General features: G+C 39.4%; 2 protein-coding genes across 7 annotated transcripts; both read right to left on the bottom strand.

The window, feature by feature from the left end:
• Positions 1–503: 503 nt before the first annotated feature.
• C9 (complement C9) lies at positions 504–53609 on the bottom strand. The gene is made up of 11 exons (XM_061187738.1): positions 53533–53609; positions 40601–40706; positions 40071–40215; positions 39664–39811; positions 32849–32987; positions 22141–22410; positions 17739–17979; positions 14845–14970; positions 12527–12705; positions 4234–4462; positions 504–653 (listed from the first exon to the last, which is right to left on the bottom strand). Exons 1-10 carry the CDS (start codon positions 53607–53609, stop codon positions 4247–4249), a joined length of 1647 nt encoding a protein of 548 aa, XP_061043721.1. The 3' UTR covers positions 504–653; positions 4234–4246.
• A 14126-nt stretch (positions 53610–67735) lies between these two features.
• DAB2 (DAB adaptor protein 2) lies at positions 67736–120636 on the bottom strand. 6 transcript variants are annotated; one of them, XM_061189206.1, is made up of 16 exons: positions 120250–120636; positions 89656–89848; positions 88536–88675; positions 87733–87831; positions 85909–86040; positions 85342–85422; positions 84884–84910; positions 84582–84635; positions 84110–84172; positions 78745–79398; positions 77613–77772; positions 72526–73158; positions 71676–71785; positions 70996–71066; positions 69401–69436; positions 68038–68092 (listed from the first exon to the last, which is right to left on the bottom strand). In XM_061189206.1, the coding sequence occupies exons 2-14, from the start codon at positions 89744–89746 to the stop codon at positions 71001–71003; spliced, it is 2310 nt and encodes a 769-aa protein (XP_061045189.1). In that variant the 5' UTR covers positions 89747–89848; positions 120250–120636; the 3' UTR covers positions 68038–68092; positions 69401–69436; positions 70996–71000. The 6 variants fall into 6 exon arrangements, with proteins under 6 accessions (XP_061045188.1, XP_061045194.1, XP_061045192.1 ...); XM_061189205.1 differs by lacking the exon at positions 70996–71066 and having other exon boundaries at positions 67736–68092; XM_061189210.1 differs by lacking the exon at positions 78745–79398 and having other exon boundaries at positions 120250–120628.
• Positions 120637–144179: the final 23543 nt, after the last annotated feature.

Below are 144179 nucleotides of genomic sequence, written 5' to 3' on the forward strand. Positions count from 1 at the left end.
TGTTTTGTTTTTGGTAAAATATGACTAAATAGAGACAATTTCACCTGATTTAACCTAATGGTTTTTGGTTGCAAATCCAATACACTTTTCTCCTTGGAGACATAGAGTTAAATTGGAGAGCTAAGACTTAAAAAAGCAGGGTTCTGTGCTTGCGGTAGGTGTTCGGCAAGTATTTGCAGAATGAATGCATGCATGTATCCAAGAATGACAGAACAAGATGCAAGAACGTAAACAAGAGCACAACGTCATGATACAGACTTGTGGTAATGGAACTGGCTGAACGTATTCATCATACAAAGAACTTTCGCAATTACTTTAAGTCTTTTTAACCAACACTCTCTTTTTAATTCAATTTTGTTTTGTTAGCAAGGGATTGGCATTGGCTGTGGGAGAAAGCAGTCCTGGCATATTTCACTGCTGACTCTCCTCATTAGGGAATAAAAAATGGAAACATCATAGGAGTTTAAGGAGGAAAAGAAGCATTGTGGATCTAAGAGAGAGGAGACTTCAGAGGTTGGCAGGATTTTCATGAAGCACGTTGCTTTTCATTTGGCAGGTCCTGATCTCTGGAAGGTCCTGATGTTTTTCTTTCCATACGATCCCAGGGAAACAAACAGCAGCTCTTTTTTTTTTTTTTTTTTTGGCTGGCGATCCTAGGGAAAAAACAAAAGATTATCAAATCTTAATGATTAATAGAACTTCAATTTTGGGTCAATCCACCCACCCATTTATTCATCCTTTTATCTTGTTGTACCATAATGTGTGAGATACTGTCTAGGTGCTGGGAGAAGAGTGAGATTTAAGATATAAGACACATTTCCAAACTAGAGGTGATGTTCATCTTGTGTCGGGAGAGTAAGTGTGATTAGTGCTGGAAGAGCAGGGGGGAAAGTGCTCAGGGAGCGTAGACAGAGAACTGATGCCTGAAGATGCTGGAGGAGATTTCATTGGAGGTGTTAATTGGCCTGGGTCCAGAACAGAGGTTTTTAACCCTGGCTATAGATTAGAATAACCAGAGGATTTAAAAGAAGAAAGGAAGAAAAAGAAAGAAAGAAAGAGAGAAAGAGAGAAAGAAAGAAAGAAAGAAAGAAAGAAAGAAAGGAAGGAAGAAAGGAAGAAAGGAAGGAAGAAAGAAAGAAAGAAAGAAAGAAAGAAAGAAAGAAAGAAAGAAAGAAAGAAAGAGAAAGAAAAAGAGAAAGAGAGAAAGAAAGAGAGAAAGAAAGAGAGAAAGAAAGAGAGAAAGGAAGAAAAAGAGAACCATGGCCAGGCAATATCCACCACAAAGGTTCTGGTTTAATTAACTTGGGATGGATATCTGTTTTGTTGTGTTTCTCTTTTTGCCCTTTTTGAAAAAGCTAACCAGGTAAATACAATGAGTAACTTGATTGAGAACCACTAGTCTGGAAGAAGTAGAAACACATAAGGAGAGGGAGGTTGGATTGGTTGATGGAGGAGAAAGTTGCAGAGCCTGTCACCCTAGGTAAATAGTATGCAAAAAGAAAAATGATGTCTTAAGGTTTTCAACTTCATGAAGGGGGTCGGCCCAGTTTGTGCAGAAAGCTGGAACTGAACATTCTGCAGAAAACTGGATACCTGGAAGAGCTCCCTCAATGGAAAGACTCAGCAAGAAAGGTTTCACTGTGGTCTAGTGTCTCAGCAAGGAACTCGTGGACCATGATTGATCAGGCATGAAAAGTCAACCAGAAGATACCAGTGTTTTCAAAAATGTGATACACATATAGGAGGAGGGACCTTGATTTTCATTATCCATAAATCCAAAATGTAGAACTCAAACCAAGATATTTACATGAAAAACTGGTGCAAAGGGATGAAAACAATGGGGCTTCCCCAGAAGCAAACAACCTTAGGAATACCTTCACTACCCAGAGTAGACAAAGTTCCCACAGGAAACAAATTCCACTGAAGACTAGGCCTGCGATGAAAAATTCTTAAGTACTCAAGGAAGAAAAAAATGCCATGAGAATGAGTACATGCAGAAACTATATATTGTGGATCAATCTGAGAGAGACTTCTATATAAACATATTTAACATGTTCAAAGAAATAAAAATAGGAAAAATCCAGTAGGCCAGGAAAGAAAAAAATAGACTTAAAACAAAACAAAACATACAGAAATTAAATTTATTTATAATTTAATTAAAATTATTTTATAATTAAAATAATTTTTTATAATCCTCTATAGATTGGTTAAACAGTATAGCCTATACATAGCTGAAAAAAAGAACTGAAAAATTAGCAGGCAGAGCTGAAGAAATCACAGAAAGCTGCAGAATAGTCCACGTAGAGAGAAATAGGTAGAAAACAGTGGTCTTGAGTATGGATTTTTGGAGACTACTAATGCTTTTTGGAATACAGAACATTGGGTTGACATTTTAGATAGATGAGAGACAGAGATAGTATACAGGAAAAATCAATTATCCTAAAATTTCAGAGAAATCTAAACATGTATATCGTCACCATGTTGTTGAGTTTCTGTGTTTGCTAAGAAGGGCAAAAGACATTCCTGTAATATTAAAAATTTTGTAAAAAAATTTTTGTAGCAGTAGTTGAAAGTATGTTTGAATGATAAACTTGAGACTGTGAATCTTTGTTTGAGGAAACTACATAATTGTTTCAGACATTTTGTTGTAAGAAACTGCTTATTCAATCAAAAATGTAAGCTATGATTTTCATAGGAAGTTAATCTAATTAACTAATCTTGTGATAATTAACAGTTGAGCTAAATCTTACTTATCTATTAGGATTCTAATTAATTCTACCAGAATGAAAGACCAAGGGATCCTCTTAGTATTAGAAACAGAGCTAAAGTCATTCTTCCTTGAAAAAAGTAAAATAATATGATTTCAGATGATTAGCTGTAAAAAGTGCAGAAACTCAGTTTTCTTAAACACTAGTAAAGTTAAAATTGCAAAATTAAAATTCAGTAAATACCATTTATGTAAATTTAAAAAATCCAAAACAACACTGAGTATTTTTTTATTGGTACAGATGTATTTAGTACAAGTAAAAAATATGGACCAGAAGGATACACTCTAACTTAATGAAAGTGACTATAAGAGAAGGAGGGTGAAGGAAAGAAAGAAAAAGGTGAGGGAGATTAAGAGGTACAAAATATGAGTCAGGAGTATGGAATGTACAGTGTAAGGAATGTAGTCAATAACTACATAATATCTTATATGGTGACAGATGGTAACTAGACTTACCATGGTGATCATTTTGAAATGTATAGAAATATTGAATCACTATGTTGTGTAACAGGAACTAACATAGTGTTTTAGGTCGATTATACTTCAAAACCAACCAAATAAACAAACAAACTCATAGAAGAAGAGATCAGATTTGTGGTGACCAGAGGCGGCGTTGGCAGGAGGGGGAAGCGGATGAAGGCAGTCAAAAAGGTAAAACTTCCAATTATAAGATAAATAAGTACTAGGGATGTAATGTACAACATGGTAAATATAATTAACACTGCTATATGTTATATATGAAAGTTGTTAAGAGAATAAATCCTGAGTTCTTATCACAAGGAAAACATATATATTTTTTTCTATTTCTTTAATTTTGTTATTTATAGACGAGATGAGGAGGGATGTTCACTAAACATTGTGATAATCATTTCATGACCCATGTAAGTCAAATCATTATGCTGTACACCTTAAATTTATGCAATGCTCTATGTCAATTATATCTCAATAAAACTGGAAAAAGAAAAAAAAAAAGAAAGTGACTGTATCTGAGTAGTGTGGGAGAGAAGAATGGACCTGGGCTTTTTTTGTGGGGGAGGTGATGTGGTACAAAGTACTCTATTGTATCTGTGACTGTTTTTCTTATAAAAGGGTTCTGAAGTATTTACCTATATGTATACACACACATATATACACATGATGAGTATATGTCCACCTGGATGTTTGTTATATTTCTGTAAGCTTTTCTCTTTATATGAACATTTTTTATAATTAAAAAGTAATACAATCATTACAATTTATTATTTGTTTATAGTTCTGTTTAGATGTAGAGGTAGATTTTTAAACTGTGTGCTAAATGACACATAAAGGCTGATTTGTCCATTTCCACTATTCATTCAATCTTTATCCTCTGTCTATATGGATAATCTAGAAGTCTAGCGCAAATTAATTCAAGAGCTAGTTTTCAAATTAAATAACCCCCAAATGTATGTTTTTGTCCTTAATAATATCAAAGGAGTTGTTCTCACCTTCATAGATTTTCTATTTTTTGATTTCACAGGCAACTCCCTCGAACTTGTTTGGGCAGGAACACAAACATTGTCCGTCCAGCAGAATCACATTCCCTCCATTTTGGCACGGTTGGCATTTTCTTACACTGAATTCATTGATGTAGTCTGCAATGGCTCTTTCCAAATTTTGTTTCTTTAGGTGTGCATCTTTTATTTTCACTGGAATCAGATCATATATCGGAGACAGCTGCAAGAGAGCAAAACATTTAATTTTAGGTCTTTTTCTATAGACAGAGCTTGTGCAATATTTTTCACTAAATTATTTATTCATTGCTTCATTAATTCAACAAAGGCTTATTGAATGATTATTATTGCCAGATATGATGTTAGCTTTTAAGACTACCAGTGATCAAAACTAGTCATGATCTCTGTAATCATGGAGATCCCATTATGGAGGTAAGGAGACTGATATTAAAATAATCATACAGACAAATTTAAAATGGAAACTGTGACTAGGTGCTATAAAGGACAGGTATATATATTTTAACAATGAACAGTCAGGGATTTAAAGTTTTAGCAGGCTAATTTACTGACATATTGTGAATCCTTTTTGCTGCCTTTTTTCTGCCTCCCCTTTTCCAGAAGGTAGGAAAGTGCTCGTGATCTCTTGTCTAAGAGGTGGTTTGTGTGTGATGCCAAGTCCAGAATGCCCCTAAAGGCAAACTCCTTATTGATATTTTTTTCTCTAAAAGCCTGAACTCATTGATAAATTTTTGTTGGGAGAAGGAGTGTGGGAAGAATGCCACCAAGGTGGGGGCATTCCTCCAGTCCAGGAAGGGGGTAGAGTTAGCATGTACCTCAAGTAGCAGGAAACCATAGCTAGATCTCTAGCAGCTATTTTGGGAAATAGCAAAATCTTTGGAGTGCCCCTAGGGAAGGTGGCTATCAAGGAACAGGCTACAGCTTTGTCAATGACTCCCATGCCCAATGTTGGCATGGAAAGTTTGCAACCACCTTACTTCAAGTGAACTTGTAAACTTGAACAATGAGGTTATCAGGATGACCACCATGGACTAAATACTTATATATATCGTATCTTCATTTCCCAGACAGAAGCATCAGGACAAGCAAGAGCTGCCCTGAACCCCATCCAACAAATGAATGAAGGATGAATTTTCCAGCAGCATGGAAGGATGGGATCTCAATGTCAAATTTAATTATACTAAAATAAATGAAGTAAAATGATTTATTTTGTACACTTAAATTCCTGGAATAAGATACATAGTTGCTATCATTGAATCAGGGAAGTTTGGAAAGGCTTTCCTGAGAAAATGACTATGAAGTTGAGATTTGAGGGTGTTAAGACGGAAAGAAGATTACTCTAGTAATATAGGGCAGAATTCAAAAAACTCTTAGTTATGTTACATATATAACACATATAGAATATACAGGGCTATGTTTTATGTACATATGTAAAACATGTATAGAAAACTTGTATCATATGCCTATTTAATGTAAGCAAATTCAATTGTGTGACTATAAAGGTGTTTGAGTAGATAAACTGTAAGAAATTGAGACACTTTGGTGGCACAGTACTTTGAAATAAGAGACCACAAAATTTAGAAGCAATTGGAATCAAAAGACAAGATTAAAAAATATACCACAGGACTTCCCTGGTGGCGCAGTGGTTAAGAATCCACCTGCCAATGCAGGGGACACGGGTTCGAGCCCTGGTCCAGGAAGATCCCACATGCTGCTGAGCAACTAAGCCCGTGCGCCACAACTACTGAGCCTGCACTCTGGAGCCTGCGAGGCACAACTACTGAGCCCGCATGTCACAACTACTGAAGCCCGCGCACCTAGAGCCTGTGCTCCACAGCAAGAGAAGCCACCTCAATAAGTCCACACACCACAACGAAGAGTAGCCCCCGCTTGCCACAACTAGAGAAAGCCGGCGCACAGCAACGAAGACCCAATGTAGCCATAAATAAATAAATAAATTTATTTTAAAAAATAGTTATATATATGTATACACACACACACACCACAAATTCCTGCCGAAGAGTAATGATGGATTAAATAAAGTCAACTAATCCTTTTTCTGAGGCCAATGAGAAAAGCTGAACAAGATAAAAGTAAAATTAAAAAATTTGCTTGAAAGCCCTGGAGAACTAACAAGGTAACAAAACATTACTAGGCTAAGATCTGGGAGGAGGTGGAAGTTCAGTGAGGTGAGCCCAGTACTTCTGGGTCACCAGTCCCCTTGACACATTTCCTAAATCAGGAAGAGGCAGTCGAGGAGCTAAGGGGTAGAGCAGCACGTTACTGGGCTGGGGAAAAAAGTTTGGAATTCAGGACAGCAAAGGTAAACAAGTTGTGCTTTGGCTTGGGCCCAAAGGACTGCAGCCCTAGAAGTAAAAGGGAATTGGAATTGAGGTAGCCCTGGCAAAGACTGCAGCTGGTTTTAAAATAATCCTGAGTCATTAGTACCCCAGAGGCTTTTCAGATACAAATATATATTTCTTTTGAAGACAATAAAAGCATCTCAGGCCTCAAGCTACTCTGATAGCAATTTTTAAAGTATAATATCCAGCCCACAATAAAAGTAACTAGGTACACAAGGAAATGAGCCAACGTGAATGAGAATCAGTAGAAATAATAGAAACGAGAAACAGAGCTTGGGAATGCCAAGATTTGAGTTACCAGACGTAGACTTTAAAACAGCTATGTTTACATAAGTGTAAGAGACAAGATTAAAGATTTTAGCAGAGAACTGAAAATTATTTTTAAAAATAGAAGATTTGAAAAAAATAAACAAAGAGAATTAGAACTTGCTATATAATATACAAATTAATGGACTGGTTAAATAGCAGATGTGACACAACTGAAGTAAAGTTAATGAATTGAAATATAGGTTAGAAGAAGATATTGACAATGATGCATGAAGAGATACAAAGTCAGGAAATACAGAAAGACAATAGGAAACATAAAAGATAGAGTGAGAAGGTAAAAGATCTACGTAATTTGAGTCCCCGAAGGAGATGTATAAGAAGCAGTATTTGAAGAACTAATGGTGGAGAATATTACAAACCTGGTGCAAGGCATCAAGATACTGCATTAATGAAAAGCAAGGTTAAAAACTGTTCTTTTCACACCTAGGCACATTAGAGTAAAATTGCTAAAAAACAAAGATAATGGAGAAGATCTTCAAAACAGTCTACTTTGAAAGTAGACCGATGCTTGATTCTAATAGATACAATAAGTAACACAATATAAATTGTTCTAGGACAATGAGATATTCCTAGTGAAATTTTTAAAAAAGTGACCTTCAAACTTATAGCACACATAAAAAACAACTCTAGGTTGATTGTAGATTGAAATGTAAAAGCAATACAATAAAGGTTCTGGAAGATAATATATAGGAGAGTATCTTCAAGACCTTGAGGTTGGGAGAGACTTCAAATAGGACACAAAAGCACTAACTATAGTGAAAAGAAATATACATTTGACTACATTAAAGAAATCAACATCATAATTCCTGATACGAGGCACTAAGAAGGACACAACATCACTTCTTTGGTATTCTTGCCAAAAATGCAGAACCTCAATCTACTCTAAGCCTAAACTGAGAGACAGTTGACACAATAACTGATCAATGTTCATCAAAAGTGCCAAGGTCATGAATGACAAGGAAAGTCTAAGGAACTGTCACAGACTGGGGACTAAGGAGACATGACAATTAAATGCAGCAAGGGATCCTGCTTGGATCCTGGAACAGAAAAAAGGACATCAGGGGAAAAACTAGTGAAATTTAAATAAGCTCTGTGATTTAGTCAATGTTAATTTTTCTGATTTTGATAACTGTACTATGGTTCTGTAAGCTGTTAACATGTTGGGGCTGCTGGGTGTAGGGTATGTATGAAGTCTGTGCTGTTTTCGAAATTTTACTGTCTGTACTATTTGCGCAATTAAAAGTCTAAAATTATTTCAAACTAAAAAGTAAAAAAGAGGATATCTGTTATCAAGAATACTATTGAAGGGTGAAAGTTCCCCAATGAAAGAAGACATTTGTAACAATTTTATGTGAGAATAGGCTCATATCCAGAATATATCAAGAATTTCTACGAAGTCACCACAACAATCCCCTAGCATAGTCTTTTATGAATTAGCACGTAGGATTCAGATTTCAACTATGACGTGTTTATTTGGAAGAAAGAAACCTCTTACCAATGTTGCCTCATTGGCACAAACAACATAAGCGTGTGGTGGAGTTATCTTGATTTTTAAGAAAAGAAGTCCATTTTGTCTGACCTTTCAAAGGCAAGTCAAGGCCAGATAACTGAAGATACAAGAATAGCGGGTCTTGGAGAAAATACAGTTTGGATGAAATGCATAAACAGTGTTTAAACAGACAAAGAGGAAGGATGTGCAATGGCAAATAGTTTCAGAGGAGCCTCAAACCCAGGAGTCGAGAATCCCACAAGAAGACAAAGAACGATTAAAATATACTTCTTGAAGTTTGCTTGAAGAATAGCATGTTTTTCTAATGAACTTTGGCCTGCGGTTAACTAAGAAAACAGTTTTCATTTTTCTCCTATACTAGCTAACTCCCTTCTATTTCTACCATTTTCCGTGGATGTAATCTATCACACAACGTGCTAAAATACAAATAAATTGACAATACTGTTTGATATTAAGTACATTTAGGTTTATTTCAGGCTTCCAAACTGATGAAACTATATGTACCAAAACAAATGTAGTTTGTTGAAAGAATGAGTGGTTTTTTTTTTTTTAATTGCTATACAAGAGAGTTAGGAATGATTTTTACTATATAATTATAACTGTAATGACTATAACGTAGAACACTGGTACCACAGCTCTTTAAAATTCTGATGTTCTTTAACATCTGGTGCATCACTCTAAGAGTTGTATAATATAACAAAAATGGTAGATAAATTAATTCATTATTATTCAAAGTTGCTCCAGAAAGAGCTTAATCTAACTTGACATGTGTGTGGATAAGAGTGGCTGAGGGAAATGAGGAAAGGAGAATTGAAAAAGAACGGAAAAGGCAAGATAAAGGCAAAAGAAACACAAATACACAAAATTCATGCAGGAGGACCCATCCATTTGCACAAGGTGAGTCATAAATTTGGTTATATTTCCAGCATGTTGAAAAAGACAACTGAATTTTAATGATTATTTGCATGTTAAGAAAAGCTCACCTGATTCCCAAGAGAAACAAAATGATCCTTGAAACTGAGAATGAAGAGTTGTATCTCCCATGAGTTCTCATAAAAGGGACATTGTATTTTGTAACATCCTTTCAGTAAATAAAGCAAGAAAAACTTTGTTCTTTAGCATGCAAAAACAAAACTTTTCAGGAAGCCAATATGCTGTATGCTAGCTCTGCGGATTTTTACCGCTACTGCTCTGGAGGAAATCCTAAACTTTTTATCTCTCAGGCAATCGTTACTAAATGTAATTTCTCTCACCTGACATTTTTATAACTAGTTTGTAGCAGTAAGCTTAAGAAACCAAAGTTCAGCTATTCTATTGAGGTAAAATGTAGAGCCATTTGTGTTAACATTCAGGTAAGCTGGAATGGAATTAATACACTTTCATGAAAGTTGAAGACTATAACAAAGTCAATATTGAAAGAGAGACCCAGCCAATCTCCTCGGCAGGGAGAAGGGCTGAAGGAAAATTCTTGGACTGGGCCAAGACATTCCTCAAGAAGTGACCTGGGGTCTGTTGATGCACAAACAAAAGGATAATCAAAGCCACAAGATTCTACTTAATATAGCATGGTCATAGTTACTTTAGTGTGGAAAATAAATATAAATAAAACCAAGTGCTTTACTTAGAAAATCTCAGTAATATATTTAAACAGCCTTTAATTAAGAGTGATATAACTTCTTCCTGTTTCCTCCAAGAGAATCTCTTTGCAACATAAATACCTAGGTAATTGACAAATTGCTACAGAGAATTAAATATAAACCAGTTTAGTGTGAGTGGGGAGAGGTTTTATCAATTCTTTACATAATTAAATAGGAGGGCCAATTATTTTAATATTAAGGTCATCCCCAGTGCTTGGACATGTCATATGCAGACAATGGAATGCTTCAAATTACCAAAGAATGAATTAGTGATTATAGATTGTTTAATTACCTCATGGAAATGCCAGTTGACCAAAGGAGCACTTGCATTTATGAGAGCAAAATAACTTGGAGTCTATTTCAAGGTCAAATTAAGCTACATCTCAGGTCTCTTTAGAGATTTAAAAGCCATACAAAGTCAATAAAAACCATAATATTTTACTATTTTTTGAACTTCTCCTCCAAGAAGATAAATTTAAAAAGTGTTTCGTGGTGGACTAACTATGGTTGCCTTCTTCTTCGGCAGAACATTGATACAAAAAGTCCAGGTTTCCAATTCATGAAGAAAGAAACATACAGCTATTTTAGATGGAATGCCCACCAATCTAAAAATCTGGGGGTCAATAGTTGCCCTTAAAAATAGGATAAAACTATATTTGCATCCAGCCAGTAGGATTGTGCCAACAGAGTTGTGAAGGTTTTTGAATAGTTCTAGTAAATCCAGTAGTAAATCTTCAGCAGATACTTTATTGACTTGAGATTTTAAAAATCAGCTCTGGAATATGATGGCCTATTATTAAGACCTCCTCAGAGAACAGTCTTGGATCCATACAAGGACAGTTGAACTTCCTTTGTAGAAATGAGAAGACAAGACACTTTAGGTGTCCATCTGAATGTAAACATCCACCTAAATCAATTTTTTGTTTGTTTGTTTGTTTGTTTGTTTTGGCCACGCAGCTTGTGGGATCTTAGTTCCCTGACCAGAGATTGAACCCAGGCCCTTGACAGTTAAAGTGTGGAGTCCTAACCAACTGGACCGCCAGGGAATTCCGAATCAATTCTTTTTTTATTTAAGATCTTCTGAAACAGATTTATTTCACTGAGTTCAAGATAATGAATTTAAATATTATTTAAATATGACAAAATAAAAGGGGTCTCTTCTGATTTTAATTTTATATATGGGCATGCTAATTTGGACAACTTTTTTCCTCTCTTTGTCCTAGTTTTGGGACAAAATATGTGAAGACTCTCACAGATGTGCTTGCACATTTACAACTGGGTAGATTTCCACAACCTAAAGGGAGAGTACATTACAATTTTCCAGTTTCTGAGTTTCTCTCTCACATAAATGAAGTAGTTTTGGTGGTTTCACTCACTCTTTAAAGAGAATAATGAAGAATGAAGGAACACAATTCTGTAATAACTAGTCCTATCAAAAATGTCAACATGTTGGACTTCCCTGGCAGTCCAGTGGTTAAGACTCCGCACTCACATTGCCAGGGGCATGGGTTTGATCCCTGGTCGGGGAACTAAGATCCCACATGCTGTATAGTGTGGCCAAAAAAAAAAAAAAAAAAAAAAATGTCAACATGTTTATAACTCAAGTTAATCAAAAGGAAGTAGGGGGCAATCAAAGATAAATTTGACCCGAGGGAAGAAAATTGTGAAACATACAGGGAAAATTGAAAGCTATAGAAGAAAGTAGGAAAAATACTTTCTAATAATATCGGGAACAAAATAGCAATAAAGGAAAACACATAGCCTTTACAGTTAGTTTGGGGAGAGAATGATGAGGCTAAATAACATTGGCATTTATATCTTTACAATTATAATGTAGCTTTTTCCCTTTAGGAATAAGCACCAAGACTGTAAAGTCCCAAAAGGTTTATAAACAGAAGACTATTATAATCAAGATACAAAAAGGAAAGGATTTCCTGACCATGAGAATTGTTAACTCTTGTTCTTATTTTCTGAGAACTTATGAACTTCCCTTTCACAAAGGCCCTTGATAAATACAATTCTCCTGTGTTGGAAGTGGTGGTATGATGTCACCTGAAGGCAAGGGACAACTGGGGCAGAAGGAAGGGAACTAACAATTTCTGTGCAACTATTTTGTACCAATCTGTGCTATAGTCTCTATACAAGCAATCACATTAAATCCTCAAAATAAACATGGAGCCCTGGAGAATTCAGTGTTGCAGAAGTCAGAAAAGATTACACATCTAGTGAGGAGCAGAGACTCAGACTCAGCCCGGTTGGTCTGATGCCCCCTCTGTGCCTTTCTTCTATGCCATGCTTCTTTCAGGGATGGGATGGGAGTGCATTTGAATGCTCACATCTCTTTCAGATGAAGTTAACTGTTCATCTGAACCAGCAATTACATTTAGTAAGAAAATGACAAAATCTTCTATGTGAAAATAAATATTTCTTACCTTTTGATTTATGAGCACTGGAGCATCATTTAAGGAAGAGGCCCAATTTACAAAGTCAGTCACGTTAATCATCCTGGCTCCTTTGAGAAGCTTCTCTTTCAGTTCAGTTGCATGTTTTCTTGTTCCTCCTCTTATGAATGAAATAACATCATCGATGAGGTCATCACTCATGATGTTTTCTGAGAAGAGAAAGAAGATATAAGTGAAGCATGTATAGTTCTGTGACATCTGATAGACATTTATTGAACCCCTTTCATAAGGTATAGTCTAGTACATTTATTGAATTTTACTTATGAATATTACTTATGTAATTTTTTTCACCCCAAATCTCCAAGGGTAATTTTTATTAGTAGTCAATTATAGATTTCAATCATCTTTTTAAAGAAAATATAAATGGTATGATGCTTGAGATACATTAATAATTTAAAGTTCATCACCTAAGCACATGCACACATGGGAACACGACTCTTGATTGGATACATTTTTTGTTGCAGACTTACCTTCATAATTATATTTTGTATAAGTTTGCTTTAAACTATTTTAATATTATAAAAAACTTCAGAGTATAAAAATGAATAAAGTAAAAAGCACAATTTCTTTCCACCCCAATTTTTACGTTATTTCTCCCTCAGTCTCTCCCAGACTAAACCGCTTTTAAAAAGCTTTTGGTGAATCATTTAGAGTTGTGAATTTTTTGAACTAAAAAGTAATTTCAAGGTGATTTTTGTTCATCCTTCTTTATTTTTATAGATGAGAAGACTGAGCCTCAGAGAGATGGAGTGACTAGCCCAAGATCACACAGTAAGCTTAATGGCCAAATTTTGAAATTATGACATTTGATGGCAAGGTCAGTTTTCTTCTTACTTCATCAGTAGTTTCCAAGCATGGCCACATGTTAGTGGCTGGTATGCTTTTAAAATTATGAGGTTTTCCTCTCTTCTACTTCTCCACTATCAGCTGACTTTTTTTTTTTACAGCTTTATTGGAGCATAATTGCTTTACAATGGTGTGTTAGTTTCTGCTGTATAACAAAGTGAATCAGCTATACATATACATATATCCCCATATCTCCTCCCTCTTGCGTCTCCCTCCCACACTCCCTATCCCACCCCTCTAGGTGGACACAAAGCACTGAGCTGATCTCCCTGTGCTCTGCGTCAGCTGACTCTTTAAATCACTCTTTAAGTGAGTCTCAAGCATTTGTATTTCTGAGAATGCTCTCAAGTATTTCTGATTAGAGTACAAATTGAGAACTCCACTACCTCATGCTTATAAATCTGCTAATGATTAGCAACAGAAGTAATATTTATACCAAAAAAATTATATTTTTAAAAATGTTATGCACTGATTTAATGTTAAGGATGGATTAGGTATTTTCTTTTTTTCACCCAGTTTTATTGAGATATAATCACGTACAATATGGTATGTTTAAGGTGTACAGCATAATGACTTGACATACATATATATTGCAAAATGATTATCACAATAAGTTTAGTTAACATACATTACCTCATATAGTTACAAAAATTATTTTTTCCTTGTGATGAGAACATTTAGGATCTATTCTCTTAGCAGCTTTCAAATACATCACACAGCACTGTTAACTAGAGTCATCAGGTTGTACATTACATCCCCAGTACTTATTTATCTTATAACTGGAAGCTTGTACCTTTTGACCAATTGGGTGAAGGTGAATTAGGGATTTTGAGTCAGGTGGAAGATTGAGTTAGGGAGATGGCTTTGGCCTTCTCCTTTCTTGATGGACACAGATAGCACTGTCACTAGGCCATTTGGAAGCTTTGTTAAAATTAGGGGAAAAAAAGAAAACTTTCCTCAAGATATTTTTCTACCATCAGGCTTCTACCATTGCCATGATAAAAATACAAATCTACAATGACCACAGTGTGAATGGCTGTATTCCCCAGAGCTGTGCAGTTCATGACCTGCACAATGATGATACCATTGAATACATGTCCCCGGGTTACTTGTGTTTATAATGGTTTGGGAACCACTGTAAAGATAAAATAGCTTTTGGGAATTCCCTGGCAGTCCAGTGGTTAGGACTCCGTGCTTTTACCACCGAGGGCCTGGGATCAGTCCCTCGCCAGTGAACTAAGATCCCGCAAGCTGGTGTGGCTTGGCAAAAAAAGAAAAAAGAAAAAAAATAAAATAAAATAGTTTTTTAGCACTTTCAGTTTGTTGTGGTTGTTGTTGATTTTTATAAAGAGGGGAGACAATAAAGAAGGCTCATAGTGACAGGGCAGTGCTCATTGACCTTTCCTCCTTCTTTTTACCCTAGTAAGTTAGGCCATACTTACCAATTTTACCATCACCCCTCTTTAAGCAATTGTCTGAATTAATATTTCCTGTGATTTCAAGTCCAGCATTCAGAGATAAATCCAGATTAAACCCGAGGCATCTCTGTATATCCCTTAGTTCAACACCTGTTTAATATATTTAGTTAGAAATTATTAGATTATGTCTATCAACATCATAAATAAATTCCAATTTTGCTATTTTGTGAGAAACATACTTACTTGGATTCCTAGACATTATTACTGAACTCAAATGCAAGGTTATATCTGCCCTGCTTTGCCCTCATATTAGAATCTAGTGGTCTCCTTTGACTTTGCTTGTCAATTTAATGGTAAAGGTCCTATAAATTTACCCCTTGTTAAAAGGGACATGAGTCAGACAAGGGTGGCTATAGTCCATCCTTTACCTCTAATACCATAAAAGGGAGACAATGTCTAACATGTATTGAATGATTATATGCCCAGCATCATTCTAAGCATTTTGTGTAAATCAACTAATTTAATCCTCTCATTGACTTTCTGAGGTAAGTTTTATTATTATCCTCATTTTACAGATGAGCATAAGGAATCACAAAGCAGTTAAGGAACCTGCTGATGGTATTCAATTAGTAATTAGCCAAGTAGGTATTAGAAACAAGAGCTGTCTGGTTATTAAGCACTTCTCTGTATCAACTTCATAATTTGGTCATGGGAGGCATCAACATCTCCTGATCCTCTTTGGAAGACTCAGTTCATCATTGAGGTAGCTAGTTTGTTGCTTTGGGTAGATGGCTTAAATATATGACACTTTATTCTGGTCCTACGAATGCTGTTTAGTAGACATTGGTCTTGGGAGCTGACTCATTGTGGTGTGTGGTTGCTCCAGTTATAACGAAGAAAAATCCCAATATTTACTCAAGTATATAATTTATTGTCTATTCTCCTGATTTAAAAGAGGAAATTACTTCTTCATTTTAAGAGTAACTTCCCAGGCCTGAGCTCATTGACCATATCAGTTTTTGCTCTTATTTATTATTTCAGATCACACACACACATACACACACGTATACAAACACGTGGTTGTTTGTCCTGGAAGCCAAAATGCTTTACGAAAAAGGAAAGGGAGAAGTTAAGTTAATCCCAGGATCCCATGGTGAGATTTAGAAGTAGAGATCTGAGGCATTTAGTCAATCATTCATTCAACAAGTATCTTTTGTGTACCCACAATTACTGAGAACTTAAGAAATATCCAGTGGAATTTCCCATGGTGAAGGAGGACAGAGGCTAAAAATGGAAGATAATGCTAGAAATTCAGAATACTAGATTTCCAACCTTAACCTAAGAAGCATGAGAATTCTGATTCGAAGATGAGGATGAAAATACCTAAATGACCCCCTAAAGCTTAGATTCTCTACCTCAGCTGTGGACCTCTCCATGACCAGACAGAGTCTGGATACCCCAAACTGAGGTGGAGGACGTGGTTTGGACCTTGGGTGTGGCAAAGTAGAGAAGTGAGAAGAATGACTTCCTCTTCAAAGACCCAGAGTCCATCTAATGATCTTTGTCTACTAAGACCAGAAGGTAAGTAGATATAAGTAGGGAGCTCTGAGTTGTCCAAGATGAAAGATTTCAGCCCATAGAGTTTTTTCACCAAAGCAACTCTTAGCCTGAAGAGTTCTTTGTGTTTTGATCACCCTTGCTGAGCCTTTCTCTTCTGATTTTCGAGTTACTCAAGACACATTCTTCTTGTGCCCCTCCCCCATGTGATATCTATCAATATAGCCTACTGGGCAGGGCTCCTAGATACCCCATTATGCCATCTCACTGGAATAGCCTTGTGAGGCAGTATAAACCAAGAAACCTCATACTCCACTCCCCCTGGAAATGCATCTACTGGCCCAAGACTAGACTGAAGCATCAAGAGCAACTGGTTCTGGCCATTCATATTTGTTTCATCCATAAAGGGTTTATCCACTGTGGGGACAGTGTCAGGCTTTAAGATCAGAGCTGAATCCCATTTTTTGCTCGACACAGCCAGAGGCTAAGGAGAAAGAGCCATGGAAGTGCTTTTGGCAACACTTCCTTCCCTAAGAGAGACACCCCAAAACTTTGAGGGCAGAGAGAGGAGATATGCTGGCATCTTTCACCTCTTTAAAGAGTGCTGTAACTAAGCCTTAATTACTCACAAGATAAGTAATTAAAACTTATTAACATAGAAACTTGGCATCTAGTTTATTCTTAAAAGGCTTTGAGGAAGTCTTTAGGTCAGGATGGTAATTATGTAGCACATAGGCCTATTCTGTGCATATGGCAGACACTGATGATCAATCATAGACTCTTTTCCATGATTCAAGTGTGGTCAGAAACCTATTTATGGACCCAATTCAACCACCACCCCATAGTTAGAATTGTCGTCATATGAGGTAAAACTAATTTTCCACTCTTGCTTTAGATTTACAAGCTGTTAACATTGCTTCTTCCTTCCTCTCTGAGAGAAAATTTAGAACATTTCCTTTCCAATTCTGAAGAATACTTTGGAAGATAATTGGCATACATATAATTGAACCAGTCTATGGATTAAGCAAGAGGTTATGTAAATGACGTCTTTTGTACTTTTCACCTTTTAAATAGTATTTCACTAAAAGCAGCACCACCAAATAATATTATATTGCAATACGATTTTGTGCATTTCTCAGTAGTGCTGCTGAGTAGTGCAGGGCCAAGTCATCTTGTTTGAGGTGGAAGTCAATTTGCTGTTTGATAGGATTTTAGAGGCCAAAGGGCAGGGATAGAGTTCTCTCAAAGAAGCAGGTTACAAAACTCTACTCTAAAGCCTTTAACCATTGGAAGAGGATAACACTAGAAATAGTGGATGGTTACAACAATGTTGGAAGTTAGACCTCTATTTCTAGGTATACCTTTCTGGTTCATGGAAGCTTTATCCAAAACATATATTAGTTCATAGAGTCCTCCTAGAGACCCAGAGCTACTGTAATGGGTTCCATAGGTTTCCAAAAATGCAAAATATTCCCCCTTTTCATAGGTAGCTGGTAGAGCTTTTATAGAATCCAAGAAAGTTGTCGCCAGCATGACATCCCGAGTTCTCATCACAAATCTTCCCAGGTGAATGACTCCTTTTACATGCATAAATATTTTTTCCTTTGTTGTAGAGCAGAAGAAAAGAAATATGAGTTTTATCACCATTATTTTGAGTTCAAAAATCACAAAATTTAGAATTTCCATAGTCAATACGTTTTTAGCAGTGACCGCAAGATACCGCTTTAACCCGCTTGGAATGGCAAACTTAAAATCCTATCAAAACTGTTGATGAAGATGTGCAGCAACTGGAACTCTCTCACATTACAGGTGGAAGGGTAAAATGGTACAACCACTCTGGAGAACTGTTTGGCAGTTTCTTGTAAAAGTCAACACACATCTACCCCAATGGCCAGCAACTTCACTTCTACATAAGATCAGTAAAAAAGTAATTTACAAAAAGACCTGTATGAGACTTTTATAGAGGCTTTGGTCAGAATAGCTTAAAATTGAAAATGACAAATGTCCACTGACAGGGGAATTAATAGACAAATTGTAGTCTATTCACACAAAGGAATACTAGTTAGCAATAAAAGGGAACAAACTACTGATACAGGCAACAATATAAATAAATCTCAAAAATATTATACTAAGCGAAAAAGTCAGGCACCAAAGAGTATATACTGTATGATTCTATTTATATGAAGTTCTAGAACAGGTGAAACTAAGCTGTGGTCAGAGAAATCTGGTCAGTAGTTGCCTCTCAGGCAGTAGGGGATTGATGCAAAGGGCATGAAGGAATTTTCTTGAGGTGATGGAAATATTCTACATCTTGTTTAAGGAGGTGGATACAATAGTCAAAACTCATTATGGAACTATATGCTCAAAATATTTTCATTTTATTGTATGCAAATTATACCTCCCTAAGTTGACTTAAAAATGTTAACAATGGAAGGAAATATAGACATTATATATGAAGCCCAATTTTATTTTACACATGAGGAAACTCTGATACAAAGGTATCAAATTATTTTCCCCAAATCACACAGAGTCTGTGGCAGACATTTGTCCCAAAAACCTAGGTTCAGGTCTCTCTGTGCCTTCTACTAAGTCCTCTCAATTTTTGATAACAGGAGGGACAGATAATATTTTAAGCTGTGGCTTTCAAGCCAATCTAAACACCTCAGCAGTTAATGTTCCCAGGGATGATGGCTTAAATTTCCAAAGGAAAACTGAGGCAGTCACAAAGAACTATGTGATTTAATGCTATAGACTGTCCTGGCCAAAACTAAACTACAACTGACATCCATGATTTTGTGGAAGGTTCTTTTGAAGTTCTCCTGCTGTAGTTGTGGTTAGCACGTGTTGATTGCATAGGAGTTTAATACGCTTTATTATTTCTTTAAAGGTACATCTTGGTGTATACGAACATCACACCAAACTTTTTATGTTTTAGAAGCACAATTGTTCACACTGCATGACTTAACTTCAGGTGATATTGGGTGATTCAGTATCTAACAAAAATCTTAAAGAAACTTACTCCATATATATATGTTCTCCACCTGATGACTTGCATAATAATTCTTAATGCAACCTCAAAGATGCACAAAACATATTTGGATTCCCTTTTGTTTTTGCTAAAATTAGGTGTATCTTGTCAGAAAGACATTATGTTCTTTGACTCAACTTATTTTAGAGGTAGATCTTAGATTATTCCCATCCAGATATACTCTTGTTTCTTCCATCTTAAAGGAATAAAAATAATCTCTTGGCCTTACTTGTTCAGCCATTTGCCACTCATTTCTTCACCCTCATTAGAAGCAAAATTCCTTTAAAGAGTTTTCTGTACTGGCTGTTTCCAATTCCTCTCTTCCCAGTTTCTCTTAAATCTAACCCAGTCATGCTACCGCCCTCACTACTCCAACAAAACTTCTCTTTTGTTCAAAACCTCTTCTGAAGGTCACCAGTGACCTTCACAATGCTAAAGCCAGTGCTTCTTAGTCCTCATCTTTCACATATTAGCACTTTTGACACAGTTCATCACTCTTTTCTCTTCGATAGAATTTATTTATTTTTTGTTATCTAGGGTAGTTCTTCTCAAAATGTACAGTGTGAACAAATCACCTAGAGAATCTTGTTAAAACACAATTCTAATTCAGTAGGTCTGGGGTAGGGTCTGAGATCTTAACTTCCCAGTGATGTTGTCGCTGCTGGTCCATGGACCACAGGTTGAGTAGCAAGGTTCTACAGCATTACACTGGCCACATCTTGCTTTCCTTCACTCCTCTTTCTTCAGACCTCTTTCTATTGAAGTTCCCTGAGTTTAGTCTTTGGTCTTCTCTTTTCTATCCACACTAACTTCATTAGTGGTCTCACCAAAGCCTATGACTTTAAGCACCATCTATATATTAACAACTCTGAAACTTAGAGCTTAATTCCAGACCTCTTTCCCAAATTCCAGACTCATAACATCAACTTCCTATTTGACATCTCCAGTGGAATGTCTAATAGACATCTCAAACTTAAACTAACTAAAACTTAACTACTGGTCTTCTTCTCCAAACCTGCACTACCTGAAATTTTCTCCATCTCATTTGATAGCAACTCCATCCTTCCGGTTGCTCAGGCCAAAAACTTTGGCGTCTGTAGAGTCATGTTTGACTCTACAACTGTCCTTTCTGAACTGTCATCATCTCTCACCTGGATTCTTGCAATAGTTTTAACAAACCTTCTTCCTTTTGCTCTTAACTTTCATAATCTCTTCTCAACAGTACCCAGAGTAATCACTGAAAATATATTAGAATATGTCAACCTTCTATTCAAAACATTCCAATGGTCCCTCATGTCACTCACTGAAAAAACCAAACTCTTAGAACAGGCTGTGAGGCCCTTTATGATCTGATTCAAGGTAACCTCTCTAACCTTTTCTCCTTCTGTTCACTTTGGCCCAATGGGCAGGTATGTTCCCATCTTAGGGACTTGTCTTTAATAGATTCTTCTGCCAGATATATCATCCCAAATATAACTATTTGACTATTTCCTCTCCTTCAAATCTTTATTCAGAGCTCATCTCCTCAGTGAAGCCTACCCTAAGCTTCTTTTTTAATACTGCCATCTGCCCAGGAGTCCTGATTGCCATTATGCTACTCCACATTTCATTTTATTCTATAGCACCTATCATTTTCTAAATACAATATAGCTTCCTTTTTTACTGTTATGTTTGTTTCTGTCTATCTCCCCCTGCTAAACTTTCAGCTCCATGAGAAGATTCTTTTTGAGTTTGGTTCACAAATGTATTCTAAGCACCTGGAACAGTGCCTGGCCACATAGTAAGTCCACAATTAAATATTTGTTGAATGACTTAAAAGATTTTCCAACTGCACCCTTTGGGCGAGTGTGCATGTGGATATAGAGGCAATGTATTGATCGACCCATTATACAATTAGGCATAATATAAGTACTAAGAGTGAATGAGTATTATTTTTCAAGTGGAAGAAGGATATCTAAATAGGTGACTGTGATATCAGAAAAGAAAGAGTGAGCATTTTACCAGCATCATACTGACTACAGAAAGTATATTCTATATTTATTCCAAAGGTGATGAAACAAACTTCTAAATCTGGCTTAAATATTAAAAAACAAACACACTTTCAAAGTCTCAAATTAAAGGTATGATTACAAAGTAAGCAGACCAATTTCATATGCAATGTGTACAATTTCATGGCATTGTTACTTTAGAAATACACTTTACAGTAAGTAAATAGCCATCATTCTAAGACATTACAGTGAATTACCAAAATTCCTTAGTATGATTTTTCATTGTACTTCTGAAGAGAATATAAATTTAACAGTCTATCACCACAATCTCAGTCAAAAAGCATGCTCTGAATTCCCTTTTTTCTTTGTTGGCGCCACGCGGCATGTGGGATCTTAGTTCCCTGGCCAGGGATGAAACCCGTGCCCTCTGCAGTGGAAGCACAAAGTCTTAACCACTGGACCACCAGGGAAGTCCTAAAAAGTATGCTCTGAACTCTTAATATGCTTGTTCTGTTGACAGCCACAAACATCTCACCCACTTATTACTGCTATACTGAAGAGATTTTTCTCCAGTTAGCATTCTTTTTCTGGGTCTTCAAACTACCTACACATTTGAGGATTTGTTGAGTGTTATTTTTCTTTCTCTTATGCGCTCTATCTGCTCTAAACGATTAAACTTAAAAGAGGAGGTTTGGTTAGTTTGAAAAATATTCCATTATATTCTCTATATTAAATGTTTGGTCTTACCTTCTTCGAAGAATATGACAACAACAGTTTGTAAGTTTCATTTTTGGAATATGTAAATCGAAAGGTACCCTGGGCATTTAAAGGATTTGTAAAGTCTTTTTTGTCAGAAGGTTTTGAATCTTTACTTTCAAACCGTCCAATTGCTTCAAAAGGTGTGTATTTTATACTTAAATCTGCATTAAAATTTGATTTCTTCTCTTGGATGATACTTCTGAATATTTGCATCTGTCCATCATAATATTCAGTTCTGAAATTTTTGTCGGCTTTGGTCTAAAAGAGAATAGCAAAGTGTTTTTGAAAACAACATACAAAAAAACCACCCAAAATAAACGGGAAAAGACAAACATCAGGCAACTTATTTGAAAGGGAGTAGAACAAAGAAGTTGAGCCAAGGCAAGAAAGTGAGACTGCTAGGGTTCAAATACAGATCTGATGACTTTGAGAACATTACACGATAACCTCTCTGTGCCCAGTCTGATTCCTAGTGTGTAAAATAGGGATACTCACCATACCTGGCCCAAAGGTTGTTATAAGGAGTCAATGAAATAAAGCATATGAAGGACTTAGAACATAGCCAGCTTTCAAGAGTTAATATATTAATAATTAAAAAGCAAGTTGCATAACAGATCAGATGCACAATATACTCCCATCTGTGTAGAAAAAGAAGGAAAGAAATGATAAAGCTAAGCCTTCCTGAAGCGTTATGGACCAGGCACTGTTTTGAGCATTTTACACATGGTTAATTAATATAAGTAGAAAGGCCAGGACTTGAGCCCTGAACTGCCTCTTAACATTTACACTCTACTGCCTATTTAAAAGAAAAAAAAAAAAAAAGCCTTTACATGCATAGAAAATTACTGGAAAAATAGACAAATCATGGAGTGATTGCCCTGGGTAAGGGGAACTGTGAGTAAATGGATATCTGGAGTGGCAACAGGCTTGCTTTTTCTTGCATCATCTTTTATGTGGTTTGGACTTTATTTATTTATTTACCACATTCATTTCTGTATTTAAAAAACTAAGTAACCTAGTTAAAAATTAAAACTTTCAATTAAAACAAATGAACTTATTTACAAAACAGAAACAGACTCACAGACATAGAAAACAAACTTATAGTTACCAAAGAGGAAAGGAGGGTGGAGGGATAAATTAGGAGCTTGGAATTAACAGATACACAGTACTATATATAAAATAGATAATCAATGAGGTATTACTGTATAGCACAGGGAACTATATTTAATATCTTGTAATAACCTATAATGGAAAAGAATTGAAAAAGAATAAAACTGAATCACCTTCCTGTATACCAGAAACTAACACAACATTGTAAATCAGCTATACTTCAATAAAACAAAGAAAGAAACAAACAAAAACTTTCTTTGCCAACTTGGTTATTGTCAGGCATCAACGGGAGGGCTGTTAATCTCAACAAACTCTCTTTCCAGAAGTCCTCTGTAACAGGCTGCAACTCTTGTCTGGAAAGAGACACTCATCTCTTCAGTCAGTGGCACAGACGGGACTCAGTAGCATGCACTGGGTGACTGTTCTGCATGAGGAATGCTGTGGTCTGAATGTTTATGTCTCCCCTTAAATCCATATGTTAAAATCCTAATGCCCAATGGGATGGTATTAGGAGATGGGGCCTTTGGGAGGAGCCTTCTTGAAGAGATTCGTGCTTTTATAAAAGTGACCCCCACAGAGCTCCCTAGTCCCTGCCAACCATGTGAGGATACAACGAGAAGTCTGTAACCCAGAAGAGGGCCCGACCCTGCTAGTGCTCTGATCTGAGACGCCCAGCCTCCAGAGCTGTGAGCAATAAATTTCGTTGTCTCTAAGCTACCTGGTCTCTGGTATTTTGTTATAGCAACCCAAACAGACTAAGACAAGAAACCTAAAGTCACCATCTAATGGGAAAGACTAAAATGTATATAATTTTCATTAAAGAAAGGCATGATGGGAAAAATGCTCAATGCAAAGGGAAGAGTAGCCTAACCATGTCACTTCCCTGTTTAAAATCTTTTCACCTTCCCACTGCCTTTAAGATAAAGTCTAAACTAGACTTATTCCAAGTTAATCTCTCCCTGACTGTACTCCAGACCTCTGGCCTCCTTTCTATTTCCACAGCCTATGCTTCTTCCCACCACAGGGCTCTCTTCTGCTGCGTTTACTTTCTGGAATGTTCCTTAATCCCCCAGCCTCCCTTAACACAGACGTTATACACACTCACACACACACACTATATACCCCTGGCCTGGTGAATCCCTACTTCTATTTCAAGTCTCAGCTTAACCATCACTTCTTTAGGGAGACCTTTCCTGATCCCACAGACTAACAAATCTGTTTCCTATAAGCTCTCATGGCTCTTCTTTTAAAATAAAACAAAATGAAAAACTCTTCCCTTTTATAATGGCTTATTTAATAGACCTTCAGATGGTAAACTCCAAGAAGTCAGGGACCACATCCATCTTACCCACATGCCTCCATAGCCTCACCACTTAGTAAAGTGCCTGGCAAAAAGTAGATTATAATAAAGATGTATTAAATTTAATATGCAGATCCAATATGGCTAACAATAGTAACTCATATGTATTGAGTGCTTACTCTGTGCCAGCAGCTGTTCAAAGTGTTTTATGTAGAATAAATATTTAACTTCCTACCTTTAAGGTAATTTCTATAATTATCTCCATTTTACAGATAAGAAAATATAGGTTAAAAAATTTGTCCAAGATCATACAATCATACAGCTAGGAAGTGGCCCAGCCAGCAATGAAACCCAGGAAGTCTGATTCCAGGGTGGAGCTGTTCATTCTTATTCTACACTGCCAAAGAGGGCTTGACAAGTTCTGAGTGGTAAAATGAAGAAAGGATTCATGGAAAATGTTGCCCTGAACATGGCCTTGAAAAAGAAAAAAAAAAATATATATATATATATATAGAGAGAGAGAGAGGTGATTCAGTTTGCTGTACACCAGAAACTAACACAACATTGTAAATCAACTATACTTCAATTTTAAAAAAAAGAAAGAAAAATGAATAAGATTTCTATTGCCTTGAAATCTAAGGCTAGTAGAAGCAAATGAAGACAATTCCACTCAGTCTTCCATGATGAGAAGTGCCAAAGCTGAGCAAAATGGCACCAGGAAACCACCTCTCCCTCACTCTTCTAGAAGGCTAAGGTCTTCTTAGCTCACTGGCTTCTAATTGGTTGCAGGATAGGAGTGGCGTAATTTGTAGGCTCTTGCACTTATACCTGAACTGGTTAGAAAGGAACTGGCTCTAGGCAGGGATCAACTTAGCAGTGTGAAGGATTGCTTGCAGGTATAAGGGAATGTTGGTCAGGGTGTCAATTAGAATGTTGTTGAATGGTCCTCTTTCACTAATGCTAGGATGGTAGTAGTGAGTAGAGTCTGAAACAGTGAGGGTGGGGTCACCCCAGAAAACCTAAAGACAAGAGCTGGATTGAAAAGCCAAAAATCCATCCATCAAAAAGAAGTCTGAGCTCCACGATAGGCATTCAGAGGTGGACCAATATATAGAATCGTTTTGAAGAGAAGAGCAAAGTCTTTGAAGAGAGGTCAAGAAGCAAGATTATAGAAAGTAGGAAGACACACAGATGGAAACAAGTTTCTTTATGAGAACCAAATAAACAGATGTTGGAGAAGCAGAAATCAGAGAGAAGGGCAAGGGTGCTTACATCTTCCAGGAGGCCAGGCATATTATAGGGGTTAGTGAAATCTATCTTGAAAAGAAATAAACATTACTCTGACACTGGGAGCGGAGGAGATAGAACACCTCCACACACATTCCAAAGTTCAAATTGAGGAGGCTTGGAGAGCAAGTGGGAATAAAAGGTAAAGAGAAAACTGTTAAAGATGCCACTAAGATTTTGTATGTACAAATAAAGGATAAAACCATATACTATCTACTATTATTATTAAAGCCATCTCTCACTAATTGAGAGAAGGAACCAGGAAAGAGCAGATTGCCTGCAACCTTGTGAGTCCTCAGCTAAAGTACCTAGCCAAGCCACACCTACATTCCTAAACTTTTAGCTGTTAAATTTTGGGGTAATTTGAAATTTAGCAATAGATAATGAATACAACTATCTTCAAGAGATCATCTTCTCTGCCTAGATCTTCAATATTGGTGTGTTCTAGGACTCCATTCTCTATGTTCTTTTCTCTCTCATTGTGCACCTCCTGGATGATCTCAAGCACTATCAAGACTTCAATGATCCTCTCTATGCTGATGGTATTTAAATCTCTGCCTCCAATTCAGGCTCCATCCTCACATTCATATAATCTACTCTTGACAAGATAACTCCGTCCAGATGTCAATCATTATCTTCTTCTTGGATTTAACTCTTCTTTTGGTAGATCCCCCACTCCCCCTTCCAACACACACACACACACACACACACACACACACCCCACACACACTTCTCAGGTCTTCTTTGATGGTCTATCATCCACTGGGGGTCTCCATATTTTTCATCTATTGTGAGTTTATTTTGTGTTAGACACTCTTCTAAGCACTTTGCACTTATTAACACATTTAATCTTTCCAAATTCCTATGAAGTATGTACTGTTATTATACCACTTTATGATAAGAAACTGAGATTCAGGAAAGATAAAGAAGTTGCCTGGAGTCACATGGATGGTAAGTGAAGGAACTTATCAGAATTCAAATCCAGGGAATTTAATTCGGAACTGGGCACTTGACCATATGCTCCACTATCTCCAATTCTGTACTGAACTCTTAGTTCTCAAAACTGAGCTGGATTTCATCTCTTCCTCTCAGCCTCTACTATTATAGACACAGTTCAGTTTTTCATCATCTCCTTCTTGGACCATAAAATAGCCTCCTTCTGTTATTATCTCTGGTATTGTCTCCTTAAAATTCATCTCCACAAAACACAAAGATTTAAAATGAAACTATGACCACATTGCTCTCCTCAATGGCTCCATTACCATGCTCAGAATTATGCCCAAGTTACTTAGTATGGCATATGAGCACCTTCATAATTGACCCCTGCCTATGACTCCAAATTTGAACTCATATAAGTTCATTGTAGGCTGTAGTTCCTTTCAAGATAGCAGTTTCTATAGGCACAGTATTATTTATTCCTTGGGAACAGCAAAATGTAATAAATAAATCACTGTGTATATAATAAATTTTATCTGTACACCGCCAGGTTTTCTAAATGGGCTCAAGCTGACAGTAGAAAGAGTAGTTGAAATGTTTATTAAGCCTCTGTTTTCAGTTGCTGTCAACTTTAATGGTGATTCCAATTATATGTTTTCTTGAATATGGGTTCTTCCCTTCATTAAAAAAAAAAAAGCATTTGCTTTTTGAAAGAAGAGTGTCAATATACTGCATGCATTTATTTATTAATTCAGCAATCATTTATTTAGCCTGCTTTACGATGTTAGTTTCTCAGGATTCCATGGTAAATAAAATGACTAGAAATTCAACTAAGGGTATATATGATACAGCAAAATAAGGACCAGAACAGAAAGGAAAGCAAAGGCTATTACATTAATTTGCAGGAAAGGCATGTAATGGAAGATTCAGAGGAGAAAGCTGAGGGTAACGTGGCAATCAAAAGCCAGATCAGGAATGACCTTTTTCCCCCTGCCAAGGGGATTGATTATTATCCTGCAGGCTGTAGGGAGACATCACCAAATTTAAGCAACAGAGTGATAAGATCAGATTTATCATTTATCTTCATACTGAAGTGTGTGGAATGAATTGAAACTGAGCAAAACTAGAGGTCTCAAACTGATAGGAGGACAAACATAGTAGCCCAGAGGGAAAATGATGGGAGCCTAAGGCAGTGGGCATGGCAGTGGGAGTGGTGAAGAAGAGACAGACTTAAGAGTCTTTACAAAATAATGAAACTTGGAGATTGATTGGATGTTGTGGGCTTTGAGGGAGATGTACCTGTAGAGGAGATCTTTAGGAAGATTTCCATATTTTGAGTTTGATGATTAGGAAGATATTGTTTCATTTACCAAGTGGAGAATTCAAGAGCAAAGAACAGAGAATTGGGAATAAGATAGGATATAAGCTTTGGATATGTGAACTGTGTGATGTCTGCAAACTACACAGGTATCCAGTTGAGAGAGGGACCTGGGTTGGAAATGCAGTATTTGTAAGTCATCAGGATGGAAGTGAAAATTGAAGCCACAGGAGGGGATGAAATCACCCAAGGAGGTTATGTAGAGAGAGATTAGTGAAACAAGGTAGGAACTCTGGTAACAGAAATATTTAAGGGCTGTCCTCAGTAAAGGGAGCTCAAAAGAAACTTAAGACCGACTTTGACGAAAACAGTTTGAGTAACAAGATAACAGAGGTTTGGTATTACGGGCTGAACTGTGTTTCCCCCAAATCCATGTGTTGAAGTTCCTAAGCCCAATTACCTCAAAATGTGATGGCATATAGAGATAGAATCTTTAAAAAGGTGATTGAGTTAAAATGAGGTCATTAGAGTGAGCTCTAATCCAGTGTGACTGGTGTCCATATAAGAAGGAGAGATTAGGATCAGACTGGCATGGAGGGAAGACCACGTGGAGATAAGGGAGATAGACACCTACAATCAAGGAGAGAGGCCTCAGAGGAAACCAACCCTGCCACCATCTTGATCTCAGACTTCCAGCCTTCAGAGTTGTGAAAAAAATCAATTTCTGTTGTTTAAACCAACCAGCCTGTGGTACTTTGTTATGGCAGCCCTAGAAAACTAATACAGTTGGGAAATTCATGCGAAATACAAAAATGGAGAGAGCAAGTGTAGATGAGAAGAGTATGCAGAGATGAGGGTGTCCTTTTATTGTTTTTGTTTTTTGTTTTTAAATGAGAACCTTGAAGATATTTATATATTAAGGGCGGGGTGGAAAATGAGAGAGAAAGAGGTAGACCTAAGGCTTAGAATAATAAGCAAGGTACTTGGCATAAGATCCAGAGTATTGGGTAGAAAGATACATTTTGTACTGAGACAGACCAGAAGGATGTAAGAATAAACTTTGTGTCAAATAAGTTCATACACAAGTACAACTATGAAAAAAAATAAGAATGTACAACTTTGAAAAAAATAAGAAAATTCTTGTCTGTGGCTTGGGTATTCTCTGTCCAGTTGGAGCTCCTGCCATCTACTGTGCTCAGAATGGTGAGGTAAAGAACTTGAGGAGGTTGCTGAAAGTTTTAAACTGCCCCCGCGGAGGGTGGGGAGAAGCACAGACTACAGGGAGGCGTGTGGACCTACTGAGCTGCGTGGAGGTTATAAAGCTACCCGTTCCTGTATTATTAGTATGATTTTCTCTACAGTGCCCAGCAGGATGAGTTTAGGCAGAAAAGTAATAGGGTTCATCCAAAGTAGGAGTTTTTCTAGATTATAGAAGGAATAGAAAGCAGGACATTGATAATATTATCTGGTGGTCAAAAATGGATGTGGATTGATTAGAAGAAAGAACTGAACATAAGAGGAGCAAGATAGATTAGAAGAAAAATAGATGCACCTGAAGAACTGGGTCTAGATGGGGTCCAAAGGTATGTTAGTGGTCATAAATGAGGATAAGAGCTGAGACACTGGATAGTTATGATGAGGCAAAGGGTTACATGTTTCAGATTTCAGAGGCAGCGTAGTTCTGGTGAACACAAGGTTAAGGATGTGTCTGGAGATGTGAGTGACTGGAGTGGGACAGATATAGGAAGTTAAGAGATAGCAAGAAATTATTGGCAATTCACATGATATAAAAGTTATTCAGGATTTTGTTAGGGTTTGGGGTGGAAAAGATGATTATAATCCAGGTGCATTTTACAAACCTTTGTTGACCTACAAAATTTTACATTCTCATGGAGATCCAGATTTAAAGAGAATTATAATGAAAACCTGAAATTTGATTTACAAGTTGTTACTTTCAACAACAAAAGCAGAGAAGACTAAAGAAAAGCAAGTGAAAAGGAGCTAATTCCTAGATATAATCATCACTTTTTTCCCCCATAATTGCAAGCTTCAGTTGTTCTTGATCATTACTTACAAAGTACTTACAAAGCAGCCAGTAAACCTTCACCTAGAATGTAACCACTAATTATGCATTTAACCATAGCTAAGTCTTTTACCATAGCTAAGTGTTCTTATATTCTAAAAAAGAATAGAAAATATTTTTTTAATTGGAGTACAGTTGCTTTACAATGTTGTGTTGGTTTCTGCTGCGCAGCAAAGTGAATCAGCTATATGTATACATATATCCCCTCTTTTTTGGATTTCCTTCCCATGTAGGTCACCACAGAGCATTAAGGAGAGTTCCCTGTGAAGAATAGCAAATATTTATTGAGTGTTTGCTAGTGCCAATAACTTTCTGAATGTTTCACATACATAGACTCATTTATCTTTACAAGGTAGGCATTATTATTTCTGTTTTACAGATGAGGAAACTGAGGCATGATGAGGATAAATAATTTGCCCAGATCTCACTGCTGTTTGGGGCAGAGTTGGGATTCTAACCTATGCAGTGTGTTCTAGAGCCAGAGCCGCATTTGAAACAAGAGGCACTGAGGGAGTGTGAATGTATCAGAGTAAGGTCTCATTATCAAGGGATATTCCCCATGGAATGATAGGTCTGTAGAATTCTTTCAAAAAATGAAAGACAGTAAATGATTGCCAATAAGTAACTAAAACAAGATTTAAAAAATTAATTAATCCAGAAAAATGTTGTTGAGCACCTACCCTATACATATATTGAGTTGAGTATTGGTAATAGCTATAAGGAAGAAAAATATGGATTCTTTGCCTTCAGGCACTATAATAATAACATACATGAAAAAGTAGGTAAAATATGTCATTGAATATTAGAAGGTGCAGAAAGTAGCCCTCTCTAAGAAGTCAAGATTGAGATTTCCACTCAATAAGCTCACGCACATTCTTTTATGTTCAGCTATTCATTTTCCAAGACCATAACAGATTAGAATAAGGGGAAAATCAGCATTACTAGCACCAAGGGTGTGATCTGGGGACTTTAACAAGCCCCCAGCCAACTCCATCAGCACTCTTTCTCAGGTGGCACCAAATTAATACTCAGGTCCATAATCCCTGTTGGTTTTTTTCTAAGCTTGATGCCAAAACTCATTTGAAGGCCTTAATCTGATCTGAACTGATAAAAAGTTATTGTCTTCATTTCTTCCACTTTGTGTGAACATTGGTTAATTTTGCCATAGATATATTAATGTGTTTGATTCTAAGATGCTGCTCCCAACTCCACCTGGGGTGTAAGTAATATACAGGGTAAGCACCACATCACCTTTGCAAGATCCAAACCCTTCTGAATGTGGAAGTACATCTGTTTCCAGGGTTGTAGATAAGGGAAAACAGCATGCTTACTCTCCAAATGTAGCTTCAAGATCAGTCCCAGGCAAGCCCCCAGCCCTCACTTCTTGGTTCACATCAGTTACTAACCCTACAGAGAAGCTAGAAGGCTGGTGACAGTGACAAAGACAGGAAGACCTTACAGCACAGACCTGAGAACTAAAAAAATAAAACAACACAACAATAACACTTCTTGCATCAGCAATGACAGAGGTTCCCTTATCTTTGGCATACTCTTTCGAAGAAAGTAGAACATGTATAATTCTTCTTAGAAAGATGATAATCTTCCCCTTGAAACATGTACTTAAAGAAAGTTAACCTGGCATGATGGGAAAGATCAATAATCCAAAATGTTCCCTGCGATTTGTGAGAAACTGATTTTATTCTGGACTTACAGGCACCAAAAATATGACAATGTGGTCACATGTGAAAACAGATGCCAGTCAAATAAGTAGGGACATTAAATCTTTAGCATTCATGGGAGAGCATGATCACTTCAGGCTGCAATGGGTAGAGGTTGATTTACAACATTGTTAGAAATAAAAGGAATATTAACTACAATTATTGAAAAGTATATATGTTTTTCAAACTGGTGGGAGTGACAATGATAATGAAGGACATTGTAATGACTGAATAAAGTGAATTTTATGGGTCACCAATGGGACCAATTAAAGAAACAGATTATTGTAGCTACTGGTTCAGAATAAACTAATTATTATTCTTTATTATGTCTTGTTTAGAGCCCCCAAAATATCTCTAAAGGTGATAAATATTAATCCTTTGAATGAGGGGGTAGAGTTTGTGGATGGCTCTAGAGAATTTAGGTGACTTGTAGAAAGGTGGTAGGTTTGAGGTAGCATTTTGTAGAGTAAAAATCACTTTAAGAAATAGTTTCACTAGAACTGGAGGGGTTTGAGGTGAGTGACTACAGCCACTCACATTAGTCAAGCAGGTTTTACAAGGGGGACTAGTGAAGGAAAACAAATGTAAAGATGGTTGTTCATTGGTAGGTTAGTGAAAACCGAGCCTCCACAGCATGGAAGCAGTGTACACAGTCTTTAAATCAGCACTAATTTAATTTTTAGTTTCCTCAGAACCTTAGATGATTCTTTTTACAGAGTTTAAGTATTTGTCAAAACTCTATCACTGGGTGCATGTTACTGAAGATTGTAGACTATTGCATATTTTCTAAAGAGACCCAAGCTACATCTCCTCTTTTTTAAGTCAATCTTACGTTCACATTAAATTTTCATTCTACTGAATTTTTCATATTATTTAGTAGGAAACTTATGGAAACAATTTTTCAGCTAAAGCTGAACAATGTGTTTTCTTCTGAGGATACTTACTTCATAGACCAGGGAAGCCACGTTCCAGGGTCTGCGGTAGTACGTCAAGGTGTTGCCATCCCAAACTCGATCACAGAGTCCGTTGTAGAACTCGTTGTTGAAAGGGGTGCTGAGGGTATCCATCCCTAGGACGTTGATCCTGAGAGTGAACAGAGTAACATCAGGCGTGGAGACACCAGGAGATAATGCAAGGCAGCCCTCGGTCACTGGGGGAAGAGAGCTTCAGCTCATGTCCCCACCACCCATGTGATGATGGGATATAATCAGGAATAGAAGCAAGAGCCTGGTCACCTCTGCTCTGTGTCCTGGGCGGGAAGTACATATTAAGAAGGTCTTATAAACGCTTCTAGGCAACTAGGGCACCGTTGAGCACAATGAAAGAAATGCAGTAAGTAGGAAGCAAGGGTCCATCTGGCTTCAAGAGTGGAACTCCACTGATGTAACCCTTAGCTAGCCTCCCTTGGTGAACTAAAAGCCAATGCTGTAATACCACTGCTTTAAATTATTTGAGAACAGAGCATCTCAGGGGGGCAGTACAACTTATGCATGTAATTTTTAATCTGTGAATCAACGTTGGGGCTCTTTCTCTCTCCATTCTCTTTAAACTTAAACCTTTCCCTCCAGCTGTCTCATTGATTGTCAAGAACCTTGTTCCCTCCAGGCTTATTTTACTCCTATTATACTTACAAGAGGAACACTAAAATGTCATCATCCAGCAAGGCATTCTCAAAAGTTCTACTTTTTTCTCCCAGCAAAATATTTTTATTTGGCAAGCTTTAATTCAGAAATAGGAATCTTGTTTAGCCTTAAAAGTATTTACTTTGATTTGTAGGCCAAAAACCAATGTATGAAAAAGAAGCAGTTCATTCTTTGTGAAGTACTAATTGGCGAAATAGTCATTGCTGTCTAGACTGTATCTGGAATAAATGGCCCCAGGGCAGGGAGGCCAAATGGAGTTTTGCTCCTCACATCTATAACTTAGCTTGGCACAAAAGCATAAAGTCTTCCATTGTTCTGGACCACATCCCTAACTCCAATGAGCTGGATTACAAAGCTGGTTGTTGGTTTCAAGAGCAATTTGTCAAAGGGTGTGGATGTCTTACTGCAGACCCATTGCTAATGCAAGAAAAATAAGTGGACGAGTATCCTATTGCCAGTTGGTTAGTTAAAAAACATCTTTATATAAATAGCACATTCTTAATAAACTTTGAATCTACACAGAAAATGAACATTATAGCTCAACTTGAATGAAAGGCAAGTTAAGGAACTGATTCAGGAATACCTTTCTCAAGGCTGACTGTATAGTTAGAATTAACTCCTCACTTTTTTGCTCCCCCAAAAATACTTTTCATGAAAAATGCTATGGCCCTAATTTCTAATAAAGGGCCAAAAATTAGACCTAGTCATTCGAATAAAAAAGAGAGGAAAAAAGAAACACTATGTATCTAGTTTATTTTCTTAAATATCTTATCCTGGATGGGAGATTACAATTTTGGCTTCAATTTTTCACCCATCCCTGCATCTACAAACATGTGAGCAATAAATAGTTTAAAAAATATTACTAAGGCTTCAATACAAAGACATATAATACTGGAAACAAATGATCTGTGTTGGTTTCTTAAACAAGGCCTCAAGTACATTTTCTTTATTTTGTAGTGAACTTGTCTTCCATATATCTCATTAACGGAGACCCTGCACCTCTTTGAGTTCAGTGAATAAGGACATTAATCTTTGCTTATAATGGTGATGAATTCTTAAGAGTACTATATCTACGGGTAGTGTAGTGTTTGTAATAAACAGTGGGTAATATTAAGACAGTTAATACAGTCCTTGATCTCATTAAAATTATATTCAAGGTAAGGGGTTGGATATAATTACCAATTTCAAACAATAGTCCAAGGACGAATATGCATGTGCCGAATGAGTAGTACAGGTAAGTGATGTACAAAGTTCCCAAGAGGAAGAGGTCCCCATGGCAGGGTCATAAAAAAGGGTTTTAGAAGGAGTAGGATTTGATTTGAGTTTTGAAGGATGGGGCCTGAAGGGCAGGAGGAATGAGGGTGCAAAATTCTGCAGGTGGAAATGTATATGGTATGTTTTTGGGTAGTAGTCTTCAGATTTTTCTGCTTGTCTAATCTATAAAAAATGTTGATAAACTATGCCTCCTTGAACAGTTTTAGTTGGACATCTAAAATGTTCCCTCTTAAGTTTAAGTAGTTGCAAAGGATATAACTTCTCAGCAAGCTGTAAATATTTATGCTTTAAAATATAATTATTTTGCCTCTTTTAAAAATAAATCTAATGGAATATAAATTCTATAGTGATGATGGGTATCAAGTGACTACAATGTTTATATTTCTTTAACAGTTGGATGTTTTATGGTATTCCTTTTGATTCTTTCTTCTTTTAAAAATAGACCTTATTTCTTAGAGCAGTTTTAGATTCATGGCAAGATGAGTGGACGATAGGGAGATATCCCATATGCCCTTATCCCCCTTTTATGCTTGAATACATATTTCTATTCCATTTCTGATCCAGAATTTTAACCTAATGTAATGTAGTTTTATGCTTGGAAGTTTTAATTGATCACTTTTTCACACTTTTCTGTATGAAAAAGGTATTAATTGAAAATTTTAAAACATTAAATATCCTTTGACCATAAGGTCTAAGTATTTAAAAAATTCTTCTGGATTTGAATTACCATTATTAGAAGTATATTTAAGTATATTAAAATTTAAAAATAGTTAATAAACCTAAGTAAAATTTTATTGGATCGTTATCTCTCAATGAAATGAATGAGGCTTCCTTTTTAATTAATTGATTAGCTACTGTACCCATGGATGAATATTACTTATTGCTAGAAAAAGATAGGGCTGAGTACCAATTGTATTTCTACTTTCCATTTTTATAGAGGTAAATGCTGAGAAATTTTACTCACATAAATAAGTAGATAAGAATAGAAAGAATTTTGCCACAGCAATGTCACTCAATTCTTTGATCTTCTGAGTTTTATGCCCCCCCAAAAAAAGAACACATACTAGTCTGTCATTAAAAGTTATTTTTATAGTCCATTACCTGACAATTGATTAGGACATCATTCAATGCTGTTGGTAAAAAGAATTGGAGACCACTTGACTTACAAGGCTTGACTTACTTGAGGAAACTATTATCATAAAACTCACCTATCTCCCCCTTGGAAAGTCATTTTGTACCCCATGCTATACATACCCCAGCTTGAAGGTTTTTGTTTCACAGAACAGCAAATTGCCCAGTAGGCTAGATCCATCTGGAAAGTTACAGTGAAGCTGATCCACAGTCTAAAGTACAACTAAGGAAGAAATGTTTCAGAACTTCTGACTTGGTTCCACTACTACAGAGACAGCCAGTCTAGTCTAGAATGAGCCAATATATTTTTCTGCCAAGAAACATGAAAGCTTCTCATGGATGGAATGTCATCGCCTGGGAAATAAAAAGCCTGTGTTCTTTGGCAGCACTTAGAGATGCCTGTTTCACACCTTCACCTAGAACCGTAGGCAGTTCCAATTTACCAGGTGAACTGAAGAGCAGGCTCCCTCCGCAGAAGTGGTGTTATGCTTAGATCACACACAAAAGTAATTCCTTGTGTAGAGCACATCATTTACAGCTGGTTTGGATTTATATTTTTTTCAGTGAATGCAAGATGGGTTGGGGATTTCCCAGAACACCTGTGGAGAATCTCAGATTCCTACAAGACAAGAGGCTGAAATACGTGTGATACAGGTGAATTCTCCTGGCATGAGAATTTAAATGAGAGTCCTTCAAATGAAAACAAGTATAAATGTATTACTATGAGTACTTGTGACTTTCATGTGTAAAAGAATCTGACTGTATATTACTTCCGATAAAACTTGTTGAGGTTTTCCAGACTGGACAGTTTAGAAGCATGTTGCTGTGATTAGGATGTTTACTGCTATTACTTCTATTTCAGTGTAGTCCCATAGCCCCATATAAGTGTAATGAAGATGTATAGTAAATAAATATGTAATATCAATGATATTGAAGAATATCATAACTGTAACAAAGCATGTTATTTTGAAACCTCTTCTTAAATCTTAATTACTGATTTATACTACTCTTCTAAGCTTTTAATTCAAATATTTGGGTAATAAATAGCTACTTAAGGAGTTTCATCTTCTAAGGTTAGTTTTGCTTTGAAGTCAGGGAGTTGACCTGTGGGCTTTGTAGTGATGTAGGGGGAGTGACGTCGGTGCTGATGGGCATGTGGGGAGAAAGAGAGGGTTAGGTGGCAGGGTAAAAAAAACGTAGTTTCTATCAGTCAGGGAAGCTTGGATTTTAGTTCTGCTAGCAACTAATGTGTCAAATAGCCTTATTTATTTCACTCAGTTCTGATCTATAAGGTGACTGTAATACCACCCCTAACCAGCTCCACAGGATTTTTATGAAAAGCCAAGAGAGGGAATGTGCAAAAAAGATTTTGAAAAATTCAAAGTATTATGCACATGAAAGCTGTCAGAGAACAATGATTATAAAGACTAAGTTATAAAGACTTAGGTTATAAAGACTAAGTTAGCTATAGATGACTGCTCATGGTAATGGGGAACTTAATCAAAACCACTGGTGGGCTGATTCTATCAGAGCCTACCTCACTTTCCACCTCTCAGACAACCTTTCCACGCAGCTGGGTCCCCACCTTCTCACTTAGTCCTGAAGGCTCAGCCCTGTGACGTCCGTCATCACCAGCCCTGACCGTGCTAAGGCAGGTATTTAAGGAGTCCTGGCCACTCTTGGGTGTGCCTCATTATGAAACTCCCTGGCAAATGCGATAGAACAAATTTTCTTTTCCCCGAACGAAGGAAACCTATAGATTACAAATGATTGTTTTTCAGCCAAGAGGGCTACGGTTTCTGTATCCTTTTCCTATAAAATCAGATGTAAATTTGCATAGACGGAGACATACGTAACACAGGCAATGCCCTGCTTCAAGTCTGTTTGTTTAGATTAGAGAGAAAACCGTTTCTTGGATCCCAAATAAAGCAAGTAAAGTAGTAATGGGCTTTTACCATAGACTCACAGTCTCTCCCTGAGGAAGGCTGCAAGAAGAGTCAGGACTCATTGGAGTACGCTGTGGCCATAAAGTTTCGGACAACCCCCATTCCATTTCTGCCAACTGTGAAGAGGCCCTGCTGAGTGTAGGGCTCAAGGCCATCCCATCTGATTCGAGATTCCTACTTTTAGGCTCTGGGCAAAGGCACTGTGGGTTACATTTGGACTCTGCTAGGATAAGATTTTATGAAGGGATAAAGGATATGTGAAATGTTTTATGTGGGGTCTGACTCTTGGTATCCTGAAATTTTATTGCTACGGTGATTAAACAAGTGGATGTTTCATCTGCCATAGAGAGAGGAGACATCTCTGTTTTCAGCAAAACCTGATACACAGGTCCTGTCTTAGGAACTGCCCAGTTCCTCAGTGTAGGGTTCTTCTCAACCTCAGCATTCCTGACATGTTGCTGTCCTGTGCACTGTAGTATCATCCAGGGTCTCTACCCACTGGATGTCAGTAGTTTTCCCTCACCCCCTCCAGAAAGCTCCCAACTTCCATGTCCCACAGTTGTGGCCACTGACAACTTCTAGACATGACCAAATGTCCCCCAAGAGGAAAATCCTCTCTGGTTGAGAACCACTGCCTTAGTCCCTCTATCAGGCCTTGATTTTACCATCACCCCCATCTTCTTTCCTCATTCCCATTCCCAGGACTCAAGTCCTGAGCCTGAAATTCTTTCCAGGGACCCAGTCTCAGTCTTACCTGATGCAATTGACAGTATTTTAGAAGCATTTATTTTAATTAATTAATTAATTAATTAATTAATTAACTCACCTATTTATCAACCCACCAGTATTAATTGAGTGTCTATTATGAACAAGGCACTGGGGTTATGAGGATGAAGAGACACATTGCATTACAGGCCATGAAACACAGTCATGTACCATCGCTGTCAGTATACCACTGGATGGGGGAACACCTGTGTCTCTGTTGGGGACAATTTGCCAACAAATCCACCCAAAGTACCTTTACTGAAAACAGATCAGAACAACTAATGGAAACTTTGCTGTGGACATCCCTGGAATGTTCTCTAACTAAATGAAATAGAACAGTACAGAACCTCAGGCCTATGTTATTTTCCAACTCTGAGAGCACAGATCTCTGCAAATGGTCTCTATTCTGTGTAACTCTAAGTTCTAAACTGTCTAAGACGTCTCATCCGAGCTGACCCTGCTGGAATGCCTATAGTTTGTATGGGAAACAAGCGAAACTTCAGTTCTTTGATGAGAACCAGAGTCTCAACACCAGCCCCATCTGGCATCAGAACTGCTTCCTCTGTCCTTTTCCTCTTGGGTAAACTCCAGAACGCTGGCACCTCCTGAGAGAGAATTTATACCCAGGTATATATCCAAGAGAAATTCCAACAGAAGACAGGCTTCCTGGCTATTCAAATATTTGAATTGAATTGCCAGACCTATGACTGGCAATTCAATTTCAAATGTTAACATGTCATTTCAATATTGCTATGGTCTTCCAGAGGTTGATAAACAAGGTTTCTCATCTCTTACTGGACTCGGAAATAGTCACCTATCATCCTGATGGTCTAGTCTATTCTACAGATGCCTACTGAGGCCAGGCAGTTTGTCCAAATTATCTTGAGATACTGATTCAGCATTTACCTTCTTTCAAGCTCAAATGTAATTCAAACAGAATACAGACTCATAGGCTACTCTTTGTACCAGCTCAAACCCTCTACCACGTGGGGTACAGACCCGTAGCCTGCTGTCCGTGCCAGCTCCGACTCTTCCACCACTTTGTTGCGGCAGGGAGGACGAGGATCATTTTCACAGTCATCCTCATCTGAAAAGTCTCCGCAGTCATTGTCACCATTACACAGAAGTCGCCTCTTTATGCACATGCCTGCAATCAAAATCAGGAAAGACAGAAAGACACCGTGTCTCTCAGGCCAAATTCTCTCTTCTTTTCTTAAGTTATCAAACATACTTTAATGATAGAGGGGAGGGACCACATCTATATTTGAATTATTTGTATAGACTATATAGATGGCCCTTTTTTCAGCCCCTTTCACGCTTGGAAGCATGAGCGTCTGGAAGCACATTACTTTTCTTTTCGCTCATGAGGGCACATCGAAACCCGCACTAGGCAACGGGAGAATTACCTGTATGGCATCGAAAGTCATTTTTACAGTCATCCTCAGGGTCTTCGCAGGTCTCCGTGGGCACGCACTGACGTCTATCTCCTACAGCGTCCACGCACTTTTGCCCGTTAAATTGTCCAAAGAGCTCAATGCTCCTTGAGCGAAACTGCCCAGGAACAGCTGGAAATGTTAACGTTTCTAAGGCCAAAAAGGGATTCTGATCTAAAACTGCATCCACACCACTGCAGCCCTCCAAACCCAGCTGAGTCAAAGGTTTTAAGATGGAAGCCCAATGTCACTTGAAGGAACAACTCACATGGTGGGGTTGGCGGGCTCTTCTATAGAATATGGTTCCTCCTGATACTCATTTAGTCACTGTGCAACCCCCAGGTTTCCCAGCAAGGCTAGCCTCATCCATTTAGGTATTTCCCTTTCCTTCCGGGTTTGGAACTCAGCTGGGGCCCTTCCTGCCTCATAGGCATTTTCCTGGAGATGCTGGCAGTACAGTTTCCACTTGGGGACATCAGTGGGGAATGGCAACAAATGCTTACCATTTGTTTGAGGCAAGGGTCACATTTGGACCAGCTGCTCCAGGAACTCATCCTGCAGTCTGTGGGCAATGGTGTGCCACAGTTTTCCACGGGCTCCAGGTCATAACTAAGACAATAAAACACATCAGCTTATAATGACCATCATGTGTGCTTCTTTCTAAAAAGTCTTCACAAACCCATTTAATTTTATTTACTCCTTTCCCCCTTCTGAACCACAGTACTTATCCTTTTATTCCATCTCGCATTTGACACTTGATCACATGCTGTTTTGTATTTTCAACTCAACTTTTTGTTTAATTCTTGTACTGCATTGTAATTTAACCTTCGCCCTAACAACAACAATAATAATGATGGTGATGAAGAAAACTAGCAAGTCATCCAGCTAAATATAAGACTACTGATTAGTCTTATATTTCCAACTAGTGTACAGATTCATTGAAGCTAGAAGCCTTGTTTCGCTTTGTACCCCCCAGAGAGTCTGGCAAAGCCTCAAGTTGCTGGGTTTTCTTGCAAATTTAAGCCAGCGCACCCAGCAGTTCCTGTGGTAAGTACCTCATAAATCAAGCTCTCCTGTCCCTACTTTCTGTATGTGCTGAACTTCCCGCTTCACACTCTGTGTCTGGACTTATTCCTCATCTTTCTGAATTTCAATGTATATTTTTTGGCACTTCTAACCTTCCCTCCCACCCCCAGCTGTGCTTTTCTGGCTTTGAACTGTTCTATCTCTCTTGGTTCACCATTTGGATCTCTTCTGGTTGCAGCACCACCTTGGATTACTATCTTATTCAGTGACAGAAAGAAATCCAAAAACAGAAGCCATGAAACAAGAATCTTATCAACTTCCTGCCCCACTTTCCCAAACTGGCACCTATCCTTTTTATAGTGTAGCCTCTTATTTCAGAGGGATGGTAAGGTCAATCCCTCCCCTAAAGCTCTAGATCCCAGCATCTCTTTGAGCTCTTGATAACCGAGATTCTCCTCCACTTAAACCTCTCCCTTACAACCAGCTCCTTTCCATTTGTATACAATGTGTTCAAGTCTTTGACATTAAACATAAACAAAGGAATGAACAAATAGAATACTCTTCCTGAACTTTGCATTTCCTTCAAGCTATCCCACCTCCCTCCCACCCTTCACAACGACACTCAAAGGAATTGCTATAAACATATTTCTGTTTCTCTGTCTTCCAAAATAAAAACAAGTCTCATCTCCTCCTTTTAGCTACCGCCAAAATTCTCTCATCTTTTTTAGGCCAACTTTCTGGAAAAAGTAGTTTGCACCCTGGTTTCTTGTTCCTTACCTTCCAATTACAGCTCAATCCTCCTGACCCAAAGTCATCACTCTTGACAAAGTCAACAATGACTTCAAGTGGCCAGCTCCGTGGTTCCCCTCAGTTCTTATCTTACCAACTGCTTCACAGCTGTCAATACGGTTGACCACTCTTGCTCTTTAAAATAATCTCTTCCCTTGGACTGAATGATATTAGACCCCTTTTATTGCTTCTTTCCCCTCCATCCTGTTCTCCTACTCTCCTGTTCAGGCTCCTTCTCCTTTGACAGTCTCAGAAATGCTGTTTTTCCTCAAGCTCCTGTCCTTGGATCTCTTTTCTTTTTCTTTCTACACTTTTCCCAGGGCTTTGGTTTCCATGTATATGTTAATGACACCCAGAGATAAGTCTGCAGTCCAGACATCTCTTCTGAATTTTAAACCCTTGGATATAACTCCCAATTGGACATCTGCACTTAAATGTCTTCATGGCTCATGAATTTAATGTATCCCCAGACAAATCCGTTCTTTTTCCTCTTCTCTCAAGGCTTCTCCTCCTGTATTTATTGTCTTGGTAAACAGTGTCTCCATTTGTGCAGTCACCCTAACCAGACTAGGGTGGTACTTGTCTTATCGAAGCTCATCCCCCATATCAAATCAACCACTAAAACCTATTCTTTACAGTCATAAATGACTCTCAAATCCTTCCACCCATCATCTCTTCCAGACACGTCTCTGGTCTACACTAACATTTCATCTCTCCTAGACGACAGTCATTTTTTTTTAATCCTGTTTCCCTAAATCACCCAGAGCGATCTTTTAAAAATGCAAAGCTTATCATTCATTCCCCTACTGAAACTCTTCGGTAGCTTCTCTCTGTTCTGAGGATAAAGTCCAAATTTTCTAACATGATATGGTAGGCAGAGTAATGACCCTCCAAAACATCTGTGTCTTAATCCCCAGAATCTGTGGATATGTTACTTTACATGGCAAAAGAGACTCTGAGCATGTGATTAAGAGGAAATTATTCTGTATTTTACCTGGATGAGCCCATTCCAATTATGCGAGCTCTTAAAAGCAGAAGAGTGGTTCAGAGAGATGTGCAGACAGAAGTGGCAGGAGAAATTCAAAGCATGAAAAGGGACTCCATCCACTGTTGCTGGCTCTGAAGATAGAAGGAGTTTCACCAAGGAATGCAGGCAGCCTCTAGAAGCTGGAAGAGGCAGGGAAATAGATTCTCTCCTAGAGCCTCCAGAAAGGACTGTAGCCCTGTCGGAGCCTTGATTTTAGACCAGTGAGACCCATTTCAGATGCCTGACCTATACAACTGTAAGATAATAAATCTGTGTTGTTTAAGCCACTAATATGTGGTAATTCGTTACAGTTGCTACAAGAAACTAACACACATGGTCTAGAGCGCTCTACATGGCCCATCTTCTTCCTAATTCTTCACCTTCACTTTTCCCCCAGCCACGCTGAACTTGAAATGCCCAAGATAAGCTACATTTTCTCACAGCCTCAGACCTTTAAACCTACTGTTTCCTATTCACCACACTGATCTCATCTTCAACATATATTTTTTTTCCAGAAAACCTTCCCTAACCCCTCATGTAATTTACTTTTCTATGTATATATTCTTATAACGTCTTGTTCCTCCCTATATCATAAATGCCTTTGCAATGACATGTTTAATTTAATTTATTTATTCACTCATTTATTCACTCATCAAATATTTATTGTCTATTATTTGCTAGGTTTTGAGGATACAATGGTATGCAAAACAACAAAACAAAATAAGACAGAAACCGTGATCCCCAAACTAACAGAGCTTACGTTCTAGATAAAAATGTCAGTGAGTTAAGGAAATTTTCAATCTTGCTCAGCTTACATATCAAGTGTCTGGAACATAGTAGGTGCTCAGTAAATGCTTTATGAATGAATAAATGAAAAACTAAGTGTATGAAGAGGAAGAAAGTTCTTGATCGTGTGGTCTAGGACAGACCTAGGTCTGTATTTCTCTAGGTTATCATCTCCTGGTGGACCACTCATATCATATTTTTGCAAGACTTGCTTGTCATTAGGCAACCCTAATGACTGGAGATACCATTTCTGTTAAAAACGTATTAGACAAGCTGCCAAAACTCCTTGAAGAAACTGATTTCATGGAGGTTTGAATATTAGTATCTATCTGAAACCACATGGCTGAGAAATTTGCTGCTAGAACTTTTCCATCAGACTAAATCCTCATCTGGAACTGACCGGCCTCATCAAGAGGCAATGGCAGATGCACTTTTATGACCTATAGCAGCAGATCTCACTACTGATTGCATATCATAATCCTCAAAGAGTAAAAATAGGAACTGTAAAATTGTGATTCCCCATTCCACACTAATTAAATCAAGCTTTCTGAGGATGGGCTTCAGACATCAATGTTTTTAAAAAGTATGCCAGGTGATTCTCGTGTTCACACAATGTTGAGGAAAACTTCTTGGCACCATCTGGTGGGTATCCATGAAATCTGAAGGGGTGGAATTCAAGTATGGGGGTGCCCATTTCATCACATAACCCACGCTTGAGGTCGCCACTGACCTGAGTCACTGAACTGCTTTATCATTGGTTTTAGGAATTACTCTAGGCTTTGCCTATTAGTGTCCCTATGGATCTTTGCAATCTGTGGATCTAGTTTTTCCAGTATTAGTTAGGCCTGCTGCCATCAACTGGATTATCTGTTCCTGTCTATCCTTTTTGTATTTATCACTTACTTAGAAGATCATGTTAGCCTTTTGTTTCAGCATCTCCCCCAAAGAGACTGGTTCTAGAAACCACACCCTAAATAGATCTGTGGTATGACACCTTAATCTTTCTCACCTGCCATTGAGACCAGCTTCAATGAATAACTAGTTCAGAGAGTACAGTACAGACGGGGGGATCATGTATGGAAGGGAAAACTCACTGCAAATACCGCAGAGTGAGTTGCAGTCCTCTGGTGGGCAAGCCTAGAGCCCAGCCAGTGAAGGGGGCCGATCAGAAAGGCTGTTCATCTGTCTCACACATCAGTGACCAGGTCCCTGCTCCAGTGATACTGGCATTGCCTGTAGATGCTTCTCTAACATCCGTCACATTAATAATAGCCCCATATTAACAATGTGCACACGAATTCCCTTCCTTCTAACTTCAGGACTCCTTTTTTTTTTTTTTACATATTTGACTCACACCTTGGACTTAGAATAGAGCACCAGAACTTCGCCTTTGATCTTTTATTGCCCTCCTAGACTGTGATTTAGATTCATTTCCTGAATGATTCAACCTGGTCCTGTGGGAAGGTCTGCGCAGATCCCACCCTTGCCCTCAGAGCGGGACTTACACCCCACTAGATTTCAGGCTCAGTGTATTTTTTCATTTGCTAGGACTGCCGTAACAAGGTATCACAGGCTTAAACAACAGAAATTTATTTTCTCACAATTCTGAAGGCTAGAAGTCTGAGATCAAGGTGTCTGTGGGGTTGGTCCCTTCTGAGGCCTCTCTTCTTGACTTGCAGATGACAATCTTCTTCCTGTGTCTTCATTTGGTCTTTCCTCAGTACATGTCTGTGTTCAAAGTTACTCTTCTTTCAAAGACACCAGTTGTATTGGATTAGGGCCTGCCCTAATGACCCCTGATACAGTCACATTCTGAAGTCTGGGGGTTGGAATTTCAACATTTAAATTTTGGAGGGACACAATTCAGCCCATAAAACTCATCAAAGTTTTTCGATTAAGCAATACCTATGTTTTCTACTAGTTTTACTAGATAATTTCCAAAGCTCGTTTTCTCATTAAACCTTTATTCTACCACTGAGGGTAAATTTTGTAGGTGTTATACTTTATAGGTGGGAAACTAAAAACAGAGAATTATGCTAATTATTCAAAGTTAGACAGTTAGTAGCAAAACTGGATTTAGAATCTATGTCTCTCCACTCCTAGTTCACTGCAATTTTGCTCTCTCTCCTGTGCTGCCTTTCCCCCCCTCCGCAACCAACTCAAATCCTCTTTGAAATAATCTAAAGGGTCATGGCTTATTCAATAATTGCTGGATGTAATAGTCTGATGATTTGTAGACATTTGGAGACACATTAAGTTAATAAGAATATATTTAAAATATAGCAGAATATATTTTTAAAGAATGTATTTATATTTTTAAAATATAGCAGCTCCAGGTAAAGCACAGCAATTGGACAACCTGGCTCTTGCCTGGATATATTTTTGAAGCTTACACCTAAATGTTGTCAAATTAGGCAAAAATAAATTGAAAATTGTAGGAACACCTGGATGTTTTGCCTTCACTGCACCAGGTACCTGGATATTTAGAGGCAAAATAAAGGCAGGACTTGAGGGAATTATTAAGAGGAAATAATAGATTATGCAAGGGGAACATGTTATTGAAATGAATGCATTCCATAAATATTAAGAAAGAGGATGAGTGATCTTGGATAACTCCTTCTGAGCTCAGTACCCCCTCCCCAGGCCCTTTGACTCACTAGACAGACAATCTTTTGTAGCTCAAACACTGTGCATGTACAATGCTTACCACCTGCCTTTCACCCCGCTGAGCTATTAGGCTGAGCGGAGAAGTATTTGTAAAGCACTTTCTGGATTCGTAGATGAAATGTGTTTATCAAGTAAAGCCTATTTCCAAGTGTTTCAATCTCAGCTTGAAAGTCATTTCCTAGATCAAAGTGATGTACATCAACATGGCAGGAGGTCTAACTCCAGGCCAGAAATGTGCTGAATGAAGAGCCATTGATGTACACCTGGTCCCATCTCCCTGCCATGAAGAGAGGTTTCCAACTTTAGAAAAAGAAAACCTCAGGAGCAGTTCACACCCCAGGACACCTTGTGGTGGGCCCAGGCAGGAAAACACCTGCTGTAGGAAGGAATCTTTTTGTCAATAAATAAGACAATGTGGCTCCTTTGAGTGGAGAAATGTAAGCTAATTAGGACTGCATCCTTAACCCATGGATCTGCCAGTTTGTTTAATTCCTGCAATTCATCAAGGTGAAGAGATAATATAACAGCAGTGGCCAACACTCTAAAATTTCAGGACTTTTCTGGTTTCCCAAGTCTTAGTCAAGAGCTTCTCTCATGTGCTTCCAATGAGCCAACATTCAGTAACATTTATGGAGGGTCTGCTCTATGTCACAAATTGTTCTGGTAACTGGGGCCACAAGACAACATCCTGGCCGTCACGGAGCCTGCGTTCCAGTGGGTGAGATACAGTAAAAGAGTATACTAGAAAATACAACATGCAGTATCAGTTAAGACATGTGAGCTGTGAAGGAAAATAAACCAGGGTAAGAGGACAAAAAGTGCCATAGGGCTGTGCTGGAGCCCCACAGGGCTGGGGGTTTCTTAGCGTGGTGAGAGGACCCTCTCAGAGCAGGCGTGGTGCTTTACAAACATGTTCACAAATTCTTTGAAATTAGGCTCCTCAAAGATGGGGTCTATGTGTCCCCCTTTTGAAGCTGGTAGGGTCTTTGTTAATGCTTTTGAGGGGGAGAATGCAGTGGAAGAGAGCCTGCATGCCTTTTAAGGCTGGGTTAGAGAAGCCCATGCTGGTTTATCTAAAGACACTTGCTCTGGGAGCCTTTCACCACTATGTATGAAGCTAGCTACCCTGAGTCCACCATGTGGAGAGCACACACACACACACACACACACACACACGAGAGAGAGATTCCTAGGGAGACTCAATTGCGCTAGTCCCCCAGCTGTTTGGGTCTTCCCAGCCCAGGTGACAGACATGAGTGAAGAAGTTGTCATGATCACCTCAGCCACAGCCACCATCTGCCTGCATCCATGTGAGAGACCCATGACAACCGCCCAGCTGAGCCCAGCCAACCCCCGGCTTCAAGAACCAAAGAAATAATTGGTCTTATTTTAAGCTACTGTTTTGTAATGATTTGTTACACAGTAAAAAATGACCAGAACAGGGAGGTGCTGTTTGATTAGGTACCTGAATGAAATCAGAGAGAAGCTATGCGAGGGTCTGGGAGAAGAGTGTTGTAAGCTAGGGAAAAGTAAGTGCAAAGGCCCTGAGGTGGCATGTTGGAGGCACAGCAAATAGAGCAGAGTGACCACAAAGGAGGGTGAGGTGCATCTGGAGGAACAGGCAGGAGCAGCTCATGTCTTGTGGGCTGCGGTGAGGAAGTTGGATTTGATTCGGAGCTTGACGGGACTCCTTAGAGGAATATGAGAGCAACAGTAACACTCAGATTTACATTTTCCAAGCTTTCCCTGGTTTTTGGGTGGAGAATTGACTATTGGGGAGTGGACAAGAGTGGATGCAGGGCAGAAAGGATAGTGATTTGGGCTAAAATGGTCACAGTGGAGACAGGGAGAAGTGGGTAGATTTGGGACATATTTTCGAGGTAAGGCCAACAGGACCTGCAGTTACATTGCATGTGGCAATGACACAAATAGAGGAGTCAAGTATGGTTCCCAGGTTTTTACGTGAGTAACTTGATGGGTAGTAGTGCAGGTTGGATGAGGATGGGCAGAGAAATCAATAGGTATGTTCTGGACATGTTAAGTTCGGGATGCTTGTTACATTTTCAAGAAGAGATGTTGACTAAGTAATTGGACACTGGGCTCAGGAAAGAGATCAGCATCATAGATATAAATTTGAGAGATGTCAGAATATAAGCGATATTTTCACTCCATGAGGCTGGAAGTGAGTGGGTGTGTTGAGTAAGTCTGAGGACTGAGCCAACATTTAAAGGAAATGTTACAACATGTTTGCAAGCTGATGGGAATGATTTGGTACAAAGGGAGATACTGATGATGTGGGGGAGGGGGCAGAATTAAAAGAGCAAAGTCCTTGATGAGGCTGGAGCCGATGAAGCCAGTGCACAAGTGAGTGGTTAGGCTCAGGGGAGCGTGTTGCCCTTAGCATCACAGGCCTCACTCAGAGAACTTGGTTGAATTGCAATTGCCATTTACTTGTTGATATTCCCCACTAGTCTGTAAGTTCACTGAGGGCAGAGACCCTTGGTAATAACATGCTCTGTATTACACTACAGCTCTCGAAGCAATGTCCAGCCCACGTTGCAAACAATAAATATTTCCTGTATTAAATGGGTGAATAAAAAAAGACCATACTTGGCCAATAATAATTCATAAACAAATATCTGTTAACTTATATTAAATATAAGTTAAATATAAGTTAAAAACACAGATGGATACAACCAAAGAAGGAGAAAAAAAACTGACATTTTGGATATTTTCAATTCTGGTTTTTTTTTTTTTTTTTGGCCACACCGTGTGGCTTGTGGGATCTTATACTTTCCCAACCAGGGATCAAACCCCGTGCCCTCTGCAGTGAAAGCATGGAGTCCTAACCATTGGACTGCCAGGGAATTCCCTGGACATTTTCAATTTAACAGTTTTTCCCAACTTTAATGAGTGTTTGGGTATTTTTCCTGATTGTTAAGTTTAATTAAAATAAATTGAATGATAATTTCTAGCATTTCTGAGTGCTTAGTTTATGTCAGGATCTCTTCTAAACTTGTATATTCATTATCTCATTTAACTTTTTACATCAGCGCTATGAGATATCTTCTACTAGTACTATCATTCTTGAAAGATGAGAAACTAAGCCACAGAAATGGTGAGTAATTTTTCTCGGGTTACAGAGCAGCTACTTGGTGGCAGAGCTGGGATTCAAACCCAGGCAGTTTCTCTCCAGAGGTGACCTACTCAGCTACTCTCTGGATTTCTAACTCCCAGTCTAGAATTCCTTAACTATTAGAAAGATGAAGAATAAAATAAATATGACAACTATAAACACCCACATATGTAGCCAAAAGATGAATGACAAACTGGGAAAGACATTTGTAATTCATACCAGAGAAAAAGGACTAATATACTAAGTCATCATAGAAATCTCTAAGTGAAAGACAAGAGACTCAATAGGAAAATGGGCAAAGAATATGGATAGTTCATCGCCCCCAAAATACATACAGCCTTTAAACATATGACAACATGTGTAACCTAATTAAGAGAAAGGCAAACTAAAACTATTCAAAGATACCATTTTTCACCTATGAGATTGGCAAATAAGCAAATAACAAGCTGTTGGCCTAGAGCTCCCATTGGCAAAGCTTTGGAGAAACAAGCACTTTTACACTCTGCTGGCAAAAGTGCAAAATAATACCCACCCACGGGACTGTGGGGCAATTTCCGCAAAAGCTTGAAACCGATACCTTTTGATCCAGTTATATCACTTCTCGGAATTAATCCTCAGGTACAATTATCCATTTGCAAAATGATATGTGAATAAGGATATTCATTGCAACATGGCTTATAATACAAAACTGGAAACAACCCAAATGTTCGTTAAGAAAAGAGGTTATCTGAACTGTATATCCAGACAATGGAAAATTAATCATTTGTGAGGAGAAGGAGGAAGTTCCTTTTCTACTGATACAGAAAGGTCTCAAGGATATACTGCAAAGTAAAAAGAGGAAAAGCAAAGTACAAGATAGTATATATGATATGATACCTTTTATGAAAGAAAGGGGAAGAGTAAGATTATAGTTAGCTCCATGCTTTAATCCACATAAAGACATACTGGAAAGACACAGGAAATTAATAAAGGTGATTCCCTGTGGGGAAAGGGTGAGGTGGGAGACGGGGAGTGATCTAAGTACTTTACATATAACACAAATCTCATGAAAAGCTAGGAGTAGGGAAATCAAGACTTCTCAATGTATACTTGTTATATTTTTTGACCCTTGAACCAGGTAAATATTTTGTTATTTACAAATGAAAAGGAAGACACTAACGATAGCTATACTCACAGCACACTCACAGCTTGCCCGTCACTGTGCTAAGCACATTGCATTTATTATCTCGGGGATTTCACAGCAGGTCACATTTTTATTCCTATTGTGCAGGTGCTAGGAACAGGTTTAGAGAAGTTAAGGAATTTGCTTAGGGTCACACAGCTAGTAAATTGTGGACCTCAAACTCAAACCCAACTGCCTGGCTCTGGAACCTATATTATGAGCTGTTATTCTACTTGTACAGGGTTTGTTTTTGTTTTTGTTTTTTCACATTTCTATTCTACCTTGAGAGACATAAGAGATGATGTCCCCTCGTGACCTAGTCTCATGGGCATGCTTGTGTTTGCAAATAAGTGATTGTTGGAAATCCCCAATTGTGGCTCACTGTAGCAATGGCTTAAGATACAATGTCTGTGGCCATGTGCTCTCCCCTGAAGGCTAGCTGTAATTCCATCCTCTCGTCTCCTAAACCAGAAAGCATATCAAAGTAAAAGGAATAGCAAGGTGATTATTTTAAGGAATACTTCACATTTATTGAGTTCTTACAGCATGCCAGGCACAGATGTTGTAAGTATATAACATGTATAAAGATTTAATGTTCACGTAGAACCTTATTAGGTAGGGACTATCGTTGTCACTGTTATGGGCTGAATTGTGTTCTCTCAAAAAGATATGTTGAAGTTCTATACCCTGTACCTCAGTATGTGACTTTATTTGGAAAGAGGGTCTTTTCAGAGGTCATCAAGTTACAATGAGCTCATTACGATGGACCCTAATCCAGTATGACTGGTGTCCTTCTGAAAAGGGGAAATCTGGAGCCAGACAGACATGCACAGACAGGAGACGATGTGAGGATGGCCATGTAATAACAGAGGCAGAGATCAGAATGATGTAGCTGCAAGCCTAGGAATGTGAAAATTGCTGGCCACCACCAGAAACTAGGAAGGATCCCCCCCAGAATTTCAGAGCGCGCATGGCCCTGCTGACACCTTGATTTCAGACTTGTAGCCTCCAGAACTGTGAGACAATAAATTTCCGTTCTTTGAAGACACCCAGTTTGTGGTACTAGGAAATGAATACAATCACCATCTTACAGATGAAGGAACCAAGGTACAGAGATGTTGAGTAACAGTTCATAGAGGTTGCCCAGATTTATACGGTTGGTAAGTAAGTATTGGCACCTCAACCTGAGCTTGGGAAGGCTGGTTCCAGAGGAATGCTTCATTCTGATCAAATCTGTATCTTAAAATCATTTGCAAACCTCAGTTCTTTGGCTGAACTGTGTGTCTCACTTCATGGCTGGTCTGAACACTCTGTTTGACCTCAACCCTGTATCAAAGGGCAGAGCACAGAGTGTTTGGAGCGGGGCAACCCTACCAAACTCCCGAGGGCATGGCAGTGAGAGTGATTGCAACCAAATCCCAGCCAGAGGTGCAGCTGCTCAGAGCTGGGGGGCAGCCAAGGGGGCTTTCTGGTCCTCCCTGAAACAGATGAGCGTGGCCAGGACCCAGGGGGTCCAAACTTCAAAGCAGCGGAAGCCTTCCTCATGGCCTCTCATTTTTTGGTCAGCAGGAGTCACAATCCAGGAATGTGGGTTGTTTAAATTACTTTTTTAACTTAAGAAAGGGTCAGGGTAAGTACAAGAGGGCTAAAGCGACTTTCAGTAACTGCCTTCCCAAATCCCCTTTGTACCCGATGCCCAGTAAATGCAAATATTTTCTGAATAGAACAATGATTCTTAAATAACATGGGAAGAGGAAGTGATGGGATGAAGGAAAGCCTGGCGGAGCACTTCACCCAAGCCCGGGCTGGTCCGTAGAGCGTCTCTGTGTGCCCCCTCCTAGAAGATACAACCCTGTGAGCAAACCACGTGCCTGGTGGGGTCCAGGCGGAATGGCAGCCTCCACTGCAGCCGGGAGGCTGGCAAAAATGTGCTTGAGATGGACGTTCGCGTCCAAAACAGAATTTGGTGAAACCGAGAGTCAAATAACCAAAGGGAAACTGGATACAGGTCACAGTCACATCAGGCAGAGGGACAGTGTTTGGGTAGATAATTTCCCCCAGCTATATTGTCAAAGCCCGGAATATTTTAATGCCATCACCGGATGAGATCATGCTGTATCAGATGACACAGGACTGTGTGTTCTCCAGCCACTCTGGGTACAGTGTAGACAGTCAGTGAGCACATCTTGTCTGGTTGGTTTATTTCCTGGATGGGCTTGGTGTGGGTTTCATGTTCCCAATTAGGATCAGAGCATAAGAAGAGAAAGTGTCTTTCCTGGAAGCCTGGCCGACAGGTCTGCACCATGGTGATTCTTCTCGAATGGAAGAAAATACCACCCTAAACCTAAGGACAAAATGTGTGCCTCTGGATACAACTTGGGATGTCACAGAGAAGCAAAATGCTTAACCTTTGCCTGATGTGGGGCAAAAGGAGGATGTAGCCAATAGTTAAGAGTGTTAGACACTGAGGCAGAGTGAGGGAAAGATTTATTGCCTTAAATTTAAACTTCTCAGACCTTAGATACTGATATACCCAGGTTTATTATACTCTAGTAAAAACCAACTTTGTTTCCTAAGTCCAGTATTTGAAGACTATCTCAGCCTTCACACTTGAATACCTTGTTTAAAAGAAATCCCTGGAAACAGCAGCAGGTATCCTCAGAAGACTCTGAAAGACACCCTCAGGCTTTTTCTCACCCTTTTTCAAAGTTTAAATTCTGGGGCTCTATGTCTCGATGTGCGTGAAAATGTTTTACCTGCTTTGTTGCTCTGCTACTAAAGCAGACTCTGAAATATCGAAGCCTACAGGGAAATTCCAGAGACAAAGGGAAAAGCGACTCACCTGCGAGTGGGCTCCGCTCTCAGGAGACTTATTTCTAAAATGCAGATTGCAAAGGCGAACCTCCGGCTGGTAGACATCTGCTCTAGCTAGGCAGCTCCGAGTGGAATGGCCAGATGGTTCCTGGAAGACATTTATTTGCAAAGGACTGGGGAACAATTATTGTTTGTTTTTGCTTAGGACTTTTGTCAGATTGGGCTTCCTGGGTGCCAAAGTCCAATCAGAGGAGAGTCATTTCATAATTTGGGCTTACTGTTTTGGCCAAGAATATACTTAACAATTGTGTATTCAGGCAAGGGGCCTGTGAATGCTAAACGGCTGAGTTTAGCAGCAGTGCTGTGTTGAAAAAAAAAACAAGCAAACAGAAAACTCCAGTGGTTTTCATTTTGGGAGACTCTGGAAGGGATGATAAGGGACTGTGTAATTTGGGGGAAAAAAGGCCTGTGGATGATTCTCATAGAGGCAGAAGCTCAAAATTAGTAAAAGAATTTCACTGACCAGAAATGGAGGCACAGACGTAGGTGTTCCAATCTGAGGGAGAGCTGTGTGGGTGATTTCCACATGGGCAAAGTGTAAAATGCATTTACAAGCCTGGCTTTCTTTAACAGGTATAGTGGGTCATTTTGAAGAATCCAGGTACCCTCCCTAAGGCCTTTCCAATATCTTCCAGAAAGATATGGTCTCTTTATCTCAGAAACACACCTGTCAGCAAGATAGAGTCTGAGATGGAATAACTTGCTCTAACCCATCGGAAAGAATTTTTTCCCCCTCACTTTTATGTTCTTCAGGACTTGTGGAAAGGGCAGGATATTTTGGACTTACCGGAGAATGGGGACATCACAGCGGCTTTTAAAACACTGGTTGCACAATAGAATGACTTGGGGACCTGTGAAAAAACACTGGTGCCTGCCCACTCCCACCTGATACTAATTATTGATCTGGGATGGGGCCCTGCATCAGTATTTCTTAAAGCTTACTGGGTCATTCGAATGTGTGGTCAGGGTCGAGAATTCAAATGACTACCTTGAGAAAAAACACATGAAATGCGGTATATTGGTTTTTAAAAATTTGCTGACACTTAAGGGGACTTCATAAGTATTCATTAAGCAAAAATAGGCAATTTTCAACCATTAGCACAGCAAAACAGAGGGTAGAGTTGAGGAGATAACAGATATAGAGCTAGTTTTTCCAGTACTGCCTACCTTTTGATCTTTTCCATGGTCTTACCTAGAGTAAAATTACCTAGTCTTATCACCCTTTCTTGCCCCCTCTTTTCTTTTTCTTTTTTTATGCAGGGCTAGAGCTCTCTAATGGGACTAATTTCATCAGTTCCTGAGTCTGCTGTGTAGACAATTTTCATGGTCGACATGTAGGTCATGCAGAGTTGCCAAGTAATAAGGTGATTCGAATGTGTGCGGCGACACTTCTAACTACATTGATGAATAAATCTATGCCACAAGACATTTCTTGGGAATCTTTGCAAATGACAAGTGGGCTGTATCCAGATACGGTAGGAATCTGTCAGATATAATGGAGGAATGCTGAACCCCCTCTCTTACATGGCCTCTCTGAACCCTGCCAGGATATGTATGGAAAGAAGGACTTGGAAGCAGGCAGGGTACAATGATGCTTTATGCTAGTTAGACTTAATGCTAATTGATTAGACTTCGTGATAATTGACTTCACAATTAGATGTGACTGGAGATTGAAAAATCACCTCTCTCCTTGGAGACTGACTCACTGGAGGTGGGGAATGGAGTATAGGGGGGTTTCTTAGCTGACTGGTTTGAATGTTGAATTGCTCTGTAGAAGTTATATTTATTTTTTTCTCCATGGTTCAGGCAAAATGTAATGTAGCAAAGTAATGGAAGCGGTAAAGTATAATAGTAATATACTATAATAATAATTATAAAAATATAGTATGTCTTACATTTTTGTAGCACTTTTAACTCTTTTTTGCCCTTAACATCTATCACGTATAGGACATGTTTTGAAATGAGATTTGTGTTTATCTCAGGGAAATGAAGACTACAGAAGTGAAAATGATAACATTTTTAATTTGTGTAATACTAATGGCTTCCAAAGAACAGAATGAATAAATATTTATGGAATTTCTGTAATATGCCAGGTTATATATGCGTAATCTCATGTAATCCTCAAGATAACCCATTTTACAGTTGAGGAAACTGAGGTGCACTGAGATGACATCATTTGTCCAGCATCACCCACCCCCAGTGGTGAGTAGCTGGAATTTGAACCTGGTGAATCTCAGGCTTGTCCATCAGTTCTGTTGTTACTATTCTAATTATGTGATGTGAAACAACATGAAACTATAAAATTCCTCACTAAATCCTCTCAACTCCATAAAAGGTAAGCTTTCAGTCTAGTCTTACAGATGAAGCTCAGAAAAACAACAGCCAAGGTGACATGTAAAGAAATGGCAGAGGTGGGATTTGAATAAACCATGTCTTCAAACTCTAATTCTAGGGTTTCCCACTCTGTTGAGGGTTCTCAAAGTTTTCACCACTCAGGGGCCTTTTTTTTTTTAAATCTACTTTATTTATTTATTTATTTATTTATTTATTTATTAATTATTTTTAGCTGTGTTGGGTCTTCGTTTCTGTGCGAGGGCTTTCTCTAGTTGCGGCGAGCGGGGGCCACTCTTCATCGCGGTGCGCGGGCCTCTCACTATCGCGGCCCCTCCCGTTGTGGGGCACAGGCTCCAGACGCGCAGGCTCAGCAGTTGTGGCTCACGGGCCCAGTTGCTCCGCGGCATGTGGGATCTTCCCAGACCAGGGCTCGAACCCGTGTCCCCTGCATTAGCAGGCAGATTCTCAACCACTGCGCCACCACGGAAGCCCAGGGGCCTTTTAAAATAAAAAAATAAAATAAAAATTCCCACTGGTTTCAATTTGCTTGGGAAGTTTGTGAGCTTAAATTATATTTATCGCACAATAATAATACTTTGCCCTATTTTTAAGGCAGAGGCATGCACACATGGACATTAGAATGTGTGCCCATCAAGCAGAAACCCTGAATTTTTACTGAGGTGATATAAATGAATGCATTGAGCAAAATTTCCGTTTGGCTCTTTTAAAGTGGTAGAATCAGTGTTTTGAAAGTTTATTATTAGTAATTTCATGGAATCCCTTTTAGGGTCCAGAGATTTCAAGTTGGGAACAGTTGTCTCATTCCATATAGGCTTCTAGCTGAGTCCCAAAAGATCCATGTGTCTTACAATGCTGTGAACTTGTTGTGCTTTTACTTACAACACATGCACTTGCTGTAGATAATTAGAATCATTGAACAGGGAGAACTTGGAGATGACTGTCAACTGTAGACCCCTTGGTTTTAGGTGTGTTTTCCTTGCTGCTAGGTCCTTAACATCTAGGATTGTGCCTAGCACATATTAAGCTTCAATAGATATTGCAAGTTATATGCATTAATAGATGAATGAATGAATACAGGTGGGGAAAGTGATGTCCAGGACGGGTAAGTGACACATCCAAGGTCACACAGTCAGGGGCAGAGGCAGCGTCAGATTCCAGCTCTCTTCACTGCTGGTTCTGTGCCTGTTCATTACAATATTCTCAGCTGAGCTCTTTTACAAGAAAAGGGAAAGAATTTCTCTATCGAGTGGTTTTGGGGCTATTGTGGGGTGATGTTAAGTCTGGCTATCCCTTTACAGTAACGAGGATTCCTGTGGCTCAGATCTGTTTACAATCACATGGAACTACTTGGGAACCACTTGATTGCCTTACAGCACTTCATTTTAAGGGAAGATTCCACACAGTCCCTTTCTCTTTTGAAGTTCACAAAGTCTGGCTCTGTCACATCCTATCTTTCTGTTTACCAGCACTCTTGACCTCCTACCTTCACGGAAGGCTTTGACATCACATTAGAATCTCCCTCTCCACTCACACCCCAGCCTTTACTTTAGTTATTCTTAAAGGCACCATACTCACTGCCTTGATTTCATCAGTTCTATCAATATTTGTCTTAATTCCATTCAGCCCACTGCCATACTCAACTTCATCCCAACACTTGTCATGGCTTTACCTTGAGAATGTCAATGATCTCTTCTCTGACCACAATTTCCAATTCTTCCAGCTACCTCACTCTCATAATACTCTCAACATCCCCTTTCTTTGGCTTTACTGAGACATCCAGCTCCTTGATTTCTCCATTTTCCCCCAGATTAACACCCTCTTGCTGGCCTCTTTTCCTTTCCTCCTCTGTGTGGATTCCCTGCCCATTAATGGACCCTTCTCACAAGCTCAACCCCCTCACACCTCTTCCATCCCTTGGACCATCGTCTACAAACTCTCATCCTGGGATCAGTCCTGTCAGTTCAGTTTTCTGCTGCTTTGCCTAAATTGAGTTGGACACTCATCTTTGTTTACTCATTGGACTTCGGACAGATTCTTTCCCCATTTCTCTTAAAGGCTCCTTCACCTCTTGCTCTACCGAGAAATTCAGAAACACTTTGTCTTCCAGTGGGTGCCTGTCATGTCAACTTCCATGCATCTCAATCAAATCTCGGAGGACGGGGAGGCTTGCTTTTATTTAGGAAAATCTGGTGCTCTATAGTTATCTCTTGACTTGCCAGGATTCTTCTGTATTAGCTGTCCTGTCCCTTATATCCTCCATTTCTTCATTTTGATCAATTTCTTCTCCTCAGCCTTGTGAATATGCTCAAGTCTCTTTTATCTTTATAGAGTTCTACTGAATTCTTTGATTTTTTTCTCATTGCTAACACCCTTGCAAGCCAAACTTTTGCAGTCTGTATCAATTTTCTTCCTTTACCACATGGTTCTTCCTTTACCTTCAACTTATTGCAGCCTGCCTTTTATTCCATTGAAGACCTCCTTACTGCCAAATTTGAGGCACATTTTTTGGCCCTATCTTTGTCTCATAGAGGCATTTGACCCTATTGGCTGCTCTTATGCTTTAAAATTCTCTGTTCCTTTGGCTTTTGTGATACAGCATTTCCTGTTCTTCTGCTTCTCAATTGTTAGCTCCTCTCCCTTGTCCATCATGCAAATTGTACTATTCCCCAGGGGAGTCTGTCCTCTGCCTTCTTCACTTCTCAATCTCTACCTACTTTTCTTACCTACACTTTAAGAGTAAACCTATCATTTAGAACCAGAAGTCTCAAAGGGTGGTCTGTTGAAGTTCCTTTACCAAAATCTTCTGAGTTCTTGTTTTGAAATTATAGATATCTAGAAGCAATAATTTTCAAAAATGTAAAGCATATTGTGTTATTTTCCAGCTTAACAATCTTCAAGTACTTCTAAGAAATCTCCAGGTGGATTTTAATTTGTCCATGATAAGTTGAACTTGCCATGTCTAAAATCAGATGCGTAATTCTTTCCCTGTCCCTGTCAAAGAAGCTCTTTTTATATTCCTTATTTCGTTAATGAGTCACCACCTGCCTTGTTTTTCTGTTTCTATATCTCAAAATCATCTTTATCTTTTATTGCATTGATATTCTGACAGTATATGAAATGTTAAGCAGTTACTTCATACTTATTTTATAGTTACTGAATGATCGGTTGATTTCACTTGGTTCAGGTATATTTGGCTTCTGGAACTTGGGACTTTGACAGAAAGAAACTAGCATTTGAGGACCAAAATATATACAGACTTATTAGTTAACGATATGTAAACCCAGCTAAATATAATAGGGGATGATGCTTCACAAATATTAAATTCTCTTTAATTTTCTCTTTTAAAATTATGTTTTCTTGATACTTTGCAATTTCAGGGCTGAACCCTGAGGCTTAATGCCCAGGGAAGATGGTGAAATAAAGGAGCAATCGATCACCTGTGAATCTCAAAGCAGTGGGGACAGCACAGGTTACAATACAGAGAATGCTGCTTCTCAGGCTCAGAGACTGGAAGAGGGAGAGGGCTAGAGATGGCAGAGGCAGGCTTGGAGCTGTGTGTCCTAAGTCACTTTTTCAGGCCAAATTCCAGAATGGGGTCAGCATGTTAAGTAGGTTGAGGTCAAAGACAGATGTTTCTGTCCTTGCCATCTGGAACTCTGGGAGAACAACTTCCAGACTTTCCCAGTTTGGGGGAAAAAGCTAGATCAAAATAGAAGTGTTTGTGCTGTGTGTTCGGGCAGGGAAGGAGGGATTGATTTGGCTTCCTAGGTTTCTTTGTCTGTCATGTGTCACAGAGGATATTTGTTCCCCTCTGTCCTGAGGAGGGGTGGGGAGGGTAGCTGGCAGTCTTGCTATGTCAAAGACAAAGTGGCTCTGGAAGAGAGGGCAGGGATGGAAAGGCACTTACAGTCACAACTCAGGAGTCTAGTGTTAGTGAGGGCCACGTTGGGGGCCCAGGCAGCAGGGAGGACCACTAGGCTCTGTAGATCCTCCAACTTCATGGAGAGGAACAGATGCTACATTCCTCGGCCAAAAGCATTGGCTACAGATACCAAGATGGTAGTGCCCAGGTAGACGAGATAGATGCTGTAAATACCGGAAGAACAAGAGGCTGGTATAAGGACCTGACTGAGGGTCTAACCCCCTTCTCAACACTCCCCTCCACATCTCCCATAAAACGAAACATCAGCGTGGAGAAAAGCAGGAAGAAGGGGAAGAGATCGAAAACATTGGGCACATATGTGAAAGAGATGGTGTCACCTAGAGAGGAAGGTCCTAATGACTGCATTGAGGTTCCAGGACCGGATTTTGCATCCAGCAGAGTGGAGACTTGTAAGAAAGATCAGATTCATAGGAAGAAAGAAAGAAGGAAGGGAGGAAAGAAAGGAAGGGGGGGGGGGATGGAGGGAAGGAGGGAAGGAGAGAGGGAGGGAAAAGAAAAAGAAAGGAAGAAAAAAAAGAATGTGGATACATTTTTCTTTCTGCACCTGAGTGTAGCGTAAGCAAAATTTTGACCCTGTTTCAGAGGCACATGGGTCTTCTCTAGACACGTTTTACTAATCCATCTTCTCTAGGGATGGGGCCAGTCGATAACTATAGATGACTTAAGTCAGGAACTTCATCCTGTTTCTGATCCAGCATCACCTCCTTCATTTTTTCCCTCTCTACTGACTTGAGTTTTTCTTTGTCTTGAGGTTTTGTATGAATTGTTGAAGGACTGCAAGGTGTCTCCCTGCTTTGAGTTCACCTTGTCAGTTTCCAATCTCTGTAGGTCTAGGGTTTGTGTTTGTCAAATTAGGAGACGAAGAAAGTCACCACCACTGAAGAAATGAGGAGGAGAGAATAAGAAAGCACTGTGTAAAATAAACCATGTGTCATCAATCCATAGCTTCGATCCAGTTCATGAAGAGCATGATACCATCGGATGTTAGATTTTGATGAAACTGTACAACAGTGTTACTGTTATAAAATGTGCTTGTGTGAACAGCTTTCCTCATTGACCGCGAGCCACGCACCTGGCCTAACCGTGGGCAGATGCAGGAGAGTTTGCTATTTACAATGTAGTAGAAATCGGGAGAACATTACGCACAGCTCATCTTTCACTGTGAGCAGTCTGAGGCTTGCATTAAAAACACTTAGACATGCTGATGAGGAACGCCTGAATTAGAATGAACTGAGCATGAGGTTAAGTTGGTGTGTTGCATTTGTAACAACTAGAAAATTCAAACTTTGTAGTGATGCTTATTTCATCCTGAAAATGAGCTCTGGAAAGGTCAAAGGAAGATCAACTTGCCTAATGAAAAATGGATGAGAAATGTTTTTTCATTCAATTTTATGGTAAGCATATTTGTTATAGGAAGCATAAGAGGAGAGATGTACTGTGGGGAGAATACAATCTGGGCGAATGTAAGGTGTGCCAGCCTAGAGGCAATGGTACCAGTTTCTGGAGGCAGTGAAGTGGATAAGTGGTTAACTTGAGGTTAAGCGCAAGGACGCTGGAGCCTGGGTTGGGATTCCACTTTGGCCACTAGCTGCATGACTTTGGACAGTGGCTCAAGTTCTTTGTGCCTCAGTGTCCTCTGCTATAAAATGCTGGTGGTAGTAGCAGCCCACCTCATAGAGTTAATAGGAAATTAAATTGTTTATTGTTACATTCTCAAAAGAGTGTCTGCCTGTGGTACAAGCTGGGTAGGTGTTTGGTGGTATTATTCCACGACTTCTGTGGACCATCCCTGAATCCACTACCCTTGCTTTTCAAATCTGGCAGCGTTGTGCCTGCAATGAATTGCAACGTCCTTAAAATGAAGAATCTCAAAGCCCTTTAGCAAGTAATTACTCAGGAGTTTCACAGTCCTCCCCTCAGGATCCTTTTAACTGAAATGGCACATCCCTTTGAGTTCAAATTAGGTTGTACTAACATTGAAGCCTCCTGGACTTCCCTGGTGGCGCAGTGGTTAAGAATCCACCTGCCGATTGGGATCAACATGTATACACTGATGTGTATAAAATTGATGACTAATAGGAACCCGCAGTATAAAAAAACAAACAAACAACAAAAAAAACAACTAATACTGAACTTTCTTTGGGTTATTTGTATGGAAATATGTTAATATAAATGTTTCAGACATTACATGAAATTTCTAAAAATCTTATATGTTCTGGTATAATGTTATAAGTCATAATTCTAGTTATTACTTTAAAATGTATATCTCAGAAATAACTAAATTTCCTTGTCAATTGCATTATTATGGACTTTCATCAAATCTTTAACCATGGTCATTTTTAAGTCTTTTGTCATTTATAGACAGTTCTGGGTGTACTCTGATGCTTTTGCAAAAATGTTCCTATAAAAGGGTTTCATCTTCAAGGAATTCATGGAAAAGACTCTGACAAGTACAGGTTTCTGGTAACTGACTATACTGTTGAACTGAATGAATAAGCATTTTCAGAACTCTTATGGAAAACTGATGAATTCATAAAAGTGCCAACAAAAGATCAAGATGAAAAAAAAATTAATTACATGGGACTGAGTGAACTGATGAGGATGATTATAATTTTTGTGACTTTCTGTTGGAATTAAAAAAAAAAAAAGAGTAGTGGTAACAGGTAGGGAGGCTATGAGCTGTAGTCATGTGATATGATTATTGATGACTGCCCAAGGCACGATAACAAAAATCCTATTTATTTTGAAAACGGAAGTGCATTAGTTACAGTGGGAATTTTTACATGCTATAAAACAGTCTTATGAAAAGATTTAGTAATGAGTTCCTAGCTTTTATAGGCCAGGGAACATATCTTATCTTTAAGCATTAGGTACTATTTTCTCTCAGAACCATTTACGTTCTTATACCTTGTCTGTGTGACTTTTCATTTACTAATTATCAATGTTGCTGAAGATTCATCTATTTATATTTATGAAAACTGAGCCTCTTAAACCTTATACAATTAAAAAAAAAAAAAATCCGCCTGCCAATGCAGGGGACACAGGTTTGAGCCCTGGTCCAGGAAGAGCCCACATGTTGCGGAGCAACTAAGCCCGTGCGCCACAACTACTGAGCCTGCACTCTAGAGCCCGCAAGCCACAACTACTGATCCCACACATCACAGATACTGAGCCCGCGTGCCACAACTACCAAAGCCTGCGTGCTTAGAGCCGGTGCTCCACAATAAGAGAAGCCACCGCAGTGAGAAGCTCGTGCACCGTAACGAAGAGTACCCCCGCTCGTCACAACTAGAGAAAGACCACGCGCAGCAACGAAGACCCAACGCAGCCAAAAATAAATAAATAAATAAATAAATAATAAAAAACGTTGAAGCCTCCTGTGCAGTGACTTGTAGTTTCCCCCCCCACTTCCATTTTATTATGTGTGGTGACCTTCATGGTACTAACTCACAGAGACTAGTCCTCTACACTCTTTAGCTTCTCCCTTCTAGTAAAAGTGCCTCACCATTAGCTTTGCTGACTGTGCTCTCAGCTGTGCTTCTCTTCTGCCCTGAGGGTGCTATGGAGTCAAAGACTGCTCTGATCTACATTTGGAGGTCGGCCAACTTGGGGTTAAACTATGACCCAGGCATGTGGGAAACACATTAACTAATCCATCACCCATTTCCAAGGCCCTCTTGCCAGGACTGGCTTCATGGGCCACGTGAAGTAGCACAGGGCTCAGCACTCAGGAGCGCCCCAGGCTTTGTTTAAATGCTCTGCTGGTGCCATCTTGAAATTCTGAATTTTACGTTGGGACTTCTGTTTTGAAAGCAAAGTTTGATGGGAAAGTGGAGCCTGTGCACAAGCAGAAGAAATATGCACTGTGTGTCCCCCTTTCCACGACACCCCATTTGCACAGAGTGTTTATGTTGCCCTGTGAACATGGGATTCAGGTGGATTTATGATGTGTGGGGGTTCAGTGGCTCAAAGTAAAAGTGAGTATAAGGTAAGTGTGTTACGTCTAAGACTAAGTTGGGGGGGTGAAGTGGCTGTGGGTGGGACACTGACAGCCCTGAGAAGTCACACTCTCTGAACCAGAACTTCCTTCCAACCCACACAAAACCCCACAAAGGACCAAGAAACATTATCATGTCTTTCTTACTAGTGTTCCTTCCCTGCATCAGCATCCATGTAATGCTGAAAATAACAATATAGAAGGAAAGAAAAAATAGGGCAACACGTAGTTTCTTTTTTTCTGTCTTTTTTTACTCAGTGAGATGTGCTGGTAGGATGCACATGTGTCAAGAAGTGAATTAAAAACAGTTGAGTTAGCTTTGTGCAGTGTTTCTAACGGTTCTGGGAAGAATGAAATACGTGCAAATACATGTGCATATATGAGTAATGAAATACAAAAATTGTGTAATTTCAGTGATTCCACATATAAATTAAAGATTAGAGTTAAAATTCACGCTAATATTTTAATTTTTCTTTACTTAGAACAACACTAAATGGCAAACAAAATACATCATGTTAAGAGAGAGATTTCAGAAGAAAGGAGATAGCTTTATATTTTAATGCCTTTAACGGCACTTTTTCCCCTGCTTTTTGAACAATGGATTTTTGCTCCATTTTTGTTTTTATTTTGCTCTGAGCCCCACAAATGATCCAGCCAGCCCTGCCTCTTCCTTCCTATAGAAGTTGGGAAAGTTAAAAGCTTGATTTCCCAGCCTCCCTTACACTTAGCAGTGGCCACGTGACCACATTCTGGCCAGCGAGCCATAGCTAAGTCCACTGGAAAGGCTTGGGGAAAACCGAAATGCCTGGTTCGAGGAGCAGACATTGATTGTACTGCCTTTCCCCTTCTGCCCTCCTTGAACAGTAATATCCTATTTGGTGCTATGTAGCCATCTTGTGACCATTAGGAAATAAACATAAGAAAAAAGCCAAAGGCTATAAAAGTTGGAGTGAAAAGCTAAGCGTCTGTGTCCTTGAGGGTCTTGTTGAGCTGCTGAGCCAACACCAGCAGGCATCAATCTAGACTTTTTTGTGAAAAAAATAATCCCCTACTAATTTTAGCCACTGTGAGCCTTCCATTACTCTTGTCCATTCATTACTAGTGGACTCGTGGGCCCTGAACTGCCTGCCTTGCCCAAAGTCTTTCATCAGAAGAAGAAAATTCCTCCTTCTTTTAGCCCTATTGTTTCCACCATCAAGGCTCTCTACCAGTTTCACAGGCCAGTGAGGGAGACAGGGAGGCAATGTCCTATTGACCCTTCCTTCTCTTCCTCATCCCTCTCTGCTATAGCTCCTGTGTTCCAGCACTCCTCTTAGCTGCTCCCAAACAAAAGGTTCTGTGATGATCCATCAGTGTAAGTAGGTACCTGGTGGAGGCAGCCTCAGACACACGCCAGAAACATCCAAAACCCAGACTCAGACCAGTCGGGTCACCCTGTAACTTTTGGACCAGCAGTAATTTCTCTTTCTTACAATTAAGGTAAGATAATAGAGATTGAAGTCAAGCAAATGAAAAAGAATTGACAGAAAACTCCACAGCTAACATCATAAGGAAAACTTAGTCTGGAGCCCTTCATAGTTAGATTTTTTTTTCTTCTTCTTCTTCTTCTTTTATGATCACTCCATCTTTGGTCCCCGCAGAAGCCCAGTTTCCTTGCCACGAGCAGCCGCCACTGACATCTCCCTGGAGACTGGCACTCGTATGATTTCAGCACATGGTAGAGGTCCAGTAATTAAGCACATACTTTCAGAGAAGCAAGGGAGAACAAGGGGCTCAGTCCCTCATTAAGTGCGATGACACCTGGGTGGGCCTTGTCCATCAGCATTGCTGTAATTAGGACACGTTAACAGGGCTGCTGCCGCCACAGCCCGTGTGTGTCCATGTTTGGCATATCGACTTAGGACATGAGACATAGTTGTTTTTAATAGAAGGGGGTTCGTTAAAACATAGCATTTCCCAGCAAGAATTAGGCATTTTATTATTTAGCAATCTCCTCCAATGGTTATAATAGCTTAAATATTTACCAGGGACTGTTGGGGAGCTCCTGTCTTTCACTAAGAGACTTTGTATTGAAGCTATTGCAGGAATATGGGTCAGAGTCCTCACTTGTCAGCTTATTGCAGGGTCAACCAAACTCCTGAGTTAGCTATATCCTCTGTTCTTTCCCCTCCCTGCTGTCACAACAGGAAAGACACAGAATCATACTCTGTTTGGCTCTCGAGACATGATGGTTAACATTTTGACGGAGGAGTTTGAAATCACTGCCTGAAAAGATCTCCCTACATAGCTGAATGAGACCTCAGCTATGGTTCATTGTCCAGAACGTGGTCACATGGCCACAGCTACGTGCAAGGGAGGCTGGGAAATCAAGCTTTCAGCTTTACCAACTTCTATAGTAAAGGTAGTTAAGATGCACAGTTCCACAATCAAATACCTTGGAAACACTCAAAGAGTTGAAGCCGATTGTAGCCATTGTAAAGCATGGATGACATTCTCAGATGAGCTGGAACAATAACAGATCCCACCTCGCAGAATTACAGAAGCAACAGAATGAAGTTATGTTGTATAAATGGTAAAGCACTTCACAAATGCAAGATTATTTTGAGAAAATCAATACCTTCTCCCTTTGTATTGCCTGTATGTGAGAGAAGTGGAGGCCCAGGCTGGCTGTTAAAGTTCAGCTTTTAGCTTAGATCTATGTGATGCTTAAATGAAACCCTCTTCCGCGATAATAGTGTTACCCTAAAAGCTGAATTCCTGGCTTACAGGTGTGAACACCACTGCTACTAAGAGACTCTAAAGAGGTCTGTTTCTACTTTGCAGGGACACTTCAGGAAGCACCTCCCTCGGCTTGGTCAACAGTAGTTCCTACTGCACTGAAGTGAATGTCATCCCTTGTACACACGAGCAAGGGTTAACCTCGGGCAAGATCTTGCTTAAACCACATGGCAATATCACACAGGTTCAGTGGGTTAGATACACTGCAGAGCATTTGGATAAGCCACATAATTTGTGCAACCTGTGCTTATCAGCAGCCTTCTCCAGTTCATCTGTGGTTTACTGGAAGCTGCTTACATGTGGGGTCTGTTTCTCTATATTCTACTCCTTTTCAGAAAGACACCAGATGTTTCAGTTAAAGGGAAAGGTAAGGCAGTACTACCAAACATCCCCTAACAGTAAATGTCAATCAATGACACCTACTCTGTCAAGTTCATCTTATTCCCTAGAGGAGTCAAGTTTAACACCAAGACTTCTACACTCAAGCAGGGTCTGCCTTGGGGTCATCTTCCCTGTAGCTCTAGGTCTTCTTGAAATGAATGAGAGCCTTGAACTTTTTTAATAGGGGAGAGTGTTTAAGAGTGTCCTAGTGCTAAAGACATTTGAGCATTGGCCTGCCCACCTAACTCAGAAGCTCAGAAGCCTCTTCTGAGTAGCTTATACAAGTCTGGACCAGTCCACACAGTTGTGTTTTGATGAAGTCAAACATGGCTAACTAAAGAACAAGGGGAGGCAAAGGGTAAAAGGCATGAACCAACAGTTCACTAAAGAATGATTTTTATACTAGACATAATTGAGGTTGTTCTGGTACAGGTCTTATCCGCTGGACTTCCATTAAACTCCCAGGGAAGGACTATGTATAGGTCTGAGAGAGAAAATAGAAGCTTGAAAGGCATGAGACAGTAATTTACCTGTGGTCCTATTTTATGGATTTCCACTTTTTCATTTTTGTGACAATCCAGAATCTATTATAACTAACATTTGCCGACCTTACCCTGGTGTACGCTATACCTTGACTCTACTACGTCAACTGAAAGAAGGGGTCAAATGAACTGACGGTAACACATGAGATTCTGCCATTCCAGTTTATTGAAATGAGTAAATTTATAGCTTTCTTTGCATACAGAAAAGTGCACAGGAAGATAAGTATGTACAAAACAATTGTGTGGCTGGTCATCACTTTCAAAATTTTTCTACTTTCAAAAATTCAATTCCCTAGAAATAATTGCCTCCAGTTAGCACATTTAGGTATTTGGACATATAAAATACTATTTCAAGTCTGTGTTGATAATGACTGAGTGGGAAGTCAGATGGAAAATGATGCCATACGTGATCAGCTATTATCATTCAACGTAAAACCACAGGACTTTAGCTCGGACTACTTGGAGCTAATCAGTCGAGGTTCATGAGGCCATCATCTTGTTTAGATCCTGAGCAGTCATCCTCTTCTTCCACCTAAAGATAACATTGTATGTGGTTGATTAACACCCACAAGAACCTGAGCACTAGGGGTCAAGAGACAACATTAAAAAACCCAACATAAACAAAACAAAACAAAACAAAACTCATATGGCAAGAACAAACCCTTTGAACTGTGCTGACAATAGGACTGAAAATGAACTGGAAAGGTTTCCAAGGTTATGAGGAGAAAAATATTGCAGGCATTAGATTTTTAATGATAACACCGCAGATTTTTTCCCCCATTTATCATCCTACTAACTGTAAGACTGTGTGGCATCAAGAAAGCTTTCCAGTTACTTGATAAAGGCCTGACATTACCCTAAGTAAGCACCTAACATGTTTGGCACTATCACATTTAACTTTGTGATGTGTTTCTCTTCAGAATACGGTCCTTCTTTGCTGAGTTGAGTTCAATTTTTCTTCAACATGAACTGTTCTTCTGGAACTTCAGCTCAGGAGGATGGCCTCCTATTCCATAGAAAGGATAAAGGTTGTGCCCATTTGCAATTCTAGTTACTGGGATTAGAGATTACTGAGAAGGCAGAGAGGCTTCAGATCTGTGAATCATTAGATTTTTTTGCCCCATAAAACTCTGTTGTTTGTGAAAGAGCGGTAATGTTATATAAACCCAGGAGTAAAAATGACTGAAAAGAGAATCAGAGGGAAAAGAAGAGGAGAGATGAAAAATGGTTTTCCCTCATTTGCAATAGCTAGCAAGAGATTGGAGAAAGGACAATTTTGCCCTTGAGAGAAGAATAATGTTCAGAAAGAGAAGTTATATCTTTAAAAACGTTCTTAGGTGTGTTCAAAGTCCCCAGAGAGAAACTGAACTTGCTTCCATTTTACTTTAAAAATGCTCTGTAAGTGATGGTCTGAAGCAAGGTTTAAGAAGGTGCCTTGTTCTACCACAATCTTTAGGTTTTATGCTCTGAAACAGAACCCTGAAACAGTCTGAACAGTAAGGATTTTAAAATTTATTCGAAACAGTATGATCTGAGGGGTTGTGGTGGCTGCATCACCCAGCCAGAGGGTACACAGCACAGTGTTCTAGAAGGTTCTAGGGACACAATAAACAAGGGTTCAAGGAGGGAAACTACTTCATTTACATTTAAGCTAGAGAGTTTAGGTTCTTAATTTATTTAAAGCCATAGATTCAGTTTAGCTAAACAGAAAGTGGAAGGCATTCTACAAGTGGAAGAGGCAGCAAGAAATAAGGCAACAGATAATATGTCAAAGCTAGAACAAGGGCAGAGGTCAGGACTTTTCTGCTTATTAGCTCTGTCCTTGACTACTAAGGCCAACCTTTTTGTTCCTCTGGATAGTCAGCATGCCAAGTTCCTAGAGAAGTGTGGAGAAGAAAAAACCCATGGTTAGAAATTTTGGGTTGACTATCAATGTATTAAATATTAAGTTATTATTTTAAAATGTCAGTCATAGTATCTCCTAGGACCGATTCAAGAGGATTGGATAAAATAGTCGATGTAGAATCTGTAATAAAGTGATTAACACAAGTGCTCAATAATGTTAGCTATTTTCTCCCATGGCAGTTGTCCTCCCTACCCCTCGATCTATATATTTAGCAGGTTGACCAAAATTATCCTTCCTTCATGACCTAAAGAAGAAAGGGCCTCCAAAGAGAACTCTAGTCAATTCAATTTAGCGCAAACAATCCTCCTACACTTTCAGTGCAGTTTGTTCCTTTCTATTGTTCGTGTGTGCCTCCCCTGGAGAGGAAGCAATGATGAGTCTCTGTCAAGACTTCTAGCCCTTCAACATCTTCCATATATTACGCTGCTTTATTAACATTAGAAATCATCTGGACGCTTGTTAAAATGAAGCTTTTCCTCAGCACCGAGGGGGATTCCTTAGGGCTGGGGCCCAGGAATTTGCCTTTTCAGTAATCTCACTCGGTTCTCTGAAGCTGATTTTACGGAAAAGCACTTTCAGAAATACTGTAATTACAGAAGTGGAGTGAGGGGGGCTAATCCAAATTGCAAATAAACTCAAATCTTATTGTTGGTATCAGATTTAAGATATTTATCTATTTAAAAGAATCCAGTTCTACGTGGGTCAAGACATAGTTTGGTAGTCTCACTTGAAGGGGGCAAGACTGAAAAAAAAATGGGTTTGGGTTCTTTTCATTCTTCCTGTTGTTCACCCCTTTCAAAATGCAGATAAGTCTCCTCTCCTCCACTAACTTCAACCTTTTAAGATTAAAGTTGCTTCCACTCACTGTTGAGAAAGAAAAACACCCCTTCCCCTTTCCCCTTCCCCGGTCTCAGTCTAAGTTGGTTACACACAATAACTCAGCGAGGATAAAACCCACCAGCAGACTCATGTGAGCTCATACTACTTTTGACGGAGGTACCGGCAGCTGTCACCACTTTGGGATTTAACACCGCCAGACTAGTTCAGACTAATTTGAGGCCACTCACAAAGAAATACGTATTGATTTGGGAGGCAGAAGTGTTGTGATCATGATCTGTTTGGCTGCCCTGTTTGGTGGCTTCAGAAGGTCTTCAGATTTTGAAGCTTCTATAGAAAACTGAGTAATTACTAGGAAGCTTTGCAATCACTTCAATATGAAGGTCAAAAATCTAGAAGGCTGTTATGTGTTATATTGAGTTTTACTTCCATACGGAAGTGAAATATCAAAAACACAGGATGACAGAAATCCATATCCATATGAGTATAGTACTGTTTTTTATATGTATGAGAACTCTATTCATAAATGTCCAGCCTATTCATTACTGAATTAGTTAAGTATAGCGTTCCATATCTTTTACTTCTCCATTACAGAGATTTAACTTCTTTCCGATTCTAAAATTAAAATTTCACCCTTACCCCCATGCCACCCTTTTTCACCAAACCTAAGCTTAGTAGGATCTTCTACTTACAGAAGTTAGGCAAAAGGATTTCCAAATGGATCCCTATATACATCAGAAGATGTGGATTGAGGAGAAGCCATCTATGGAGATAAAACCATCTAGTCAATAACTATAATTACAATTATAAGAAAACACCTATAATTAAGACTTCTCAGATCCCTTTTAAAAAAATCACTTAGGTCACAGACTAATCAGATATTGTATGGGTCTATGATGATTTGTGTTTGCCTGCTTGTGATTGATGTGTGTGTGTGTGTGTGTGTGTGTGTGTGTGTGTGTATATTATTTACATCAAAACCAAGTTTCAGAATTATGTTTGCCTCCCAATGCAAAATATTATTTTTATGAGCTAAGTAATTATGGGTGGGAAATTAGGAACTTAAATCTTTAAAAAATTTTTAAAGATAGTATTTTGGCTCAATTTTCTTTCAAAGTGCTTTCCCAAGCTAGGTTAAGTGAGATACAAAGGACTTTTCTATATGATATTTGTTTCTCAAGTTCAGGAGAGTAGATCCTGCAAAAATAATCTTTCCCCAGTTTGAGTTGAGGTTTACACTGCGATGGTTCTCAATGATAAATCTTATTCAAATGTCCTTTACCGTCAAAGATACAAGCAAGGTTAATTCAGGAGGCGGTAACTCTATGTGGCATGTACTTTGGAGCATCATCTTCTAATAGTTGATACTTACAGAGGCTGGTGATGAACGGAAAGAATCTTTAGAGAAGGGGTTCTCAAATGCATTGTCAGCAGATTTGGTAATTGGCAGGGCACCTTGTCTGGGAGCTGGCTTTGGTAGTTCTAGAAGGTGAAAAAGTAGTCAGTAGACAAGCTTTCCCCAAATACATGCACAAGTTCTCCAGTCAGGCTTATCTTAGAAATTAAGTTCCATACTTTTGAAATTGACATCAATGGAACAAAAATCACCACCAAATACCAGGACTCCCAGTGATTATTACAGGCAAATTCATCCCTTCTTGGAAGAGGAAGCCATGCATATTCGCTTGAAGTGGAAGAGATTCAGAATTCCCTCACTTAAAAGCACCTACATGGCAAACCTGCACCAAGCCTTGAGGCCAACACAGAAGTAAAAGCTCCGAGAGATTAAATCACTAATACAGTACAGCTAGCATTCAAATACTGGTTGCATTTTGAAGCTCTTTCGTTCTACCACACCTTTTTAACTTTCCTCATTAGATGGGTAGTACCGTCCATACATACCTACTCATGAAAAAATGAGTCCTTATCATACATACAGCCTCCAGGTGCCATGACCCATTGAATTTCAATAGCTCCTGGCAGCCCTTTTAAGAATTGTCACAAGAGGGCAGCATTGGGCCAGCCCTTAGAAACAGCTAACTAAGGTAAACAGTTAATTCCATAAGGTAAATGGTTAAGTTGTCTCCATAACCCCTGTTAAGCAAAAAGAGCAAGAGTAAAGCTGTTGGTGGGTCGGGAGAGGGTTCTTCTGAGGGACTCTGTGGGCCCATGTGACAGTGAAATACTTGTTGGTACAGTTGACAGAGAAGTAGGTAGCTTACCATTGATCTTTCTCAACAGTTGATTAGCGTCAAAGTCATCATGGTCTGCATTCTCCTGAGGGATGCCAACTTTGTTGTTGAAGTAGTTGGAGAAGGCACTTGAAGTCCCAGAGGAATTCTGTTCTCCTTTCCTTGCTGGCACAGTAGGTGGCTGCCGCAGTTGGAAGTCCTTAAACATTTCTTTCACTTCCTTGACTTCTTTGTCCCCAAGTGGGTCCAAGGCAACAAAGGCATCGCTGGAGACGTCCTTCGGAGGGCCAGTTCTGGGAGGTGGTTGAGGAGGAGTGACCAGGAGAGAGGAGAGCATGGAAGGGGGCTGGGCTGACACAGCAGGAGCTGGAAAAACATTGCTCTGAAACGGATTCCCCAGCGGGCTGGTTGATGACCAAGTATTGGGTGTCACGGATGCTGACGGGCCCCAGACTACAGGTGCTGGAGGTGAAGCTGAGGCTGCAAAGGATGAAGGCTGGTTCCAACCTGGAACAGCTGGGCTTGTGGTAAAGACGATTGGCTGACTGAATCCTGAAGGCTGACCAGCCATCATAGTGCCCGGGACCATTGTAGTGGATTGACTGAAGACTAAGGGTGCTGGGTTCCACGGTCCTGTCTGAGCAGATATAACTGGCACACCACCTGAAGGAAGGAAGTGGGATAAAGGACTTATCAGGAAACTAGCCTGAAGAGGATTCTTGAGTTTCAGAAAGTCAACTCTCCGGAGAGCAGTTTTAGAGAGCATCTACATGCCAAACCTTTATTAAGCCTTGAGGCTGACATGGCTTTTATTAGATTATTTCACTCTAAAGACGAATTAGCTGTAGCAAGCATTTAAATGCTGGTTGCATTTCGAAGCCCTTTCTTTCTTCCACACCTTTTTAAGTTTCCTCATTAGACAGATAATACAGTCCATAAGTACCTAGTCATAAAAAAGAAAATGAGCCCTTCTCATACGTACACTGATGTAATTCAAACAGCTAGAACAGAGCCTGTCAATAGCATGAACCTACGTGTTGAGTAAATACATTTACATATAGAAACCATGCTTGTTATGAAGTAAATTAATATAATCCATCAGATACTCTTGAGACACTGGTTTAATCTTTTCATTTGGCAACTGGCTCATGTCTGAGGTCTTATGGAGACTAGCTATCAGGCATGTGCATTAGGCTTTAACATGTTTACATCCTGAAGAAACCATTTCAAAGCTTCCTTGCTTTTAAATGCTGCCAAGGTGGACACAGCTATATAAAAGGATGATAAAATTTGGTTGATGCCTAGATAGTTTTAGACTTTTATATACAAAAATGGAGGAAAGGCTAGTTTTCCTAGGAGAGCTGTTTCAAATAAAAGTGCTTCCTGCCATGTGTCACTCACTAAACTTTGCCAGAAGTTAGAACAGAGTATTTAAAAGAGGAAGAGGAAGAGAGGGTGACGAGATAAAGTGAAGCAAAATAACAAAACAAACAAACAAAAAAAACAACCTTTGCAATGTAACTAACCGCCTGTATCCAGGCATCTGCTCTTTGTGGGGAAATGGCTCTATCACCTGCACCCTTGCCATTGTTGATTTGTAATTCATTAAATCACTAAAATCTAGGTCTCGCCAATGTGTGCCCTCCTCTCCTTGAGAAGCTCATTCCCTACATCTTGTTCTGATACGTAGCACATTTTCTCTTCTGCCTCTTCCCAAGTGTATTAATGACCCAGTTAAACTGTCACCACTAACAGAAAACCTAAATTCAGCCTCATACCTATTCACAAACGACACTGCTCTCAAAACCTACTTGCTTTGAGCTTTGGAGCAGAGCATCCTTTAGTTATGAACGTTTTCTAACCAAAGTAGGAGAAAGCCTTCAAACTTGGGTTAGGAATGTGTTTGTTTCCAGAGTGAGAAATATTTTTAAAATAACGTTCAGGGGCTGATATAGTAAGATGTTGTATCTTGAATTTTCTTGGGATTGGAGCTTGGTGTTACTTGACTCAACCGTCATCAGGAACAACAGCCATTTGGCCGTGAACACAAGGTGTGCTCACGAAGACTGCTGGGTTTCAGTGGTGGGTCATCTTACTAAATCAACATGCTTATTTTTGGGGTGAGGAAACTGGGTACAAGAATATGAATTATTACAATTGGGAGGGTCACAGTCTGTGACAGAGACTAAAACTCAGGCATACCACCTCCAAATCCAGCACCCTATCCTCCTGTTCTGTCTCCTTGGCATCAAGGTACAGAACTATATTTTTTATTAGAATGTTAATTCAAATACTGATTTGACATATACAGAAATTAGACTTCATGTACACTCAAGAGTATACATACAGGCAGACCTCAGAGATACTGCAGGTTTGGTTCCAGACCACTGCCATAAAAGGAATATGGCAATAAAGTGAGACACACAAATTTTTTGGTTTCCCAGCCCATATAAAAGTTATGTTTACACTATACTGTAGTCTAGTAAATGTGCAGTAGCATTATGTCGAAAAAAACAATGTACATATCTTAATTTAAAAATACTTCATTGTTAAAAAATGCTAACCATCACCTGAGCCTTCAGCAAGTCATAATCTTTTTGCAATAGTAACATCAAAGATCATCGATCACAGATCACCATAGCAATATAAGAATAATAAAAAAGTTTGAAATATTGCAGGAATTACCAAAATGTGATGCAGAGACACGAAGTGAACAAATGCTGTTGGAAAAATGGCGCTGATAGACTTGCTCGGCTCAAGGTTGCCACAAACCATCAATTTGTAAAAAACTCAATATCTCCAAGGTGCAATAAAATGAAGTGCAATAAAATGAGGTATGCCTGTATTCCTTTCACAACCAATCAAGGGAACAGTTCTCTTAGATCCTATAATACAGGCTTCTAGAAGTGGGTTGAGTTTGAACAAAGTTATTGCTGGCATTTTAAAACAAATTACTTAAATTTTATTAACTGAAGCCAGAGTCACTCACTAATAATTTACACCAATTGGATGTGCAAAAATTGGGTAGAATTTTACCATCTTTCATGTTGGATGACTTGCCTTCCCTTAGGAAAATGTGTGGCTTTAGTCCTAGATGGTATTAGTGGGAGTGGTGGTAAAAGAGAAAAATACTTTTGCGAGGAATTAAAGGCTTTCCCAGTGTATACTTAGGCCAGCCTTCATTCCCATCTACCAGATCCCATGCATCACGTTTCCAAGATATTTAAGGCCCTGCTGGAGAAAGGTAAGGAAAAAGAAAGTGTGGGTATAAAAAGTTAGTTTTATTAACCTTGAGATGATAGATTAAAGCACGGGGCAGCTAGTCAAAGCCGAAGGCTCAGCTTTCTACAATGCCCTTTCCCCACCCCCAGTTCTCCAGAGGAAACGGTCCCCCAGCTGGGTCCAGCGGAAGCCAGACCTACAACCTTCCATGGCTTGGCTGAGGATCCCTGCTAGTGGACAGGGGCTATACTGTAGGGCTCAGTTTGAGTCCCATGTCCAAACTGGGAAGAATCATCAGTATTCTGCAGTTGTATACCCCAAGGCCTCAACAGGGGCACCTAGCCAAAAAGCTTCACTTCGTCTGAATAAATTAACAGTTATAGGGTCCAGCTGTATTTTCAGGCTGACTTGTCAAATATCGGCTGTAAGAATTCTTCGGGGCATTGATATGAAACTACAAAGCTCTGCGATGTGGCCTAGTCGCAGGCACTGCATGCAAGCTCTCTATCCTTCTGCAGGGAAAGCACCAACCAGCTCCACTTGAGGGTGGAGGAGAAAGGGATGCAGAAAGGGGAAGACCCCAAGAGCTATGAAGTGCTTGGGGAGAGTCTCCTGATGGTGTAAATGCCAAGCAGAGACCTGGAACGAGTGGGCTTCTCACACCTGCAGGGATTTCAGCCACTCAGCAGGTGGGAAACAACCCTCCTGTTGCTACCACACTCCAGATATGATGGAACAGATTTAAGATGACAGAACCAAAATATTTTCCTTTGCCGGAAAACAGCAGGAAAAAAAAAGAGTCCTGATGATTGACTCAGCAGGAGGCAGAGAAAGCCAAGATCCTTGGTCAAATTTTACAAAATAGGGGAGAGTCTCTCTTCACCTATAGCCCCCCTCAGCCGCCTCCCAAGACAGAGTCTATTTGGAGCTTGTAGAGGAGCCAAGAAGTAGAAAAACAAAGAGAAGCTTCAGCAGGAGAGCAAAGACCATTGTCGGGGTTTCTGAAGACAGTTCCATGGAGGCAGGAGAGAGCTGGAGGCTTCAGGCAAAGGGTAGCAGGGCCAGCCCTCGGCCGAGTGGCTTTCCCTAATGTCCTGCCACAGAGTGGCTCAGTGGCTTGCAGAGCTGGTGACACATTTTTGAATGACAGCAGCATCACCTCTCAGGTATCTGATAACATTCCATCTCTTCCCTTATTTCTGTGTTCTTTTCAACTTCAGACTTCTATACTGTGGACTCACTAACTCTACTAAGGCACCCAACTAGCCAAAATACCAGCAAGGAGCTGCTAAGGCTTAAGTATTCAGAGACTGATCAGGATATATGCCTGTCTCACACCTACCATATGCCTAGAAACAGAACTGGGTTCAGAACCTGGCACTTTCATTCAATTACTCACACTTGCTTCAGATTTAACTTATAGCCCCCTCTTGGGGTGTATATCCCTTCCAAGAGGGATATTGGTTAAATAGGGGATAGGGCTTCAATTTAGTAATGGCAAATTGCATGGAAGACATGCATGTGGCTACTTTTTCAAATAGAGACGATAGACAAGGCTCTCTCATCTCAACCCTGTTTCTCCAATGAAGCTCGTCTGGGTTTCAGAATCCCTTACAATTGTCTTCAGTAAGCCATGACCAGTTGGTTCAGGTAAGTGCAATACTAAAAATGGATTTCTTCTCACATGCCAATTCAAGGAGTCAAATTCCAGTTACGAGTCAAGAGTACCTAATAGTGGTGGGTTGTACAGAAGTAAAAGTGGGAGAAAGGCTCCCTAGGATGCTCAGATCTTATGCCCCAGGAACCCCTATGGATACGAAGTGCTCCCTCCTATGAATTACCATCTTAGAGTGAAAGTAACAGAGCCAAACCTAACTCCATCTCTAAACACCTACCTAGACCCCCAAGGGGCCCTACTGGGGCAGGAGCACTGGTTTTGAAGAGGTCCAGGGGGTTGGTCTGTAGGGTTGCAGGTTGTCCTGTAGATGTCTGGCCTGGAGGTTCTGAGACGGGAGGAGCAAAGATGTCTGATGCAAGTAAGTCTTTTGCTGGAGACTGACAGGGCAGAGAGGGACACAGAGGAGTTACTCAGGAACAGTGAAATACAGCTCTATTCTGTTCCCTACTCTGTACCTCGAATTTGGGAAAACAAAAAGAGAAACTTTTTCCCATTATTGATAAATTACTATAACAAACTCCAAAAGACAAAAAAAAAAAAAAAAAGCCACAGATCCCGGCAATGGACAGAATATTGGGTCTTGGTGACTGATGCAATGGAGGACCTTCAAAGTGAAATCTATTTTGCTGATTTACACATTTGTATCTGTCTGGTCTCCTTATCAGCTAAACGCTTGAAGCTGGGAGAGAAAGGGGAACTATAAGTAAGTAGCCTAAATATTTTGATCCTTCTTCTGGATTTAAATCATTCTGCATAAAGATGATACAGTAGTCTAATCATTAGGCCAGCATACTCCAATGAGATTTTTTAAATGAAACTTATATAAACCACATTTTAAATTGCTTTTGAAGGAAGTGGTAATAGTAAATATATGTTTCTTTTAAGACAATGGATTGTTCAGTCATTAATCAGAGGAGACAAACTCAAGAATTTTAGACCACCACCTTGGACATGAATGCAATATGGGGGGTGTATGGGGGCGTGTGTTAGTACGGGGAAGGTACATAGGGAATCACAGGAACCCTTGCCCTCCCCTCCCAGAACATGATGATCAAACTTACCGGAGGTACAGAAGCATAGCAGCATTAAAAACGGAAAAACTTGTGTTTAGTTAATAATATGTGACGACATGCAAACGGAAAGCAGGGTGTGACAAATACTGCTGAGTGAGAAGCTTAAAAAGGGTGACAATTAGAGGAAAGTATTCCTGGAGAACGATGTGCCTTATCCCACCTTCTATTTTACAGCCACACAGGAAACTACAATAGCAGCAGGAAAGAGAGCTTGCATCACACCACCCTTTGGTACCGAACATGCATTCTGCCAATGGATATGTGAAGACAATTCACCTTAGCAGTCCTTCTGCCTCTTCCCGGTTTGGTACTTTGTGGAGGTGGGATAATGGCTATGGAGTCATGTGGTGAGGACTGGACAGAGCTTTCCAAGTCCTGCTTTACGCCATTCGGTACGGGCAGTCCTTTGGGAGGGCTTCCCACAAAAGGGTTCGGGGAGGATTTGATATGGAAGTCGTTCTGTTCTCTTTCAGATACCCCATTGTGAGTTCTCACTGCTGGCTGTGTTTGCGTACTTGATAAGGGCCACAGGCCTGCCTGAGCTTCCTGTTTGCCAGTCCGGTTAGAGATTTGGTCAAATTGCTGACCAAAGTAATCAACATCCCCATTCAGGGGCCCATTACTCAGAGGGGTAGACGAGCTACTCAAATTCTCTTTCTTCTGATCTGGAGATTTGAGAGAATCAGACGAAGAGGGTGTCGATTGGTCTGGCTGTGCAAAAGGATCGTCACGGAAAGGATCAGGGTTAGGGGTGGGAAAGAAGTTGAGATTGGCAGAAAAGGCATTTTCAGGCAAGAAAGATGCCTGAGGCTTTGGTCGAGGAAGAGAGCAGGAGGTGATGCCATTTGTTAAGAATAGATTTTCTCGTAAAGGATTCTGATTGGTGTCGATTTCAGAGTTTAGATCCACTAACAGGATATCTTTGCTTTCCTATCACATTTGGAAAGAAAAAAAAAGAAAGTGTTAGTCCATGTTGTGACTTCAAATGAGAAAGCTACATAAGATGACTAGGATTATCAAAATTTCCATTAGATTTCAGTCTTACTGGTTGACCATTACCTCCTCCCATCGCGTCCCTGAGTGCGTTTACTAGTTGTAGAATAGGTCCTCCCCGCCCCTCCCAGGCCCTTTTAAGTCTCAACTTCATTGGCCCTTCATTCAGTGAAATCTTACTGTTGTTTACTTTACATGTCTCCCCTCACCCTTTCAGACTGGCTGAGTTCATAATCATCATTGTTTCAATTCATGCCTTTGACAGTCTTAAAGGGAATTGATTTCGAGTCACTCTAAGTGACTATCTAAGTATATTGAGCTTGAAGGAAATGGCCTAGCCTCTCTTCCTACATGATGTACACTCCTATTGTACCCCCAGAGTCACCTAATATCACCTCTCTAAATGAGTGAATTCATTGCCTAATGTAGTCATATCTTATAATTCTAGTTATAATAAAGTTTAAAGTCAAATATATTTCCCTACAATTGGTCTTTCCTCTAGGGGGGCAAAGAAGATTTTCCCCTCACATCACAGCCTGCCAGGTATGCCTCTTTAAATACTTAAGGATCTTTTTGAAGGTGTAGCCAAGTTGGATCTCTCATTCTCATCATCCTAGTCTCTCCTCTGGACGTACTCTTTTGTCTATGTCCTTCTAAGAACATGATACTCAAAATACTGATATAATCTAACATAATATATCACATTAACCTCTCATAGTTGTACCTTTTTTCATAATATAGTTTAGTGTTGCCTGTGTCATGACAGGAGTCTCCTCTACTTAGTGGATAAATTCAACTAATGTTTAAGTCACCTTTAATTTATGTATAATCTAATCTTTAATTTATGTATAAGGTAGAGATATGGGTTTAAGAGTTAATTTGAAAGATATACTAAATGAATAACTCTACAAATTCTATTCCTTCCCTATTATTTTTCAGTTATGTTAATTATTTGGATTCTCAATTGTCAGATATGACATTCTTCTCAGCATAAAAGCGGCAAATTTGATAAATCTGACACGTCTTTATTCAGGTCAATGACACAACTAATTAGGATTCACCCTGGGATATAGCTGTCATACTGACAGACCTTCCTTCTGATTGACTTTGATCAATTAAATACTTAACTATGCTAGCCACAGAAGAATATAAACAATAAAAACTGTCGAGCTGAAATGGAAGTTAGTTTTCTAGCATTATCCTGGGCAGATTATTAAATATTTTGGTCATTGGGACAATGATCTCAAGGGAATATAAAATTCTCAAACTAGTAAATAAAAAGGGAGACTGAATAGGTCTCCTCAGCTTTAAGAGAAAAGAACAAAATTTTTAAAAGTTTAGGTCCTAAATCAGACCTAATTGGTATTCTATATTTTGGCTTCCTTCACTGTTAGGTATAAAGGCACAATTTTTAAAAGCCAGCTTGTCTCTTTATAACCAGAAGAACTTGTCAGAAGAGAGAGCTTGTAATTAAAAAAAGAAAAAAAAAAAAACTTAAAAAAAAATCAAAGAAATTGATTGGAAGGCTTCTTAATGTAGGGATCTTTAACAATCAAAAGGTAGGACAAAATGTATTATGAAAGCTTGTGATTGTAATATTTATTCATTTATTATGAGCCACCTCTGGGTTAGAACAGTTGGGTGTTCACAGCTGGTAGAGTTCTCCTTCATTTACTTCAGAAGAAGTCCTTAGGACACCAAACAGGAGCCACAATGTTAGACTTCTGAATAGTCACCCTACAAGTAAAATGTATAAGGCTCTCCTCAGGTTGAGGTTGTTGTTAATCCAAGATTAAGAGTCTGATTCATAGACTACAACTGAAAGATGTAAGACTTCTCGTCCACCCCCTTGGTCAGCATTTCTTTAATTCTGTGTTGTACTGTAAACACTGCATCCACGTGGCCGTCATGTAAGCACCTGAGAGACAAGAACTGAACATGAAATATAGTCCCTGCTGTTAAGGGGCTCCAGTAAGAGGGTCAAGCAGGCAACCAAGAAGGTGTCTGCACAGACAAGGTTTAAAATACTAAGTTCTAGACTAGCTCTTCTCCAGGTAGCTCATCTTGCCTAACCATTCCAGCCTACCAAATCCTGGACCTCCCTACTCAAAGCCTTCAGTGACTTCCTGCCACTCCCCAATATTAAAATAATCTCCATTAGCCAGACTTTCAAAATGACCCACCAGGCGACCTCGTTCACTTTTAGCCTAACTACTACTCTATTTTCCTACATACTTCAAAGACCCAACTCAAGTTCAGATTCTTTACAAAGGTTTTTCTCATTGATCCTTCTATTTCAACTTCACCTGTGCCCACCCATGGCATCTTACGTATATATGACACTGTGCTTTGTGCCCTGATTCCCATCCCCATACCAGATTTGATGGGGAAACCACACTTTATGTTCTTTTCATAATAACCATGCTTTCAAATGGTCAAGTTTTTAAAGTTAGAGATCATGCCTTTTTGGTCTTTTTAATCTTTTCCTTTTTTTTTTTTTTTTTGAGATACAGTATGGAAGAATATTGTTCAAGTGGTTTGGCGATAAAAATTACATTCTAAGGTATGTTACTTAATTTGCAACATGAGCTTTACTTGAAATGCAGAAAACTATTTTGTATAAATGTTGGGGGAAGGGTAGCTGGGTTAGGGAACCACTAATAAGGTCTAGGTAATTTAGATTTCTTCCTTTCTTCATCTCTTCCAGAGCAACTGATGTGAGATTTCAAAATTTTTAAACATGCTGGTTTTATCAAGTAGAGATAAATCTATTTCGTGACCTATGAATATGGAGTCAGTATGTAAGAACACACTGGCAAAGTCTAACTAGCACATAATTAGCGCCATTAGCATTCTTTTACTTATCAGATACCATTACTTTGATGGTATTTATCATTTTAATTTATTGTTAGTTTAACTAAAACTTGCATTTTATTTCAACAAGCCAAAAATTCTTAGAATGCATAAAGTCTAATAAGAATGAGACTCAAGATTACTCGTGTTGTTTTTCATTTCCTTTTTAAGAACTTTCTAGAAGTCTACAGAAGCAGATTAAACAGTCAGTGCTTCCTTGCCTATCCCACTGGAATTCTACACCATAGCTTGAGTGTTTTGATCTCTTTCAATATACTACTGGTTTCAATGTCAGTTATACTTGGAATGAAGGTCATTCAGATGTCAATTTACTTTGGGAAGGGAGCTACTCACGGAGGAGGTTGGCAAAGTTGCCTAGGAATCAAAAAACCTCAGATCTACGATGGACCTTTCAGGATGATCTAATCTGGTATTTCAAAAAGTTTATCCTTACACAATGGTAACAAATGTTACAAAAAACGAAAAGTTTTACAGACAAATGAGTTAGGACTCACTACTTGAAAGAACATTAAATGGGCTTCTCTAATGCAGGCTCTTTAGGATCTCTAAACGCTGTATTATGCATTGTGATTCTCATAAAAGGAGGGGTAGAGAAGAGTGTCTGCAGCCCCTGCTCCTCCCCGTCTCACCGGGCCTGGGCGTTTGTGTGAAATTGCATAGGCATGCCATTCTCTGCAGTACTCCAGCAAGTGGGACTTTTAATTCTCAGTCTGCTGCTGCTTTAATTCCTATGACCTTCTTGGTCACAGAGGCTTGCTTGATAATTCCCTGATATAAGAGACCCCTAGATAAACCTTCTCCCCAACGTTCTAGACTGATACCCTTTTTGTCTAGTTATTGCCTTCTCATCTTTTATGTTCAAGTCCAGAAACTCACTTACTCAGAGGCATTATCTGAACCTCTAAACTGGATAAATACCTTGTAAGTAACATCAACTGTTAGGCTTTGTGATTAGTTTTAATGTTGGTCTCCCTGCTAGACAGTAAACTCCACGATGTCATTGACATTGTGCCCTGCAAACAGCAGGTACTCAAGAAACTGTTAAATAAATAAAATAAGTTGTAAGAAGTCATTCAAAATTACAAGTAATTTCACTTGAGGACTGTTTTGGAAGGTCTGAGACTTACGCTTAAGCCTTGAAACTGGACCTCTGCTTGGGTCAATGAGAGTTTTTTTGAATCACCATTTCCTTATTTGTAAAGAAAAATACTGCTCCATTCTCACAGAGTTGTTACAGATCAATCAATAATAAGACTTGATACACTATAATATCCTGTAAAGAATGAGCAACTTTTTTAACAAAGACAAGCTTTGGTTCAATATAACTGAGCCTCTTGTTTTAAGTCTTATTTTACACCAAGCTTATGCTGCTAAATCACAACAGAAAGAATAGGAAAAAAAAAAAAATGAAGAGGCCAGGAGTCTATACAATTAGTCATCTAGCAAACATATTTCCTTCAAGTATGCTTACACCAAGGATTAATATTCAGCTCCTCCTTCTGATCCTAAGCAATACCAAGACGGACTACATTGCCTGACCTATTGCTCAGATTTAACTTCTAAGCAATATTAATGTATCTGAAGTAGTGCTGATAGGCTCCCGTGGTGACTTAAGATGCAAATTTGTTCTAGTAGCCATTTACACTTTATGCAGAAAAATCAGCAGTCACCTTCCAAGTTTCAGTCTTGAGATGCTCAAGATTTCCGGTTAATTGCCAATTTGAGTTATAGATGTCATTTCCGTTACATTGCAAATTTAAAAACAGGCACTTACTGTTGGACTATTTAGGTCAGGAGGTGTAGACATGTCCCCAAACAAATCCATCTGGTCAACACCCTTAAAAAAGTATTTTGATTAGATTCAGATGTGTCTATTAAAAAAGATTATTTTGTATATTGTTGTAATTGTTTCCTAAACTAAAGTTTAGGAAAATAGTTGTCACAATTGGATTTTCACTTAACTAATACAGACTTGATATTAGGTTATTTAGGTCAGGAAGTGTAGACAAGTCCCCAAACAAATCCATCTGATGTACACTTTTAAAAAAGTATTTGGATTAGATTCAGAAGTGTTTACTAAAAAGATCACTTTGTATATTGACATAAATGTTATACTAACAGTTAGGGAAAGAGTTGTCGCAATTGGATTTTCATACAGATTCAATACAGATTTGGTATTAGCAACATCTTTAGGAAGTAAATCCCATGTTCAGGTAAGTAAGAATCATAAAAAAGCACATACGTACCAATTTCAGTTTGCAAGCTTGGTCATCAAGATTCATTAAGGCCTCACTCCCATTCTGAAAAGACGGCAAATATTAAAGGTTTAGTTGGTGAGTTTTCCCTACACAGTTTAATTTCCTAGTGTATTGGCTTGCTAAGAAGTTAAGATTTTGGCACTAATCATTCAACTGTACATCTTCTATGACCAGAGGGGTCATGAACACATAGTAATAAAACTAGGAGGGAAGCCTGCTTGGGCAGGTGGCAAACAAGGGCTTATACACATCACACGTGCAATTCATAAGAAGTAAAGATGCTGTTTTACCTCTACTGCTTTGTTGGCTTCTTCCATCTAAAAAGAAAGACACAAATTCAGTGACCTTAGTAAATTATAGTTAAAGAGAATTAAATAAAGGATAAATATACCTATGGGTTCACAAGCAGAAAGCAAGAGAGAGTCTTGCATATTATTTCTGCCCTACATTCTCCTCCCCTTTTCATATCAATACTGGATTTGAATAGAGTTATTGGCTTGGTAGCCCTGGAATCAATGTGAAGTTTATAGGGAGAAAATACAAGAGTCAGGCACTAGAAATCAGAAGGGCCTAACTATAACATCCAAACATTGCCCTATTGGGAAGAACAAAAAATATATCACTTTCTATACTTTGAAGAGCCACATAGACGCCAACACTTCAGGCAGGCCATGTGTTCACATAATGTTCAGACATGGTCTTGAATGTTGTCTTAAGTCTAATAGAGCCTGTATTAGATAGTACTTGCCTTTTTCTTTTCTTCTTCCTTTTTCTTTACATTATAGATAACTTGGAAAAGGTCTTTAAGATCAACAACTAGTGGCTCAGCCTGAAGCAAGAGAAAGCATCTTTATCAGTATTTTCATCTTACTATTTTCTTCCCTTTGTCCCCCATCAGTTCTGATTAGTAATGTTTTCTTCCTTTCTCTTAAAGCTCCTTCCTACCCTCCCCTGGTTTGTGGAAGATCACCACCACTCCCATCCCAACCCTCAGATACATAAAATACTTAGATAAAACAAGAAGCACAGTGATAATTTTCCAAGTCCTTTCAAGATTTCTGGGAATAATTGTCTATCGTTCTAAAATCAGCAATGATCTTATGAGAAAGTCCATTCTAACAATGCTTGTGCCACACACTACATGGGTATCAATGACATTTAAAGAAGATTCCTTAGACCAATTAAAGATAATCGTCCTCTGAGGTACTGTTTAGTCCTCCTACATCCAATTGTTTCTAGCAAGCTCTCTAGTTGAAAGACACACACTCTTATATTCAAGTCCCCCTCCAGGTATACCTCAAGGCTTAGAGCTTACCTGTTGCCCTGTTTTTATGGCAAAAAACTGGTGTTGGCCTTCTCCTCCACACACATAACCAAATGCTCGGTTGTCTGTCACATCACGGGCAATGAAAGAAATCTTATTTACTGGATGTTCATGTTCTATTACCTAAGAAAGGAACATCAAAAACGGTGTATTGAGAAAACTAGAATCTATTTGTAGATTCTATCTGGAGCACAACTAAGCATCAGATACCAAGGCATATATGAAAAGGCTAAAACATTTGAAGATTTTTTCACTCCTGGTTGAAGGCTACTGCTACATTTATCGTTGCTAAGAAGGGCTCAAAAGGGGAAAACAAAACAAAACAAAAAACCTAACAACAAAGAGTAGAAAACAGAAATAGAAAGAATGATCCTTCTTAAAATACCTATACTTGATTCTCTCTATCCCAAAGACATGATGCCACATCGCAAGGAAGGATTGAGGATTAGGAGGCCAAGAATTTCTAAAGCGAAGATGGAACATATAACCTCTAAAGCATTCCAAGGAGGTCTACTTTCTCAACTCAACAAACTCAAGTGAATAGCATAACTAAGCTAGAGGAGTGTTCACAAGGGTCCTCTGACTGGCTCAGACTGGCCAGAGAACCCTCCTAAGTATTATTGGGACAATTACCCCCAATACATTCTGGAAGTCACCAAATTCTGTCATCAAGTATTTGTCAACATCACATAGATGTCCACGTCATCATACAGGAGTTTCATGTGGCACGGCTTATTGGTTTAGCAGTGCTTTCCCTTCTATTCCTCGCCCCCCTTTCTCTTGACCCTTTCAAGTAGATGGTAGGACTCAACTCTTCATGGATATTTGTAATGCTCAGAATGTGTCTTGGCTTTTGTTTCCAAGCACCTAAGACCACTGAAAAGTTTAGATTGGGCATCTTAGGAGGTTTGGGAGTGAGCGAATGCTTGTGTGGGAAACCTGCCACCATTCTCTGGCAGGCTTGTGAAAACAAGAGTCAAAAGATAAGGGACAGTGGAGACAGCAGTGCATGAGGACATCAGGGTGGGTGAGCATGTTCCAGGGTTCCAGGGCCCTAAGTTTGACCAATGGATTTTGCATATTAGATAATGGGAATCTCTAGGAAGGGCTGAATAGTAACTTGAGGTCTTCCCACTGTATCTTGATACAATAAACTATTGTGCAGCAATGAAAAACATTTTAAGCAGATGAATCTGATGATGTTATATTGAGTAGAGGAAAAACAGTCCCAGAAGACTTGAAGTATAATAGCTTTTGATAAGGCCCAAACAAACAAACAAACAAAAAATAAGCAAGACTGTTCATGTGATAGAATAAGAGCAACCACAAAAAATGAGCAAGGTTACATCTATGGGGTAAGGAGGAAGGGAAAAGAGAGAAGGAGAAAAAAAGGAAGATGTGCTTCAGATAGTATTCTATGTTTGGTTAGCCAGTAAGTTCACCCGTGACCTTATATTAAAATGAGACCCATACATAGATCTATGATAGCATCAGTGATTAGGATTGATCTAGTGCTGTATATCTTGGTCCAAAAAATACCTAACTGATATCTATGGCATACCGGTGTTTAGGTTAGACTTATAGACTTGAGGTTCACATCTATTATAGGAAATAAGTTTCAAAATAAAGTATCTTGACTCCTCACCTCTTACCCTATCTGTTTTTTGCCTGTTACCTCTGGAGAAGTGCAGTAATATGTAATTTTTTTTTTCCCTACAGAATTTTGAAAAGGGAAAAGGGGAGCTGAAATTTATGTCACAAATTATTTGTCAGACTCAGGTGGTCAGAAAGGTGTCAGTGAAAGTGAATTCTTACCCCAGTTTTCTCATCAATGATTTTTATTCCAGAAAGAGAAATGTTGACCCAGATCCTTTGTTTGTGTTGTCCCTGAGACCGAGCAGCTGCCGCCATTCCCTGATGAAATTGGGAAAACAAGAAAAATCTAGTTAAAAAAACCCTATGATGCTTCTGATTCTAAAATTTTAAAAGGCAATCAGCTTTGTTTTCAGCTTGGTTTACCATCTATGAAAGAATTAGGCATCTTTCATAAGAGACAGCAGAATGAAATAGAAGACATTGAGCCAGGCAATTACTAGTTAGCTCTGTGAACTTGGACAAGTCCTCATTCCCTTGGCCTCCGAATAGTCATTGGCAAAGACAAGGAGACTGGACCAGAAGATCTTCAAACATATTCAAAGATGTTCCTTCTAGGCCTTGTCTTATTTAATGAGTATTACTTCCTTAATTAGTTTCACAGCATGGCAGTATTAGAATTTAAAAATTTAAAAAAACGAAAGGGCTAACACTAAAGAACACCAGTTTCGAAGCCGACTCCTGAATTTTACCTGAATACCTCCAGGCTCAGAAATTTGGTCTGCTCAAAGGAAAAGGCATCTAGGGTCCTGCTACACTTGATTAAATCAGGTCTCTAGACAGCACTCAAAATATGCAAACAAACTCATGGCTTCTCATAAAATTCAGCACCACTGGATCAATTACGTGATTAGAAAAGTTTTTCTTTCAAATAATTGAGATATAGGTAAATACAAACTTCTAATATCATTTCCTCTGTTGCATATTTGCTTAAGATAGAGACAAAGTATGCTTTTCCCCTTTACCTTTAGTTTCATCATAGAATCTTGGCTCATTTTATCCCCTCTTGCATCGGGCACATCATCAATGCCGATTAGCTTGGCCTTGTATTTCACACCATCACCTTTGAATCTGGCCAAAAGATATTCATCTGTCTTTTCAGTGCCTGAGAAAAGAAAGAAATAGAGGATAAAGTTTATAAATCTATTGAGATATCAGCCCCAGGTATGACCAAATATACTCCAGGATCTAAAAATCTGCGTAGTAAGTATCTTGATTATTCTACAATTGATCAAATATGCAATATTCTACCCTTATCCTTGCTTCCTTTGAGTAAAAAAATCACACTGTGTAAAACTGTGTATGGCATTGGGGCAGAGAGAAAATAAACTCTTAAAGATGCAGAATGGGCTGAGTTATGGGAAACTTACGGGAATATGTGAGATGGGATTGGGGGATATTCTTCAGCATAGTTTTAAAAATATTTTTTAAAAAGAATATAAGGAGGATAATACTTTTTTTTTTTAATGAAAGGAAAATAAGCCACTGCACGATTTACTAGCATTTTTGAACTGTCAATAAAGCGGAAGAGAATTGTGGGTAAATTCCCTTGGAAATAACTAAGGTAATTATCCATCTTTATAACTTCTTCTGCTTCTCTTCTCATTCCCATTTCTAAAGCGTGGACATGAAAGGCAAGGAAATCACGGCATATTCTCAAACTATGAATAATTAAGGATGCTGACACTTTCTAGTGGTACTTCAGGTCAAAAGAAGAGGGTCTCATAAAATAAAGATCTTGATTTTTATAAAACAGCTACTTCAGTAAAGCGAAGTGGTATATAGGTTACTGAAAGATAACCATGTAATACTTATAGTTGCATTTCCCGACTGAACAAGATGTATGAAAGCTTCCCAGCAGGACCCAAATTGGTGCAACCACAGAGTTCACAGATACGTCTTATCGTATATGGATCGAACCAATCTCCTCTGCCAAAGTCTTACTTTCTTGTTTAGGAAAAGTTGACACTTGGCTGAGATTGAATTAAGGCAAGGGGCAGCTCTTACTTTGCCTTGAACATCACACTTCATCACTGGTAACCACCACTAGCTCCCCTCATTGGCCTCAAGAGGACTTCTCCATACCTTTCTTCTTTTCCTTCTTTGATGGTGCCTTTGGTGCGGCCTGTTGGTCAGGCTGACCATTAGTTGCACTCGTTTCTGCTTCGTTAGACATGGCAAGAAGGCAGACAGCCAACTCCAGCACCAGCAGACACTTAGCGACACCCAGCGATCCCCGATGGAGACGTCTCAAACAAACATAACCTGCTGCAGACACCTGTGGGCAGAGTTTAGAGGCATAATGAGATCATAACATAGCAAACCCAGACTTTATGTCCTAATAGGCCCACAACCAGTGATTTGTGAGCGTAGTTCTTCAGACTCATTTTGTTCTTTCTTCTCTGTTAGACTGAACTCTGACAGCAGGGGAGTGGGTAGGACTGTTTCCTTTGTAATTTCCAAAATACAAAGAGGGTATTTACCAGATTTTTCTTTAAGTAGTTGATATCTGATAACATTTAATGTGATTATAGGTACAAACTATTGATACTATGTATAAAATAAAAAAGCTACAAGGATATATTGTACAGCATGGGGAATATAGCCAATATTTTATAATAACTATAAATGGAGTATAATCTTTAAAAACTGTGAATCACTCTGTTGTACATCTGAAACATATAATATTGTAAATCAACTATATCTCAATAAAATTTAAAAAATAATGTTATTATCTAGCTAAGAAATTCATATTGGAACTTTGGCATAAAAATGTAGTATTAAAGATAGGGATCAAAACGTGTCACACGTAGATGAATAAGTTTTCATAGCAAAGTTTAAATAAATTGAATGCTGAGCTGAGAAGATTGCAACTGGCATCTGAAATTGGGCATTATAAATTATGGTTCCTCAAAAAATCATGTAACTATATAGAGAGTGATGAGGAGAGTTATGAATTTTATCTTATTCATAGATAAATATTTTTTAAATATTAAGATTCTGCATATGATCTCCAGAGCTATCTAAGCACTATATTTTAAAAGCCATCCATTTTTTGACACTAACGCACATATCAGGGAAAAAATGGATTTATGGGGTGTCTCATTGTACATGTTTTGTGCTATGATATAGTATTACTATCCTCAGAACACTTTGGTATGTCCTCCATAAAGCTCCCTATGTATCACAGTAGGTAAAACAAAAAGAAAAAAGTAAAGTCATTGCTAGCACACAGAAGTCAACTAACATTTCAAAAGGTTCTTTCACCTCCCAGGAGTGAAAATTTCTACACAGCTCCTGAGAGCGCTAGGGGAGGTTAACTTTCTATGAGAACTGAAGACTAAAGCAAAGAAAAGCCACTCATGGTGGTGTAATCCTGTGAAGACCATGCATGGGATGGTACACTCGTCCCACCCCCAAAAGCTCTCTTCATTTTTTATAATCTTAATAGTCTTTTAAAATACATACATACACAATTACACAAATCTATGTATGATTAATGTTATCTGAATTATTTCATTTGAAGATTTAGTAGTTAATTTTTTTTATTAAAAATTAAAAAAAAATTTTTTTTTTAATATTTATTTATTCATTTTGGCTGTGCCGGGTCTTCGTTGCAGCATGTGGGATCTTTGTTGTGGCACGCGGGCTTCTTAGTTGTGGCATGCAGACTCTTAGTTTCAGCACACATGCAGGACCTAGCTTCCCGACCAGGGATCGAACCCGGGCTACCTGAATTGGGAGCATGGAGTCTTACCCACTGGACCACCAGGGAAGTCCCATTAGTAGTTAATTTTGCCCAAAGACACCTGACTGGTAGGTGGCTGGGGAGACAGTCTATTTACAGGTGAAGACTATAGGGGACTCAAAGCCTTATTTACTCAAGATTTATTTGGGGGCCAGGCACTACTAGCCCTTTAACTGTATTAACTGCAGAACATTCATGGTAACCCTATGAGTATTACGATACAGTATTATTTCGCTTTTCCAGAGGGAAAGCCAAGGCACAGAGGTTTTAAACAACACAGCTGCTAAGTTGAAACCAGGTCTCCAACCCAGGCTGTCTGGCCCCAAGCCAGAGTTCCTTAAACACTACACTGATGAGTCTCACATGGAAAGCCTCATGCTAGCTAGAGAGATGCTCTATTATATACTTATAGTGCCCCTCACCTCCCCCCAAAAAAGATACATCCAAGTCCTAACCCATGAACCTTTGTATGTGACCTTATCTGAGAAAAGGGTATTTTCAATTGTCTTTAAGTTAAGGCTCTTGAGATGGGATCATCCTAGATTTAGGGAGGGTCCTAAATTCTGTAACAAATGTCACTATAAAAGAAAGGCAAAGAGAAGTTTGAGACACACAGACACATGGAGGAAGTGATATGAAGACAGAGGTAGAGATGGGATTGATACATCTACAAATCAGGAACGCCAAGGACTGCCAATGTCCACCAGGTGCTAAGAGCGAGGCACGGAATGAGTTCTCCCTCAGAGCCTCCAGAAGGGATGAACTCCAATGACATTTTGATTTGGGGGCTTCTGGCCTCCAAGACTGTGAGAGAATATATTTCTGTTGTTTCAAGTGACCCAGTTTTTCGTAATTTGTTATGGCAGCACTTGGAAACTAATACAACACCTCTATTTTGTGTGCCTTGGTTGGTTTCATGGTTCCAAGATTTATTTCCTGACAACATGATAAATCTCTCAGTCATATCCATACTCTTCTAATTTCAGGAAGCCAATAATACTCTTCTTAATTTCAGAGAATGTATTCGAAATCAAGAGGATATTTACCCACATTAACAATATCAGGAGGTGAGATAAGCTCTGATCTAAGGAGACGCATCAACATTCATCCTCCTGCATCCTCACCTTCTCCCCAGTGGGCCCTTTCCTTTATTAGTTGCTCATCTCATCTTAGAAATAAGGAAAACACTTCCGTGTGACCCTGTAGTCCTCCAGTTATCATCTTATGATCTAAACATCTAAAATTGATGGGCACTTACCCTCCACCTTTTCACATCCCCTTCCCCTCAAAGGACCGTTCATCTTAATGTTAGTCGCAGGAAGTCAACTTCAGCTGCTAATGACTCTCTTGACCAAATCCAATTACTTTGCTTTCATCCTTTTGGGGGTATCCGACTGCATGCATCAGATACCTACACCTCTTTGAGAGCCCTTTTCCCACCATTTTTTGCTCCCATGACAACCTTGAAGCTCCAGTGCATGGCCTGTGTTTATTGAATTGGAATAATCTGGATTTTTGTTGTTAAATGATGAAGCCCCCTAAATTTTAGAATAACTTTGAAAGCTTTCCTACTTAATCTTGGGGCTCCCCTTGCATTTAGGACAAAGATTGAGACTTTTTCACTTTATATATGAGACTCAAATATTTTACCCCTACTTATCTTCAACATCCTTTTCTTTCATTCTTGGATAGAAACCCCAATACTTCTCATTTCTTTTAGAAAACATTTTGGTTTTGACTCCTTCCCTTTTCAAATTAGCATAGCTCCCTTTCCCCCCATTTTCCTGCCCATCCCAGTTACCTATTTGTCCCTGAAGACTTTCCCTTCCTCCCCTCCAATTCTGGCTGGAAAGTAACCTGGCATAAGAGTTTGCCGCCCACCTTTGAAGCTGATACCATATTTTTCTGTAGGATATTATTTGACAAGAAAAGACTTAGCTCATTAAACATGGGAAGTTTTATCCTAAAGTGAGAGTATTTTAAAGGAATTTGAGAAGTGCCACAGAGCACTTTGAGGGGGCTTGGGAGAGGGAATGGTGGTGTGTGGTTTAGTCATGAAAGTGATACAAGATGTAACAACCTTATAACTCAAAACCAGCATCAAATCTGGTGTCGGCAGACAGGGCCAGAGTGGAAGAGCTCTAAAGTGAGTGGTGCTACCTTGGTTTTACAGCAAAAAATTTCTCTTGTTAGATACTGACGTACAACATTTCACAGCACTGGGATTATCTTAAGGTACTTGGTATCTTTTGACTATATCCTTTCACTGTTGGGAATGAGCAGTTACAAGGGGCAAGGGAGAAAAAAGTAGGGAGAAAAGGTTCCTTTAGCATCTTCCCATATTCCTCGAAGAAAAAGGATGTGTATGGTGGGTTGTAATAGCCAAGGGCAGGTCTCCATTGTAGGCCATACAATTTAAAAGGTATCTATGCTCCCTGAAATGCTTGGAAGGTAGATTCTGCCCATAGGCTCCAAGACTCAAAGATAAATCCCCTTACAAAGAACCATTAAAGTTTATCGAAAAATTTTAACAAAAATGTACATCCAGTTATGTGTATACCAGAGTGATAAACATTCTCCTTTCTCCACAGGTTTGAAGAGAACAGACTTCCCAAATGTCCAAGTTACCATTTGACATGTGGTAGACAGAAGAAGTCTTGCTTCCAGACTTAGGTCCCTCCATAGGAATAATCAACTTAAATCCAATGTTTAAAATTCAAATGCATAATCCTTCCAACAATGTTACAGAATTGTCAGCTGTGCTCATAAAACCTTTAGCAGGTTTTATAATGAACTGATTTTTGGAAAGGCTTTGGGTGTGAAAAAGGGGGCTGGGGGCCAAAAGATGCCCTACCTTTTCCCGTGACTGCTTTCCCAAACCTAGGCATTGCTGAAGAAAGTGTCTAGATTGCATTAAGCTAAGGGATTTTTTTTTTTTTAAATAAATTTATTTATTTATTTTTGGCTGTGTTGGGTCTTCATTTCTGTGCGAGGGCTTTCTCTAGTTGCGGCAAGCGGGGGCCACTCTTCATCGCGGTGCCCGGGCCTCTCACTGTCGCGGCCTCTCTTGTTGCGGAGCACAGGTTCCAGACGCGCAGGCTCAGTAGTTGTGGCTCACGGGCCTAGTTGCTCCGCGGCATGTGGGATCTTCCCGGACCAGGGCTCGAACCCGTGTCCCCTGCACTGGCAGGCAGATTCTCAACCACTGCGCCACCAGGGAAGCCCAAGCTAAGAGATTTTTTAATAAAGGGGAACAAGTGGGTGTAGGACAACCAGCAAGTATAGTCCTTCTCATTCACTGGGTTTAGTCCCAGGGACTCTTCTGACCAAGGACCAAAAATTAATCAGGAAACACACACACAAGGGATGTTATCATAAAAGAGGGATTACTAATTAAAGTTCAAAAACATATACAAAAGGTCACACAAACAGCTACCCATCTAAACCTAGCTGGTTTGCTTTTCTAGTTCTTAGGTCTGTTTCCTTCTTTAGAAGATTGAGAAGAGAAATAAGAAGATACATCTGAAAACAGATGAGGGTCTAAAGTTACTGTATATTTTTGACTCCTTTTTAAGGCCTAATATAGAATAGAAAGTTGTAAAGGAAACTATGCTGAGTCAATAAAATTAGCTTCATTTGAGTGACGATATCTAACTTGGATTTTGGACTTAATACAAACCATGTGGGGACTTCCCCTTTCCATGGCACAAGAATCAGATGACCAGGAGAGATTTTGCAACACTTTTTTTTGGTTTCTGAGAAGGCTCTGAGAAATGTATACCAGAAGACTGTGTGAGTCATCTTCAGATGACTATGTCCTTTGCACTAGAAAACAATCTGCTATAGTTTATTTAGCACTTAAAGTGATTCATGCAAGTATTTAGAACCTTGCAATACTCAGAATAGGGACAAATTTGTGTAGGGACAAATTTGGCTGGTGCCTCCTTATTCCTCCTTAGCTTTTCCACCAATAGGAGTGTATTGGTATCAGCAATGATTCTAATTAATGATTACAGGGTTCTAAAGCAATATCATGACACATTTTTGCCACCTCCCTCCCAGTCTATCTTTTTATCTATTCTCCTGAGCAGAGAGATATTTTCTTGGTCAGTCTCAATGCTGGTAAAAGGAATAACTTGAGTTAAGAACTTATTGAATGGTAGCCCCATTCCACAAATGGTAGAGGACTTGTTTTTTTTTGTTTTTTTTTTAATTTTTTATTTTTATTTATTTATTTATTTATTTATTTATGGCTGTGTTGGGTCTTCGTTTCTGTGCGAGGGCTTTCTCTAGTTGTGGCAAGCAGGGGCCACTCTTCATCGCGGTGCGCGGGCCTCTCACTGTCGCGGCCTCTCTTGTTGCGGAGCACAGGCTCCAGACGCACAGGCTCAGTAATTGTGGCTCACGGGCCCAGCTGCTCCGCGGCATGTGGGATCTTCCCAGACCAGGGCTCGAACCCGTGTCCCCTGCATTGGCAGGCAGATTCTCAACCACTGCACCACCAGGGAAGCCCGAGGACTTGTTTTTAATGTTAAGGGGAATGGTACAAACACCTAACCTACCAAGTCCTTAAAACACTTACCCTGGCAGCTCTATGGAATAGAATATGTATCTATTTTATGAATACTGAAATGGACTCGGTAACACAAGATCAATCACTAATAAATCGCTGGGCTCAAACTGAACGTGATCTGTGTTCCCTTTCCTACTATATATGCTGCTGCACTTACCTTTTTTTTTTTTTTTTTAATTCCACTGATTTTAACCTGTATTTTTTCAGCTGGTTTCAAAGTCATAATCCCATTGACTTTAACATATCAATTAACTTTCCGGAAAGAGCCACGTAAAATAGACACAGGAAAGGGAGTTAAGGAGAATCAAGAACAAAGCAACGTAAATGTCTTTGCTAGTGTCCAGCACTTTGTACAGGTCAGAAATGTGCTTTCTTGTCCTTTGGAACTTTATGTCTGTCTCAGCTGAGCTAATGAACTAGGACATGTGAAATATTAACCTCTAGGGAAGATCTCGGGGTCCAAGAGGGCAGCAAACAGCCTTCACCACTATCTTCAAAGTAGCCTTTTGAGAATAAGGGACCTTGCCAGAAATGATGCAGCCAAGTTTCTGGTATTTGATGTAAAGCTATTCTCCTTTAACTGCTTGACTTTCTATGCTTTTAGGAAGGTTTATTCTTCTCTGTAAAGGCCAAGTTGAGTAGACAGTAAGATTTTTGCAGCCTATTTAACTGGGGAAATAAGACTATGTTAACACACACTGAAAAGGAGTCCTTACGAGATTTTCTGGTAAATGCTGACACTGCTGTAGGGGCCTCAGGAACAAAACATGCCTAAGTCAAGGAGGTATACACTAGCTATGCATTTACAGAGAGCACATATCATTGCTGTTAACCCCTAGGAAGGATGCTGCAGGACTGATAGGACCTATAAAGCTCTGAACCAGAAAATTTCCCCCTATCTTTGGAATCAAGTCAGACCAGAGTTAAGAGTTCCTCACACAGTTAATTCTGGGTAGAGGTGAGATAGTATAGCAGCTCAGAGTTCAGGCTTGGAAGTCTTACATACTTTCACTACTTTCTAGCGCAGTGGCTTGAGGCAACTTATCTAATATTCATTTCTTCACCTGTAAAATGGGAATATGGTTTGCAGAGTTGTTATAAAAATCAGTAAGAACTGATGTAGAGACCTCAGTGCCTCGCATACAGAAAGCGCTCAACAAATGGCAGCTGTGATTAAGTCACATCTAGGTTTCATGGACACTGTGTGCTGTGTATGTGGTCTTGTGTTGTAGCCGACATTGCTCTTCCACGGCAAGTGTTTAAACGATTTTAGAACAAGCGGGGCCAATAGGTGAACAGCTAGTAAGTAGAAACACTGTTAGAGCCACATCCTGTCCAACTCTGGCTTCTGTGACTCTAGAAGGTAGGTTCTGACAGGAACAGGACTGTGGGAATAAAAACTACTCTAAGTTACCCAGAGAGGCCTGTTCTAATGAATCCCGAGTCACATCCAAGCCTACATCATTACCACTGGCAGTTTAGAAGGTCTACCTCACATCCTCTGGGGAATTTTATGTGGAGCTCTTAAGACGCTGAAGTCTATGTCACACCCAGATCCATTAGTTCAGAATCTATGAAGGAAGAGATGCAGGCACCAATATATTTTCAAGATTCGCAGATGATTCTAATGTACTGACAACTTTGAGGTACAGTAGTCTAACTTCCATAATCCTTTGTGCCCTTAAAGAAATACCAAGTGGGTTAAACTACTGAGCTGGAAGAAACCTAGGGAATAATTTGGTCACACCCTTTCATTATAAAGATTAGGAAACTGAGGGCAAGAAAGAGTATGTAACTTGTCTAACTGTTAAACAGCTGGTTGTGGATAAGAGTTGGTACCAGGAGAAATCTAGATCCTAAAATGAGACTCTAGTGTCTTATTTCTAGAGATTGTATGAGTCAGCTTTTTTTAAAACTATTTTTTAAGAAGGCTGTACAAGGCCCATGATATAGAGACTGAACCAAGAACACCTCTCATTTAGTAGATACACCAAGCAAACAACAGGATAATTTAGCAGAATAGTTTGAACATGGAATTTCATAGATATTTTCTGAACCAAAACAGAAAAAGTATTTGATGTGGTCTAATGACACATTGTCACTGGATTCTCTTTTGCCTTTGTAGCTGGAGTTCTGCTTGGTCAAACTGGTTCATTAATGTTAATTTGGCTGCTTGGAAGAAAGTATTTGGCTAGGTTTGAGATGCAACCCACAGATCAAAGAATTCACATTATTTCAGTACATTCTCTACTATTCAGTGCTTGGCCTTTTAGTGTTTTTGTTTGTTTGTTTTTGTTTTTTTTTTTAAAGCACGATAGGAAGTTTGAGTTCTTGAGTTGGCAACTTCCAATATTCTTGACTCATTATGACCTCTCCTAATTTTGTACTCACCTCCACCCATTTTGTTTTTAAAATAACTTTGTATTAGGAGTATCTCCTAACAGGGCCTAAAGAATAGTCATCATACGAAAAGTGTTTGGGAGAGTTTAAGGCTTTAAGAAGGAGCTTAATGTTATCTGAATGAAGGCCCATTCTCTAGACTGGGCAATGCAACAAATTCACTAGAAATGTCTAAAAATAGCTCACTAGTCTAACTGAAGTATTGTTTGCAATCAATTTTGCAATCACATTACTTAGTTGTTTCAGTGCAATGACTTATTTTTAACACTTTACTAGGGTTAGAAAAAGTAGAATGTGTAGATTCACAATTAGAGTATGCTCTAGCCTCTTGGCAAGCTGGGCACAAGTTAATATGCTTGTATGAACAAAAGCATAGCAGACTGATTCTAGAATCCCTCCTTACACTTAATCAAACTCTAAGAGAGAAAGTACTGTTGGAATATCTCTGCGATCTTTGGGCTGTGTGGAATTTTTGTGAATACAGACACATGAAGCTTGGGGTTGGATTAATTGACATGAGAGAGTATACCCATCTCAACTTTAACATTTCAGCCAATCATTCTACCCCAGTTCTTGAGTATGACTTCCTCTAGCTTAGAGTGAACAGAATAGGAAAACTGAAATCCAACTTTATCCTTTAGCTCCCTTCTACAAAGGGAAGGAAGTGACATTGATACTTTGGAGATTTGAAAATCATGTTTGTGCCACTAGTTTACATTCCTAGCATTGGATCATTTGGGGTAGGCTGTGGTAACCCTGACACCAGGGACCATTTGGACATGGCTCAACTAGGCTATGGTACATGTGCTCTGTGTATCTTGAATGAGTTGGGCAGGGTGATGTAGCGGGTGCAACTGGACATGGAAAAGAGAATGGGGGATTTCTGGTCTAGTGTGCAGTGTGCTTCAACCTAGATTTACCAGAGCTCTGCATTTGGTGGTTATTGGGCCCTGATCTCCCTAATGATGTGGTATTTGTTCCTTATCTGTTGCTATTGTCCTTTTTTCACTTGTCCCTCAGGAGCTATGTGGGGAAGAGAGATTGGTAAGGTAATGACTGCATCCTTGAGTGAAGTTCATAATATTAAGTACCATCTTGAACTACGTTATTAGCTGCTTCTCTTTCTATTAGTGAGATACCAAGTCACCTATGGAAGGAGCTAGGAGTGATTCCCATTAATTCTGAGGAAAGGTTATTAGGAATCCATTGTTCTGGGGGAAAGGATAATATGGCTTTTGAGGGAGTGGGAGAGGCTTGACAAAGGCTGCTCTTCCCCATACACCTTGAGCTTTAGGCTCAGAGATAGCTGACGATCTAGTGGGTAAATTTGTATACCAAGCCAAGACATTTCTGGGAAATGGCCAGTGGATTGAAGTGGTCCAACATGGGGTGGTGTGTGTGGGCGGGGATGGGAGAGAGGGGTGGGAAAACTCCTTATGTCTGAGGAACGGGTAGAAGACAAAACGTCTAGACTCAAGACCTGGGCTCAAATGTCAGGGTTCCCATCTAACCCAGCCAAGAAGATATGTTGGCACTTGGGGCAGGCCTCAGTACCCTGGCTGGTGGGTGATATGTATTAGCACACTGAACAAGCTGTGTGACTAGAGGGCCTGTGGGGACATGATGGAACTCTGCAGAGCACTTCTCCCCCTACCCTGGGTCACCACTGCAGGACCAGAGAGAGCAGCACCTGCCTCAGTCACCAGAGCACTTGCTTCAGTGGACAAAAGCCATCATGGTTTAGTGGTAGCACAGTAGCTCACACTGGGTGCTGTCATAACGCTGGGAACACATGCTGACAGTGACAGAAGGGGGTCCTCGCTGAGTCTGGTCTAGTTATGAAGTGATAGTAACCAGAAAGTATACCAAAAAAGCAAGTGGAAGGAATAAGATTCTAAAACGCTAAACGTTCATAGATAACCAGAATGGGTGAATGGAATAAACCAGTTTTAAAATCTGAGTTTAGAAGAACTCTATTTTGTACTATTAGATGGTGAAGTGGGACACTATACTCCATTCTGCTTCCTTCCCATCCTAAAGGCAAGGGAAAAGAGTATTCTAAGGATTGAACAATTTATATGAAATATTTTAGGGTTTTAAATTAAAAAAATAAACAAACCAAAACTACTAACATGGAAGCCTCTGGAATTTTTCTATTGCAGGGCCTCTGGGGCAATAATTTGAGAAGCATTATGATACAAAAACACAAAAACACATGATTTTTACTTTGAATTTGGCATCTAAATGTACAGTGGATATTATGCTTGTACCTTACAGGAAAATGTAGTCAAAATACTAATGAATCAGAGTGAGGGAAAAGGACTGTCATTGCACATTTGATTTCTAGGCCAATACACTGACACTATTCCTACCTTCTTCAATAATCTTCCCTCATATCTACGTATACTTACCCAGCTGACCAGCAAATAGTTCATTGTTTTCATGTCTATCCTTCCCAAGTTACTTTAACATACTTCTACCAAAACTCACCCCTCTTCCTAATTCCAAGCTAGTTTTTAAATAAATCATACAAATGAATCTTAGCAGTTTGTTTCCTAGAATGCACAGTATCAAGTTGTGCTTTCTCGTTCCCAAATGAAATAACCAGAATGACGTCAGCCCAGCCATGTAGCACACCTAGCACGTGGACTTCAGGATACACAGTTTATTCATTTGAGCCCCTCTGTGATTTCACCTATGATGCTTGCACATGTAAATCTTAACTGGTTTTTTGTTTGTTTGTTTGTTTTTAATTAATTAATTAATTTATTTATTTTTGGCTGTGTTGGGTCTTCGTTTCTGTGTGAGGGCTTTCTCTAGTTGCGGCGAGCGGGGGCCACTCTTCATCGCAGTGCGCGGGCCTCTCACTGTCGCGGCCTCTCTTGTTGCGGAGCACAGGCTCCAGACGCGCAGGCTCAGTAGTTGTGGCTCACGGGCCCAGTTGCTCCGCGGCATGTGGGATCTTCCCAGACCAGGGCTCGAACCCGTGTCCCCTGCATTGGCAGGCAGATTCTCAACCACTGTGCCACCAGGAAAGCCCTCTTAACTGTTAAACATGTTCCACTTTCTACTTGAGTGCCATTACAATAGTCATCTTTAAAGTCCACGTGGATATTAGAAGAGCTCAAGAAAGCACGTTATTTAGAAGCACCTGCATTTTATTTATTTACTTAAAAAATTTTTTTGCTTCTGTGTCTGGTTTATTTTATTCAACATAATATTTATGAAGTTCCAGCCTTGTATGTTGTTCATTATCATTGCCATATATCTCATTGTATGAATACACCACAAATTTTGTCCACTTTGGAGCTGTGATGAACAGTGCTTCTATGAACATTCTACTACGTATCTTTTGATGCATGTATATGTGCATTTCTTTTTATTTTACTTTATTTTTTATTGAAGTATAGTTGATTTACAATGTGGTGTTAGTTTCAGGTGTATAGCACAGTGATTCAGTTTATATATATATACTCTTTTTCAGATTCTTTTTCCTTATAGGTTATTAAAAATTACTGAGTATAGTTTCCTGTACTATACAATAAGGCACTTGTATTTTAAACATTAAGCTACAAACAAACATTTACATACACTAGTAGAATTATTTTATGATATACCATATCAGGCCATTTTAAAAGCAGGCAGGTCATCTTAAACTTTCCCTCTTCAGAAAACCAGTGCAAGAAACACTGCTTGATATTTAGTTTCTTCTTTAATAACCTGGCTGAATTATATTAAATTCCAACGTGGTTTCCGTTCCTAGGCAGAGCCCCACGTTCATATAATCTTCAAAGCCATGGCTTGAGTGTTTCTGTATCTTTCTGTAACTCACGTTTCAGAGATGTGCTGTATTTTGGAGAGTTTAAAGGAAGAAGAATCCAGCTGCCTTGTAACACCCGCACAGAGTAGTCAAACTGAGGTGTATGTAGTAAGTGTGTGTAGACAGTCAGGACTTCTTTTTTGTTACATTTCTGTACATAGACCAAAACCATGAAAAAAGTTCTTATACCTATGTAGACCCAACATAAGATGAGTTTAAGTTATTTGATTCTAATATGTTATCTCTGGTTCTGAGTGGCCTTTTCAGTAGAATATGCCCTTTGTTTTAGTGTTCAATCTACCCTTAGAGTTGGCATTAACCTTCCATGAGAGACTTTGCCACTGGCTCCTATTTCCACTTCTGACACGATCTCTTCTAGTTGGGCAAGATATCTACAGCCAACAGGGCATTTGGGCTTCATCTCCAAGAATGACAATGGCCCTGCTAACCCCATAGATAAGAACAGTTTTTTGTTTTTTTTTTTTAAACACTTACTGTTACCTGTGTGCTGAATATATTAACCATCACTTTAAGGATTTTTTTTTTTTAACCGTTTAAAAATGAACTTTAATTGTAGTCTGAGAAAGACGCTACTTCAAAGTGATTAGTGTAAACTGCCCTAAGGAGGAGAAACAGGAAAAAATGCAAATCTTTGAGAAAAACCTACTAATAAAAACCATATATTGAATCACCTGGTTAATTTAGTAGTTACTATAGTGAAATCCACAGAGAAAAACAGAAGCCAAAACATAATTCAATATACGAGTCAAAGGATATGTTCTTCATGATTTAGCTGATTTCCCTTAGAGAAGACTTGGTTGTTTTCAAACAAGATGAAGGAAAAAGGAGTCATTTAAAAATAAAAAGGGGGACTTCCCTGGTGGCCCAGTGGTTGAGAATTTACCTTCCAATGCAAGGGACACAGGTTAGATCCCTGGTCGGGGAACTGAGATCCCACATGCCGTGAGGCAACTAAGCCAGCGTGCTGCAACTACTGAGCTCACAAGCTCTGGAGCCCAGAGCACCAAAACTAGAGAGAAGCCTGCGCTCCGCAACAAAGATCCTGTGTGCCTCAACTAAGACCCAATGCAGCCAAACAAATAAATAAATAAGTAAATATTTTTAAAAATAATAAAAATAAAAAGGGACTTTCTATTTATTTGTTGAATTTCAGGTTTACAGAGAACCAGGAACCTGAGAACCAGCCCTGTCCCCCCACCCGACACCAGTGCTCTATCATGCTGAAGGTTAGGAAGTCTCCAGAATGCTATCTAAAAGGCCAGGGGAACTCATCCAGAAGAAATAAGCATATAGGCTCATTTGCTTACTTCTTAGTTGCTGGCCAAATTAGATAAGTTAACAGATAAGAAATCCCCAGGTAATTGCAGATTCTGTTAGACAAGGAGAAAGGCGAGTCTGCCAACTTGTTTTCTTGCTTCTTGTGGTGATATATTAATTCTACTCAAGTACTAAAAATTTAGGAGACAGGTTCCAAAAATGGTCTGAAATAGCTAGCCCACCTGCTTTGAACTTGTGTGCACACAAATACTCTAAGAAGCTGCTGCATGGGACTTTCCTGGCAGTCCAGTGGATAAGACTCCATGCTTCCAACTGCAGGGGGCACAGGTTCCATCCCTGGTTGGAGAACTAAGATCCTGCATGCCACGTAGCCAAAAAAAAAAGAAAAAGAAAAAAGCTACTGCAGAGTGAGATGGACAAAGTGGCAGAAATGCACAAGCACCCTTGAACTTGAACTAAGGTTCACACGCCATCATTATTCTCTCATCTTTTGGGAAATGGTATTGCAGCGGTCCCCGACCTTTTTGGCACCAGGGACCGGTTTTGTGGAAGACAATTTTTCCACAGAGTTGGGGGGATGGGGGGTGGGAGACGGTTCAGGTGGTAATGAGCGATGGTGAGCAGCAGATGAAGCGTGGCTCGCTTGCCAGCCACTCACCTCCTGCTGTGCGGCCCGGTTCCTAACAGGCTGCAAACTGGTACCAGTCCGCGGCTGGGGGTTGGGAACCCCTGAATTGGACCAAATAAGCACATGGGGATAAGTCAGTGCATTTTTAAACTGAGGGACGGAAAAATTCTATATGGCAGCACATTAACTCATGCTAAATGAAACAGATTTGGGATTTTAATTGCTTCGCAGTTGAAGCAACTACATTGAACAATGAATGTAACAAAGTGTTCTAGTTTATCGAAATATCTGTATATGGTTCATTCGCTGCAGAGATAGATGAGCACAGGTAGTTCCAATTACAAGAAAAAAAAACCTACCACTTAATATCAGACTTTCACTTATAAAGTCTAAGTAGGTGAGACAGGTTTTGTTTCATGAATTCTATACATAAATTCATGAGAATGCAACCAAAATTATACCTGTTACAATCATGTAAGTCATCACCATTAACTGGTCCTCCCTTCCACAAACATGTCTAGATATCTACCTTAGGGATCATGATGTACAATTGGCAAGTTTGGAAGAGTAATTCAGGGAACCTTGTATCTACTAAAGCCTTTGGGAAAAAGCCACCCCTATATGATTCCAGACATTAACAATTATTAATCTAAAGAAGCTTTCAGGAAGTCAATTTCTATTCCACCTTTGGCAATCATTTAAGTGATTCTACAAATAAAGTTAAAATGGAGGTGGTGTTTCAGAGCACCAAGTTAAGAGTTCTTAGAAAATGAAGATACAGCTTACTGATTTGCTTTCTTGGTTGTAATAATCAAAGAACACAAGGAAAGATCTCAAGTATCACCTTAATCTGTACAGATTTCGAAAAGTTTATTCTGGGATTTAAAGAGTGACTTTGAAGATTTTCTAACATATATATTCCACTGGATTGTGTTCTTAAGTCATTTCTTCTAATATTAAAATCATTCCAGAGCTGGGAGACAGGGGGAAAAAAATCAAATTTGTACCAGCTGCATAAAAAACAAGGTATGTAAGAAAATTGCCCTGGTTATGTCATTATACACCATTTTCAAAGGCTCAAGTCTTGAATATTTCATTTACTATTTTTCTCTTTTTTTAAAGATAAGTTCCTCGGGTGGCATTAACCAATGACTTTGAGGAGCCTAGAAAAATGATATTTTTCTTCCCCAGGTCCAACATAATTTTTTTTTACTTCTGACCTAGATATTATTTTGCAAGATAGAAGAAGTAATCAGTGTCTTAACTTTATATTTACATGAAGTAATATTCAATGCAGTATGCTGTTTCCTATAAACCTACACTGGTAGCCTGATAAACAACTCAGTTTGGGTATTTTAAAAGGCAGTAAATGCATTAACTAAATAAACCATCAATTCATATAGAGACAAAAGAATTGCTACTTCCCAAAGAGCTTAACAGATTTGAAATGATAAATTTATATACTAGGACAATCTAGTTTCTCTGGCTTTTTGGACTGTAAAGACTCATTTATTAGATCTATGTCTGTGTCTTTTAAAATGTGTTATTCAAAATCATCTCCAGCTGCAAATAGTGTTAGTGTGAGTCTAGTGCTGGTTAACTCTCTACTCCTTCCCCGTTAAATGAATTTGACTTAAGTTAATAGTGAGAATACTGTATTGTCTAACAGTTGCACTAAAAGCCTGTGAAGTGTGTCTGTTTTCTAGTTCTCAGAGCTTTGGCTAGAAACTGTAAGAAATTAACACAACATTGTAAATCAACTATACTTCGGTAAAATTAAAAAAAAAAAAGAAATTGTGTCGAGTATTTGCCCTTTGCATTGTTATTATTTATAACCTGCCTAGCACTCACAGTCACAAGTATCACCTAATGGTCAAGGCTTGGCTTTAGGGCAAGCGATTGGTCAAAAATGTGACTTACTATGAGGAGACTTTCCCAGAATAAGCAGATGAGGTGAGAATTCTTCCTTCTCCCAGGCCTGCTGCATGTACACCATCCCTGTTGGGTTTCATTGCCTTCTTAAGATGACAAATCATGGGGGTGCCACATGGGTCTACAGTTTTAGCATGAGATGAACTAGTAGGCATGGTTCCTTACTGCCGGCCACTTTGCTGGGCTTGCACTGAGACATCCTGGCCTATTATGAGATGTCATATTTATATTCAACTACAAAAAGGTTTCTGATTAGTCTACACAGGAATGCCAACATCAATGATTCACTGTGAAGGAAATTTACTTGATTCATAAAAAATGTAATATTTAAGCAAGCGGTTTCATTAGCTTTTAGAGCAATCGCATCTGTTCTCTGAACCATTAATGACCTGTTGCAAAATTCTGTGTCTGCTAAATAATTGACATTTAAATACTTGAGGAAAACATGAATGGATATAAGTGATTAGATAAGGACCTCATTTGTAGCTTCTCTTTATGATCCCTATTATATATGGTCATTAAATAAAAGGAACTTCGGTTGGTCCTTGAAGATTTAGATTCACTCCACAGTGGCATCTGCTGTTTTCTAGTTTTATTATGTAGGCATTTTTAGCATCAGAGAATGCAATTAGATCATTTGTTTCCTTAGCTGAACTCTATAGCCCTGTGCAAAGACAAGTCTTTGAAAGCCACTATTAAGTTCCTAATCCAATCTTTATTAAAAAGACTCAATATTATGGACCAGGAGGTTAAAACAAATCCTTAGAAAAGTAATGATCAAGCTTTTCTATAACCCAACGATGCCTTCTACTGCAGTAAAACTTGAAGTTAGGAATATGTTTATAGTTTTAATGTTTTTTTTTTTCTTTTCCAGTATGGATTATTACAGGATATTGAATATAGTTCCCTGTGCTCTACAGTAGGACCTTGTTGTTTATCTATTTTATATATAGTAGTTTGTAATATAGTTGTAATGTCTTTAAAAAACAGAATGTAATCCTTAAACTATAGAAGTGTGTAGACAATGAGTTCCACCAAAGAAAACAGTGAGGGAAACAACACTAACATGCTTCCTCAGTCTCTCTAAGATAAGCAAGTTTTACTTTCAGGACTAATTATCACAAGTAGGATACGAATAAAATTTCTTTCTCATGGTCATTCTCTCCAGTGTTGAGGTTCTCTAACTGAAATGTCATTCTACATTTGCACCTCCACCTAAGAAATCCCTTAAGAGTCAAATGACACCTAGGTTGACTCTTTCCTTTTTTTTAAATAAATTTATTTATTTATTTATTTTTTGGCTGCATGGGGTCTTCGTTGCTGTGCCCGGGCTTTCTCTAGTTGCGGAGAGCTGGGTCTGCTCTTAGTTGCGGTGCATGGGCTTCTCATTGCGGTGGCTTCTCTTGTTGCAGAGCACGGGCTCTAGGCACACGGGCTTCAGTAGTTGTGGCATGCGGGCTCAGCAATTGTGGTTCACAGGCTCTACAGCGCAGGCTCAGTAGTTGTGGCACACGGGCTTAGTTGCTCCGCGGCATGTGGGATCTTCCCGGACCAGGGCTCGAAACCGTGTCCCCTGCATTGGCAGGTGGATTCTTAACCACTGCGCCGCCAGGGAAGTCCCCACCCCTGTTGACTCTTAAGAGCACGTCATCTGTCTCACACTGTGCTCAGTCAGTGTGACTCCACAGATGGTAAATCACTGGCTACCCTAGAGTTTGCTCTGGAGCCGTGCTAATAGAAAATTAAAAAGGCCTTCTAATATGGGCAGCTTTTTTTCATACGTTGCTGAGAGCATATGGGGTTTAGTGACTGATCCCTGCTCAAAGCCATTACGATTTAGAGACTGGAAACAAAGTTAGCCCCTGAATGCCAGTGGTCAGTACCATCAAGTTAATTCATGTAATAAATCTACATCCCTACTATGTGCCAGGCACTCTTCTAGCGCTTGGGATATGTCAGTGAGCAAAATAAAGATCTATTCCCTTATAGGGTTTACACTCTAGCAGGGGAAAGCCATAAATGGATTATAGTCTTTAAGAAGGTGACAGATGCTCTGGGAAAAGAGAGCAGAGTAAAGCAGGTTGGGAGTTCAGGGTTGGGGATGGCTTTAATAGTTTTTTTAGGGGGGTGGTGTGATGAATTGGGAGATTGGGATTGACATATATACACCAATATGTATAAAATGGATAACTAATAAGAACCTGCTGTATAAAAAAGTAAATTAAATAAAATTCAAAAAAAAATAGTGTTTTAAGAAACACAGAAGGAATACCAACGTTTTAAAAGTTAAATTTATTGAATGTTTATTATAGTCCAGGTGTGATGCTATGTCTCTCTCATGTAGTCCTATAAGAAAGTATCTTCGGGCTTCCCTGGTGGCGCAGTGGTTGAGAATCTGCCTGCCAATGCAGGGGACACGGGTTCGAGCCCTGGTCTGGGAGGATCCCACATGCCGCAGAGCAACTGGGCCCGTGAGCCACAATTACTGAGCCTGTGCTCTGCAACAAGAGAGGCCGCGATAGTGAGAGGCCCGCGCATCGCGATGAAGAGTGGCCCCTGCTTGCCACAACTAGAGAAAGCCCTCGCACAGAAACAAAGACCCAACGTAGCCATAAATGAATAAATAAATAAGTAAATTTAAAAACAGGAAGGATGAAGATTTAAAAAAAAAAAAAAAAGAAGGTATCTTCATCCCTTTCTGACAAGAGTGGAAGCTGAAGTACAGAAGTTAATCAACCCCCTGAAAGTCACATGAGTCTAATATCTATGCTCTTAATGTCTTTGTTTTAGAACAATACAGGCAAAAGAGAGAATTAATCTAGTTCTTCAGATAGGTGGAATGGGCGTTAGCCAGAAAATACTTTTGGGAAAGAGGAATTGATAGCAATGGGAAAAGGATATTTATGTAATCTTGGCTAGAATACCAAACCCGTGCTGGGTTATACGATGGGAAAAGGTTGAAAAGTAGGTCAGACTGGATTAGGGTGGGTTAACAGAACTCTATTTTGTCTAGACGGTGTTGAGAAGACTTTGAGGTTTTGAGCAATGGTGTAGAGGTCGGGGTGGTGACAAATCTGTGTATGGAGCCATGGTATCAAAGAGTCAGATAGCTTTGTAGTATGATAGTTGCATGAACTTGCCATTTTGAGTGATTCAAAACTGCCGGTTTCTTTCATTTAATTACTTGGTTAATCTTTTGGAAACAAAGCCTTTTAACTGAAAGGTTAAGGTCTAACAATCTCAAATGTCAGATTCAAGGTTATCCCATCTTGCCAAGCTATGATGCTTGGTGACCCTCAAACTTCAAATAAACAACATGTCCTAAAGGTGGCTTAAAAAAAAAAATCAAAGGCCATTATGTCTTATAACTTTCATTCTAAGACCCTAGAAAAAGAATTCCCATAATATCAGTTTTATAAAAACTTATGTAAGTATAATGATATTTGAAATGTGAGCGACTAAAGGAACTTGTAAAAGGCAGCTATTGACTAAAGTAGTCATGTCATTATAGCTCCTTGCTTAAAGCAGAATAGATAGCATTTTCCCATTGTATGTATGTTTCTCCATATAACTACTGAAAGACTAGAAGGAAGAGTAGCAAGGAAATGCTGGTTAAGAAGGGTGGCAGTAGGGTGAGAGACAGATTTCTGCTTCTTATACAATTAGAATAGTGATATTAGGGTGACATGTGCCTTTCTGCATTTTTAAATTTAAATTCCTTAGAGATGTACTGATTTGTCAGATAGCAATATTTAAAATGTAGGCAAATCTGTAGTCTTACTTGGACTAAAGACAAAATCATAAAGCTACTCTAGTATCAGTCACATGAAATTAAACTCAAAAGCTAAGAGAACCTACAAATTGAACTTGAACATCTCTGCAAGCACGCAGAACACTGCTCACAGCAAGCTTTCCACACTGTCATCTTAGACTTCGTTAAATGTTTACTTATCCAAAATTGTTGAGAAAAGCTCCTGATATATTTAAAAAAATGAACAGTAAGTTTTGAATCAGTTGCTCACTAGGTTTTGAAAAAACTCTTATGCTAGCATTTTCAAAGTTGATCAGAGTATGGTCTATTGCCTATTTCCAGACTGGTTTGCTTGGATCCAATGGGGTCTGTGTAGATAGGAACAAGGTGGCAACCTAATTTAAGAATTAAAGAACCTAATTTGTATGTTCAGTACAGCTGCACATACAAATTTAAAAAAGCAGCTTTCTTTGATTTGAGCAGAAATTGTGTAAGTTAAAGGGATAACCTTAATTATTCAGTACTGAGCCAAAGGTTTCATCTATTTTCTCAATTTTTATTAGTTCTTTAGTAGATAGTTTGGTAGATGCTCTTAAAAGGAGAAAACAGGAGGAGAATAAGAAGTTGTCCTTGGATGAAATATCAGGTTGAAAACTATTCGCCACTATGATTACTATTGACCCTTATGATAATATCTATTAGGTTAGATAGATGTATGCGCCATGATGAATACTCCAGTGGTAGAAGTTAAACCAAAGACTTGAAAAGACCACACCATGTGGATAATTTCAGTGACAGCTTGTTGGCTTTTCTCAGGACCTGAGCAGATATAAACTAGAGGAACCTAGGGATATTGCTCATTATAAATAACCTTAAAGTCAAAAAAAGACTCAAAACTATTTTGCTTATACCAACAGATAAGGCAAGCTGAAGTTCTCTGTTTTGCTCCCTTTATAATAAATTCCAATTAATGTTGCAGATGAGAGTAGCTTGAGTCACTCATTAACCTGGCGATCTGGTTAGTGTTTATCAAATACCTACTGTGTTCCAAGCACTGTATTATGCTATATATACAGTGACAAAAATAGATTTGGTCTCTACTCTCAAGGGGCTTACAGTATAGGCAGGGGAGAGAGAATAAGCAAGTAATAGTTACAACTGGTACTAAGTATTTCAGAGGAAATGTTTCTGATTAGGGTAGAAAGTTTCACTGCCATTAACAATGTTTAGAGGAGAAGGCAAAATTAGACTACTTCAAGGAATTCTATATATTGTTTTCTTATTAATATCAACCACGGAAAGATGAAAATTTTGTCTTAAGCTTTTAATTACCCTCTTCAATAGACAGTTTTAAAATGATGACATTTACTTAAAACATTAATTAGATGGGAGATATTTACATTAAATATTTGGGAATCTCCTATAATAATATTGCAATCTGGAAGACCATCTGTGTGACAGAGCCAGTGGGAGGAAAAAATCTTGTGATGTGCTAGGTTATGAAGGAAAGTCAATGATGTTTCCTGCAAAGTTATCTTAAAATCCAGAGTTCTGAATCAACACTCTTTTCGTAAACACAGGAAAGAAACATATGCTCATTTGGCATCAGTTTTGTCACTTCAGGAGTACAAGCAATTCAGAGATGACACAAACCTCTATATTCTAGAACCAAACATGTTCTGTGGCACTCTTAATTACCAGATTTTTCTAAGAGTACAACAGGGTCACTTTCAGATCAGGCCAAACTACTGAACTGTGGATTTAAATGAAGCAATATTTTGAAAATGTAACCATGGGTCCCTACTAGTGGCTTTAGTTATTTAAGGAGCACTACCTAGTTTACGAGAGCATTAGCAAGAGAATATTAGGTAACAGTTGGTTAAGGTTAGCCTTCATCAAGAAAATGGACTTTATTATCATCCCAAATAGTAAGGCGCTCAACAAGTGTTGGCTGCATGAAATATAAGAATTTGGATCCTAAAACAGAGCAGAATTGCATCCATTGTTTCTATAAAAGAGTTCTTGTATACAAAGCTGAAGATTTCTATCTCTACACACTATCTGGAAACTGAACTACAGATTTTCTTTTGTTCATGGATATACCTAAAAGATCCACAACAGTATTGTCTGTAGCTTAGAATGAAGCTAAGATTTTATCTTAGACTGTTCACATATCTACTGAATCTGGCAAACTTTTGACCCTCTATTTTCCATAATTACCCTTTATTTCCATACCTCTCCTCCCTCTCCACCAAAAAAAATTTTTTTTTACTTAGTTCCGGGATTCCTCCCCAGTCTTGCTTCATCGCCATTCCGAGTTCCTGCTTCCAAAAAAGCTATACTATCTTGTGTCACGTACCTTGTTCCTCACAATTAGCCAACTCTTAGTACAGTGTTATATTTTTTATACACACAGCACAGGTATTTCATATTTAGAATACTTGAAGTAAAAAAGCTCTTTGTGGGATTAATTCTTCCTTCCATCTTCTCAAAAGGATCCAATGAGAATCTAAGTTGTAAGAGCCTCTAGTTGTCTCTGACCCACTTTCATGGCTGAATTCTTGTAGTGGTGCCCTATCAGACCTCAGGGTCTTCCTGATTTTGTATTAATCAGGCATCAGTGTTCAATTCCTCTATTCACAGTCAATCTGAAATGCAAAGCCTTGTATATTTAGAGCTCACAGTAGATATATACATAGCCACCTGTTCCCTGGAGAAGCTGATCTCTTCCATTTACCCTGGACACACACACACATGTGCGTGCACACACAAGTACACAGTGTCTTCTCTTGTTACCTCCCTAGACTGTAATACTTACTGCTTTCACCTACTTGAATGCCTACCTGTCATTCAAAGTTCACTCAAGATGTGTTGTCTTAGGTCTTCACTTACCTCTCACTGACCCTACCATTTCTCTGCACTTGACCTATTGTTGTCCTCTGATTCATGTGGAACTCTTCCCTTAACTCAATGAAATTCTGAGGTCAGGGAATCATTTATCCTACTTTCTAGCCCCCATGCAGTCTGGTAGAAGGAGTGCACTTAAAATATTAGAGGTAATACACAGTTGCAATTTGTTCCTTAATATTAAAATCTTTTCTTTACCTTGCTGATTTTTCATGAAAGAACAGGTCTTTCTTCAACTGCTAAGCAATTGCTACTCAAACTCATCCTGCCAATACAGCCAGGTGAATTGATCTGAGTCAGCATTTTGTCTTCCGGATTTAATAAAGAGATCTACCGCTTAGCAGATAAAGATCTAAGTCCTTGCCCTGACATCCAAAGCCCAGTGCAGTCCATCTCTCCTTTCCAAATGATATCACCCCTTACCTCTCTACCACCTGTACTTTCTCTTGGCCAAACTGGCCAAGCAGTATTCTTTGGGCATACATCTGCATGATGTACTTATGAGCTTCTGCCTAGAATGCCTTTTTCTTCCTACCTTTGCTGATTTGGCTTCCACCATTCCTTTGAAAGCCAAATCCATCATCACACCTGCGTCCTTTTCTTTCTGTACCACTCTGTAGCACTTAATTATAATAAAACCATATGTTAGTTGAGTCGTTGTCATTTTCTCTGAATTTCATGTAGGCAGCAATTGTTGACACTTATGTGTTCCCTAGCAGGTGTTAGGTAAATGCTTTCAGCCAACTTTCAATTACAAACAATGAAAACTTCAGATCACCTGGACAAATCAGAAACCCCAAGAACAAGTTATCAGGCAGCCAAGCAAACATCTATGCATCAAGGTATCCTTCAGAAGACAGGTTGGACATTGAATGAAACTATCATTTCAATTCAAGTACACGAATTCTTCTGAAAAGCCTTAGCTATAGTTGAACCTTGGTCCAGGCAGAAATCAATATTAAATCTCCTTATCGTCAACCAGCTATGGATGGAAGAGCCTGTTCTATTTGTTTTCTTCTTCAAAACTGGGATTTTATTTAAGATATCTGACTTCAGAAGCAAAGGGTAAAAAAAGAAATCCCGAAACAAAAACAAAAAATAACACTACCACCAGCCAGTGCTGATGTAGTAAAGCACAGCTGGCATTTTCCTTTTAGGGAGCTTTGAGCACCTACTATGTGTACCATTCCAACTTCTGATCCTCTGATCTACAAGTAAATTACATGTTTCTCATCTGGATTAACATTGTGTCCCAAAGCCAGACTGGTTTGGCATTCTTCATAGGACTATGAGAGCCTTCTGACAAATAGTCAAACACATTTGGCTTATTTCTGCTGCCTTAAATGGTAACAAAAAACACGTTAACATCTGCATTACATATTATAGAAGATTAGAACAGCTCTTGGTCCCATAGTAGGAAACTTCAAATATGTAAAATAAGTGAGATCCTTTGGGTGAAATGTTTAGAACAAGGAAGGCAGATGCACCCAACATGGATACATTAGTGAAGATATTTTTAACTTTTCAGTTACTTGGGCATGGATTAATTCTAGACCTCAGGAGGACTTAACTGTCCTGCCCAGAGGAGATTTAAGTGGTACCCTAAGAATTAACATCTGTGTGCCTGTACTTGTTTATGAAGCATTGCCACATTTTCTTGCTTGACCTTCACATTTAATAGTTTCATGGTAGGTAAGAAAGATGGTCTCATTTTCAGCCTGAATGTGTTCATCTCTAGATTTTAGCTTGTCTAAAGACCACAGACAATGAGAACAAGACCACTTTCCAATATCAATTTAGTTATTTCATTGAGAATTATAGTCCTAGAGCAGGTACATTTCTGAAGCAGCAGCTCTGAGGAAGTTTTTTTTTTTTTTTTTCATGGCTTCTCCTTTAATTTTAGTTTGGAGGCAACTCATTTTATTGATGGAGAAAATGAAGCTCAGTTGTTATATCCCTTGCCTTCAATAGCAAAGCTGGGTTGTGGACACCATCATTTGTAGTTCAAAGCCCAAGCTCTTAACCACTAACCTATGCTGCCTCTTCAAAGCCAGAGTTCCAATTCTCTCCTTCTAGATCACACCCTCATATCTTTCAGTCTAAGGCGTGATCTCTGCTAAACACCCGTCTCTGATTAACACTGGTCATTCTTAGGACTGTTTTGCAAGGAGGGTGAGGTGACTAAGGGTCAGAGACATTGAGTAGCACATTCCACTGCAGGAGTAGAGTCTACATTCTTTACTTCACGTAAAATAGAATTTCTTCTAGACTTCCTTCTAGACTTCTATTCACTGGGAGTTCTTCCGTTGCTAGCCTAGCAACATACTTCACGTAACAGGTATTTACTAAATATTCTGACAACCATCAAGATTTGAATCATAAAGATTCACGCTTGAATCCTGGCTCTACCACTTAATGGTATGACCTTGGGCAGGCTGATATCTATTGATCATACTGGAGCTAAGAAATGGAGATATCTTTTCTACCTTAAGTTATTTAAAGTGAAAGTCAAATGGGAGAATGGAATAGTACTTCATAAACCATAAAGCGCTATAAAAACTAAGTGCAGCAGATTCATTAACTATGATGGCAAGGCCTACATCTGCACTCCGGGCAAGGCACGAAAAAACAAAATAAAAAGTTTTATAGGTTAGAGAGAACCATCTGGTTCAAGAGTAATGATCTAGTTTACGGAAATCTTTTTAAAAAGAAGCAACTGGGACAGTCTTCTAATAAATGGAGATTAATTATGTTTTTTAAAAACCCCAAAGGGAAAAGGATTTGGAAGCGAGGTGACAATATAAAACTAAGGAGTAGATAGGTTTTCCTAGAATCAAGAAAGCAATTATGTGAGATAGCAGGAAAAATGTCAAGGTTTGTGCTTTTTCATCTTTCTAAGATTCAGTTAAACTGAGGGATGTTTAAATGCTTTATTATTTCCATGACTGTAGGAATTCAGTTACTTTGTTATGCTTTCCACTGAACAACTGAAATATGAAAGTTACTCTTAGATCATGTGAAGGGCTTGCTGAAATACAGCTGGATGGGCCCTACTGCTCATATTTGCTTTAGTGGATGTAGCATGGGAACCAAGAATTTGCATTTCAAACAAGTTCCCAAGTGATGCTGATGTAGCTGGTCTGGAGACCGCACTCTGAAAGCTAGTCTGAGATGAGTTCTTTCTAGCTGTGAACTATACATTCTAGCTAACTACGTGTCCAATCTTGAAAGAATGAATGAATCTGACTGTTAAATGAGAACTTACATGGCTCATCGATTACATAAAGTTCTAAGTCTGTTTCAGAATAACACTTTGCAACACATTGCTAGGGAGAAATAGGGTAGCTTTTTTACCCAGAGAAAACATTAAACCGTAAATTCCTCACCCAAATCTCTTCCAGGTTGGAGAACATTTCAAACCCAGCTTTTCCAGTATTCTTACTTCCTAACCTACCGGCTCTTTTTCCTCCATGGTTACCTAAAAATATGTGACAGCCCTCATGCATTCTGCCTCACCGTAGCTCCACTGCCACTGATCGCTCACTCAGCCTGCTCTGTTCACTCAGAACTCTTACTAGTTTAAAGCAGTTAAAGGTCACTTGCCTCTAGCTAGCTTAGGGGCTAAGTTATAAGTTACAGCAGCAGAAAAACATTTACTGGCTTGCTCTATATTGAGGCAACAGCTTTTATGTTCCTGAAATTTCATAAGCCATAATGTTTGTGTCGTGATGATGTAAGAATTAGCAAGAGTTGGACAATTTGGATTACAGTTTTGGATGAAAATAGCTTTAGAAGAGAAGGATGAGGTAGGTAGAGAGGAGATTCTACCTCACTTAATAAAAAAAAGTAACTTCCATTTTTAGACCAGGAAGCAGTTTGTTCAGATTCTGCTTACCCTAGAGTGACAGGCTTCCTTCCAAGGTAGGAGAAAGATTCGGGAAGGGGAGTAACCATGGCAACCTGCCCAGCTACGTGGGCAAGGACAGTATGGGGCCCTGTGTACTCAGAAGACTTTTTATTTCTAGCCGAGCCCCTCAGTTTAGTTCCCGTGGTCCTCTCCCTTCCCACTTCCTTCTGCTATAATGCTGACTTCAGGGGGAAGGACTGCTCCTTCTCTGTAGGGGGTCTGGGGGTAGGGGGTGGGGGCAAAGACTTAAATGAGACCAGAGGAGGTCAGCTTGACCAAAGCAAACTGCAGGCTCCAGGCAGAGAACAGAGAGTAACTCCCGGTCGGTTTAGTGTTAAGCACAGCAAACTCCCTGGCTTTGTTAATATTAAGTGCTTAAGTGATTAACGTTTTTCAGGTAGACAGGCGGTGTCCAACTTCGACAAAGACATTCCCCGTTCCGCCTTTAGTTTTCACAAAGATACATAATTCAGTGGTTCGGGGGCAACATGAAAACAAAACATCAGAACAAAGTATTCTAAGCATACCGGATTAACAGTCTTCCCAACAAACCTGGGGGTAGGTATTATTATTCTCTCCAGATAAGAAAGCTTAAGGTCAGAGAAATGATGCAATTTGCTCAAGGTCACATGAGAAGCAGTGCTGTCCCTGGGATGTGAACTCAGGCAATGGGGCCCCAGAACCCACACTCGCAACCACTCCCTGGCTGAGCAAGGTGTGAGGCAGAAACGGCCTGTGTGCCAGCCCTTTGTGTCCACACGCAGCGTCATCTGTTCCCCTCACCAGAAATCAGCGTACTCTTTATAGAAGGAGGCTCGATGGCCTGCTTTCCTTCTGAGTCACAGGATTAATCCAGTCAGGAAACATTACCATGAGTTAGGTTACCCTTAAATACATAGATCTGAGGTTACAGCTATTTCAGCTAAATGTGATTTTGGCCAACCTCTGTGCAATCCAGTGGCACAGCTTCAACTTTAGAATTACACAGCAGCGCCAGAGAATTTTCAAATACCACATCCTGTTCCTCAGGTGTTTCATATTTCGAGTCGAGTTCTTATTCTGGTTCTGCTTGGAGTGTAGAGAGCCTTATGCATTTGGTCAAATACCAAAACCTCCCTAACTGGTCCAGTTTCAAGGCTTTCCACCTGGGGAGGCATCTCCTGCTGCCCCTTAGGGCAACTTAACACCCTGGAGCTCTTTGGCAGCCTTCTCAAGTATTTCAGCATTCTAGGTTTGTCTTTAAGAAAAGCATTAATTAAATCCTCAAGTCAAGAGAGACTGAGGAAGGGAAACACATGGAAACTTCAAAACTACCAAGGTGAAAAATATCGTGGTAGCAAGTGTAGGCTTACAGACATATGAGGGGAGAGAGAGAAATGAAGCAGCACATACTGGCTGTACCACCAAGAGCCCATGTCTCCACAAAGCCTCCTGATGACCAGCAGCCATGACCAAGGCTTCCGTCTTCCTGCTCTCTAAATCTTCAGGTAATGGCAGGCATGGCCGAGCAGGCCAATAAATATCACACCAACCAGCTGGTCAGCAGCTTCCAGGGGTCCCTGTACCACCTTCCTTCATGCCAACAAGTGTCTTGAAAGCAATTCCCTTTAACCCAAACAAGGTGGCTGAAATCCATTCAACCTTTTGGGCAAGGCAAGACATAAGCCTAATGCACAGGAATTTGGACTTTTAGTTGAATCTCCAACTATAAAAAGTCTTGAGTGGAAATGCAGACCCTGGATTCTGTCCTTAACAATGAGGCAAGGCTTTGAACAAGCGCTGTGGCTCCCTTCCCTCTCTCACCTCCTCAGGAGAAGATCAGCTGTGTCCAAGATCACCAGAATGGTGACTACCTATGTGCCACAGCTCAAAGTTGGAAGACATTCTCCTACCATCTACTTTAAAATGGAGGAGGGTATAGCTTAAGAAGAACTGGTTGCTAGGGCATCCATTTGGATAAGAAGGGAGAGAGTTGGGAGTGGGAAGGGAAGGGGAAGTGAAGTTATTCATCACCAACAAGAAAAAGAATCCAGTCTGCCTTAGGAGGATACTGATTAGGGATTTAGAAGTAATCTGCTCCAGAAATACACATTGGAAAAAACCACTAGGCCTCCTTTGTGCTTTCTCAACAAGATTGCACATTGCATTAGGTGTACCATTATTTATTAGCACATACGTAGCACTTCAGCCAAAAGGATCCTTCCCCAAAGATGAAGGAGAGCTCAATCTCAAATACTTCTGAATTCTCATGGCAATAAACTTTCTTGCAGTATCACAGAGGCCTATCTATCTCCCCTCAAAGAGGGAGAGACAGAACCTGGGGGCGGAGGGGGCGGGCACCAGGCCTAGAGAAGAGTAGCCTGATCAAGGTCTGGCTGCTGGTTTCAGAAGCCAGGTGGAGGTGTCACAGAGCGTGGAGGCAAGCCATTTGGTAGTTGTCAGTCTCCCCCATTCCCAGCTAGTCCCTCCTGCCCCAACAGCCAGTAGATGCTCCTGTGTGGGGAGCAAACCTCAAGCCTGCAGGAAGATCAATTACATACCCCATCAAAGCCATTCCAAGAGCCTTATCGGACCTCTTGAGGGCATTTCTGCAGCTGCCTTCTTTCCTCAGCCATTCCTTCTGTTTGAGTTAGCTGTGTCTTACCTCCCTCTCCACCCCCCCTCCCCTGCTTTGCCTGATTAGGGCCAGAAATTTTTTCATTAAGTCACTTTATAGTGCAATAACAACATTTACTATTCATGAAGTCGCCCCTCCATAATGTTTAAGTCTTTCCATGTGTCTGGAAGCTTACTTCTGCTCTTCTAGTTTTACAGAGTGCCTCTCTTCCTTCCAAACACAAACTAAAAAGAAAGAGGATAAGGTGGGGGGAGGAGGGGAATGGATGGGGTGGAGATAACATCCAGATTCTTTAAGTGTTTTTAATCCAGTTCGATTTCTCTTTGGACTCAAAGGGCTCCCTGCTAAAATTGACTGCGGACCTGAATTCCAGGCTAAGAATTAAGTCAAGAGGAAAGGACGACAGAAACAAATAACAGCGTTGGCTCTAGGCTATGAAACCCGCTATGTTGACTGGGGCTCTACGGCTTTAACCCATTCATTTTTTTCCCCTTTTCCAAAATTTTTACTTAATCTTTCCAGATTACAGCAAGCAGGCAAACACCACTTAAACACTTGGAGTTATTTCAAACAAGTTTGTTCAGTCTCTTGGGCAGATACTTTCTTAAGAATCGGGTGTAAGACAAAGTTCACATTTTAATGCCATACGTTGTCAGTCACCGGGAAAAAGCTTCTCGCGGGCACAAACCAGGTCCCCAGCCTTTGTCACACGGCAAAAATAACCCCCCTTGGAGGAGTTAATTAGGCGGTCAGCAGCCACACCGGCGTCCGATCCGGGCTGCCCACAGAGCTTTTCAACAAGCACACACACACACACACACACACACACACACACACACACACACACGAGGCGCTTGTTAAATGTCACTAGCTGGACATCTGGATTCCGACCCCAAAGATAAACGCATTTCGTGGGAGCATTCCTCGGATGTCAGGCCACAAAACCGCCTGTTTGCCCAAGTACACCGTCTCCTTTCTAAGATGCCCCAGCAGTCCCACGTCTGCATCCCAAGGCGGAGCGGGGTGGGGGAAGCAAAGGAGGGAAAGAGGTCGCCAAAAATGGAGCCAAAGGGAAGAAGAATCGGAAAGCTACTCACAGGCTAGCTAGCGCCTCCGCGATGCGAGCATGACTTCCCGGGGGTGCCTGAGCCTCCTGGCTACCGCGCAGCCGACACGGCGGCCGCGCTTAAATAGCCGCCGGCCCGGGAGCCTCGGAGCCGCGGGCCACTCCCGGCGAGATATGGTTCTAATCAGATGCTGGCAGCTGAGGACTCCCCAGGAATGCGCCGGGATGTTTTTGCTGCCTGGGCGGGGTAACTCCCCCTCAACGTGTCTGCTGAGTCTTCCAAACTTAACTGTTTATTAACTCGAGCTGGGGCCGCGCAGAGGAGCCGGCTCCCGAGGATTGGGAGCCCCACCAGCGCGGGGCGATCGCCCGGAGCCCAGCGAAGGGGAGGAGGAAGGAGTCAGGGCGCCGTCCGGAGCCCAGACTCGCGGGGCTGGGGACAAGGGACAGGGGAGGGTGCGCTTAAGGACAGGAAAGGGAAACTCCGCAGGAAAGGGGTGGGACCCAGCGACCTTCATCTCACAAGTTCCTTCTCTGCGTTGCCGCTTCCAGGGATGTGGCGTCCCAAGTCGTCCTAACCCAGTAGGGCCCTTTGAACAAAGGGCTGCCTCTACTCCTGACTATCCTGGCAAGAAGCAGTGGAGGCTAGCTCAGATCTGCTGTCGCTCCAGTTGCACGTGTGATTGCCCCCTTTAAAGGAATTCGTGTCTCTTTCACGACAGATGTGGGTGCACTTAAGTGCACCGATTTAAATTGGTGGGTAATCTGTGCGTATATGTAAAACATACTGTATTTATGTATGAAATATAACCCTGTATATACAGATATAAAGACAATCCTCTCTCTGAGAAATTGATATAAACAAAAATATGCACGCCTATATAACCTAACTAATTAAGCTATATATTTGATATAAACAGAGAGATTATATACTGGCTTCTCCCACAGTATGGGCATCCCTGTGCAGACACATAACATGACTTTATCTGCAGTGATTTCTATAGTGTTTCCTATACTTCTAAGAAAACTCTGAAATATGAGAAATAAAATGTTTGAAAATATTGACATACAGTACTCAGCAGTAGAAGGCACTCCATAGCGTATCTTAGTGGACCTTAACAAGCTGGGGATTCATCTTCTCTGTATTTTAAAATCATGAACAATTGTAAAACATCCCCAGAAGCTTTGTTGATTTCTAAGAATTATGAAATTATTCTTGTGAAAAGTATGTCTATGTTTCCTTCTTTTTTTTTTTTTAGGTCTGAGACAGTGTGTACTAAATGTGAAAAAAGCTAAATTGTGACTTGGATGGGAAGGGGTTATTGATTTTATTGAGTAAGTAACACACAGTGGATTTGCACTTTACCTCTGGAAACTGGGGGTTCAAATCAGGCTCATGGGACACCAGATATGTATTTTGTGGTCCCAGCCTAGCTCCGACTGCAAAACCATGTAATTTGGGACAGCTCAGTGTGAATGACAGTCCCTGCTCTCAAGTAGGTCAGGCTTGGGACAGCCCCGGAGCCAGGCGTGCAGAGCAGCAAAACCTGTCAACGATGACAATACTACCTCTTTTGACCTTTACTCTTTCTGCCACCTGTCTCATCCCCTCATACCTGGGGAGGTAGACGTGAGGAGGGTGGTGCTGACAGTTTTCAATATTCCTCTGAGGTAATTTGCTATTATTTAAAAAAATGACTTTGTGTGAATGACAAGAGGTATATAAAATTTAGTCTTGGGACTGTATTTATAACATTTGTGCAGAGAAATTTATTTATTTATTTATTTATTTTATACCACATTCTGTGTTTTGTTTTATTATTTTTCTTAACATCTTTATTGGAGTATAATTGCTTTACAGTGGTGTGTTTGTTTCTGTGCAGAGAACGTTAATTCTGGTACGTTTTAGGACATAGTGCTTTATTTTTAAGATCCAGAAGTACAGAGGGTTGGTTTCCCTTCCAAAAGCTAAGTAGCTGGAACAATGACAGCAGATTTCAGGCAAACAGAGGCTTTTGACAATTTGAAGAAAAAAAAAAATGGGTCTCTCTTTTAACCTCACTATGTAACACTTTCTCAGAAGTGACCACCCACATCTATTTTTTTTTTAATCGAAAGACTCTTATCAAGAAATGTTGACTTATGTTTGCTCTACCCCACCAAATGGAAGGGATTTGTCTAAGAAGCCAGAGGAAGAACATGATTTCATCTGCCATAAGCTGTAGTTTCAAGGGACGGTTTCTGGTGAAAACAGTGCATCTGTGAGCAGGGGGCGCGCACGTTCAGCCTGAAGAGGACATCTCTGTCATTTCACACAGATATCTTACGAGTCGACAGTGGAGAACTCTGATTTGACTTGAAGTGTGTTTTTATATCTCTAGCGCTCTGATATTGCTTCTGGCAGTAACTCAGTATCCTGCTCACGTTAAGAAAGAAAGAAAAGAAAAAAAAGACAGAGAGAAGAATGAAAATAAATGTAACCCTTTTTATCCCTGGTAGAACATAGTCTCCTGTCCCATGGAAGTTGTTGGCTTTTCAGTAAATCTAAAATGAACATCCCTGCTGCTGGAGAATCACACCCAAGCCCACCCAGACATTAACCCTGTCTAAACCACGGTCTTTTCTTATCACTTCTGAAATTAATGTTTAGACAATTAAGGTGAGGAAAATTGAGTGCAATGTTTGAAAAACTGTGGTCCTTGCATGACTCTTTCTGTGCACAAAACCTGCTTGTGAGGGAAAAGGAAGAAAAAAAAAAAAAACCCAAAACTGACGACTGTTCCCAGCCTAGGAAAGGGGTAGTTAATCCCGTGATGGCTTGCTGAAGAATGCATGGTTTATTATTAAAGTAATCTCTTAAGATTTTCCTGGAATGTGCTTCCACAGCAACTCTGCCTGTGCGAGCTATCCTATGTGTGTGTCTTTTCTTCCATAATTAAGCTGGGTTTTTTTCCCCCTATAGCTCACAGACGAAAGGCTTTCTCTCTCCCTTCTCCAGGCTTTCTCCTATCTCCTTCCCTACTGTTCTTGTTTCCCTTAAACATCCCATTTTGAATCCTGCCATTTCCCATGAATTGTAAATGGTTCTTTAGACTTGGCCATAGGTAGACTGTCTGTGCACCTGGATTCCTTGCTGGATGCTTCCAGATGTTCTAATCAAACAAGGACTGGTTGAAATCTGTGGATCTAGCAAGGTCACATCTTTTTTTTTTTTTTTTCCTCCTCGGTGTTGTAAAAAAAAAAAAAGAAAAGAAGAGAATAGCTATTGTTCCCAGAAAATGTTCTTTGACCTTCACTCATTCTGCACATTCACAGATGCAGAAAAACTGGCGCTATCAGATTTGGTCGTTGGCAAGGCAGGGCAGACATTGGAGGGTTTTCCCTATCACCTATCTATCTATCTAAAATCTAAGATATTTGGAGGGTCGTCTACTAAAGGCAGCCTGTTTTTGTTTTGTGTTGTTGGTTGCTTCTGTTTGTTTTCTTGGTTACACCTGTATCGCACCTCAGAACTCAATATTTATTATTTGCTTCTGATGTGAAACATTAGTGAAACTCAGATGTTACTTGAAAAGCTGGAATGTTGTAAAGTGAAGGAAAAATTCAATATGATAGATTTACATAACTAGTTACGTTTTGCTATAATACAAATTTTTATAAGAAGAAGTTGTAAAGGGGAAAAAGAGTCCACATGGGAATTACTCGTTAAAATATTATCTTATTTGGAAAGTAAGTTGGAAAGAGTTATTAAAAATAAAAATACATGTAATACTACAAAATGCTAATATTAATTATTATTGTAGCAAATACTTATACAGTTCTCTATCCTATGAACAAGACTCTATCCCCTAGAAATAAAATATACATTAAAAAATACAAAGATGTTACTTGCTGCATTGTCCACAACAGCAGGAACCTGGGAACAAATTATGTCTGTCAGTAAGGGGATGATTGAATAAATTACAATTCATCTGCACTATGAAATCATATGCAATCATTAAAGAATAAAATTGGAGTTGAAACTTGTAATATGGAAGGATTTCTATGAGGTAGTGTTGAGTGAGAAAAACAAGATATAGAAAAAAATGTAAAATATGTTTCTATTTTAGTAATACAAAAAGCAACTCTTAGCTATGTAGGTTTGAGTGTGTGTGTGTGTGTGTGTGTATGCATGGTTATCAGGGACACTAGAGACTAGTGACGATACAGATTACTGGGGACCCAGTGGAGATGAGGGTAGACAGGGGGAGGAGGAGGGTGAGAGCCCTGCAAAAAGGGAAAAGAAATTAAAAGAGCCTGAATGCAGATATAGTTATGGATCTCATTTGTGCATTTAAGTGAAATGATACATGCATAGGTTTGTATAATCTAAAAAAAAATACACCAAGTGATTTTAAGATAAGGAGAGAGAAGAGCTGTAAAAGCTATAAAATGGCTTTTCCCTGAGGAGTTTTCCTCAAGGTCTTTCAGAAGTGAGTGTTCATCAGTGTTCTCCTGATCTAATTTGGCCTCTAGAGCACAGTTCTCAAACTTTACTGTTCACCACAGGCCTCCTGGGAACTTGCTCCAGGGAAAATTCCTGGGTCCAGCCCCAGAGCCTGGAAAGGTGTGGTGGCCGGTGAGGGGCGGTTGGTGTGGGAGGAGAGGCATGCAGTGCATGGGAATCTGCAGGTTTAACCAGCCCTTCCGGGTGATTCGGATGCTGTGGTTTTGGGGACCCTCTTTGAGAAACACTGAGTTTCTCCTGTGGTCAAGAAGACACTCATTTTGTTCCTCTCTGAGCCCCGAGAACTGTGTGGAGAGGGAAAACAGCAAGGTTGAGAGGAAGCAGGTGCCACTGGTCTTTAGATACTGCCCTTTCTCTCTCCCCTGATTCTCTACAGCCTCAGACAGTGACCTGGCTCTGGTGGTGACTTCTCTCCCTGCCCCCTCCCCTGTCAAGTCTTGTTTTCAGAGAAGGACCTGTTACCAGTCATTTGCATGGACCTGTACCCAGATATTTGCATTTCCAACCATGACCCTTACTTGGTATGAAAGGCACTGCCCAGTGTTAAAAGGATCTCAGACATCAGTAAGACCAGGGACAGATTTTTTTCCTATTTTTGAGCGGGTGGAGGCGATTGTCAACTCCACTCTGCATCCAGCTTAAGGTTACCTAGAAAGAGAAGATTATAGGACCTCCAACTCCTGGAATGGCCCTTTGCTATCCCTGAAGTCATTTTACATCTTGGCTTCAAAGGGGCCATTTGAAAATTGAAGCTGTATATTATGTACATAATTGTTTTTCTGATACAGCAAAGGAAAGTGAGATTTAAGATCAGATCTGGGTTATTAAAGTTCAGGCTCCATCTCTTACCAAACTACAAGATTTCTGCAAGTTTCCTAACTTCTCAAGGACTCAATTTTCTTATCTATAAAATGGGTGTGCCCTGTCTTCTCCTCCCATTTTGGCTTCTGGTGGGAAGAAAAAGAAGTTATATACCTGGGAGGACTTTGGAAAGTTTGAGATTATATAAATACTATAAATTATGCAAAAATTATTCAAAAAATACATTATTGGGGGGGAGGGGGGCAAGAAAGGTGTTTTTGTCCCAAATGATTTCCGCCACCAACATCAGAAATTCTATCACTAGTAAATCATGTGTCTAGATAATGATGCTCCTCTGGCTGCAGAGAACTTTCCTAAGGCTGATCCCCTGGGCTAATCCCAGACCCTGATTTTCTAACATATTAGTGAGGATTACTTTAATGGATCAGTTTCATCCTGTCAAAGAGAGATGAGTGAATTTCTGCTGAAATGGGGATATTAAAAGCAGGGGAAAGGCAGAAAATGAGAAAATGAGCACCAACCTCTTTTACTTTGGAGATCTGTTGCTACTACTGAGAAAGGGGCCTCCGAATCTAGACACTCAGTTCGATCCAAAAAAGATTCTACTCTGCTCCAACTGTGGCCACTTGCTGTGCTGGGGTTCCTGGGTTGGCTTAATAATCTCAGTTCTAAACTGGAACAGCCACTTCTGAATCAAGGGGGAATACTATTTGCTGCACTCATTTAATCCTCAGGCTCAAAATCACTTCTTAATTAAAGAATGAAGGGAAACCATGTCTGGACTCCAGGGTAATTTAACTCCCCAATTATTATTATTATTATTATTATTTTGGCTGCATGGCTTGTGGGATCTTAGTTGCCTGACCAGGGATGGAACCCGGGCCCCCTGCAGTGGAAGCATGAAGTCCTAACCACTGGACCACCAGGGAATTCCCTCCCCAATTACTTTGAAGCTTAAGTATATGTGTGTGCCCATGCTCATGTGCATTTTCCGAAGAGGTGCACCACAGATTTCACTGGATAATCGAAGGACCCCATGGCGTAAAAGAAGATTAAATTCCATTGCATTTTGGTTGTCTAGTCACATTCCTCCTATTCATTTTTATCTGAGGATTTTTATCTGAGTGTTTTGTACCAATCTGATTTGTGTCCTCACAGCATCATTGTCAAACAGGTTAGGGCAAGCATTCCTTTTTCTAAAGGTTAAGAAATATAAGCACAGAAACCTTGATTTACTTCTGTTTACAAAGTTAGAGACAGAGCTAGAACTATTACTTAACTTTCCTGAATGACCTAGAACGTATGGATTGTGTAGTCATGACCCAACCATAATGATAGTGGTTAGTGACAACACTTAGGGTTTACTGTTTCCTGTATTGGTCTGTCCAATATCTGCTGTAGATACCCCTTCATGCAAAAGGCACTGGCAAATGGAAGAGTGTCCAGAGCAGGGCCACTTGGACAGTGGGGGAATTTTCTTGGGGACTGAGAACTACTGGATGCGCTGCCAGCATGGCCTGACTGAATAGGGCATGTTTTGCCAGGGGTTGGGAGTGGAGATCTATGGGTAGTAGAGCTCTTTCCGAGTATCCGAATGCTTGCCCTCTGGAAAGTAGATTAGACTCTTCTCTTTGGCCACAGAAGATAGAAGGGGATCCTATGCTGGGTTAAATAGTGTTCCCCCAAGATTCATGTCTACCCTGGAACTTCAGAATGGGCCTTATTTAGAAAGAAGGTCTATGTAAATGTAATTAGTTAAGATGAGTTCATATTGGATTATATGAAGTCTCATCTCCTTCAATGAAACCTTTTTATCTGCCTTGTGATACTTTTTGGTCGGAATTTCTTGGCTTTTTGTTATATCCTATTTTCATTTATCATAACTCTGGAAACTGTGTATCTAGGTGTGAATCCCAGCTCCACAGCTTACCAAATGTGAGATCTGAGAATTGCTGAACTTCTCTTCAATAAAGTGAGGGAAATAATAGAATTTCCTTCCTAGTGTTGTTATGAGGATTAAACAAGTCAATTTGTCTAAAAGACTTGTAGTCGTAGTTAGCACAAGTAGAGTGCTGATGATAACGTGATTTTTGTCTGAATATCTTAAAAGAATAGTTTTTAAAATATCAAGTAATTTTGAAAATAAGCTTACCCTAAACCTCAGAAATTTCACTTCTAAATCAGCTTAGAAGAACTCTAACTCATTTGCTAAGAAATATGTCTAAGAATGCTTAGAATAGCAAAAAGCAGAAGCAACTTAAGTGTCTATCAATTGGACAGCAGCTAAATAAATTGTGGTGCAGGCATCCATTGGGAATACTCTAACAATAATAGCAATGACATGGATGTATGACCCAGAACTGCTTGCATCAACACAGATGAACTGTGTAAGCAGAGCAAGGTATAGATGAATACGTAAATACTTCATAGATGGTTTAAAATATAAAAAATAAAATTGTGCATTAGAGACACAATACTCATATAAATGAATACAAAGATGCGTGGGGATGATAAATCACAATTTCAAGATGGTGCTTTCCTTTGAGAGAAGGAAAAGAGATAAATAAAAGAGAGGTCCAATCATGCTGATAATTATTTTTCTAAGACTTGCCGCAGGGTACATGGATATGTATTGCTTTACTTTTATGGCTTTTTTATATAGACTCTCTTCTAAGCACATTATAGATATTACTTTACTTAATCCTTATAACAATCCTGTGAGTTAAAACCTGTATTATTTTCTCCATGTTACAGATTAAGAAACTGAGGAAACTGATGAACATAACAGGCTAAAAATTGCCAAAGCCAGGTTTTAAAGCCAGGTAGTGTGGTTCCAGGGTCTGTGAATTAACCCCTATGCGATCCTGACTCTTGTTAGAAGTTATGAAGAAATGAAAAGGCTGTAAGTGACACGGACTCTCCAGCACAACTCTGGAAGGCACGCCAGTCACTTCCGCTTGCTGGTTTCTGCAACTGCTCTGCCCCTCCACTGCCCCCCGCACACTTGGGCTTCACCCCTCAGCTCTCCTTGCTCTGCTCCCCTCCCTGGATCTATGGCCTCATTTGGATTCATTTGTCTGTCTTTGATCATGACTTCAGCATCTTTCCAGGCCATCTCTGGTGTCTAGATGTTGAGCACAAGGAGAAAGTTCTATCCTGACCTGAAGCCTGGGTCTGGCCCTTTTAGACAGTGGTCATGAGAGGGAGAAGAGAAAATGGGAAGTTATACACTCCAGCTGAGCACAGCAGTGACGAGGCCCTGCAAAGAAGTGTTTCTCTGAGAAAGGTTTTAAGAGAGATTGGGTAGGAGTAGAGGTGGTAGCAGGTGTGTGTGTGTGTGTGTGTGTTGGTTCAGGATATAAGCTGCTGTTTTCTAAAAGAAATACTGGTGGAAGATACAAGGTGTGGGGATGATTCAAAATAACCAATAACCCTCAAACAATTTCTCCTTGGCTTTCAGAGGTAATCACTCCATCTAAATGAAGGTATCCTGATTTTTCCCCATGGCAAGGAAAGCATACTTATTTGGGTTAATATTCAGGCTGATTCCTCTCCTCAGTCTCTCCTTGGTGAAAGAGCATTCCTCCAGGCCAGCCAGGCAATTGGCCGGCCTCTGCCAGGATTGCTGTGGCTTTGATCTTCCATGGAGGAACTGAACTCACCAAAGGTGTGCTTGCTGAAGAAACACCACCTGCCAAAGCTAGGCTAGGTGTGTTGGTGTGAAGGGAAAACCAGTCTAGAACTCTGCAGTTGCAGGTGAATGCGCTTAAGTCCTATAGTCATTTTGCTGAGGCCAACCAGGAAACGTGTAATCATAAACTTTAAATGTGTTTATCTGTCAAGCGGACACTTTCTATTATTTCGTTTTATATTGAGGCAGTTTTTAGACTACTGTTAGACATTAACTATACTTAGTAATTTGATAACACTCTGCCCCTCCCCCATCTCTGCCTCTCCCTCCATCTCTGTCCCCCGCCCCACACCTTTATATTTAGTTGTGATTGAGTTATAGGCAATAGTATGTTGGTAAACCAGGTCTCTGAAAAAGAAAGCTCTGCTTTAGTGTGTTAGCTGATTTCCACGGGGTAACTACACCCACCAGGGCTTATTTCAAAGTATGATGTGACGTCACATCACTGAATGTAGAGATGGAAAGATCAGCTCTTGTGAGCATGGGTGCCGGCTGTAGCACAGCCCTGGTATAAGGCATGTACTAGCCTCTTTCTCTCCCAACACCTTCATTACTGAAGGGTCTATTTTCACAATATTCCTGGTCAATAACCATCAGTTACAATGATGAATCAACTACGTATAAATGAAGAATGTTTCTCTGGAACAAGATCTGGGCCATAATGATTAGATATGGAAACAGAATAATGACTTTTCCTAATTCACACTGTAGTACAATGAAAATCACATGGGATTGAGATTAAGTGTGTATAAATTCGAACTCTGGCTCTGTCATTAACTATTCTCATATGACTGGATAAATTGCTTAACTTCTCTGAACCTTAAACTTCTTATGTGTAAAATGGGAAACAATGCTTGTGGTACAGGTTTATTTTCAGGATTAAATGATATAATAATGGATGTAAGATAACAAATTCTTGGCAAATAACTCATATTCTTCTCATTTAAAGATTTTCTTATGAAAAGAATTCTTAAACTTTTGGTGCTGCCTCCACTGTCTGGGGGTGAGTACTAACAGGTGACAAAACACTCCATAATGTAGTAGATAGGTATTGATGGAAAAAAATTGGAACTTTTTAGTTTATAGTTCTTATCATCTGAGAGCCTCCAACTCCCTCCACTGTGGTCCAAACTATCATCATTCCTCACATGGATTATTAAAATAACCTCTCTCTACTTATGCTCTTATCCCTCCCACAGGCTACTGTCATCAGAGGAGAGAGTGATTCTCACAAGAAAGGTCCAATAATATCACACTTTTGTTTAGAACCCTTCAGAACTCCCTTCTACATCAAAGTCAAAGCCAGAGTCTTTAGAAATGGCCTCCACGGCTGTATTGACTGCCCTCCACCCCCGTGTTACCTGCGTAACTGCCACTCTTACTGACCTTCCCCTCCCTCACTTCACTCACCAGGCCTCTTCACATCTCAGATCTTCATACTTGTTATTCTCTGCCTGGACTGTCTTTCTTCAGATTCATGACCAGTTAGCTCTCTAACTGCTTTAGGTAGTTGCTCAATTGTCACCTTCTCATGGAGAGTATTTTTGACCATTGTACTGGGTTGAATAGTGTCCTCCAAAAATTCATGTCCAGCCTGGAACTTGTGAATGTGACCTTATTTGGAAATAAGGTTTTTGCAGATGTAATCAAGTTAAGATAAGGTCATACTGAATTAGGATGGACCCTAAATCCAACAACTGGTGTCCTTATAAGGAAAAGGAAATTTATGGAATCTAAAAAACAAACCAAAAAAATGAACAAACATAACAAAACGGAGTTAGAGATACAAAGAACAAAACAGGTGGTTGCCAGAGGGGACAGGGGTTGGGAGAGAAAAGAAATAGGTGAGGGAGATTGAGAAGTACAAACAACTTCTTCTTCTTCTTCTTTTTAAAATTTTGGCCGCTCTGCATGGCTTTTGGGATCTTAGTTCCCCAACCAGGGATCAGGGATCAAACCCGTGCCCCCTGCAGTGGAAGCACGGATCCCTAATCATTGAACCACCAGGGAATTCCCGAGAAGTACAAACTTCTGGCCACAAAATAAATGAGTCATGGATATGAAATGTACAGTGTGAATAACTATGTAATATCTTTGCATGGTGCTGTATTGTAATTAGACCTATTGTGACCATTTTGAAGTGTATGGAAATATACATTTCTATGTGTGTGTGTGTGTATATATGTGTATATGTTGGGTAACAGGAACTAACATAGTGCTATGGGTCAATTATAGTTCAAAAACAAACAAACAAAGGAACTCAGAAAAAGAGATCAGATTTGTGGTGACCAGATGTGGAAGGTGGGGGAGGGAGAATTGGATGATGGCGGTCAAAAGGTACAAGCTTCCAGTTATAAGTGCTAGGGATGTCATGTACAACATGATAAAGATAATTAGCATGGCTGTATGTTATATATGAAAGCTGTTAAGAGAGTAAATCCTAAGCCTTCTCATCTCAAGGAAAAACATTTTTTTTCTATTTCTTTAATCTTACATCTATACGAGATGATGGATGTGCATGCAACTTATTGTGATAATCATTTCATAAGTCAAATAATTCTGTTGTTTACCTTAAAATTATAGAGCTGTATGTCAATCATATCTCAGTAAAACTGGAAAGAAACAGAAACAAAAGGGAAGTTTAGACACAAGACACATAGGGAGGAAGGCGATGTGAAGATGGAGGCAGAGGTTGGAATGATGCTGCCGCAAGCCTAGGTAACCAAAGGTTGAGGCTGTTAACAGAAGCCAAGGGAGAAACATGAAAGCGATTCTTCCCTAGAGCCTTCGGAAGGAGCAGGGCCCCCAATGCCTCCTTGATTTCAAACTTCTAACCCCCAGAACTATGAGAGAATAAAATTCTCTTGTTTTAAACCACCTAGATTTTGGTAGTTTGTTACAGCAGCCCCAGAAAGCAAACAAAACCATTTGATTTCAAATTACTGCCCCACTACCTTCTACCTTCTACATACCTTCTGATTTACATTTCTCCATAGCACCTCTCACTAACTGACAAGAGCCTGATGGCTTCTAAGTTTCCCTTAAGCAATATGGTTCATGACTGTGGCGATTAGCAAATCACTGTAGTCTCCAAACGTGACTTAACTTTCCCTTCTCACCCACTCTTCCAACTGGAAATGTTTATCCCTACATGTGTGACATTGCTTCCTTAGTAAGGGGAATACCTGCTAAACTCATCTAACTTCTACTGTTCCTCCTGTCTCAGGTTCAAGAAAATAGCTGTGCGTAGTTACTGCACCAGTACAGATCCATTAAAACAAATAAGACCAAAAAGAAAGAGTATATGTTATTTAATTTGAGGATTGAATTTCTAGTATGTCTGGAATATGTGCCTGCTATAACCTATATATGGCATATAGACAGACCAAATTGATTTCCTACCATTTGGTGATTTTTCAAAGATCACTTCTGTGAGATACTGTAGGAAGTACCCAGCTAACTATGAACTATATTTGAAGCAGACTGAATCTAAGAAAGCCTCTAGATACATCTACCAGTTTAGGGGAGATACACATATAGTGAATCAAATTAAATGACACCACCAGGCATGTAAGCCAAATCCAGAATGTGGCACATTCTACAGAGAAAGCCTACTTTCTTCAACAAGTCAATGGTATTAACAAAATGGAGTGGGGTGGGTGGGAAAGACCTCTATAGATTTATGAAGACAAGGAAAAAACTATGCAATTTTGTGAGTCTTGTATGGATTCTGATTCTAGCAAACAAACATTAAAAAATATTTTTGAGGCAGAAAAATTGGAATTTTAGAAGATACTAAGGAATTATTAATTTTGCAGGTGTGTGAATGCATTGTCCTTATGAGTTAGAGATGTAAAGTGTTTACGGGTAAGATGATAACCTACTCCATCCCCCAAAATGAGGGAGAATAGACAAAACAAGATTGTTGAAGCAGAGTGATGGGTATATGGGGGTTCTGTATACAATTCTCTCTATTTTGGTTTATATTTGAAAATTTCCGTAATAAGAAAAGTTAAAGATCACTGCTACCATTAGGTGTTCCGTGGAGTTCATTCATTCAATTTTTCCACGTGCTAGTTACTGTTGGGTTACCAGTGAGTGCTGTAGATAAACAAGCCTTAACTTACCCTAGGATTTCCATGATTTAGCTCAGAGAACTTTTCACATGGAGCTATTTTATAGGAAAACCAATATTCTGTCAGTGTTGAGAAGCTCAGGAATCAGACTCCGGATATAACAGTACCCCTTGTCTGAGAGGGTGATTTTGTTTTACCCTAATTCCTCTCCAGAGGGGATCCAGACATCTGTGTTTGCTGGAGGAGTACCTTCTGGGATCAAGGATCAGCTGAGTCATACTCACTACCCTCCACTCAACATTAGGCCTTATCAGCAAGCCCAGGCCTGGCCCCTTCTTTGATGACCCTATGGTCCCAAGATTTTTTCCTCTGGGTTACTGACTTCAGGCTGGAGTCAGATGATTTGCAAAATGACCTCGTCTCTCCTGTCTGCTTCACACCACGGGGGTGAGAACAAATAGGTGCAAAGTCTGTTTGGCTTCTGAGCCCTAGACAGAGGCCTGTATTGCTGTCATGTGCTTGTCTGATGAGATGTTCCAGAGTTTGTTTTTTCTTTTTTTCTGGCTTCATAGAGTGAGGAAATCAATCGACAGTGCTTCAGGTAGATTTTGTTTCAAGGGTGTCTTTGGTAGTCAGGATATGGCTACCAAAGGCAATTCTACATTGTGAAGTTACCGTTGATATTTGGGGAGGGGGTGAGGGATTTCACTTCTCTTCCTTTTTCTTCTGTTGCTCAAGAGTTGTGGCACCTCTGTCAAGGGCAGAAGAGGGATGGGATAGAACTCGGAAATTGTTTGACCTCGATGAAGACGATGCTGGTTATGCATTCTTTGCATGCAACTTTATAGTTTAATAGACTTTCAAATATATTCTTATTTGATCCTAATATTCATCTTGCAAGTTAAACCAGTATAATCGCCTCCATTTTAAGGATGATACAATTATATCTCAGAAAAGTCAGGGAACTCCTTCAAGGGCACTTAGATTGCTTGTGAAGGTGACAAGATTCAAACCAATTCTTCTAGGTCTTATTACCCCACCCAGTGACCTTTCAACTACTCTGTATGACCTGTTAAACATTTGATGAAAAACAAGGAAGAAGCGTATAGATATTAGAGTTTTAAAATTATCCATAATGTCTTCATTAGCACAGATGCTGTGAACTTAGCTATGTTTTATTATTATTATTATTATTGCTAGATACATTCTCTTTTTAATCTCCAAGAATCTCTGGGCAGAGTCTTCTATTTTGCCTAAAATATTTTCATTGGATCAGAATATTATTTTGGTACTGTATATAATATATGGCACAATTCAGGGCTGTCTCCAAACAAGTTGATTAATTGCTAGACAAAGGTAGGATCCTCTGGCTTATGCCTGCCATCAAGACAGGAAAACTGTCCTTGGTTATTTGGATTAACGTAAGTCTCAGAGTAGTGGTAAGTAGTGGTAAGTCAGCACACTTGTCCCTTATGAAGGAGGACTGCCCAGAGGACACGTGAGGGGAACATTAACCTCTCTTCATGGCCATCTGGTTCTTCTTAGCTGAGGAATGCTCACTGATTATGGCACTCCTAAGCAAAGCCCATAAAAGAGATACAGCCTTCGATCCAAGCAAGAAAAACAATGTGAAGGAATAGAGGTAGGGTTGGCAAAGAAGTGTTTATTCACACAAAAAAGTAAAGCCTGAGATGAATCAGGTGGAAAACTTACTCTTTGGATTGGGAAAACTTTTGGGTTGAAGTTATCTTTTTGAAGAATTTGTACTCTTTTCATTTTTGGCTGCTTTGGATCTTCGTTGCTGCGCACAGGGTTTCTCTGGTTGCGGCATTCGGGGGCTACTGTTTGTCACAGTGAGCGGGCTTCCCATCGTGGTGGCTTCTTTTGTTGCGGAGCGCGGGCTCTAGGCATGTGGGCTTCAGTAGTTGCAGCACGTGGGCTCAGTAGTTGTGGCTCGCAGGCTCTAGAGTGCAGGCTCAGTAGTTGTGGCGCACAGGCTTAGGAATTCGCCTGAGGTCGCATAGGTAGTAACCCAGAGTTTGTCAGGCAGATCTTTTTTTTTATAAATTTATTTATTTTTGGCTGCATTGGGTCTTCATTGTTGCGCGTGGGCTTTTCTCTAGTGGCGGAGAGCGGGGGCTACTCTTTACTGTGGTGCGCGGGCTTCTCATTGCGGTGGCTTCTCTTGTGGAGCATGGGCTCTAGGCGTGTGGGCTTCAGTAGTTGTGGCACGCGGGCTCAGTAGTTGTGGCTCGCCAGCTTAGTTGCTCCATGGCATGTGGGATCTTCCCAGACCAGGAATCGAACCCGTGTCCCCTGCATTGGCAGGCGGATTCTTAATCACTGTGCCACCAGAAGTCCGAAGAATTTGTACTCTTTATTATTATTGAATAGTCTCCAAGTTGAACTACCATGTAAGTCCAGAGATAACAAAAATACAAGAATTTTTTTTAAAAGCAATAAAAGTATTATGTTAAGTAGAGAAGTAAGTAAATATACTTGTTATTTATCTGAATGGATCTTCTTAAAATATAATAGAAGACACTGTAAAGAACACAAAGGCTAATGAGGGCACAAAATCATAGGATAATTTACTTAACAAAGGAGCCTGAAGTTTGAGATTTCTCAGTAGAAAAGATACTTTTTTTCAATCCAATAGAGGGTACACTGGGCTGAGGTAGAGTTGACGTGGTGATTAATACTGGCCCAGTCGCTACTTTGTGTCCTGTGGCAAATGACTGATCTCTATATGTGACATTCTTCAATTTGAAAAATACCTGTCCTGCATATTGTGGTAAAAGAGATAAAATCAATCATGATAGAAATGTTATATAGAACACTTCTACTGTTGGAAGAGCTCTCATTACACATTTTTGGTGTGAAAGGAGAATGAAACATATGTTTTTGCTTTCAACTGATTTACGTAAATCATCAAAATTTTAAATTGCAGATAATTTGACAATGCTCTGAGTTAGAGATCATTTTACTTTTTAGGGGACCCTCAACATGCTTAGTTAGCAAGATTTATGTTTATTAACCTTTCTCCAAATTACAAATGAAAGATCAGGCAGAGAAAGATGTCACTGCATTGAGTATACAATATGTCTACAGAGTCTAAATAAATACATGTCCGAAAGCAACTGGCATTGGAAATTGAAAGTGGATTATGACTCATTTATCAATAATGATATTAGATGATTCATATTTGTCTCCTAGCAACTAAATACTATGGATAGGTAAAGAAAAGTTCTGAATCAGACTTTAATCATTATTATTATTATAACATATATAAACAGAGTGTTTAAAAATGTATCCAAATATATAATCTTCTTTCAGTTATAAACATTATGCAGACCCAACTAGTGGATTATACAGTGATGAAGCCAAAATATTCCAATTCAACCTTCTAGGAAAATCAAATGAAATAGATTTTTTTTCTCTTATTATGTCTACAGGCAGCTATGAAATATTGAGTAGACTTTTTAACTCTTCTGATAGCTGTAGGATTCCTCACAAAAAATTTTATTCTGGCACAATTCCCAATTTTACTCTTTCATGCTTCCCTCTTTGTATCAATTAGAAGTTGATGTTTGTAATAACCAAAACCAGAGTTTCTCTTAAAATAGTTAGATGTTATCATACAACATGATATGAAACTGATTTAATAGAATGAGAAACATTCTGCTTCTTGGGGATACGTTTTGGAAGTTACTAAATATTAATCAATGTGTCAGGAATTTTTGGTCTAAATACCAGGATTTACTTTCTCTTCAGCTTAAAGCTGAGGTAGAGAATGAATATTCCTTTAAGAGTTACTATAGCAATACAATTTGCATTTGAAACTGTAAACATTAATAAAAGCTTGGAAGGTGACAACTTGCAAAAATATTTCAGTTATTCTGAATAAGACTTGAAACAACATTTAACTCTGGATGAAGGCAGGAGGCTTGGGCATCCAAACAATGCTGCTTCTATTAGAAAGCAGGCCTAAAATGAAATGGAAATCATATTTACTTTCATTGCCTTCCCTTCACTCTCTTTCTCTCTCTCTCTCTCTCTCTCAAAAGAGAAAGAAAGAGAAAAAAAGCAAAGAAAGAAAGACACGCTGAATCAAACAAAAGCTGTCGGGACATATTTTAGGAATGTTGCATGCATATGTGTGTGTGTTTATGATTGTGTGGGTATGTGTATGTTGGATTTCAACTAGAGAGTATTTTCTACATCTCCACAATTTCTACACCAGCTTAAAACCAAATAATATTTAATCACTTCCATAAAAATGCCAAAATAAGAAAAACATGCATGAAAAAGGCAGCAGTAAGAAGAAGGCATGCTATATATGATATAGCTGACCACAAATGTCATTCACAAAACAAGCAAGTGGCCTAACCAGGAATTTTCCAAATGCTTTTTTTGGGAGATGTTAACTCCCATACAGAGAGCTTCAAAATAGAAGAGGAAAATGACAGGTTAGCACAGACCCTTTTTACTGATTTATCCCTAAAATAAAGACCACATCTTGAATTAAAATGCAAGTCCCCAGAGGGTGCTTATGAGAAAGCATCATAAATACAAATAATAATTTAGCATGCCAACCTTTTTCAGAGAAACAAAAACCCAGTTCCGACCAGGAGGAGACCTCTGTGTAAGCCACTGGCCCTGCTCTTTCAACCTGGCCCAGCCCTCCTGGTTTTGGAAGCTTTTCTACTTCTGACTCTGTTCACTTTTCCTTTTGGTGTTTTAGAGAATGATAGAGTTTATCCAACAGGAAATACTGGAATAGTTTTTGCAAGACCTCCATTTCTCCACCACTGGCTTGAGCAAGAATAAGGACTACCACGTGGTGGTGTTGAATTTTGCTAAGAGGGCTTTGAGGCATTATACATAACATCTGTTTAACTTTAGCTGCATTTGGGGAAAATTGAAATGGTATGCATATCACCTAGAACCATAGACTTTCAGGATCTTAAAGAACCCCATCCAGTCCAGTCTCCCAGCCAGCGCTTACGTTTCTTCTACAATACCCTCCCTGCCCTAAGACGTTATTCACCTTACTCTAGAACACTCTCAGCAAAAGGGATCTCCTGAGGCATTCTGTTGTGTCTTTACTCAGCTTAAATACCTTTTCTGTTTGATCCTCATCAAAAGCAGATACAGGAGAAGATTCAGCCTCCTTTTGCAAGCTACAGGTTTTGCTTGCATCTTTTCTTTTTAAGGCTCAGAGACATTGCATAAAACTAACCCAGATGTCAGCTGATGTATTATGAACTTAAAGTGGGAACCTTGAGTTCCTTCCTATCTCTCTGTGGATTCTGGAGGGGAGATGATTGACAGTTTTCTTGGCTGGCTTGGATGTTTCTGCTACTTTTTTTTCAGCTCATTGTTCACCCTGCTGCTCCTTGTCTGCCTTCTCTGTTTTGCACCATGTCAAACTCAACATCCTTCCTTGATCAATTCACTGTACCGCATATGAAACCCACGTAAATAAAGACCTTTGTGAGTTACAGCAGTCTTTTCTGAAGGTGTATGGAAGTGAAATGGGATTTATTTATTTATTTATTTTTAAGGTGTTCTTTTTTTCCTTCTAGCTGTATTGAGATATAATTGACATACGGGACTATATAAGTTTAAGTTGTACAGCAGAATGATTTTACCTACAAATGATTATCACAATAAGTTGAATGAACATCCATTATCTCATATAGATACAAAATTAAAGAAATAAAAAAAAATTTGTTTTCCTTGTGATGGGAACTCTTAGGATTTACTCTCTGAACAACTTTCATATATAACATACAGCAGTGTTAATTGTATTTATCATGTTGTACATGACATCCCTAGCACTTATAACTGGAAATTTGTACCTCTTTACTGCCTTCATCCAATTTCCCTTCCCCCTAACCCCTGCCTCTGGTCACCACAAATTTGATGTCTTTTTCTATGAGTTCTTTTGTTTGTTTGTTTTTGAAGTATAATTGACCTACAACACTGTTAGTTCCTGTTATACAACATAGTGATTCAATATTTCTATACATTTCAAAATGATCACCACAATAAGTCTAGTTTTGATCTGTCACCATACGAAGATATTACATAGTTATTGACTATATTCTTCACACTGTACACTTCATACCTGTGACTCATTTATTTTGCAGCTGGAAATTTGTACCTCTTAATCTCCCTCACTTATTTCTTTCCTCCCACCCCCCTCCCCTCTGGCAAGCACTTGTTTGTTCTCTGTATCTATAACTCTGTTTCTGTTTTGTTATGTTTGTCAGTTGTTTTTCTTTTTTTAGATTCTACATATAAGTGAAATCATACAAAATTTATCTTTCTCTGTTTGACTTGTGTTGAATATACACATTTTATTTGATCTACATATATTAATTAAATATATATTTTAATAGATATTAAAATTCATATATATTCATTTTGACATATATACAACACAATATATATTTGAAGGTTAGAATCCCTATTGTTAAAAGTCTTATTCTTTGCTCTTTATAGAGCCAAACTCTTTTCCCAAGCCCAAATTCCTGTTCTTTTCATATGCAGTGTTTAGAAATCCCTTTTGTTTGCTCCCTAGTGTCTTTGCAACCATGAAACTCCTAGAAGAGAACATAGACAGAACAATCTTTGACATAAATTGTAGCAATATTTTTTTGGATCTATCTCCTAAGGCAAAGGAAACAAAAGCAAAAATAAACAAACTGGAACAAATTAAACTTAAAAGCTTTTGCACAGCAAAGGAAACCATTGACAAAACAAAAAAAACTACTGAATGGGAGAAAGTATTTGCAAGTGATGTGACCGATAAGGAGGTAATATCCAAAATATACAAATAGCTCATACAACTCAACATCAAAAAACCAAACAACCGGATTAAAAAAAATGGGCAGAAGATCCAAATAGACATTTCTCCAAAGAAGACATCAGATGGCCAACAGCACAGGAAAAGATGCTCAACATTTTTAATCATCAGAGAAATGCTAATCAAAACCACAGTGAGGTATCACCTCACACCTGTCACGGTGGCTATCACCAAAAAGACCACATATAGCAAACATTGGTGAGGATGTGGAGAAAAGGGAACCCTTGTACACTGTCAGTGGGAATGTAAACTGGTGCAGCTCCTGTGGAAAACAGTATGGAGTTTCCTCACAAAACTAAAAATAGAGCTACCATATGACTCAGTAATTCCATTCCAGGGTATATATCTGAAGAAAATGAAAACACTAATTCAGAAATATACATGCACTGCAATGTTCATAGCAGCATTATTTACAATAGCCAAGACATGGAAGCAACCTAAGTGTTCATCAACAGATGAAAGGATAAAGAAGATGGAATACTACTCAGCCATAATAAAGAATGAAATTTTGCCATTTGCAAAACATGGAAGGACTTGGAGGGTATTATGCAAACTTCTAAATGCTTGTTGGTGACATGCTGATATATCTTTATCTCCTTTACTTCAAGCATTTTCATGCTCTCAAGTTCTTATCATCCACCCCAAAGGTTTACCAAGACATTTTAAATTAAACTATTTCCTCCTTGGGGAGAATACATATGTATATATTTAAAAGTTTTTGGTGTCTGAGAATCTTTCCAGGTTTTGCTCCATTTACATTGCCTTTGTTGAGAAGGTTACAAGGATAATGAAAGAATTCAAACAACTGAGCAAGAGAATAGTGAATTCTGGATAAACTCACTGACTACCACAAAGTGCAGATTTTTAAGCCTTAGTTGTTGGTTCAGTTGTGCTGTGCCACATGTGAAAAAGTAAAAATAGATATCCTTCTGAGCCAAGAGTGGAAAAGTTGACCATTATCTAGATTAAAAATATGTCTAAGTCTGAAATTGGATGTATAAATTCCTTGGAGTATTGGTGAAAGTACTCTGGGGGGAGAGAGTGAGAAAGTTGGGATTGGGGGTGAGAGTTTCCTGGGTTCAAGTTTTCCTGACATATTACTATTTCATTTTGGCTTATGACTAGAAAATTTAATTAAGACTATAAAAAGTATGAAAATGAAGCAGAGAATAGGTGTCAGTTAGGAACTGATTGTACACTCTTAATTTTTCAGGGTAGCTCTGATTGCAAATGTTCTATGGTTATTGTCTCTCATAATGTTCATATCATGCTTATTAATTTATGGTTCATAAAATATATTTATCCCATATATGAGCATAAGAAATTATTTGAGTTAAAATATTGCAAATCTAAATTGCAAATATAGTATTCAGTTAAAGAAGGCAGACTGAACTCATGTGTTACCCTGTCTCTCTCCTAAGCCCCCATTAAACTATTATTAAATGAGTGAAAGGCTATAAACCCAAAAGGACAGAGAGAACAGAAGACGGCATCAGCAGGCAAGCTGTTTAAAAAAATCATTGAAGGTGTAGACGTTGGTGTATTAAGGCAGAAAAATCCAGACCTCATGTACATGCAGGTAGCACAATAACTATAAAGAAGCAGTTGACACTGCAGAACCCTGGAGAGGCTTAACTCACGGCAGTAGCTGGTAAGGTAGATGGAGGATTGAGGCATGGGGCTGGACCAGGGAGTAGATGGTAAGGTTATATAAATCGATCCTCTCCTCAAGTAATAGAACACTAACAACCAGGTCCTTTCAACTCCCCAATGCCCACCATGAACAGACATTAATGCCTACCACATCCCTAACTTTGCCAATCATTACCATAAGAAATCAGAGCTTTATTTATCAAATGGAGAAATTAAATGAGAGTGGCTGATGATTCATAGACACCAGACATGGTGGAGGGTGAGTGAAGGTGAGAGTCATAGTTCAATACAAGGAAATGAATAAAATCTGCTCATTGGAAACTTCTAGAATAGTTTGATTCTTCCAGACCCCTTTTCCTTCCTATGCACACAACACCACAACCAGGAAGCTGTCCCCAAGACAAGAGGTTAGAAGGTCTCTAGAAAAACTGAATCACATAGAAGAAAGACCCCCTATAGACTAGTGGTTGGGAAGCCCTAATGGAATGGCCAGCTGCCTACAAGATCTACTTGAAGGGTAGTCAGCTAACCCTGTCCGTGTACACTGAGTTTCCGCTCAGGTCTTGAAGCTCCATTCTTAAATATGAATGAAAAGCCTTGGATCACCAGAATGTAAAGGGATGCTCTCACCATGGAGAGAGGGGCCAAAGTAAATGAGGTGAAAACAGGGAAAGAGAAGAAAATGGAGATAATGCAGGGATAATACATATGCTAAAACTCTATAATAACATTCTTAGGGAGATGTGAAAAGCTATTAAATTCATAAACAATAACAGGTTGTTGTAAAATAAACTCTATAGAGCTCGTAGAAATTAAAAATATGATAGTGCTATTCCTTCCATAAAAAATGAGTAGTAGGGTTGCAAGATAAATTCTAGGAATGCTCCCTGAAGTAGAACCATAAGATGAGGAGGTGAAAAATTTGAGTAAGAATCATAGAAGATCAATTTAGGGAGTCAACTATCTGACTTGTAGGAATTTCAGAAAGAGATATTAGAGGAAGAAAATTATAAAGAATTAAAGGACATTTACCAAAATGGACAGATAGGCATCTCCAGAAGGAAAAGACAAAACTGAGTATTCAGTAAAATCAAAGTGAAACTTCAGAAGCCAAGGATACAGAGATGACCCAATTATTCATGATTAATTTGATCCTTACAAAGTAAAAGTGAGACAAATTAAAATAAAGGGTTAAACTAATCTTGTCACTTTATCCTTAAGACCTTCACTGGTTCACCAATTTCTTCAGAATCAATTTTCATCTCCTCTGCACAGTAGGCAAGGCCATTCACCAGCTGGTCCTAGCTCACCTCACTTCTTCCAGTCCGGCAGTCTTATGGAGATTCTTGCATTTGCCAGAACACAATGCTATTTCCTTTACCTGAGTATCCTTTCTTCATCTGCCTTGTCCTTTTGAACAAGGACGCTGCCTTTCTTTATGGAGTGCTCTCCATAACTTCTGTAAGGCTGAGTTAGGTCACCTTTCACTGTGCTCCCATAGAATTCTTGCTTCTGGCTAGTATAGTGATAGTCACTCTATCATAATTCTCTAGCTGCTTTCTGTATCCATTCCCCAAGTGAAAACATCTCGAGCGCAAAGACTGTCTCTTGTTTATTGTGTGTCCTCAGCACTTACCACAGGACCTGCACATGGTAGGCTTTTTTTTTTTTTTTGTAATGCAGAAAGTGAGTGAAGGATGAGATAGTCAGGGCTGTAGACAATCGGTAAATCAAAATGGAAGAAAGTCAGTGGTTCTGTTAATGCCTTTCTAAGGATATTTAAAGGTATTCTCTTTTCTTCTTGCCTTAAATTACCATAGTTCATCAATTCTACGATAAAATTTTTTTCACATTTTAATATTTCTGAAGTTGGAATAGGTCATACATTTGATGGCTTGCATAGATTTTTTAATTGGTAGCATTATCAATCTTTTTAGTGGTAGATAAAATAATGGTGCATCTTGCAATCAAAGGAGTGGTAGAGTTCATGAATTGTGGCGCATATAAGTTAACTATATGTATAATATGTACACCAAGTTTGTGAAGGAATAGAGTGGGAGTCCTGAGTTGGACTTCTAGAGCACGAGGAATAAAGACTGTGAGACCGTGGAGCTATCAGTTTCCTGGCTCAGAGAGAAAAGAGGAAACAGAGTCATGGAGGAAGAATGGGAGCAGTGTAGGGAAGTTGTGGGGTTTCTCCTAAATAAACAAGATAGGCTGCAGGTTGATAAAACTCCTTACCGCAATACACTTATCCAGGTCTATGACAAAGTGAGTTGTAAAGCTTAGTTTGACTTATTGTTTGGTAGTGTTGAAATAACATGTTTTAACTAAGTTT

Source organism: Eubalaena glacialis, chromosome 4, assembly GCF_028564815.1.
Source record: "Eubalaena glacialis isolate mEubGla1 chromosome 4, mEubGla1.1.hap2.+ XY, whole genome shotgun sequence".
In the NCBI taxonomy this organism is placed as follows: Eukaryota; Metazoa; Chordata; class Mammalia; order Artiodactyla; family Balaenidae; genus Eubalaena; species Eubalaena glacialis.

What these genes read in the sequence shown, in the direction of transcription:
- C9 (XM_061187738.1), bottom strand. Translation starts at nt 53,609, where the DNA reads ATGTCTACCAGCCGGAGGTTCGCCTTTGCAATCTGCATTTTAGAAATA. An exon ending in AGAGCGGAGCCCACTCGCAG is followed by an intron (nt 40,707 to 53,532) that starts GTGAGTCGCTTT and finishes TTATTGTCTTAG; the next exon opens with TTATGACCTGGAGCCCGTGG. An exon ending in ACCCTTGCCTCAAACAAATG is followed by an intron (nt 40,216 to 40,600) that starts GTAAGCATTTGT and finishes GTTCCTGGGCAG; the next exon opens with TTTCGCTCAAGGAGCATTGA.
- DAB2 (XM_061189205.1), bottom strand. Translation starts at nt 89,746, where the DNA reads ATGTCTAACGAAGCAGAAACGAGTGCAACTAATGGTCAGCCTGACCAA. An exon ending in AAGCCAACAAAGCAGTAGAG is followed by an intron (nt 84,636 to 84,883) that starts GTAAAACAGCAT and finishes CCGTCTTTTCAG; the next exon opens with AATGGGAGTGAGGCCTTAAT. An exon ending in TCCGTTCATCACCAGCCTCT is followed by an intron (nt 69,437 to 71,675) that starts GTAAGTATCAAC and finishes ACACTTCTCTAG; the next exon opens with GAACTTGGCATGCTGACTAT.